Source organism: Saccopteryx leptura, chromosome 2 (assembly GCF_036850995.1).
Source record: "Saccopteryx leptura isolate mSacLep1 chromosome 2, mSacLep1_pri_phased_curated, whole genome shotgun sequence".
NCBI lineage: Eukaryota > Metazoa > Chordata > Mammalia > Chiroptera > Emballonuridae > Saccopteryx > Saccopteryx leptura.
This window is the reverse complement of record NC_089504.1, coordinates 255,060,279-255,201,656: the sequence shown is the minus strand read 5'-3', so window position 1 is coordinate 255,201,656 and position 141,378 is coordinate 255,060,279. Positions and strand designations below refer to the sequence as shown.

Here is a 141,378-nt window from a genome sequence, read left to right as displayed (position 1 = left end):
TCCAGAGACTCAGGAGTGGGAGGATTGAATTCTGCAAGATGAAGGAGAAAAGACACTTGACCTTCCTGTGAGACAGGTAGCAAGCATTTTCAGTCGCCCCAGTTGTATAAGTACCAACACGTCACTGTCTTATAGACTGTGTTCCAAGGGACACTATTTTCCAGAGAGGTGAAAAGAATGTCATAGTCAAACAACTTTGGAAACATAGCATAAGACTCTTCTTGCCTGACCAAGCGGTGGTTCAGTGGATAGAGCGTCGGACTGGGATGCGGAGGACCCAGGTTTGAGACCCCGAGATCGCCAGCTTGAGTGCGGGCTCATCTGGTTTGAGCAAAGCTCACCAGTTTGGACCCAAGGTCGCTGGCTCGAGCAAGGGGTTATACTCGGTCTGCTGTAGCCCCATGGTCAAGGCACATATGAGAAAACAGTCAATGAACAACTAAGGTGTTGCAACGAAAAACTGATGATTGATGCTTCTCATCTCTCTTCGTTCCTGTCTGTCTGTCCCTGTCTATCCCTCTCTCTGACTCTCTCTCTGTTTCTGTAAAAACAGACTCTTCTTGAAGAGACTTAATACCTGTTAACCTGTGAGAGGCTGAGAAGTCCTGCAGAGGAGACATGTGCTTCACGTCTGCCTGACCCGATATTTCCCCAATCTGCTGTATTATGGATACTCCGCCCCCACAGCAGCATTCTCTGACATACCTCTAACAGTGTAAAAAACATATATGCACAAGGTTATTCGTTATGGTGTAATTTTTCATAGAAACCATTGGAAGCCATCTAAATTTAAATGCACGGCAGTTACCTTTTCTTAAAAACTATGAGTATATAATTAAGACTTGACTCACTCTCCAGCAAGGGGGCATTTTAACAATATTCTAACCAATACTCACCTTTCTCTGTGTTGTATATACAGTTCAAATTCCAGTCTCAGAAAAACTACAAGTCAGCAAATGTTATGTCCATTCAATATTCAAAGCTGCAAATATTTCTTTGTAAGCCAAGGGCTCGCTGTACAGACAAGTTTCTATTTTTTTTAATGTATATTTTATTGATTTTAAAGAGAACAAGGGAGAGAGCAGGAGGGAGACAGGAACACCTGTTCCTGTATGTGCCCTGACCGGGGATTGAACCCGCAACCTCTGCACTTCGGGATGGTGCTCCAACCAACCGAACTATCCTGCCAGGCTGATGGGTTTCTATAGGCATTTGTCCTCTTCCAAAGAAAGTCATCCTGTTGATAAAAATAAGGAGAACATTTTGTACAAGAATAAGATTTTCTCAGGCTCCTACCTACATAAGCAGAAATATAAGCGGTTTTCCTGTCATGTTTTCCCTACCCGTCCTACAACCTTTCGTGCTGGTCTGGACATTGATTTTCCCTTTTGCACATGGTCATGTAAAAGTTCAAGGGTGGGAAAAAAAATGACATGTTTTGAGATTTGTTTTGTTTCGTGATTGGTCCCACAAGAAAGTTGGCTTTGCTTTTGCAAAGTTCAGCATGATATGGTACATATTTTTTCATAGCTAATCATTTTTTAGAACTATTTTTCGTTGTTTTGTTGTTCTAGGAATACAACGCAGAACCTTCTTGTCTTAGGACAGGTTGTTTACAAAGAAGCAGCTTCTCTCAAAATGTTGTACATGTGAAAATTTCAAGGCAAATATGCTATTTCTGGAGACTTAACAGACCCAAATAAAGTCCAAGGCAAAAGAAAAAGGAAATTATAAAACTGCTGAGAGGTGGAAGAAAGAGAATAGAGACCATGGGAGGACAAACTATTTGAAAAGTGGGGGGCTGTTTCAAAAGCTTGGCAGCAGACTCTTGAAGAGGCTGAGAGGAAACTTTCAATTTCAGGTGTGGATAGGAAAGTGGCACCCCACACACACACACCTTAGAGAGGAATTCCACAATTTCTAGCAAAATGACACGTGCCCTTACTCTTAGACCAAGCAATCCCACTTCTAGGAATCCAGGGCGAAGATAAACTTCAACAATATTAAAATGTATATGCACAAGGTTATTCATTGTGGTATGGTTTTAATAGCAGAATAGTGTGAACAATTCTAAATGTACCAAATAGGGGACTCATTGAATCAGCATGACACATTCATACTGAAGTATTCAGTTGTGATGTCAATCAGGGTGTCAAGAAATAGGGTTTGCTGCTTTTAGTATAAGAAGAGGGAAATAAGATAAACCTGTACACATCTGTTGCTTATTTTGCAATAACAAACACAAGAAGACTAAATTAGAAATGAATGAAACTGGTTATCTTCCGATGTTAGTGAAAATAGAGTAGAAAAGAGTGAGGCTTCTTTCAATATGTATCTATGTGTGATTTTGACTTTTGAGCTACATTCATGTTTATATATTCAAAAATTGTTAAAAAAAACTAACATGAGTAGCAAAAACAAACCCCAAAAACCCAAAATGTAAAATTGAATGCAAATAGAAAATGATTGAACCTAAAGGGATTGATAACATAAACTCTGAGAAGAAAAAGAGACCCAATCCAAATACCAGTGGGACATAGTCCTCTAACTGTACATGCTCAGGAGATATATAGTATTATTATTTTTTTTTTTTCATTTTTCTGAAGCTGGAAACGGGGAGAGACAGTCAGACAGACTCCCGCATGCGCCCGACCGGGATCCACCCGGCACGCCCACCATGGGGCAACGCTCTGCCCACCAGGGGGCGATGCTCTGCCCATCCTGGGCGTCGCCATATTGCGACCAGAGCCACTCTAGCGCCTGAGGCAGAGGCCACAGAGCCATCCCCAGCTCCCGGGCCATCTTTGCTCCAATGGAGCCTTGGCTGCGGGAGGGGAAGAGAGAGACAGAGAGGAAAGTGCGGCGGAGGGGTGGAGAAGCAAATGGGCGCTTCTCCTGTGTGCCCTGGCCGGGAATCGAACCCGGGTCCTCCGCACGCTAGGCCGACGCTCTACCGCTGAGCCAACCGGCCAGGGCAGTATTATTATAAGGACAAAATAACTACAAAAAGACCTTGGCCTTTGGCTTGTAGGATTTTATTGACACTCACTTTGATGTACTAATCCCAAACAATTCCTTTGTATATTGTCGGATCAAGTAAGTGAATAAGTCTATTGATATTATTGGGAACTAATATTAACACTGTGGGAGGAGAGACCAATAAGTAGGATTTGACAAATGAAAGAATGACCTTGTGGTAAAGATATTCAAACAAACTTATTTTTTTAAAAATATATCCCTTACCTCTGTCCACTGACTGGACCTAGATTCAGTGGCATCCTCATAGAAGTGAGCACACCTGTCACCCAGAACTTGATTTCTAATGATTGTTCTTTACTAAAAGAAGGTGTCCTTGAGGAAACGACTGATGAAGTGCAAGGTGAAGTTCAGGTGAAGTACAAGGTGACCCTGGAATTTCTTGCTGTGCCAGAATAGCAAGTGCACACAGACTCATGGGAACACCTCAAAAGGATGCATGAGGCGGCTTGAAGTAATCCACACTGGCCAAACTAGGGGCCATTTTTAAGCATCAGAAAGAACATCAAGAACAATGGAGCCTGACCAGGCAGTGGCACAGTGGATAGAGTGTCGGACTGGGACACAGAGGACACAGGTTCGCTGGCTTGAGTGTGGGCTCACCAGCCTGAGCACAGGGTCGCCGGCTTGAGCGTGGGATCATAGACATGACCCCATGGTTGCTGGTTTGAGCTGAAAGGTTGCTGGCTTGAAGCCCAAGATCACTGGCTTGAGCCCAAGGTCACTGGCTTGAGCAAGGGGTCACTTGCTCTGCTGTAGCCCCCCCCCCCATCGAGACACATATGAGAATGACACACAATCAATGAACAACTAAGGTGCCACAACAAAGACTTGATGCTTCTCATCTCTCTCCCTTCCTGTCTGTCTGTCCCTATCTGTCCCTCTCTCTCTCTCTCTCTCTCTCTCTCTCTCTGTCGGAGAAAGAAAGAAAGGAAGGAAGGAAGGAAGGAAGGAAGGAAGGAAGGAAGGAAGGAAGGAAGGAGGGAGGGGGGAGGGAAGGAGGGAGGAAAGGGGAGGGGAGGGGAGGAGAAAACAAGGGATCATAACACTTTGAGTAAAAAAGGAATCCAAGAGCCCATGGAGGAAGAAGGAAGGGGAAGCTCTCATTTGCAGAAGAACATCAAATAATAAATAAAGAAGAAATGACAGAATGCAGGAAAATTGTTTTTGCCAACAGCAATCATAATGACCAATCCAGGCAAGCATTGTTAATGGACGTGTTAACCCTCGGGTCAAGATGGTTGGGGAACAGGATATTTACGCATCACAAGGTATCACCCTACAGATAACTTGTTAATGACAAATAGGAAAAAGTGCCTTCACAGTAGAGAAGTCTGTCTCATGCCACCTTCATCTGGCATCAGGCTTAATGTCACACGTAAGGGATCAAGTAGAATCATACGTCCCCTCATACGATGCCCCAGGAAGGATACACCAGCATCCATGTGGCATTCTTTTGTGTTGTGCAAACCACCTAAGGTAAAGGATAGCTTTTTGCTTACCTTCCAGGGTTGTTGATTTTAATCTAATTGTGATGATCTTGGTGTTCATTGTTTTGTCAGCTCAGCAATTCATTTAAGAAGATGGCTTTTCTAGTTTATTCATTATCCTGGTTGTTTTAACTCGAAGGACCTTTCCGGGTCTCTAATGCATCACCATTGGCAAAAATGGAAAACAGCATGATTTCTTTTGAAAAAATGGCTAACTTGCTCACTTACTTGGGTGTGTCACTTAGATTCATAGAGCCTGTTTGTCCAGTAATGAGGTATTACGTGGCATGGGCTGCAAAAAAATGTGTAAGCCCTTTTAGTCAATAATTTCACGCTTGAGAATTTATTCTAAGGAAGTAGTTTAATAGTAGCAAAACGCTATCAGCACAAAACATAACAGTTTGATTCGGGCAACCAAATACTGGAAACGACCTAATTGTCCATCAGGGACATCGTTTTGTCAGCAGCCACTGACATGCTCGTTAAGAAGATTGTGGCAGCATGGAACGTGACTCTGAGGTTAACTTTTAAAAGCCGAACGTAAAATTTGAGAACCTGCCCACTAATACTTCTAGAAAAACACAACATGCACACATAGGATAAGATGACATGCGGAAGAGAGTTGCGTTAGGTTGGTGGGATTATGGCTGGCCTTGCTGTTTCAATTTTTTTTGTTGTTGTTGTTAGCATTTTGATGTGTCATTTTTTCAAGTTAAAACGCAAAAGGATTTGCCACTTGCCTTTGCCACTTTGAGGGGGAAAGAGACGTGCTTGGTTATTTGGTTCCTCCTGGAGTCCTGGCCGTCTGCGTGTGTGAAATGGGGGTGCTAATTCCAGCTTCAGTGAGATAGTATGAAAGAAGCTAACCCAGTGACTGGGCATGGAAGAGAGCAAACATGTGGTTGTCGGCTTTTTATTCCCTCTGACTCAAGGAGAGTGGAGCACAGGGCAGGGCGGGATCAGTGTGCCCCGGCCCAGGGTTCAGTGTTGGAGGTGGCAGCACCAATCTTTGGGAGAGAAGATCTAGGAACAACAGTCATTCCAGCAGACAGAGAGCTGCAAATTCAGGAGCAGGTCCCTACATGGGAAAGCAGAGACCAGTGAGTTGGCTGGCCGACTCCTCCTCACCCAAGGTCTCCCAGCCAGCCGCATTTTGCTTACTTTCCAGAGCCAAGGCAGAGGACAGGGAGCCAGGTCTGCTCCAGCAAGTGACCACACTCTTTAATCTGCCATCCACCTTCCTTGGCAGTTGAAGCTGAAGGGGAGGTCTGAGTTCAGATCCCTCTTCTAGTGTGACCTTGGGCAAGGTCTTTTGTTCGCTGAGCCTCAGTTTCTTCATTTGTAAAAAGAGAATATTAATCTCTACCTCTCAAATGTTCTGGAAGGCCTGTAACCTAAACATAGGCAAATGGCTGTTGTTATTATGTTGGTAAAGTTATGCCAAGAGATGATAGCAGAACTGTTTGGTTTAAGTATACTAGCGTACTCCAGGGTCAGAGGGGATGGGGTTAAAAGGCTTTGTCCTTTTCTTTTTTTTTTTTGTATTTTTCTGAAGTTGGAAACAGGGAGGCAGTCAGACAGACTCCCGCATGCGCCCGACCGGGATCCACCTGGCATGCCCACCAGGCGGCGATGCTCTGCCCATCTGGGTTGTCGCTCTGTTGCAACCAGAGCCATTCTAGCGCCTAAGGCAGAGGCCATGGAGCCATCCTCAGCGCCGAAGCCAACTTTGCTCCAATGGAGCCTCGGCTGCGGGAGGGGAAGAGAGAGACAGAGAGGAAGGAGAGGGGGAGGGGTGGAGAAGCAGATGGGCGCTTCTCCTGTGTGCCCTGGCCAGGAATCGAACCCGGGACTCCTGTATGCCAGGCTGATGCTCTACCACTGAGCCAACTGGCCAGGGCTAAAAGACTTTGTCCTTAAAAATAACTTCCATCCTCTATCACCAAGCCCTCAGGAAATGACAAACTTTACATGATTAATAATAAATCTTGTGTAGTGTTTAACATCAAAATATTCAAACCATATCTTGGAAAACTGGTTATATTCAACATACATAGATATATAATATATATTCAACATATATATTATATATTAAGTATACTATAATATATATAAATAAGTTATATGTTATATAATCAATATATATATGTATTTATATGTATATATATATTCTAGATATTCTTTTTTTTTTTTTTTTTCTGAAGCTGGAAACAGGGAGAGACAGTCAGACAGACTCCCGCATGCGCCCGACCAGGATCCACCCGGCATGCCCACCAGGGTCGACGCTCTGCCCCTCCGGGGCGTCGCTCTGCCACAACCAGAGCCACTCTAGCACCTGGGGCAGAGGACAAGGAGCCATCCCCAGCGCCCAGGCCATCTTTGGTCACTCCAATGGAGCCTCGCTGCGGGAGGGGAAGAGAGAGACAGAGAGGAAGGGGGGGTGGAGAAGCAAATGGGCGCTTCTCCTATGTGCCCTGGCCGGGAATCGAACCCGGGTCCCCCGCACGCCAGGCCGACGCTCTACCGCTGAGCCAACCAGCCAGGGCCTATTCTAGATATTCTTGAGAAGATAGAGGACTACACATTTTTCAGCAACTATTGCATTGTTTACAAAATGTCCCGGACAGTACACAGTCCCAGGGCTTTGTGACTACTAACAGTTCTGAGATGTAAATGAATGGAGGAGGCAAAAGGCAGCCCCTGCAAGTTTGTGTGAGGACAGATGGGTGGTCCACAGGAAGACTAGGAAGTTGTGAAATATTAGTGGGTATACAATTTGTTCAACGTGTTATGGAAGACATGCCACCAGTAGTTAACAGGATTTTACCCGTTGACCCACCCATTCCATTTCTTTCTTCAGAAATATCTATGTAGATATATATATAAAAAGTTGTTCATTGTAGTACTGTTCCTAATAACAAAAAGAAAAAATTAGACACAACCTAAACTATGGTACAGGTAAGTCATCAAAATACTACACCACCACTAAAAATGTTAACGTAGACCTGACACACATTCTCTGTGAGCAGGTAGATCCCCAGGAGAAGGGAGGGAGAAGCTGGGAGATGGGGGTGGGGGGGCATGGTCAGTCCTATTCCTGAGCTCTCCCATGTAGGGATGGACAGTGGCTGAAAGATTATTCCATTGAACCTCTCATCATAGTAACACCATAGCTTTCTGCCTGCATCTCGAGTATAACACTCATTTCATGCTCTTTCAAGAATATCTATTTGCCCTGGCTGGTTGGCTCAGTGGTAGATCGTTGGCCTGGCATGTGGATGTCCTGGGCTCGATTCCCAGTTAGGGCACACAGGAGAAGTGACCATCTGCTTCTCCACCCCTCCCCCACTCCCTTCCTCTCTCTCTCTCTCTCTCTCTCTCTCTCTTCCCGTCCTGCAGCCATATCTCAGTTGGAGCAAGTTGGCCCCGGGCACTGAGGATGGCTCCATGGCCTCTGCCTCAGGTGCTAAAATAGCTTGGTTGCGAACAACGGAGTAGTTGCCCCAGATGGGCAGAGCACCGCCCCATAGGGGGTTTGCTGGGTGGATCCCGGTCAGGGCACATGCGGGAGTCTGTTCCTCTGCTTCCCTGCCTCTCACTTAAGAGGAGAAAAAGAAAAAGAATATCTATTTTATCTCTTCTACAGTAATTAGCACAGTAGCTGTTATAAGAAAAATGTCCAATTAAAAAAAGGTACATTAACTGCTTTTATTGAGCCTTTTCATTGACTCTATTCTGTCATCTTCAATCTGCTGTTAAGTCCACCCAGTGAATATTTAATTTTAGATACTATATTTTTTAGTTCTAGGATTTTCACATTTTTTTATAATTGCCATTTCTCTGATAAGATTTCCTATTTGTTCATTAATTATGATCATATTTCTCTCTACACTATTGAATATTGTTATAATGGTTGCTCTAAAATCTTTGTCTCAAATTCCAACACCTGAGTTATTTTGAGGTCAATCTCTATATTTTGCCTTAAAAAAATGTATGGGTCACTTATTCTTGTGCACTCATATATATAATAATTTTTGTTTGCCACCTGAACATTTTTGAACTATTCCTTATGGAGGCTCTGGATTCTCTGAAGAGTATGGGAAAAAATTTTTCCCATCTGACAGGTAACTTGATTGAAATCAAACTCTAAACTCTAGCTCCTCTGTAATGGGCAGCAGCAGAAATCCTTGTTCTTTTCTCTGAGCCTTAGCCATACTCTTGACATCTGCCACTCATACATCTAGTTCATGCGTCAGCTAGAGAGCTGGCCACGTTATATACAGAATTGGGGGCTCTCTCTCTCTCTCTGGATTTCCTCATTCCAACTTCTCTGGTTGCCCCGAACTCAGCCCTCTGGTTCTTCAGGTCAGTAAGATGTTGGGTTTTCTAAGTTTGCTTGCTTTGAGGCAAACTTATGGGAAAAGGCAGAAATTTTTTTCACCTTGGTGCTGTTCATTTCTTCCAAGTATAGACACCCCTCGAATGGCAGCCTGCTTTGGGTCACTCACCAGAATGCAGCGTTAGTGGCTGTTCTTGGTGGGAGGTTTGGTCTGGTAGGGACTGCTCCTTCATAAATGGAAGCTGGACACCTCTAAACAGAACTGGCCTTTACACCACATTCTTCTCTTAAAGAGGACTTTCAGCACTTCCTGTGTGCTTCCTCATTTCCTGCTATTCTCAGCTATATTGTTTTTATTTCCTTACTTCCTAGTTCAGATCTTTTCCCTACTTGAAGATTCAGTGATGTTATCAAGTTTTCCCCATATCATTGAGTACAGTGATGTACAAGTACAAGGCCTTGCTGTAGCTGAATGGCCTTGAGAAATTTGTTGAATCTCCACAAAGAACAGGTTTTGTCATGTGTAGAACAACAACAACAACAAAAACACCTATTTTTTTCTAGATTGCGGTGAGCACAAGCGATCGCCAACATAGGCTGGCCGGGATGTCTGGCATAAAACAGGTGCTCAGGAATAGTAGCAATAGCATTTTAAGAAATAGATTTATGTTTAGAGCAGTTTTAGGTTCATAGAAAAACTGAGCAGAACATAGCATGGTGTTCCCATATAACCCCTCTCCTCCCTTCCCAATGCACAGCCTCTTGCATTTTCCACATTCCCTGCCAGCCCTCAGCTGACAGCAAGCACGAAAGGGCCCCTAATCCTGAGACCACAGGAACTGAATTCTGCCAACCACTCAAGTGAACAAGGAAACGGCTCTTCCTCAAGAGCCTTCAGAAAGAAACGCAGCCCTGCGCCAGACTTTTGACCTACAAACCTATAAGCGTTGTAAGACGTTAAACTTGTGATTTATCACTACAGCAATGAAAAGCTAATAGAGAGAGAATGAAAAGACAGAGTAAGCTCTTCCTTGAAATTTTTGCAGATCTCTGGGCCTTACGCTGGACAAGCTTCTTGGATCAGCTGGTTGTGTAGCAAACGATTAAGTCCAGTCCTGCAGACGCGCTGTCTTAGGCTCACGGTGTGTCTGTTGTGTCCATAGGAAACTCGGAGCTGGGCCCGTGTAGCTGGGAAGAAAGTGTGGGGTTGGAGATAGTTGTGCTCCAAGGAGGAAAATGAGAAGCAGGAGACTGGCCTCTCTTTCTCAGCTATCTCAGGCGGCAGGCGGCCCTGTGAGTTTTTCTTCTTGGAGGCTGTTATATGGAACCTGGATTATAACGACAGATACAACAATAAACATGGCTCTGACTTCCAAGGACTCCGGTGTCCCATCGTGCTCATTAAACAAAGGCGATTGGAAATGAGCTTAAACTGGGGATGTCCTGAACACATTCTCCATTCTTACAAAGTGGGGTTGGCTTCCTCACCTACAATTCTGCCAGTAGTCACACTATACTGTCTCTAGGGACATGATATTAGTGATTTTTTTTCAATAAGCAATGTCTTAATGAACATTTATACTAAGAATAAAAGCGTAGATGGCTTTTGCAGCAGAAGCGGAACTACACTCAACAGGAAGGGAGGCCAGGAAGAGGACGGACTCCAGGAAGCCACTAATGTATTGGCACCTGCCTCTACATTGTATATTTCTTCATTTTACTTCTCAGCACTGGTGGGGACTTTGTTTCAGAATATCAATCTGGTGAGCATCAAGTTGTGTCTCTGAATACTTGATCCAAGGATATCTTGCAACCTAGATAAGGAAGACCTAGTCTGGGGTCTGGCATCGCGTGCTGGACCCACCTAGGGAAGCGTAGTAAGTAACAACAGTGAGTCTCGGCTCTGAAATTCCGTGGAATGCCCAAAACGCCGACCAGGAACGAGTCTGGGCTGGCCCGCCTCACACACAACTTGAAAATCTCCTTCAGAAATCTTCAATGTGGACATTTAATAGCTAAGTTACCCAGGTACAATTATTATTCACTAGACTCCTAGGTGACTTGGAGGGACGGTTTTACAAATTATTATAACTGACAGTACTTCCAAGCCAGCAGACGAGGCATGCCGTGTATGGTTGGTGGACAGTGTCTGCACCGCTTTGAGTACATTGTCACAGAAATATAGTAGAGCACAGTTTCTACCCAGACCTGAGGCTACAGCTCTGCCAGGAGCAGGTCTGTGTTTTCTAATCTGACACTACGGAGTGTAATTTGAGTTCACTTGGCGAGTGGACCTGCTTGTGTATGCCGGCTGGTCTGCTTCATACATCTGTGTTGTAAGCATTAATAAACCTAGGAAAGAAACCCCGATCCTCAGAATTGTTTTATTCAGAAGTATTGGTTGATTGCTGGTGAAGGATGTTGAGACCTGGTGCATATAAAGAATACAGGGGAGAGGTCCTCAAGACCACCAGGAAATCAAGCGCATTTACTCCTTTAAGGGAAGAACTCTGGGTCATCGCCCGCCTAACCCAGCGATTGTCAGCCCCTTTCTGTCTCATGCCACACATACACCAATTACTAAAATCCTTCAGCACAACAAAACATATATACTGTTTTGCTGATCTAACAAAAAAATAATAATAGGTATAATTTTGATCGATTTACAATAAAAGAAATAGTAATTACCTACCCTTTTTTCCTCCAAAGTGACTTTTTTTTTTTTTTTTGTATTTTTCTAAAGGGGGAGGCCGTCAGACAGACTCCCGCATGCGCCCGACCAGTATCCACCCGGCACGCCCACCAGGGGGCGATGCTCTGCCCATCCGGGGCGTCGCTCTGTCGCAACCAGAGCCACTCTAGCGCCTGGGGCAGAGGCCAAGGAGCCATCCCCAGCGCCCAGGCCATCTTTTGCTCCAATGGAGCCTCGGCTGCGGGAGGGGAAGAGAGAGACAGAGAGGAAGGAGGGGAGGGGGTGGAGAAGCAGATGGGCACTTCTCCTGTATGCCCTGGCCGGGAATTGAACCCGGGAATTCCACACGCCAGGCTGATGCTCTACCACTGAGCCAACCGGCCAGGGCCCCAAAGTGACTTTTTTAAAAAAATCAGGTGTCTATACTTGTAAATAAGGATTTCTAGTACCAAAAATGAACCAATCAGACCCAACCTTATTAGGCGACGTGACCGGTAAGAGGCAACTTGATTGTATGACTTCTATGTTTGTGCTTCAAGACAGGATAGTCATGCTGATGGATATTGTTGTGTGGGCTGTTGTCATTTAAAAAATTTTTTTCTTATTTAACAACCTAGGAGGAAAGAGGTCAGTGCCCCTGACTAAATAGTCAGGTATTGCATGTTTTAAAAATTCTTGTGGCATACCGCTGGGTGGCGGTACATTGGTTGGAAATCACCTGCCCAACCTGTTGCATCACCTCCGTTAGCCACTCTGCTTCTCCTCCAGATACTTCTCTCCCAGCCACTGGCCTACTCTGAGCCTCCCTTCACACATCAGGAGAGACTCGAAACTAAGTTATTTACCTCCAGTTCCTCCTCCTTCCAATGCATCCTGCGTTCCTAGACAGGATGTATTAAGTCTGCCTTACATTGAATGTGCAGCATGTAGCATGTTACTTGTGCAATTAGAGATTTCTAATGTTTTGCCTTATCTGCATTAAAGAAGGCTCTGAGTCCTCAGCCTGGGCATCAGACCTGTGCCTGATGGCATGGCAGCGGGAGTTGTCCACTCCCTGGCCGTGTGCCTGCCGCCTGAGCCTTCTCTGCCGCTGTTCCCCGAGCAGTGTCCCCTCTCCATCTTGGTGACGCAGCCAGACCCGACCTCCATATCATGTTCTTGTCCCATCCCCTAGAACAGGGGTCCCTAAACTTTTTACACAGAGGGCCAGTTCACTGTCCCTCAGACCATTGGAGGGCCGCCACATACAGTGCTCCTCTCACTGACCACCAATGAAAGAGGTGCCCCTTATGGAAGTGCGGCGGGGGGCCGGATAAATGGCTTCAGGGGGCCTCATGTGGCCCGCGGGCCGTAGTTAGGGGATGCCTGCCCTAGAAACTAGCCTCTGCTGACTGCTGCCTCAGCCCACGGTGATGTTTACGTATTCCGAACTCCAGGACATCCTTCTGACTCTGTGGTTCACGTTTACTACCCGGATGACCTCGTGATATTCCACAATGACTGGTTTCCTTTTTATTTTCATCCAGTAAACCATCCATCCAACAGATATTTACGATTAAATGCCAAGTCAGACTAAGATGATTGCCTTTAGTAGATTACACTCGATATGGTTGGGATGGGATTTTACTTGCCAACTAACATGTAGGGAAACAATGATAATGTAGCACGTTTTGTGACAGGAGAAGTGTGAGTGTCCAGAGCAGGGGACACCTGACCCAATCTGGAAGGTCAGGAAAGATGCTCGTAAGATCAGCATGAACTTGTGTCTCTGATGATGCTTGCTTGTTTTTCCTCCTCCGTTGTCTGCATTAGAGGCAGGACTGTCTTTTGCAAATAACAAATTCCCATTCTCAAGTTCAAAGATATCACCTATTTTGAATCAATCAGGTGTCTGACTTTGACTTAGAAATATGCTCACAAAATTTGGTTATGAGAGGCCAATTCCAGAACATTATATAAGAGCTGAGGGGCCCAAGGACAGAGAAGCAAGGAACCAAAAGCCATCGGTTTGCATAGGAAACACCTTGCTTAATCTAACCTTTCAAGTTTTTATTACTATATTAGTCACCACAACTATTTTCTGATTGCTATGGTAGTAGACTATTTAAAACAAGCCTTCATTAGGCATTATTATACCATTGTCTCAGTCGAACCACAAAAAACTTTCTTGGTATGGACATTTGTGGAAATACCCAATTCCAAGAAGAGGAGGTGACCTCTGAACTTCCTAAAAGAGGCCTCCAAGCCTTCTGCTCTGAACAGGAAACAGTTTGGCAAAGTTACCACAGAGGAAATGGAGTCCTCACTAAGACTTGAAAAGAGAAAGGAGGCAGGCAGCACTGGATACGGAGGAGAAAGAGCATCTGCAGAGAGAGAACAGCGTCCGCAAAAGTCCAGAAGTGGTAAATAGTGACGGTACAAGGTCAAAGCCAAGAAGAGACCAGAGGGGATTTGGGTAGTGAAAGATAAGGCTCGGTAGGGGAGCAGGGACCAGCTTGTAAGCCCCATGAAGTACCTGGACGTTATCCTAAACACGGCAGGGAGCAGCTGAAGTGTCCTTCACTCACTCACTCAACAAACACTGAGAGACGTTTATGTTCAGGGCCCCATTCTAAGCACTAAGGAAGCTGCAGTGAGTAGGGCAGAGAGAGTCCCAGATCTCACGGAACTGACACTCCAGAGAGGGAGAGGGAGACAAACGAGTAAACAGGTAACTGGACAAGGTCATTTCAGGTGGCGATGCCCATTGTGACGAAGACAGAACAAGGCTGTGGACGGTAACAAGGCGAGGGGAGGAAGGCTATCTGACTTTGGGTGGACAGAAGAGGTCTCTCTGAGAAGGTGACCACATTTGACTGAGGCCTGAGAGCTACCAAGAAGGTAGGTGTGCAGAGAGGCGGGGACAGAAGTGTAGAGGGAATCGTCACTGCACGTGCCCCTAGGTGGGAGCCAGCTTGGTCCCTTTAGGAGTGAGCAGAAGGACAGTGTGCCCGTAGTGAAGTGAGCAAGGGAGGGAATGGAACACGCTGGGTTGGAACTGTAAGAGGGCAGGAGAGGAGAGCCCTCACGGTCATGTTTTAGAAACTAGATTTTATTCCAACAGCATTTGAAAACCATTGGAGCTTTTAAGCAAAGGTGGGAGATTTGATTTATATTTTTAAAAATTCTTATGAAGAGTTAGTTATAAAGAGCAAGGAGTGAAATCAGTTAGGAGCTATTTCCGCAGCCTGGACGAGGATTGAATTCGCACTGTGGCCAGGGAAGTCAATACAAGTGGCACACCTTTGAGATCTGTTTTGTAGACAAAGCTCACACGATTTGTTTATGGGTCACATGCAGGAGCAGGGAAAAGGGAGGCAGTCACAACACGTCCCAGGTTTGTTCCTGAAAACCTGAGTGAGTGGGTGCTGTGAACTAAGACGAGGAGGCCGGGAAGGAGAATAAGAACCTCAGGATTTGTTCTGCTAAATGGATTCTGAGAGGCCCCTGGGACGTGCACGTGGAGGTTTCGAGCAGGTGGTGGTATGTGAGCAGAGCTCAGTAGAAAGGAGAGAGACAAAGAGAATAAATAGTCTGGGAGGCACTGGCATTCGCTGACAGAGCCACGCGGGCAGATGAGAGGAGTCAGAACTGGAGAGGGAGGCTGAGGCCGAGCAGTGAACGGGGTGCGGAGGAAAGAAAGGGTTAATACCAGGCGGCAGTCATTGCTGGGCAGGTGAGCAATGCGAGGACAGGAAAGTGACTGTTGAATTTGGGGACATGGAGTGGTGAGCCCTCTGAGTGGAGGGGTGAGACAGAAGCCCAGTGAGAATAGATAAATAATGAAAAAAGAGGAAATGTAACTTGCAAGTAGAAAAAATACTTTAGAGCCATTTTTCTGTAAAAGGCAAACAGAGACACGGAGCCCTAATATGTTTTCTTTTTCCAGGGGAAACATAAACATTGTGAGATGAGGAACAGTGTCTTGTCTTTCTTTTTAAAATTTTATACTGCCCAGCATACAGCTGTGCTGTTAGGTGCATTCAGTTCTTCCTGAATGACTGGATGGATGGTACATGGATGGATGGATGGATGGTAGATGGATGGTAGATGGATGGTGGATTGATGGTGGATGGATGAATGAAGGATGGATGGATGGATGGATGGATGGATAGATGGATGGACAGGTGGATGGTGGATGGGTGGGTGGAGGATGGATGGATGATGGATGGATGGATAGGTGAATGGATGGATGGATGGTGGATGGATGGATGGGTGAATGGAGGATGGATGGATGGATGGATGGATGGATGGATGGTGGATGGATGGATGGATGGATGGATGGATGGATGGATGGATGGGTGGATGAAGGATGAATGGATGGATGGATGGATGGATGGATGGATGGATGATGAGTAGAAGGTGGATGGATGGTGGATGGATGGATGGATGGTGGATGGATGGAAGATAGGTGGATGGATGGATGGATGACTTGTGATTTGCCTGGTAACAGAAATAAAGCAACATTGGAGCCAGGAGGCTTTAGGTTTTTGTTCTTTGATGTCAGCAAAATATGAGAGTAACACCCTAGAAAAGACTTCCAGAAAATTGAATGCAATATTGTTTGCGCAGAATTTTAGAATGTGATTGTTGACAGTGACATGTGTCTAGTGGAAATTTTTTGGTGTTTCATTAGTTATGGCTAATATTTTGCAAAACTGCTTCCTGTTCAGGCTGGAACTTGAAGCCCCATTTAGAATGATCCAGGGTTCATTGGGGCCCACAGGATTAACTATTTTCAAAAACTCTGGTTGGTAGCAAGAAAGTTATTAATATACTTGATTGGTCCAGACAATGGGGAGACAAGTCTCAAACGAGATTTGTTTTAAGAAGACACTTTCCATGGCAGTCAGACACTGCTTCTCAGTGACTAACACGGTAAGACAAAGGGTGTTCGCTGTCTCCCCAACCTCTTGACCTGCTGTCCCTCTCTTCCCCACCCTTTGTTCCTGAAATCGTCACATTCATAAGCTTAAGGAGGCTGCCTGCTCGCCTCTGGAGAGTTGCTGGATGCATAAGCCGTGATGATGACTGACTAATAGGAAACAGCCTAGACTGAAAATGAGAGTTTTTCACTTGTACATGGGTTCCCTTTCTCAGAATAACTACTGGGTAAAATGTATTGCAAACATCATTAACATTTGGAGTCCCTTTTTCCATTTGTGTGTGTGTATGTGTGTGTGTGGCCTCCTTCCATAGACACCAGTGATATCATAATTCCTGGTCTCACCTCTACAGAAAAATATGTGATTTGATAAAATAATTTACACAAAAGTATTAGTATCCTAACATAATTGTATTTTCAAAGAGATCTTAAGGGGGGAACTGTTTGGCCATACAGCAGACTCTCTACTTTGTTTCATATCCTTGGGGCAAAGGATTGGGAAGTGAGTATGAAGAGGGGTCCCTGGTCCCCTCCAGTCATATTGTCTATGCAGTTACCACCATCCCAGCAAGACTCCCTACTCTTACTCCTGTATGTACTATCAGATTCCGGAGCCAAAGTTACTTTGTAACCCTTTGTCTAATATTGAATTGTATTTTCTTAAAATGTGCAAGGCATGCCATGGTGGTGGCACAGTGGATAGAGCATCATCCTAGAGCACCAACGTCTCCTGTTTGATCCTGGGGGCACCAGCTCGACCCCTGAAGTTGCCAGTTTGAGCCCACTCAGGGAAGATATAAGAAGCAATCAATGGTGCACCAAGTAGAGCAATGAGTTGATATTTCTCCCCCACCCCTCTCTTCTCCGCCCTTGCAAAAAAAAAGGGGGGGGGGGAACAAGGCGAAACCACTCATGCTTGACTTTTAGGGCATTGTAACTCTTTGTTGATGATATTTATTCCACAATCATTTATGGAGCATCTATTACGTGCATCATGCTCAGGGTTGGAAGTTAGTAAATATCATTTCATGTAATCCTCTAGACAAATCCATGAGGTTAGCTTTATGATCCCCATTTTACAGATGAGGAGACTGATATTCAGAACCAGTTGACTTACTGGTTCAAGATCATGTAGTTACTAAGGTGCATTTTCTGTGGCTTGAACTTGGAGGTTTTCCTCCTGCTCTGTGCCGCCTCCTCAGGTGAGGGTAGCATCAAGTCAGGGGAAAGACAAATCTTCGAGGAAAGGGAAATGTCCAAACTATATAGCTTTCCTGTCAACCAGAAACAACTACCTTAAAAAAATAGAATGGGAAAGATTCCAGTTCATGTGAACAATTAAAAAAAGAAAAGAAGGTACATAGGAATAAATTAAAGAAATTTGTAGAACATGTGAAGAAATGTAAAAATGTTGATAATGACTTTAAGAGAAAAACTTGGATAAGTAGAGAGATAGGCCATCATACTGGATTAGACTATATTAGACATATTGTAAGTGTTTCAATCGTCACCAAATTAAGCTATATATTTAATATAATATCAACCAAAATACCAAAGAACTGTTTATAAATTGTCAGAATGATTGTACAGTTTACCTGGGAAAAATAAACATGCATGAATAGTGCATAAGACCCACCATGCCCTCAAAAAAAAGAAGATTTAAAAAGGAAAGAGCAAGAAAAGTCTTGCCTGACAGGTGAAATTACATTGCAAAGGTACACTGATTAAAACAGTTTAATACCTTGTGCAGAAATGGGCCAATGCAATGAGACAGAGTGGCAAGTCCAGGAGGGAACTTCACATGGGCATAAAGATTGAACATGTGATGCACGTGACATTCAAATCTGCAATGAAAGGACATACCTCACTAGGGTTCAGACAGCTGGCTTATCATTGGAAGGAGAGGGGGGAAGGGTAACTCACATTCCCGCCTCACACCTAGCCCATCAGGGAACGAAGCACAGAATCACCGCATTGTGTGTGTGTCTCTTGGCTTCAGATGAAGGGTCACCGGGGCCACAATATGACTGCCCTCTGTTCCCCTGGAAATACGACCAGGTCAAGAGAACCCCACATGAAACGTAATACAAACAAAAAATGACTCAGGTTTCCACATATCAGCGTTTCACACCGCTCAGCCTTTTGCTAACGTTGGAGCAAGATTTCGGAGCAGAATGGCTGTTTGTTTGCTCTTTCTTGTTTTAGAGGACTATTGTTTGTTTGTTTTCTAACTTGATTTCTTGTGTGCAAATGATGGTAGAAATAATATCCAATCTGGTGATTCTGAATGTTTCCACAAATCAATGAAACCATTCACTAATATTTACCAAACTCTTACTGTAGCTGAAGCACTAGCTAATACAAGAGTTTAAGACATGTACTTCTAGCTTGGAAGACATTAAAACTTCACTGGGAGGGTAATAGTGTTATAATCAGGGGCTGCCGACCCTGATTTGCCCAGAACAGTGCTTGGTGACACCTGCTGTCCTGGAAAAAAATATTAAAACTGCTCCATTTCTCTTTCAAGTGGCCCATTTTTGGATGGGAAAGTGTAGGGTCATGTGACTGTCAGGCATGTTATTTCAGTGGTAGGAGTTACACAGATATCCCCTGGGGAAGCTCAGAGGAAAGAGCCCACACAGAGGATCAAGGTGTTAGGACCAACTTCCTGGAGGGCGGGTGTGAGTTTGACCTTGAATGAGGAGTAGAAATGTTAAAACCAAAGACGAGAAAAGAAAACAGTAGGAAGAATTCTCTCTCTCTCTCTCTCTCTCTCTTTTTTTTTTTTTTTTTTTTTTTTTTGTATTTTTCTGAAGCTGGAAACCGGGAGGCAGTCAGACAGATTCCCGCATGTGCCCGACCGGGATCCACCCGGCACGCCCACCAGGGGGCGATGCTCTGCCCATCCGGGGCGTAGCTCTGTCGCGACCAGAGCCACTCTAGCGCCTGGGGCAGAGGCCAAGGAGCCATCCCCAGCGCCTGGGCCATCTTTTGCTCCAATGGAGCCTTGGCTGCGGGAGGGGAAGAGAGAAACAGAGAGGAAGGAGAGGGGGAGGGGTGGAGAAGCAGATGGGCGCCTCTCCTGTGTGCCCTGGCCGGGAATCAAACCCAGGACTTCTACACGCCAGGCCGACGCTCTACCACTGAGCCAACCAGCCAGGGCTAGGAAGAATTCTCAAAAAATTAAAAACAGAAATACCATAAGGTCCAGCAACTCCACTTCTGGGACTGTAGCTCAAGGAAACAGAATGGTAGGTCGTCGGCAATAGCCAAGACATGGAAACAGCCTAAGTGTCCATCACAATGACTGAATAAAGAAAATGTGATACATACAAAAAGACACCCATGTGCGCGCACACACGTAATGGAATACTATGAAGCCATAAAAACAAAGGATAATCCTGCCATTTGCGACAACATGAACAGACCTTGAGGACATTATGCTGAGTAAAATAAGTCAGATGAGAAAACCAAACACTGTATAATCTTACTTATCTAAAACAACCAAACAAAAAACCTCAAAAAAAAAAGAGACCTGGTTTGTGGCAACCAGAGGCAGGGGGAATCTGAGAGAGTGCCGGGGATGTAATGTGCACTGTGATGGCTATAATTAATACTATTGCATGGAATATATAAAAGTCGTTAAGTGAGTAAATCCTGAAAGTCCCCATCAGAAGGAAATAAACATTTTTTTCTTTTCTTTTCTTTCTCTCTCTTCTTCTTTTTTTTTTGGGGGGGGGGGTGTATCCATACGAGATAATGGGATATTAACTAAATTTATTTAGTTTCTCAATGAGCGCAAGTCAAGTCATGACACTGTACACATTAAGTTTATACAGCGCTGCGTGTCCATTGTATCGCAATAAAACTGAAAGGAAAAATAAAATTTTGGAAAAGGAAGTTCAGGTCCTCATCACGGGGTGAGTAACCTGTGATAACGGAAGTTTGCTTTCTTTTGGAAGACTAGTTAGAGCAGGGTTCCGGAGACAAGATGGAAATGGTAGTCTCGGTTAAGTTAAGGCGAGTCTAGAACGCATGTTAGATACGAACTCCACGCTGGAAGTAACAGAGGGCTACTGAAAACTTTCAGGTAAAGGAGTGACATAACACAATGCCGATCCTTTCTCAGGCACTTGGGGCTTTCTCCAGAACTCCGGTGAGGGCCGGGTGCCCTCGGAGTGATCCTCCGGTGAGGGCCGGGTGCCCTTGGAGTGATCAGGGTGCCAATGCCAGTCCTTCTCAAAATTTCCCCCAGAAAGTCTTCCACGATGACCCCACTTTTCCCACCTCTTTATGAAGATTTCACGAGTCCTCTTCCCTATAGACGTGGTCTCTGGGGACCCAAGGCAATGTACAAAGAGAGTGAGGTGGCTATGCCAGCAGAGTTTTCAGAGATTGTACTGACCTCCTGTTGTGTCAAGAATTCATGTCTTGCCTGACCAGGCGGTGGCGCAGTGGATAGAGCATTGGACTGGGATGTGGAAGGACCCAGGTTCGAGACCCCAAGGTCGCCAGCTTGAGCGCGGGCTCATCTGGCTTGAGTAAAAAGCTCACCAGCTTGGATCCAGGGTTGCTGGCTCCAGCAAGGGCTTACTCAGTCTGCTGAAGGCCCGCGGTCAAGGCACATATGAGAAAGCAATCAATGAACAACTAAGAAGTCGCAATGCGCAACGAAAAACTAATGATTGATGCTTCTCATCTGTCTCCATTCCTGTCTGTCTATCCCTCTGACTCTCTCTCTGTCTCTGTAAAAAAATAAAAAAATAAATAAAAATTAAGATGTTAACTTAAAAAAAAAAAGAATTCATGTCTTCTGTTTTGGGTTAAAACAAACACACAAACTGATACACATGTGCAGTCTAACTTTTTCTCCCCCCTATGTTAGGTGTCTCATACATACTTTGGACACCAAAGTCTTTGAAGATGGGAAGCTATTAGGGATTTTCATCCGGGGAGAGATGAGCTAGAACTGGAGAAACTCTTCTCTGGTGATGCGGGTTGAATAAATCAGCCAGGTCAAGTTAGCAGTGGGGAACTGGGGAAACTCTTTTTTTTCTTTTTTTTTTTTTTTTTTTTTTTTTTTTTTTTTTTGGTATTTTTCTGAATTAAGAAGTGAGGAGGCAGACACACAGACTCCCACTTGCGCCCAACCAGGATCCACCCAGCACGCCCACCAGGGGGCAATGCTCTGCCCATCTGGGGCATTGCTCCATTGCAACAGAGCCATTCTAGTGCCTGACGCAGAGGCCATGGAGCTATTCTCAGCGCCCAGGCCGACTTTGCTTCAATGGAGCCTTGGCTGTGGGAGGGGAAGAGAGAGAGAGAGAGGAAGAAAACAGGGAAGGGTGGAGAAGCAGATGGGCACTTCTCCTGTGTGCCCTGGTCGGGAATCAAAGCCGGGACTTCCACATGCCAGGCCGATGCTCTACCACTGAGCCAACTGGCCAGGGCCAAACCTCTAGTGATTTTGACTCTGGTTACGGCTCTTTCTCTTGCTGCTGCCCCCCCCTCCCAGGCTGGAGGGACACAGGAGGAAGAGTTTCCTAAGTGCCTGGTGGTGGGGTGTTACAGAACACGATCTCTCCTCCACTCCAGGAAAATGGACAACAGCCACAGAGTTCAGAGATGGGAGGGTTAGGGTTTAAAATCCAGACTCGAAACACACTTCCTGTGAGATAAACTAAAATCCTCAGAAACATGTGTGCCGTTCTTCCTAGAAAAACTTTCTCTGTGGTGGTTTCCTTAGAAAAGAGAATCTGTTTTGGTGGTTGTGGTAAGAATCCCGGAGAAGCTGGAACACCGTGAGGCAAACAGGAAACAGAGCTCAATCTGTGGGTAAGCTCAGGGAAGAAGCAGCCACCTCCCTGCGAGTGCGGCTTCCTCCAAAGTCTCTGAGACAGGGCAGGAGAGAGCAACGATAACAGCAAAGCTGGCACAGAGGCTGGTTAATGAGGAGGTGGTGTGCCAGTGCCCCATGGGCATCTGGTCTGTCCTCTACCCTGGCATACAACAAATTCTCCCCTAGAAATACTCCCTCTCAACCCAAGCCCTCTGTTTCATGCTATTGAGAACAAGTTCAGAATCAAGTTTATAGAAATTCATCGGACGTTATGTAGCCAAGATCGACAGAAGGGTTTTGAGTTCTAGGATGTCTTAGACACACATAAAGAATTTGGACAAGCCTTTCCAACTTCAGATATCCATGAACAGAGGATAATATTTTTTTTTCTTCTGTTTATGTCTTGGGCCAAATCAAGTTTTCCAAGTGACAGATTTTTGTTGTCAACACATCCTAAGGGGTATTGACTTCCCTGTAGCCTCAGTCTGAGAGATGACCGGGCTGCTAGAATGACAGACGTCCATTCTGTTGGGACCAGGCGGCGCATACCCCTGGTGAGAGCTGTTGGAGACATTCAGAGCGGGCTGAGAGAGTCGCTAGGGCTGCCCTCATACGACATGGCCGACTGGACATGTTTGGGGGCCTTCAGAATTGTGCTGTGGCTGTTGTGCAGCCAGATGGCTGAAGGACCTGTGAGAGTCCTGGGTGGGGACAGGTATTGGAAGCCATTTGACCTGAGCGCTCACCTCGATAACCTTCGCTGCAGTGTCCAGTGTGCAGGGGGAGGTCAGGTGGGAACACCTGCTCTAACCCCCACTTCAAATGTTTCCTTTGAGGTCACCTGCTGCCCGGTCCACCCCATGTGGCTCGTGTGTGCCCCTGACAGAGGCTACTGTAGATCACCTTGAGGGAACAAGAAGGAAAGTACGATCTCGTATGGCCCCCACTTCCTGTGTTTGCTGGGTGCCCCGCAGGTCTCTTGAGGACCGTCCGTTTACTGCCTGTTTTCCTCTGTCTTCTGAGCCAGAAAGTTGTGGGAGTTCGTGGAGGAGGCCACCAGGCCGCTAAGAAGAGGTGAGGGGACAAATGGAAGTGAAGACGGCCTGCTTGCACTTGCTGCCTCCTGTCTCTGAACATGGGGCGGAATCTGCCTAAAGGACAGAGGAGCGTCCTGCCCTTTGCATGAAGACCCCAGGGAGGCCAGCAGTGGCATGGCCAAGCTGTCGGGGTCCATGAGACCGAGCTCCCCGGATTCTACCGCAGAGGTTTGAGACACATCCGGCCCAAGGCCAGCCTTCCACCCCCTCTGCCCGTCAGGGCACCCGGGGAAGGATGACTGTGGCGCTCCCTTTGCTACACACGGAACAGCAGAACTTCACTGGTCACTCGCCTGTTCTGTGAGAGGAGAACGCCCACTTTCTTCAGTAATACTTCAGTCACCAACCTGTTGGCTATTACTGTCATTTTTACCTAGTTTCTTTGCTGTAGTAGAGTATTAAGACCTCACCTGAAAAAGCACTGTCCTCTGACAGCTTTCTCTAAAGGCGATGAACCTCCTTTAAGGGTTATCTGAGTTCCCTTTTAACTGCTTAGGGAGACAGAAATGGGAACTGTGAGCCAACACCTAGTGCACCCTGGCTTCCCCCGACCATCCTGGTTGGACAAGAGCTGTGTCCCTGGGCTGAAATCATCGATGGTCTAATGGCACAGAGCAACTTCCGTGCTGGGCTGCACCCATGTGATCATGGTGATTTCTGAATGTGCGCTTTAATATCAGCATTTAACATAAAAGCCTTAATATCAGCAAGCTCATGGCCGCCATCAACACAAGAGGTTCAGGAAACTGAGAGCAAAGTGGAGGCAAAAAATCATGGCATCGGAGTTTCCTGGCTGTTCCTCTTTTCCCAAAAGCTATTCATGCAGTACCTGAGCAACACTACGGGTGGTTCTGCAAAATGAAGATCTGTCTCCTCCTCTTAAAGTGTTACTTCTCTAGCTGAGTGGCGGACCTCACCTCCCCTGAGGACCCTGCAGCGTGTCCTCAGTGACTGCATTTGACACAGGGAAGCGTGACAGTTCCCGGTTCTCCATTTCTGAGCCATGGGCAGAAAGGCACCTGTGGGCAGTGGACACGGAACGAAGGGTACGGGCACACCTGACCGATGGAAATTCAAGGCCGAGCACAGCAGGGCCGTGGCCGAGGTTCTAGAAGGAAGCTTTCACTGCAGCTTCGTAGATGCGCTCTTCTCGGTCCCTAATGACCCAAGTCGCTGAAGTGTCCAGGGGACAACTTAGAACTTTGAGGTGGTGGGGCGGGGGGGCGGGTGTATGTGGAGGGGGAGCATGGCGGTTGGCACTGGGCAATGCCAGGTCTAGAAGTGACTTGTTTTCCCCAAGTCTGAACTGGGATTTGTACACCAAACAGGATGACTTAGTATTATGAAAATTCTTGGAAATAATACTTGCTGTTCACAGATAGGAACCCTGTGGAAGGCACCATAAGTGCTCAATGTTAACTTATTATTTAAAAGAACTCGGTTAGGGAGATACTATTATTATAAACCCTGTCTTACAGGTGTGGAAACTGAATTTTAACCCAAGGTATTGAACTCCAAAGCTTGTCCTAACATATGTATGCCTCTTTAAATGACTGAGTTAGACTGTTTACACGAGAAAGTTCACTGTGCATCCTTCTCCGGGGTCTGTGACCATTCACTTGTGTCTCGTCTCCTGCTGCCAGCTCGCTTGGGCAGGTGTGTCCCTGTAGCACTGCCTGTCACCCCAGAATTATCTGTTCCCAGGACTGGGCTTATGCTTGACTCCTGTTTTCAGTGGACCCCTCCCTAAGGGCTGGAATTGTTCCGAGTCCCTGTGGAGGGCCTGTGTCCCTTCTGCTCCTGACAGGCCTGGTGACACCTCATTGGGAGTCCAGTTCACCTTGGAGAACCGAGAGATACCGATTTGTCTCAGTCATTGATCCTGGCTGTTGCTGGGACTCTGTCCAATGCTGTGTGCCTCAGTTCACCAACCCAGGTCTCAGGCCTGTTCTCCCTCCTCTCGTAAGGGGGCAGGAATGGTAGCTGTGGCATTCAGAGTAACAGTACCCTAGGTATAAGCATCCGACTACCACGTCTTCTTTGTAGCTACACCTGTGCATTTACCGGTGAGATGCACATTATTTATTAGAAATGATTTTCTCCACATTATAATTATACATACTATATGGCTATATGTACATTAGGGACTTACATATACTACATACAATTTTTAAAGATGTGGAAAAATATGTTTCTTTAACCATGAATTTTGTTGCAGAATAATGAAAGGGTGCTGAGAAATATGTGATGGGAACAGGCAGTGGTGAGGTTGAGACAGTGGGGTGGCGGGAACAGGAAAGCTTTTAATTAGACTTCAAGTTCAGATTCCAGTTCAAGGTGAGAAATGTGACGGGGATCGAATTACCTTCTGAGTCTCCATTTCTCTGTCTATAAAACGTAGGTATTAACAATCACCTAACTATAACCTGAAGTACTGCCTACTTCAGGGCTGTTAATGAAAATTCAATGGTAGTGCGTATTGTAAAGCTCTTCTGCCCTGCATCTAGTAAATGCTGAAAACTGTTAGCTACTAGGATTGTTAAAATGAGGATATGTACCTCACCAGGCTATAAATATTTAGCATGATGCCATACAAAGTCCCTAGTGAACAGATGTCCAGTAGATAGATTTCACTGAATCCCGATTTCTGGAAAAATAATAGCAAGGCAGAAATTATACATTCAAAACGAGTTTTTAGTTTTTCTGTTTATTTTACACAGGAGACACTGTGAACATTAACACGGGGACTTAAAAGTCATTTCAATTAGGACTCTTTTCAGCCCTTCATCAATTATTTCAAGTGTCCTGGTCTCAAATACATCCCTTTCTTCTACAAACTTCTGGAAGAGATGGAGCCCTCCACCTACGCCAAAGTAGTGTGCTTTGCTGGCCAGAAGCACCCGCCCGTTTTTATCTAACAGTCTGTGGAGCGTTTGGTGCAAAGTAGCATAATAACCCGGATTGTAAATGGTTTCTGAGGTGAGAATGAGATCATATTTTTCAAAGAGTTTTCCACTGGTTAGTACAAGCTGACAAAAGTCAGACCACTCCCCAGAAAAGAAGCGGCATCGACACAGTTCTTGTGGTGCCTGTGACTTCCTGCATCTTTTCACGTCTGGTTCGTGGCCATCATGTTCTTTGTCCTCCAAAATGGAGTTAGCCACGACATTAGGTAAGGTTACTTCTTCGATCACCATGCTGTTATAATCTTGAAAATGGACTTCTCTGGCCCCTCCCTTGAGTGCAGTTATACCCAGCAACCCTGACCCACAGCCAAGATCCAACACTGTTTTCCCAGCGAAGTTCACTTGGGCCTTTGTGAAATAAGCCAGGAGGTCAAAGGTACATTCCCAGATTTTTAAGCCTCCTTCATAAACACCGGTAATCAGATCAGAGTGAGAAGAAAGGCTTTTGGAAACTATGTTTTCTCCAGGGAAGTTCTCTTTCAACAAGATGGTTTTCACAACCTGTATGTTCACGTGCCGGAGACCCAGTAAAGTTTCTATGACTTTATTTTCTAACACTTTCTTCAAATCTTTAGGCATGGCATGCTCTTTGGCAAGCCTCGGGCAAGGCTGATTTTCATGACGCTCCAAGTTCCCTGACCTGTTAGCTGCATCCAGTGAGCTGTAGGCCTCTTGAGAGGCCGCTGCTGTTCCCACAGACTTGGGTTCCCCCCAGTGACCCTGAGGCAAGTCAAACTGTTCTGTAGGACATCCTGTGTCCCTCTGTTTACCTTTTTGACTTTCTGAGACTGAAGACCCTCTTGAGGAATTCAGGGTCAAAGCTCCATCCCCAAGGGATGTTAATTCATTCTCCAGATGGCCTTCTATCGTGAAATTAAATTGAAAGGTCATCCTTGCCCAGCCCTTCTATTCAGAGGAGGAGTCCTCAGCTTCTGGATAGAACTGATGACACAAATGTAATCCTAACTCAGTTATTCAAGTAGCTTCAGTGGGTCAGTTTCTCTTCAGCTGCTTATACACAGTTACACATATTTAGAGATGTTTCCAAATGATTTTTTAGAGGTCTCTGCTTTTCTTTTTAACTCCTAAGGGGGGAAAAGGGAATAAAAGTGTTATTAAAAAGCACACTGACACATTTCCTTAAAATATAGTATTAAACCATACCCCCTCCCTCCATACAGCTAGTTGCTTTTTCTATAAAAGTTGTGAGGGAGATAGATTTGGAAACACACACACCCTTCAGGGGTCAAAAGCTGGAGAAGAGAATGAAGAGTAAAAACAAATCAAAGAAAAACAGCAGCAACAACAGCTGGACAAACGGGCAGAAAATGGCAAGCCTAGCTCACCTGGTGCCTGTCACCTGTCACGACCCTGCCCTGACATATTCACCTGCTCAACCGCCACACCCTCCGCACTTCCGTCTGTTCCTGTTTCAGGGAACTGGAACCCACGAGTGGATTGAGGTATGTGTGCAGCCCTGTAAAAACCTGCGCGGGTTTGCTTTGGTGCAAGTTCATCCGGACGACCTCTCTGCACTCAGTGGAGACTAGCAGCCCGGAGGGCACGGGCAGGGGGCGGTTTCGGGTTAACGAGCAAGAGCTGGTTTGGTGGCAGAGCAAACACAACACAAAGTCAGTGAACGTGTGGGGAGGCCCGGAGAAAGTGGGAGCGACATTAGGGACTCTTCGCTGTACCGACGGTGCTAAAGCTGCTGCGGATCGCGCAATTCTGGCAGGTGGGTCTTGATTCCCATCACACAAGATGTGCAAAGCAGGGTCCCTTTTAAGTGAATAGGCGCGTTCCCCTTCATACCGCTGCAGGTCCCGGGTCCAACCCCACCCCAGATGTGCTTCTCGAAGCTCCCTCAACTCCCCAAAGCGCCCCAGCGTAACACGAAACAGCCACCCAGACCTGGGGATGCTCGTAGTCCGGCAACAGCTCAGCTTGCGGCGCAGAGAACTCCGACGTCCTGCCGGATCCTGCAGTCTAAAAGCGTGCGCCAGCGAGTCGAGTCCTCCGAGGCCCAGACAAGTCCAGCTTTCCCCAGCCGCGTGCAGTCCGGATTTCCATAAGGTACACAGCCCGCTCCCTCTCTATGGTTTTGGCGCCGGCGGAGAGCTCGCAAGGTCTGCTGGGACGGCGGCGTTTCCGGTCGTGGCGGCGGCGGGACCAGTTTGAAGCGGGTTCAGGGGTGCAAGCATGTCTCAGGAGCGCGCCGCTGCGGCGAGCGCCGTCCCGCTGGAGGAACTGAGTGGCTGGCCCGGGGAGCTGTGCCGGCAGGAACTGCCGACCGTCCTGCCTCGGCTCCTCATATCCTTCGCTGTCGCCGGGAGAGGGGGTGGGGCGGGGGTCGCGCCGGCGCCGTGTTGTGTCCCCGCGGCCCGAGCCCTCGGCTGTGAGTGAGCAAGATAGAGCCGGGGGGCGAGCGGGGCCCGTGGGGACCATGCGTCCTGGCTTTGGGGCTGCCGGGACCGCGCCGGTGACCCGCCCCGGGATGGCGGGAGTGGCGTTTCCTTCCATTCCTCGCTCCCGGGAGCGTCTGTGCCCTCGTCCGGTGCAACTGAGAGTGAGGAGTACCGCCCGGGAGCGCGAGGAGGCCGGCGCCGACTCGGGGATGGAGAGGCAGAGAGAGGCGCTGAGCTGTCATCTCTGCGGTGTGTGCTGGACGTGACCGCGCCCTCCCCGGACTGGGGAGAGGGGGGGGGGGGTGACTGCGCCGTCCCCGGACAGTGAGGGGCAAAGACGCAGGTCTGCCGCGGTGCCAAGTCTATGCCACATGTTCAATGTCCTTCGCCCTCCTCCCCGTGCCATCTCTGTGTTGCTGACCGGGAGGCGTGGCTGACTTGCATGATGGGCTCCACCTGCGGGGCTTGAGTTCCCTAAATCCCCCGAGTCCAGCCGCAGACCCTTCCTTAATAGTTCTCGTGCCTTTGTGATTGTAAATGTAAGTGGAGCCCTAGCCCTTCGTGTTAGAAGGTGATTTTTTTTCGTGCCTTTGTGCTCACCTTCAACATAAAACTACTTAAAAATGACCTTCACTCAAGAAAGTCTCAGCACTGCACAAGTAATTTTTACAGTTTAAGCCAAATACAAATGTTGCTGTCCCATAGATGTCCTTCATCTAGGCATGAGCACACTTCCACTAGGTACCGAAGCCCTTTGTTAGCCTGTTTGCACCTACGGAATCGCCATCCTCAGGGATTTTGACTTGGGAAACAGCTATCCTTCTCAAACACATTTACAGGTCCCTAACATGTATGTATCAGGCAGGGAGGTAGGCTTTGGAGTCACAAAGATAAGGAACATGGTATCTCTTCTTCCCCTCAAATTTATAGTGGGACTTCAATAATTGAAAGTCAGCATTCCCACCTGGTTTGCATCTCACACTTAACATTCAAAAGAACCCAAGCCCTGGCTGGTTGGCTCAGCGGTCGAGTGTCGGCTTGTGGAAGTCCCGGGTTCGATTCCCGGCCAGGGCACACAGGAGAAGCACCCATCTGCTTCTCTACCCTTCCTCCTCTCCTTTCTCTCTATCTCTCTCTTCCCCTCCCACAGCCAAGGCCCCATTGGAGCAAAGTTGGCCCGGGTGCTGAGGACGGCTCCATGGCCTCTGCCTCAGGCGCTAGAATGGCTCCAGTTGAAATGGAGCAATGCCCCAGAGGGTCCAAGCATTGCCCCCTGGTGGGCATGTCAGGTGGATCCCGGTCAGGTTCACACGGGAGTCTCTCTGTCTGCCTCCTGGCTTCTAACTTCGGAAAAATACAAATAAATAAAGGACCCAATCCTGCTCTACCCACAGTTTTCTTCACTGAAATACAGCGGTTTGTCAAATAGCATAATTTCATTCAGAGTCATTTCATTATAAAATAGGAATTTTAACTCTTGTTTATGTCAATTAGCCCAGTGTTTTTCAACTGCTCATCTGCCAGGAATCTTGTGCCAGTCCATGAAAGTGTTAACCACCCGGATGCTGTATGAAGATTATAGACCCTGTGATCTTAGTCGAATTCGCTTATGCGCAGGATGATTTCCTTAGTGGTCCCTGAAATAATTCTCCTGCTTTCACCAATCCCGAGGTGTAAAAAGGTTGAGCCCTACTGAATTAGCCTGTGGAAAAATTGGTTTTGTTACACATCGTGTTACTTTAAGTCACAGAGTATCAACACGTTAAGTGAGGACTTAACTGTAAATGGTTTCAGAGCCCTTGAATCCCCACATTCAGTTAGCAAGTTCTGTTGTCTCCGATGTCACTGTGTCTGGAATCCACCCACTTTCCTCCATCCCCAGTTTCTGCCCCTTTATCCCAAACCCCTGTCACCTCTCACTGGGACTATGAATAGCTTCCTCACGGCCTCTTACAGTCCATTCTCCAAAAATAGTCCAGAGTGAAAGATCGTCATTTTCTTTTTAAGCCACCCTGTGCCCAACTGTCTTCTTCACAAATTAGAAATAAAATCCAGCTTATGTTCGAGGCCCAAAGCTTGCTGTCTTCTCCTGTCTCGGGCGTTACCTTCCATCCATGAGTGTGTGAGGCTCACCTGTCTGGAGGTCTTCGTGTTGGCTGACCCCTCAGCCTCGTCTGTTCTCCCAGCCTTGTGCACAGCTCATCGTTCAGGTCCTGGCCCCCTTCAGAGCCCTCACTTTTAGATAGTTCCCCCAAACCCAGTCTGCGACACTTTTATCGCTTGGTCCTGTTCAGTTTTCTGAAGACTACTTTGTCATTAATAGAAATCGCCTTGTTTTGTTCCTTTTTCACTTCCTTCGACACTAAAGTCCATAAAAGCAGGAGTTGTGTTTTCATGGTGTTATCCCAGCACCTTGAGCAGTGCCTGGCACACATTGAGTAAAGAGCTAAAAATACTGTTTTCTACAGACCTGTAAGTCCCATTAGTTGATACTCTTTTCAACACGATTTTCAACAAATTTAAGTTGGCAGTAAATCCACAGTTCCATCCATGGAACATAATTATTTTCATGTTTTGTATTTGATACAGTATTTTCCAGTCTTGTATATCTTCATAGTCATAATGTATGTTTAATTTTTGAAGAGGTTACAATTTTTTTTGCGACCTTTGCTGAAATTTATCCATAAGGCAAATTCTACCCTACCCGACTCCATTAAGTTGATGACTATACCTCATTTTGAATGCTGCTGCAAAAAATATATATGCAACCTTAGCATTTCAGAAGAAGCATTTTATTAGTGTGATGAGGTTATGGAATATTGATTTTTCTTGTTGACTTATTCTTTAATGACATTGTTTTTACAACATAACATTTCTAACAATTCTTGATAGTATACAAGTATATACAGTGTGTCCGTAAGTCATGGTGCACTTTTGACCAGTCACAAGAAAGCAACAAAAGACATTAGAAATGTGAAATCTGCACCAAATTAAAGGAAAACTCTCCCAGTTTCATACCTATTCAGTGCAGTTCAATGTGGGCTCACACACAGATTTTTTAGGGCTATCCCATATAGCCTCTACAGACTCGTCATTGACTGATGATGGCCTACCAGAACGGGGTTTCTCCACCAAACTGCCAGTTTCCTTCAACTGCTTATCCCACCGAGTAATGTTATTCCTATGTGGTGGAGCTTTGTTATAAACGCGCCAATATTCACGTTGCACTTTGGTCACGGATTCGAATTTAGCGAGCCACAGAACACACTGAACTTTCCTCTACCATCCACATCTCAACTGGCATGGCCGTGGGCTGCTCCGCTGTATACACAGTGTTATGTCATCATCTGCGCATGTGCACATGCTGCCACATCATCCTACAGAAACTGGGAGGGTTTTCCTTTTATTTGGTGCAGATTTCACATTTCTATCGTCTTTTGTTGCTTTCCTGTGACCGGTCAAAAGTGCACCATGACTTTACCGACACATTGTACTTTATAAAGTCAATACTGTTAGGATAATTTACTGTGACATTTTGTACGTTCCTATTGCTACTTGCAGAAGAGTTTCAGTCTGGTAAGGCTGGTGAGAGAGATATGCAAAAGATAGAGAGTGGTGAGTGACTTAAGACAGGTACAGAAAATGCCATAGACATGCTGATGAGGGAGGACTTGCTTTCTCTCATTGGAGACCAGAAATCTGTGGTTTACTGTTTGTCATTCGTCCAAAATATTTTACAGCTACATACAGCTTGAAAAGGCAAGAGTATCCCTGAGCAATTTTGAAAATAATTTGTGTAAATTTTTTTCGAAATATTACTTGTTTATCTAATAAGCATTAACTTTTTAAAAGTAAAATTATTACAGTAATTTGTCTAATTTCAATCTCTTACGGGTCATTGCTGAAACTTCAAGAACAGTGCTTTTAAATTTATTCTCAGATGTGAGCATTCTATTTTTGTGATCTTCCTTAATTATTTTACTCCATGTATCAACAGTCTGACAGTTGGATTGAACATATTCGTAAGTAAAACTATCCTTTTAAAAATTTATTGTATTGACTTGGTTTCAAGTGAAAACTATCTTGATAGTGTGATTCATTGTGATGTCATTAAGATCTGAGTCATACTTATGGCGATACAGTTTTGTGTCTTCTCCAGATTAAATCTTTTCCTATTGTAGTGTTATAGCCTCTGCAACGTTTAGTTACTTAAATTTCCGAATTCCTTCTAATTACAGTATGTAGTTTAAAATTCCGTTTTCAGTAGATAGCACGTGTGTTTTGTTTAATAACGTGTAAGCACCGTGTAAACCTTGTGTTAGTTGTTAAGCCGTGGTTAGACCTCTAGGAAACACAGTTTGCAGTCTGTTGTTTTCAACTTCCAGTGTGTTAGCAGCACTTAGAAAAGAGTTTCTAGGGTACAGGAAACTGATTATTCATTCAGGTGATGGCACATTTGTCAGTGGGAAGAGTTGGCTTTCTAATCCCAGTCCGTCTCCATCGCTCCTGCTTGATGCAATTTCCGTCTTTTCCAGGAGAGAAGGTGGAGGGTGAAGACTGGACTTCGGGTTTACATTTGCTTTGAGTCCGCTGTTCCTGGTTACATCTCACTTGGCTGCGGGATATTTGTTTATAACTGAATCTCTGTTGCCTGCTGGGGTCTAATTCTTTTAAGTAACAATTGTTTTTATCCTAAGTACAAATTACACATTTATTTTAGAAAATTTGAAACATGCAGTAAAACATGACTAAGAAACATTTATGGGCCTGAAAGGGTGAAGATTTGAATGGAGAATGTTCTCATCTCATTTCTGTGTATTCCTGCCAGACTCTAGGCTTTGCACGCAGTGTTTATGTGGGTTAAAATTGGTGTACTCTGTTGGGGCCTTTTTAACTTTAAAGTATGTGCTGTAAACATTTTTTTGTGGTCTTAACTACTCTATAAGAATCATTGAACTGATCACAGATCCACCTTAGTTAAGGTACCCACATGCATTTACTGGTCCTTTGCTGGACAAAGGTATCCCCCCTTTTTTTTGCAGTTTATGTGAGTTACTTAATTTCTCTACATAGATTATGGTGTTTGAAACTGTACAGTGCTTTCTGTTGCTTGTGCTTACATATTCTCACATTCGGAAAGAGCAGTGACCTTTGTTGGCTGATATGACAATATTCCTACAAAATGTGTTACTGTTTTGCTTTATAGAAATTCTGAAAATTATTGTAGAAATGTTTTTACCTCACATGAACCACCTGACATTGGAACAGACTTTCTTTTCACAAGTGCTGCCAAAGGTATAGTAATTATTTTCTTAATATACAAGTTACAAAGGCATTAAAAATCTAACCTCTGTTTTAGATCATTCTTAATTGTGGCTTTTTTTTTATTTTATCAAACATATTTGTCCTACAGAAAAAGTAGAAAATAGATCTCATGTAAGAATATGGTGGTATTAGAGTAATGAGGTGATTAAAAACTATTTTCAGATAGTATGGATCCTTTACTAATTGAATTTCCATTATTTGTAGTTAATTTTAAATGCTCTTGTATTTTAAAGCTGTTAAATGAAAATTTGGGATGGATGATAGAGTTAGCAAGTCCCTTTGTTGTGTCTTCTCTGTAGAGCTTATTAATAACTGTTGAATAGAATTGTCTGGAGAAGGGACCCAAGATTCACTAAAGGAGTCCTAGGATGAAGAAGGCTGGAATATTGGTAAAATCCAATAACTAACATTTACAGACTACATTATTACTTTCTAGACATGAAATACTTTTTCTCTGAAAAGCAGTCATTTCTTTTCTTTTAACTGAGAGAAGGAAAGGTACCTTTGTGCCGAAATGAAGCATGTATTTATGGTAACCTACACTCTGGAATGGATTTCTTCTGAGCTTGGCTTTGACTCAGATAATCACAGAATTCCTTTTACCCTTGTTCACTTGATTCTTCTCGATCTGAAAAGCTCCTTAGACTTGGTTCTTGACCAGCAGGAGGAGGCCCAGCGCTGTGGAGGAAAACGGTGCTGAGCACCAGCAGGCCCGTGGGAAAGAGCATCCTCCCTACGCACTGCGTGTTGTTGCCTCTGCGCTGCTTCCTGCAATGTGTCGGCCGTTCAGACTGTTCAGGAAGGTCCTAGGATTAGGATCTTAAGGTGGCTGACTTTTCATAGACAGAAACTTAGTTCTGAGGTCACATACTGTGCCTCTAGCCCAGGAATTGTATTTGGAGGTGGAGGAAAAGGAGAACTGGTTAGAAATACAAGTGAACAGGAGCTTCAGCACAAATGCTTTACCACGTCCAGAATTACCCTAGTCCACGCCCGTGTGAATGCTGATTGGTTAAGACCGTTATCTTTTATTATGTAGAGTGGCGCTTGCATTTGTTAGTTCACCAAAAAATGAACCTTGAGGCCCTGGCCGGTTGGCTCAGCGGTAGAGCATCGGCCTAGCGTGCGGAGGACCCGGGTTCGATTCCCGGCCAGGGCACACAGGAGAAGCGCCCATTTGCTTCTCCACCCCTCCGCCGCGCTTTCCTCTCTGTCTCTCTCTTCCCCTCCCGCAGCCAAGGCTCCATTGGAGCAAAGATGACCCGGGCGCTGGGGATGGCTCTGTGGCCTCTGCCTCAGGTGCTAGAGTGGCTCTGGTCGCAACATGGCGACGCCCAGGATGGGCAGAGCATCGCCCCCTGGTGGGCAGAGCGTCGCCCCATGGTGGGCGTGCCGGGTGGATCCCGGTCGGGCACATGTGGGAGTCTGTCTGACTGTCTCTCCCTGTTTCCAGCTTCAGAAAAATGAAAAAAAAAAAAAAAATGAACCTTGAATAATTTTTTAATTGTTGTTACTAGATTCAAATCACAGAAATGGAAAATGACGATTTCTGTCTGAGGTCTTTTTTTTTTTTTTTTTTTTAATTTTTTTTTTTTTAATTTTATTTATTCATTTTTAGAGAGGAGAGAGAGAGAGAGAGAGAGAGAGAGAGAGAGAGGAGAGAGAGACAGAGAGAGAGAAGGGGGGAGGAGCTGGAAGAATCAACTCCCATATGTGCCTTGACCAGGCAAGCCCAGGGTTTTGAACCAGCGACCTCAGCATTTCCAGGTCGATGCTTTATCCACTGTGCCACCACAGGTCAGGCTGAGGTCTTTTTTTTTTTTAAGAGATTGTATAGTAGAATTACTATGTATATTTTAAACTTCTGTAGGTGCAGTTGTTAAACTAGACAATATCCCAAGGGTGTTACTGATGCAAAATAAAAATTGTCTGATTTTTTAAACGATGTCTTTCCTTTCCTAGTGATTTCTATTCCTGTTTATAACCTGCTTTGCTTTTACAGGCTGTGAAATTATTTGATGACATGATGTGTGAGTTAACCAGTCAAGCTAGAGAACTATCAAGCCAAAACTTGGAAATCCAGACCAGTCTCAGGAATATTTTACAAGTAAGTCGAACATATTAGAAAAGGAGGGATGGAGGGAACTTAAGAGTGTGAGAATCTTTGTGATGTTAATTGGGCTTGTGTTGTTTATGTCAGTGGTCCCCAACCTCCAGGCCAAGGACTGGTAGTGGTCCGTGGGCCATTTGGTACCAGTTCACAGAGAAAGAATAAATAATTACATTATTTCCATTTTATTTATATTTAAGTCTGAACGATGTTTTATTTTTTAAAAGTTACCAGATTCCCTCTGTTACATCCATCTAAGACTCACTCTTGACGCTTGTCTCAGTCACGTGATACATTTTTCCGTCCCACCCTAAAGGCCGGTCCGTGAAAATATTTTCTGACATTAAACTGGTCCATGGCCCAAAAAAGGTTGGGGACCACTGGTTTATGTGATGGCCCCGTGCTGGAATTATGTTTATGGAATTGAAGGTATTACTCCAGAAACATTGATTTTGCATTGTTTGTAGAATTTCATGCTGAGTAAACTTCTAAAATCTTAAAGGAAGGTGAGTAGTGGAGCTAGCTCGCCCACCCTGTAATTTCAAAGCACGTGGGCAGAATGCCTGCCATGGTCTTCGATGTGTGGGTTAGGATTCCAACTCTTTGTTTTAACCAAATGGCTAGCTAGCTGTCCCACTATGTGTAGTTCTGATAGACTGAAATTCTGTGCACGGAGGTGCAGAGTGTCCATCTTGTTCAGTGCTCTGCCCTAGCACCCAGTCTGACACTTTGTGGGTCACAAAGGAATATAGTCTGAATGAAGTGTCTTCCCTTATTTTCAGACCATGGTGCAGGTATTGGGAGCTCTTACAGGGTGCGTTCAGCACGTCTGTGCCACACAAGAGTCCATCGTTCTAGAAAACATTCCGAGCCTCCCCTCCTCGGTCCTGCACGTCGTCAGAAGTACCTTTGTGCACTGTAAGGTGAGCAGTGCATCCGGCACACATTACGTGGCCTGGGATCTGCGGGCAGAGGGGCTGAGTCAAATAGCATTGGTACATAAATAACAGTTTACATTTTAGCCCTTGTTATTGGAATAGACTTTGCCATAGAACCAAAAGCGTATATGTATGTATTTTATAATAAGGAGTTATAAGGAAGTAATAAAAAGTAGACTTTTGCCTTTTGTTTGTTTTCTCCTGTTTCCTTTAGAAGTGATTGAATTTGTGTGAAATAATTCTCTCGACCATGATGCCAGGAAGCAGACGAATCCCTTAATGGTTAGGTGTCTGTGAGGGACATGAACCCTGAGCAGCTGTAGAGCACAGAGCTGGCCCGTGACTTGTGGGTCACAGGCAGTTTGACACGGCTGTGTCCCGGGTGAATGGAAGTCATCAGTTAATTAAACCTTCTCCTTGGTGGTCGGCTGCTACATTGTCACGCACCTGACTGTTACTTCTCTCCCTCTTAGTTCTTGCAGGGGCTTGGAAGTCAAATCACTTAATACATGCTTTCACATTTGAAAGACACTATATAATGGACATTCACTAAACATTTGTTTGATGACTGAATATGTGATTCAGTGCACACATTAAGTTTGTGATTTCTGATAGTATGAGTGAAGGTAAATTGGGCTTTTGAGCTTTTTATGATTTGCTTTCTCTTTTTTTTTTTTTTTTTTTTTTTTTACCAGAATAGTGAGTCTGTTTACTCTGGGCGCCTGCACCTTGTGTCAGACCTTCTCCAGGCTCTTTTCAAGGAGGCCTATTCCCTGCAGAAGCAGCTGATGGAGCTGCTGGATATGGTGTGCGTGGACCCTGTGGTTGTGGAGGACGATGGCGTTTTAAATATGGTGATCGGTGAGCAAAGAAACTTAGTATTTGCTGTGCACTGACTATAAATCATGTGTCAGTTAAATTATTGAACCTCATTGTTTTTAATGATTCATAATATTTTATGTGTAAAAAAAAAAATGAATCCTGCCAAGTAAATCTTTTTAATTTTAGAATTAAAAATTGATATCTGATGCCTTACCATTAGATTTATATATTCAGTTAATGTTGATAGTAAGTCATTTCTTCACAATGATACAACTTGAAAGCCTCTGAAGTGGTTCAGATTCAGACGGTAGCTTAAAGAGTTTTTAAACTGTATCTCATGGTACTAAATGCCGTTCGCATTCCTTCTCAGAACACGTAGTTACATAGGTATGTCATGTGTGTCAGTGTATATGTGCACCACATTTATAAATGATACATAAAATAACTCCCATTCCACATGTGATAGACTTTGTTACATTCTATTTAACTTTTAAAGAATTGACTTCACTCACTAATGGCTTGTGACCCGGAACTTGGAAAGCAGGACTCTGACGAGTGAGGCCAAGATTGCGCTCAGCACTTCTGTGTAAAGAGAGAAAATTCGTTTTGTGTGGCGCGTTAGGTACCTTTATTTTGTAACAAACCACCCGAAAGTTTACTGGATTAAAACCACCACTGTCTGTTTATTCAGGACTCTGGGCACCAGCAGTTCCACTGGGCTCAGCGGAGCAGTGCTCTCTCCCACGTGGCGGGTGTGGCTCACTCGTGTGTGTGGTCTTGGCCTTGCTCACATCTGGCTGTGGCAGAGGCCGAGGTTCTGAGCCAGCTGTGTGTAGTGCGTCATGCAGCATGCTAGCCCACTCTGTCACCTGTGTCACCTCAGGTTTCTCAGAGCAGCAAGGGAGGGCAAGCCCCGGCCCACAAGCACTTTTGAAGTCTCTGCTCGCCGTGGGTTATTGTCCTGTTGGCCAAAGCAAATCGTATGGCTGAACCCAGAGTCTGTGGAAAGCAACTGTCCAAGCGTGTGGACACAGACAGGGAGGTTATTGTGGCCACATTTTTAAATAACCTGCCAGAGGCAGGGTAGAAGACTTCCATGAGAACTGTGCAAATTAGTAGTAATTCTCCCGTTAGATTTCTTTTTTTTAAGGTTCATTTTGTCATTTCAGAGTAGAATATTCTATATATATAACACATTTCAATTCTGAGAGGGTCCCACTTTATTCTACAAAACATTTTAGTTTTTTTAGGTCATAGGGTAGGTATAAGTTAATTTTCCATAAAATTTTAAGGTTTTAATAAAAACCTTAAAAGTGTGACTTATTTTCAATAACTTTTGGCACAATTTTTGCAAACTGAATTACCCATTTTAACAAATGTCAAATTGTTCAATAGATACTTTTAAATATAGGCAAAACTCATGACATTGGAATGTTTTAAGTGTTCTGTTATTTTCTTTGCAGTGATTCATTCGTTGTTGGATATGTGCTCTGTGATTTCCAGCATGGACCATGCATTTCATGCCAACACTTGGAAATTTATAATTAAGTAAGTTTTTTTTATTTTATTTGTGGTAATATTTTTATATCTCAACTCTTTTTATTTTTTTTTTAGTTTATTTTTAAGTGAGAGGAGGGGAGATAGACTCCCGCATGCACCCTGACCAGGATCCAGCCTGCGTCCCATCTGGGGCTGATGCTTGTGCCAACCGAAGTATCCTCAGTGCCCAGGGCCAACAGTCAAACCAACTAAGCCACTGGCTGCAGGAGGAGAAGAGGGACAGAAGGGGGAGAGAAACAGGTTGTTGCTTCTCTTTTGTGCCCTGACTGGGAATTGAACCCAGGATGTCCATATGCTGGGTCGATGCTCTATCCACTGAGCAAACCAGCCAGGGCCTCTGTTTTAATTTTTTTTTTTATTTGTTGATTTTAGCCAGAGAGGAAGGGGGGGAGAGAGGGAAACAGGAACATCAATCTGTTCCTGTGTATGCCCTGACCAGGAATTGAACCGGCACCCTCCGCTTCGGGCCGATGCTCCAACCAACAGGGCTATCCCACCAGGGCTCTCTTTTTATTTTTTAAAAAATTTTTCCATTGATTTGAGAGCAAGGGCGAGGGAGAGAGAAGCATCAACTTATTGTTCCACTGAGTTCCATTTAATTGTGCACTCATTGGTTGCTTCTCATATGTTCCCTGGCCGGGATTGAACCCACGACCTCAGCACACAGGGACAATGCCCTATGCATGGAGCCACCCAGCCAGGGCCTCCATATCTCAAATCTTAATTGTTCATCTTAGGTAGTATTTAACACATTTGCTGTAGGTGTATATAGTGATCACTGATCCTGCTGTCTGATAGTCCAGGTAATCCTATGCGGAGCTCCCGAACCAAATTGGACTTCACTTTGCTTCCTCTGAAGTTGAAAAGGAAAAGTTTTTGCTCATTAGCTAGGGATTCTGAAATAAGAGTTCTGTGGCCAGACTGAACTTGAACCACTTGCTTGCTACTGCTGTTGTTTAATAGACTACACGTGTCCTGTCTCCAGGCTTAGATAAATTATAATTATAATTCTAGCTGAATATAACCCCCTCATTATAAGCTTTTGGGTTGGTCAACTTTAATTCCATTTGTAAAGTAATTGTACCTGGAGCACTAGGTAGGGCCGCCGGGGAGGGCGCCATGGCGGTCCTCAATCTCAGTGTGGGAGCGGAGCGGCTATGGCGCAGGCATGGGGTGTGGGGCGAGCTGCTCCCCCACACCCGGACGCAGCATGTCAGCCGGTGAGGGCATGCAGGTCTTGGGCTGTCACCACCAGGTCATTCAGTCGGCAGCAGCTGACAGAAGTGGTCGGAAGTGTCCGCTCAGGGCTATGCTGCTTGAGTCTGTGCTGAAATAACTTAATCTCCCTGAACGAACCTTTGGGCAACATCGTTAACGTCTCTGAGCCTTCATTTGCTCATCTGGAAATAGGAGTAGTGACAGTGGCCCTGTTTGGGGGGTTATCGTGAGAGTTCAGTTTATCAGGGTGAAATGAATAGAATGGTGCATGTCACAGTACGTGCTCAATGCGTTAGCTGAGTCTCCATCACCACCACCATCACCCTTAACCGCTTACCACTGACTCTCTCAGCATTCAGACTGATCTTTTAAAAATGTAATCTGCTCCTGTCAATCAACGGCCTAATATCCACCCCATTTTACTAAGACCTGATCCTCGCTGGGCTCTGCTCTCCACAGCAGCCGTCCCGCTGTGCTTGCCCGCTCTTTGTTCCTCACACGTGCTGAGCTCTCCTATCTCCGGGCCTGGTCAGGGCTCTCCCTCTGCTGGGGCACCCTTCTCCATCCCTCCCCTCTGCTGGGGCACCCTTCTCCGTCCCTCCCCTCTGCCGGGGTGCCCCTCTTCATCCCTCCCCCCTGCCGGGGCGCCCTTCTCCATCTCTCCCCTCTGCCAGGGTGCCCCTCTCCATCCCTCCCCCCTGCCGGGGCACCCCGCTCCGTCCCTTCCCTCTGCTGGGGTGCTCCTCTCCGTCCCCCCTCCTCCCTCAGTGCCCCTCTCCATCCCTCCCCTCTGCCGGGTTGCCCCTCCATCCTTCCCTTCTGCCTCTCTGTCCCCTATACCCTGAGCCCCTGCTTCCCTTCCAGTTCTCAGCCACGTGCCCCATCCCCGGGCTGGTGTTCTTTGACTCCCTGCCCTGAGAGGGAGTGAGATGAGATCTCTGGTAGCACGCCGGCCTCTCCTGTCTTCACCTTGTCCCAGCCAGAGTTAGGTCATTGCTAATGGTGTCGCCCGTGCCGGCCACGCTGTCTGTGCGCAGGGCGGAGGCATGCTTTCATTCAGCTCTGTCCCCAGAGCCTAGCCCAGTGACCACACAGTGAGCCTTCAGTTAATATTTTACAAGGACAGATAAAAAAACAGGAACTTAAACCAGTGTAGCTGCTCCATAGGTCAATTCGGCATGACTTAACTATATCATGTCTCATATGTGTGCACTGTGGTTTTTCACGTGTTCCTTCATCCTGTCTTACGGTCCTGAGTTCCCTGACATGTCGCTTGTGGTGACTGCTCTTTTATTCATTCAGGCAGAGCGTGAAGCACCAGGCTGTTGTGAAGAGTCGGCTGAAGCACAAAGAGATCATCGCCAGCTTGTGTGAGGACCTCCTGGGCTCTTTCCAGTCCTGTCTGCAGCTGGCCGAGCAGGTGGCCCACTCCGGGGCGCAGGTGTGTGTGCTCCCTCCACCCCTGACGGCGCCTCCTTCCTTCGCTGCTGCTGGGTTCCTTTGACGGTGGATCGCTTCACTTCGGAGGGTTTTAGTTTGTGTGTGCACGGGTGTGTGCGCGCACGTGTGTGTGCGTGCGTGCACATGCACACTTGTGTTTCAGTCTGTGAGACAGTTATAGCCCGTACTTACTTTTCACCCACATGTCATGTTAGATTGCTGTCTGCTCTCATCCCCTTTAGGGTCTGCCTGTCAGTCCTTTTCACATACTGACTGGTCAGTCAGGGCAGTCTCCTCACCATCCTTCCATTCTTTTCTGCCCCAGAACAAAGTCTAACGGTGTCTTGCTGATAGAGCCACACCAGCCCTCTCTTCCCTGGTGCCGTGCAGCCCGCTGAGACCCAGGGTACACCTCTGCATGTATGTCTTCTAAAATCACACGTACTAGCGTTTATTTTGATTTCAGAAAGTTGTAGTGTTGAATTGGCATCCCAGTTGTGAGCCATTGTATGCTAAAATTTTATTTCTAATACGTTACTGGGAAGTGTAGTTCGTTTTCCTATGATAGTGTTATACATAGTGCCCTCTGTTCTCAGATTAGCCCTTTAAATTTTACTTAACTCATAAAGTCCTAAATTATAGGATTAATGGTACCCAGGACCTAACCGCTGTATGTTACAATGGGAAAACGAATTAAATAGTTTCCTAGAGGAGCAGTAACACACCCCCGCTGTGGACTGGCGGCTCTCAGAGGGAAGGTCTCTGTACCTGTACTTGTCCCTGCCCGGCCTCTGTAGGGGAGGAGGTGTGAGGACTCACCCAGTTCCTGAGCACAGGCAGCCCCATCGGGCGGGGTGATCTGGGAGGACAGGGTGGCAGAGGGTGGCCGTGTGGCAGGGAGTCCTGGGGTTGTAAGGGGGGAGGAGTAGTCTAGGAAGGGGCTGACCTTTTCCCTCTTCTATTCCTCTTATCGCCCCTCCCCTTACATTTCCTCTTTCTCTTCCCTTTTACCTAATTTTTTTGTCCCTACTTCCTTTGTATACCCCCAACCTTGCTGAAAGGAGAGGCACTGGTTGGTGTCCCCTGTCACAATGGGACGGCCGTTCCTCCTCCCACTATATCCCGGGCATCTCCTCCCGTCCCCAGTTCCTTCCTGCTCACCTGCCACTGCCGCACCCAGCTAGGGAGTCCTCAGTGAGTGAGAGGGGACGGGCTCCTGGACACGCCCCAGGGGGGTCTGCAGGGGATGAGGACAGAAGTCCAGAGGGTGCCTGGCCAGGCCGGCTGTCTGTCATGAAGTCTGCGAGTGCAGCTCCTATCAGCTGTTTGCAGGGGAAACCAGAGAATATAAACTGTAAGTTCTCCTAACTTCCATGCAGATCTGCATGTGTTTCCTTATTTGTGAGTGAGTGGGACTGATAACTTGGGCCATATCTACTCTGCTTTGACTAAATGGAGCTTTGCCTTGGTCTGTAGTCACCATTCTTTACTTTAAATTCTCATCGGCAGTGCCCTCTGCTGTTCACTGTTGGTATTTATTGAGGAATCACCCTACAGGGGGTCCTCGGGTTATGACAGTTTTGTTCCTACAACAGTGACATAATCCAAATTTTGGTGTGAGTTGAAACACACCCTAGCCTAAGTCACTTACCTATCCTAACTGGTATATGCTGCTGATTCTGGTCTTCCAGTCACAAAACTAGCAAGCTTTCCATCTCATTGTGCCTCTTTGCTGTTTAGTAACCACAGTCAATTTCATAGGGGCTGACCCCTTTACGTGCTCTAGGACATGGTCTTTATCCTGGTTAATTGTTGCTGCAGCAGAGAGGCTGGGACCTATCACATGGCCGGTGTTCCTCACTGATTCTCCTTTTTCTGATCTCTTTACAGCGTCTAATTTCACTTTCCTCTTGCCTAAGTGTCAGACTCTAACCTTACAGTAACCTCAGTCTGAGCCACATTGCAGTTCCACAGAGAGGTTAAATGATGTCTCCACCAGCACGTGCTAGTTGTGGAAGGCCAGGATTTCAGTCCAGGCAGGATGACTCCTCTGCACGTAAACACATACACGCACACACGGCATTGCCCACCATTTTATCAGTAACACACTCAAAAAATTCTCACTCATTACACAGATACCCAGCAGGGAAAGTGGAATCCTACCTTCCTCTGCTAGAGGTTTTGGTTTGTTTTCGAGGGATTAGGGATTATTAACATACATTTTAAATAATAATAGGATTATTTTATATATATATTGTTTTGCAACTTGATCTTTTACTTTATCTTAGTGCTTACTGTGCTGTGAAGGTGCTATCTACCTGATTCTTTTTAACAACTTTGTGCTGTCACAGTTTATGAATGTACCTTGAATTTATTTAACCAGTCTTCAATTGAGGGATACTTGGTTCATATTAATTTTTATTAGATAATGTTGCATTGCATGCCTGTGCAGTATTCCTGTAGGATATAGTTCCAGAGAGCAGCTGCTTCTGGGTGGAGGGATTTTAATGCTGTAACTCTTAATAATAATGCAAAGACTGTAATAGTTTATGCTCCTGCCAATGGTGAAAGCAGTATCACCCACCTCCTCATCAACCCTGGGAATTGTCAGTCTTTTTAATATGCTAATGAAATAACCTTCTCTCTCCCCTCAGAATACTTGATTAGATTGTAATTTGGGTTTTTTCAATATTAGTTTTTCAGCAATTTGTATTTTCTGTGAACTGCCTTCTTATGTCTTATCTCTTCTATATATCTTTTTTTTTTTTTGTATTTTTTCTGAAGCTGGAAACGGGAGAGACAGTCAGACAGACTCCCGCATGCGCCCGACCGGGATCCACCCGGCACGCCCACCAGGGGTTGACGCTCTGCCCACCAGGGGGCGATGCTTTGCCCCTCCGGGGCTTCGCTCTGTTGAGACCAGAGTCACTCTAGGGCCTGGGGCAGAGGCCAAGGAGCCATCCCCAGCGCCTGGGCCATCTTTGCTCCAATGGAGCCTCGGCTGTGGGAGGGGAAGAGAGAGACAGAGAGGAAGGAGAGGGGGAGGGGTGGAGAAGCAGATGGGCGCTTCTCCTGTGTGCCCTGGCTGGGAATCGAACCCGGGACTTCTGCACGTCAGGCCGACGCTCTACCACTGAGCCAACCGGCCAGGGCCTATATATAATTTTTTATTGGTTTGTAAGACCCTTTCTTTTGAGCGCCTGTTCACCGCGTATCACAGAGAATAGCAGGTATTTCAGTTTTTCCCACTTTCAGGTCAACCCAGAAGGGCCACCTCTTCTGCTCTTCTAGATCAGTGGTAGTCAACCTGGTCCCTACCGCCCACTAGTGAGTGTTCCAGCTTTCATGGTGGGCAGTAGCAGAGCAACCAAAGTATAAATAAAAAGATAGATTTAACTATAGTAAGTTGTTTTATAAAGATTTATTCTGCCAAACTTAGCGAAAATTCGACATAAAATACTTGGTAAGTAATTATTATTATATGCTCTAACTTGCTGTAACTCTGCTTTATAAATTTTATAAAGTAAAGTTACTTCCCTACTTTATAAATCATCATTACTGTAGAACCGGTGGACTGTTAGAAAATTTTACTACTAACAGAAATACAGGCCCTAGCCGGTTGGCTCAGTGGTAGAGCGTCGGCCTGGCGTGCAGGAGTCCTGGGTTCGATTCCCAGCCAGGGCACACAGGAGAAGCGCCCATCTGCTTCTCCACCCCTCCCCCTCTCCCTCTCTGTCTCTCTCTTCCCCTCCCATAGCCGAGGCTCCATTGGAGCAAAGATGGCCCAGGCGCTGGGGATGGCTCTGTGGCCTCTGCCTCAGGCGCTAGAATGGCCCTGGTTGCAACAGAGCGACGCCCCAGATGGGCAGAGCATCGCCCCCTAGTGGACGTGCCGGCTGGATCCCAGTTGGGTGCATGTGGGAGTCTGTCTGACTGCCTCCCCGTTTCCAACTTCAGAAAAATAAAAAAATTAAAAAAAAAAAAAGAAATACAAAAGTGGGCGGTAGGTATAAAAAGGTTGACTACCCCTGTTCTAGATTAAGATTTGTTTTCAGCAGCGTCGAGTTCACGTTTTTGAAGTATCTCTGTTGTTGGTGGTGTTGTTTGTTTGTATTGTTCCTAACAACTCAAAGTAGACTTCTGTTTTCTTGGAAAATATTTACATTCTGTTTATTAAGAGATCTTTTTAGAAAATATTGTCTCATTTACAAGTTAAGCTAATATATTTTCTTTTTATGCTTTCTTATTTCCTATTTTTGGAAACAGGATAATGCTGACTACAGGGTATTTCAGAAAACACTCAAATTGTGTCGTTTCTTTGCCAGCTCTCTTCTGCACTATACTAAGGTGAGGCTTATTTTTTATAATGCATGAATTATAAATTATCATGTTTTAGCACTCCTGCCAAGATTTATCTTTTGAAGTTATTTTGTCAAGAATATATTTCCTAAATTTTTTTGATTTAGTATTTCTTTTTTTTTTTCTATTTTTCTGAAGTTGGAAACGGGGAGGCAGTCAGACAGACTCCCACATGCACCCAACCGGGATCCACCCGGCACGTCCACTAGGGGGCGATGCTCTGCCCATCTTGGGGCGTCGCTCTGTTGCGACCAGAGCCATTCTAGCACCTGAGGCAGAGGCCACAGAGCCATTCTCAGCACCCGGGCCAACTTTGCTCTAATGGAGCCTTGGCTGTGGGCGGGGAAGAGAGAGACAGAGAAGAAGGAGAGGGGGAGGGGTGGAGAAGCAGATGGGCGCTTCTCCTGTATGCCCTGGCTGGGAATTGAACCCAGGACTCCCGCACGCCAGGCGACACTCTACCACTGAGCCAACCGGCCAGGGCCTGGTTTAGTATTTCTAATTGTTAAATATTGAGCAGCTATGATGCTATTTAGGTGGCTACCACATTGCTATTTGTTTAATTACGTGAAAAAATTATTTAATATAAATATAGATATAGTTATTTTTGTAAGCTCAAATCAATTTTCAGGAGATAATTCAATTGTCTTTAACTACTATATATAAATTATTTCCACCATATTTCTTAATTAGGTTTTTAAAGTTTAAATGTTCAAATCTTTAAAACTTGGTAATAACCTAAGAGGACCTGCGCGTTTGGGAGTCGTCGGGAGTAAGGCAGTGGTTGCAGGTGTGAGCAGAGAGCAGCAGGCTGTCAGGGCGGGTTATTCATTTGGAGAGATGAGCAGAGGGTGCTCACAGCAGCCAGTGAGAGAACGCCATTAATGATAGGTATTAGTGGATAGAAAAGAAAACCGTTGTCCACATTAATTTGTTTTTGACCATGTCCTCCCTTCTGAGGAAAAGCTGGGCTGTCCAGTGACTGTTTATTGTGATCACAGTATAGGTTGTGGCCAGCACCTTCACTGCTCAGACTCTGCCCTCTGATTGGCTGTGCTCCCGGAGTTGGTCCTTGGGCAGCGGGCTCACTCTAGCAGGCTGCTCTGACCCTGGGCTTCCTGCAGTGTGCAGGGCGTGTCTTTTAGGGGCAGAGGGAGGTGGTGGGAGGGGCCCCACACCAGTGGGGCTTCAGGGGACGTTACCCATCTAACGTTTGCTTGGGATGTAGGGGGCAGGACTGCCCCCTAATCATGCCATTATAAATAATTGATTTAAATTACAGTTGACATACAATGTAATACTAGTTTCCGATATACAACATTGTGATTAGACATTTACATAGCTTACGGAGTGATCACCCTGGTATGTCTGGCTCCCGTCTGATACCACACCTGGTCACTACAGTATTACTGACTATTCCGTGTGCTGTACTTTACATCCCTGTGACTGCTTTTGTAAGTGCCAGTTTGTGCTTCTTAACCCCTCCCCTTTTTCACCCGTCCTGCCAACCCCTCCCATCAGTCATCCATCCAAGTGTTCTTGGTATCTATGACTTTGTTTCTGTTTTGTATATTCTTTTGCTGTTTAGAGTCCAAATATAAGTGAAATCATATGGTATCTGTCTTTCTCTGTGTGACTCATTTTATTTAGCATAATACCCTCTAAGTCAGTGGTCCCCAACCCCCAGGCCACGGATGGGTACTTGTCCATGGGCCATTTGGTACCGGTCCTCAGAGAAAGATTAAATAACTTACATTATTTCCGTTTTATTTATATTTAAGTCTGAACGATGTTTTATTTTTTAAAAATGACCAGATTCCCTCTGTTACATTCGTCTAAGACTCACTCTTGACACTTGTCTCAGTCACGTGATACATTTATCTGTCCCACTCTAAAGGCCGGTCCGTGAAAATATTTTCTGACATTAAACCAGTCCGTGGCCCAAAAAAGGTTGGGGACCACTGCTCTAAGTCATCCATTCATGTTGTCACAAATGGTAAGATTTCATCCATTTTTGATGCTGAGTAGTAGTCACTGTGTGTATGCACCACCACTTTTTATGCATTCGTCTATCGGTAACACTTCCACATCTTGGCTGTTGTAAATAATGCTGCAGTGAACACAGGGGTGCATATGTCTTTTCAAATTTATGTTTTGGATTTCTTTGGATAAATACCCTGTTGAAGAACTGTTGGGTCATATGATAGTTCTATTTTTAATTTTTTTTTTTCTTTTTACAGAGACAGAGAGTCAGAGAGGGATAGACAGGGACAGACAGACAGACAGCAACGGAATGATGAGAAGCATCAATCATTAGTTTTTCGTTGCGCATTGTGACACCTTAGTTGTTCATTAATTGCCTTCTCATATGTGCCTTGACTGTGGGCCTTCAGCAGACCAAGTAACCCCTTGCTCGAGCCAGCGACCTGGGGTCCAAGCTGATGAGCTTTGCTCAAACCAGTTGAGCCCGCGCTCAAGCTGGCAACTTCGGGGTCTCGAACCTGGCTCCTCTGCATCCTAATTCGATGCTCTATCCACTGCGCCAGCGCCTGGTCAGGCCTATTTTTAACTTTTTAGGAACCTCCATAATGTTTTTCATAATTGTTGCATTAGTTTACAATTCCAACAGTGCATGAGGGTTCCCTTTTCTCCACATCCTTGCAAAGTTGTTGATGATAGCCATTCTGACACGTATGAGGTTATATTTCATTGTGGTTTTAATTTGCATTCCTCTGATGATTAGTGATGATGAGCATCTTTTCATATGTCTGTCGATCATCTGTAGTCCTCTTGGGATTTGAAATATCTGTTCAGGTTCTATGCCCAGTTTTTAATTGGATTTTTTTTGTTTTGAGTTGTATGAGTTTATACATCTTGGATATTAACTTCGTATTGGCTGTGTCACCATCACTGGCAAACATCCTCTCCTCGTCCGTAGGTCATCCTTTTGTTTCCTTTGCTCTGCAAAGACTGTCTAGTCCCATTTGTTTATTTTTTCTTATGTTTCCCTTGCCCAAGGAGACATATCCAGTAAAGTATTGCTAAGAATGATGTCGGAGAGTTTAATGACTGTGTTTGCTGATAGGAGTTTTATGGTTTCAGGTCTTACATTTAAGTGTTTAATCATTTTGAGTTTATTTTTGTATATGGCATAAGGAAGTGGTCTGGTTTCATTATTTTGCATGTATCTATCTGTTTAGTTTTCCCAGTTTTCTTGTTGAAGAGACTGTTTTTATCCCATTGTATATTGTTGCCTCCTTTGTCATAGTTTAATTGACATGTGTGCGTGGGCTTATTCCTGGGCGCTCTATTCTGTGGCGTTGATCTGTTTTGTTTTGTTTTTATTTATTTTTTACTTTATTTTTTTTACAGAGACAGAGAGTCAGAGAGAGGGATAGACTGGGACAGACAGACAGGAACAGAGAGAGATGAGAAGCATCATCAGTTTTTCGTTGCTCATTGTGACACCTTACTTGTTCATTGATTGCTTTCTCATACGTGCCTTGACCATGGGCCTTCAGCAGACCAAGTAACCCCTTGCTCAAGCCAGCGACCTCGGGTCCAAGCTGGTGAGCTTTTGCTCAAACCAGATGAGCCCGCACTCAAGCTGGTGACCTCCAGGTCTTGAATTTGGGTCCTTCCACATCCCAGTCCAACGCTCTATCCACTGCGCCACTGCCTGGTCAGGCTTAATCTGTGTTTTTATGCCAGTACCGTGCTGTGTTGATTACTATAGCCTTGTAGAATAGTTTGGTATTAACTAGTGTGATGCCTCCAATTTGATTTTCTTTCTCAAGGTTGTTTTGGCTATTTGGAGTATTTTGTGGTTGCATATAAATTTAAAGATTATTTGTTCTAGTTCTTTGAAAAAGGCCATTGATATTTTAACAGGGATTATAGTGGATCTGTAGAGTGCTTTGGGAAGTAAGGACATTTTACCAGTGTTAGATTTGCTATTCATGAGCACGGTATGTGCTTCCATTTATTTGTATCTTCATTTTCTTCCTTCAGTGTCTTAATAGTTTTCTGAGTACAGGTCTTTTATCTCCTTAGTTATATTTATTCCTACGTATTTTATTCTTTGTGATGCGAGTGTAAATGATATTGTTTTCTTAAATTTCCCTTCCTGATAGTTTGTTTTTGGTATATAAAATTGTAACCAATTTCTGGACGTTAATTTTGTATATGCTACTTTAGTGAATTCATTTATTAGCTCCAGTAGTTTTTTGGTGGAATCTTTAGGCTTTTCTTTATGTAGTATCACGTCTTCTGCAAATAATGCCAATTTTGCCTTTTCCTTTATAATTTGAATGACTTTTATGTTTTTCTTGTCTGTTTGCTGAGAATTCCAATACTACAGCATAGGGCAAATGTAGGTTTACACTTGTGAGTATGAATTTATTCTTATATTATTAATTGTTGTATTGTTTTTCATTTGAGCAACTGTAAACATACTTTTGCCCCACCCTGTATGTTGTATAAAAGTGGTGAAAGTGGACATCTTTGTTTTGTTCCTTATCTTAGTCCTCTGTTATTACTATATTACTGTTGATCTCTCCCTTTTTGCCGGTATTTACTTTATTGAGGTGCTCCTACATTGGGTGCATAAATATTTACAAAAGTTATATCCTCTGTAAATTCTGAAAAGACGATGCTCTAACCAACTGAGCTGCCTGGCCCTCTCTAATGTATTCTCCATTTCTGACTGGTTTTTTTTTATGGTTTCCAGCCCTTGTATAAGTTCTCACTTAGTTCATTGAGCATCCTTATAACCAGTGTGTTGAGCTCTGCATCTGGTAGACTTTTTGTCTCCATTTCCTTTGGTTCTTTTCCTGGATTTTGCTCTGTTCTTTCACTGGGCATGTGTGTCTTTGTCTCATTTTGTCTGCCTCCCTGTGTTCACTTGTATGTAATAGGTAGAACTGCTGTGTCTCCGTCCTAGTAGAGTGGCCCTTATGCAGTAGGTGTCCTGTGGGGTTCAGTGGCTCAGCCTCCCTGGTGCCCTGAGCTGGGTGTTCCGGGGGTGTCCCCAGTGTGGGCTAAGTGCCCTCCTGTTGTAGATGAACCCTGAGTGCTGTGGGCACATGGGCGAGAGGGCTGGCCCTTGGGCTGCCTGGCTGGGAGGGCTGGCGGTCACTGTGGAGGGGAGTGCAGGGGCTGAGCGCAGCCCCACGAACGGGGTGCCTTAGCAGGGCTGTCGTGCCAGCGTAGTTTCTCTCCGGTGTGTCATTGGAGCTGATTATGCTCTGGTGAGGTCTGAAGCTGCGAACTTAGGTTGGGTGCCCCTCGTGCTGGGTTTGCAGCTTTTTGGTGGGCACGACAGTGTGAGCTGAGGCCAGCTGCTACTTGTGCGGGTTTATGTCTGATCAGCTGAGACTCCGTCCCATGCCAGGCCGGCTGCTGTTTGCTGGGCTGGGGCTCTCTGATGTGAGTGACCACGTAAGGTGTTGGGGCGGTGTAGCGGGGGAGGGCACGTCAAGGCTGGCCACTGCTTCGGGGTTTGTGCAATTTGGGGAATGTCTGCAGTGCAAACTGGGGCCAGCGGCTTGTGTGGAGAAGTCCCTGGGGGAGGAGCCCCTGGGCTTGCGGAGTTAGGCAGGGTTTCAGAATCCTTAGGGCTAGGGGAATGGGAACGGAGTTAGCCAGGTTAATGTAGAGCAGTAGTCCCCAACCTTTTTTGGGCCATGGACCGATTTAATGTCAGAAAATATTTTCATGTACCGGCCTTTAGGGTGGGACAGATAAATGTATCACATGACCGAGACAAGCGTCAAGAGTGAGTCTTAGACGGATGTAACAGAGGGAATCTGGTCATTTTTTAAAAATAAAACATCGTTCAGACTTAAATATAAATAAAATGGAAATAATGTAAGTTATTTATTCTTTCTCTGCGGACCGGTACCAAATGGCCCACGGACCAGTACCAGTCCGCGGCCCGGGGGTTGGGGACCACTGATATAGAGCACCCAGCCGCTCGATCTGGTGGTGTAGTGGGAGGCCTCAGCAGAGGGGAGGGACGGTGCACCTGCCAGAGAGCTGGCTGACCTCTGCCCTTGCAGCCCTCACTCTAAAATTAGTCAGTTTAGTTCCACCTTGTGTCCCTGTCACCTCCTGATAGGCTGCCGCCTCTGTCCTGGATTCCAGATCGAGTGGGTCCATGAATGAGTGAGTCCATGTGCCAGCCATTTAAGAGGGATTCCTGGGTGTCCAGCCTCCTCCGTCTCAGGTGCAGTCCCCTCTGGTTTTTATAGCCAGATGCTGGGGGGCTCTTCTTTCTGCCACTGGTGCCCTGAGGCTGGGAGTTGGGTGTGGAGCCAGGACCCCTGCTCCTCAAGGGGCTCCTTTGCAGCCGAGACACTCTTCCCAACATGTGATGGCCACGTGTGGGTGTGGGCCCCGCTGATCCACCTCTCGGCCCCCTCTCAGCCCCCTCTCACTCCCCACCCCAATCTGTCATGGCTGCCGAGTCACATCTTGCACTGTGGGCTGGGTCACTAGTCCTTTGGTAGTTCTCAGTGATGGTGTTGCATAATTCAGTCTAATTTTGACGTGTTCACAGGAGGAGGTAGCGTCTGCCTGCTCTGCCATCAGGGCCTAGTTATGCCATTTTTAATCAAGTGTTTTCTACCAGAGGAATTTTTAAGAATTAATTACCAGCTTTTTTTCTATGTCCTATGACAATAATAATTAAAAAAGCTTCTTTTACTTTGTAGGAGCTGACCTACCGTAATGGGCAGGGTGGTTACAACGCTGCCTTGCTGGTCTCCCATGTCTTGGTCAGCTGCTGGCTCCCTAAGCTTTAGTATCTGTCCTGTGGAATGGGATAACAGCACTCTGTAGGGTTGTTGCAAGTGCTGAAATTAAATAAACTAATGCACCTAGAGCCTCTTGCAGTGTGTCCGCTGAGCAGTTAGTAGGTGCTCAGTACACGATAGCCTGATGTCATTTTGGTGATTGTTTTAACAGTAAAGAATTTTAGATGCTTAACCTCATCCTATTTTTTTATTTTGTTTAGGAATTCCTGCCTTTCCTCTCTGATGCTTGCTGCGCACTGCACCAACTTTATCTGCAGATATACAGGTAACAGGAGCGCCGTGTAGTTATTAAAATGCGACACTATTTGAACTAGGCAAAGATGAAGTACATTTTAAAATAAAACACCAGAGTCACTTTTCTTAATGTTTCAGTACATTCTTATCTGCTTGCTTAAAATAGAGATGACAGCTTTTAAAAATAGATTCCATGTGAGTTTTACATATCTTTGTATTCGTAAGTAGTACCATATACCAAGTGACAAATGACTGCTATGGTGACAAGTACCAAAGGCCAAAAAAAAAAGTTATACATGTATGTGTTTATTTTCTATTGGCATATTGTTTTTTATCTATGTTAATTTTTTTTTCCTCCTAGGAGATTTAAGTCTTAAGTAGTTGTTACTCCATCTCAGAAAAAAAAAATTGTAAATTACAGGAAGGTATTGATTTAGATAGGGGCTAAGTGAAATTTGAAATTGATGGTTACCTCACAAGAGCCCACAGTCTGACACTGAAATAGTCCTCAGCTCACTTACCCCGGCACTCTCACTCTCTCTGTCCCGAATCCTCTAGACAGCTCTCCTGTCTCCCGTCTCCCTTCAAGCTCCTGGGTCCTGGCACCTCCCCCATCAGTCAGCGTCCCCACTGCCTCCTGAGAAGTTGGGAGCAGGTGGAGGAGAGTGTCCATGCACCCCCTCAGCGCCGCTGGTCTCCTTGTCCCGGGGCTGAGCCGCGAGCGCCAGCCGCTCCCTCGCACTCTGGGCTCCCCTCTGGGCGCGGAGCCTCGCACTAGCAGTTACTTCTCCCTCTCCCATCTTCATCTCTCCTCCCCCATGTCTGTGTCTCTCCCATGAACGTTCAGCACACTGCCCTTTTCCCTTCCTGAGGACAGCACAGAACCCATGGAACCTCCGCTGTGTCCTCCGCCGGGCTCCATTCTGTCATCTGCCTCCGTTCACAGCAAAGCCAGGCGGCCTCGTCTGCCCCGCTGTTTTCTGTTGACCCTTGAACAGCACAGGCTGACTTGTGCAGGTCCACTTACACGTGGGTTTTTTCAGTAAATACTGTAAGCATTATTTTCCTTATGATTTTCTCAATAATGTTTTCTTTTCTCTAACATACCTGAGTGTAAGAATACAGCATGTAACACGTAAAACATGCAAAGTGTGTTTTTACTTGGTTGTTTATTATTGGCAGTCTCTCCAGTCAACAGCAGGCTGTTAGTCAAGTTTCTGGGGAACCGTAAGTTCTGCACAGACTTGACTGTGTGGGGATCGGCACCCCAGCTCCTGCGTTGCTCAAGGGCCAGCTATGCTGTTTTCCTTACCCCAATTCCAGGCAGACCTCCTGTTTTAGCATTTACCACAATGGGTCATTCGTGACCTCCATGCCGCCCCACCCAGAGCTCGGTGTTTGGCCTCACCAGGTCAGCCTGCACCGGTGCTCGGCCCTCTCTGCTGACCTTTTCTGCCAGCTTGTGGACAGCCCCTGGCTGCTCTGTTCTGACCTCCCTGGCCGCTCCTTTCAGCAAGTCTTCCTCCTCCCCTGGCATCTGCGTGGGGTTGCCCGGCCCTCAGCTCTCAGGCCCCTTCTCTGTGCTCGTTCAGTCCCAAGACCTTACATTTGTGTCTCTCCCTTTAATGTAACTACTAGTCAGGACATCTACTCTTAAACTGGCCCAAACCAGACCCTTGTTTCCCACCTGTTTGATCACGCACGTGCACGCGCGCACACACACATGTGCAGCTTCTGTGTCTTTCCCGTTTCAGTGTAAACGGCAGCTTCCTCCCTCACATTTACCTGGCCCAAAATCCTTGCTGTCTAATGTTTTCCTCTTGTTCTCATACCACCTACAGCTGGTTAATTGGGTCACTTTTGGTATAAATATGTATGAATTCACTGTGTGTGTACAGAATCCAGCCACGTGGCACAGCCCCAGCTGTTACCATCCAGTCCGTCCACAATTACTTTCTTTCCTGATTTTGCAAAGGAGAATCTGGCCCACTGTCTGGTCTGGTCTGCTCCCTGTACAGTAGACAGAGTGAGTGAGAAAACAGTGAGTGATAAAATTAGGTTGTGACTTCCAGGCACACCCTCAGATGACTCAGTGTTCAAACAATTCAGTAGCATTTCCTGTTCACCTGCTCTTGTTTTTTCTCCATACCACCTACCAGCATCTGCAGTGCTATGAAGTTACTTGCTTCCTTGTTTGTTAATTGCATCCCTTCACTAGAATGGACACTCTGTAAAGGCAGTGACTTTGTGTATTTTGTTTATTGCTCTGTCCCAGAACAGTGCATGGCTGTGTACGTGGTCATTTAGTGAACATTTGTCAAATAAATAAATTAAACATCCATCATTTGTTTGCAATACAAATATTTTGGCCTGATCGGTGGTGGTGCAGTGGCTAGAGTGTTGGCCTAGGACACTGAGGTCCCAGGTTCAAAACCCTGAGGTCACCACTTGAGTGCAGGCTCATCCGGCTTGAGCATGGGGTCATCAACATGACCCCATGGTTGATGGCTTGACCCCAAAGGTCACTGGCTTGAGCAAGGAGTCACTGGCTTGGCTGGAGCCTCCTGGTCAAGGTACATATGAGAAGCAATCAGTGAACAACTACAGTGCCACAACTATGACTTAATGCTTCTTATCCCCTTCCCCCCCGCCCCCACTTTAAAAAAAAATGCACCAGTCACAGAACTAATGATTGACAGATGGGTGCTTTTTCTATCACACTGCAAAAACAGTGTTTGTCTTTTTTTTTTAATTATTTTTATTTATTTATTCATTTTAGAGGAGAGAGAGAGAGAGAGAGAGAGAGAAGGGGGGAGGAGCAGGAAGCTTCAACTCCCATATGTGTCTTGACCGGGCAAGCCCAGGGTTTTGAACCGGCGACCTCAGCATTCCAGGTCGACGCTTTATCCACTGCACCACCACAGGTCCAGTGTTTGTCTTTACATCATTTTATCCCCCTAAATGTTGTTATCCACATGGCTTTTCCCATGTACTGTCAAATGTGCCACAATTAAAATAACTTGGCAGAAAATAATGAATGCATATTTCACATAGGTTTTGATTGAAGTTTAGTTTAAAGCCCATTACTGAGACATTTTCTGTGAAGAAGTCTGCATCTTCCTTGAGTGCAAGTTTACAGTTTAGTTATTGTGAAGCTCTTACTCCTGAGAAACTGAGCATTAATTCATAGATAATTCAGCATTCTACCTATATTAAAACAACTTTTAATAAAAGTGATTACACCAGTGCCTGATCTGTGGTGGCACAGTGGATAAAGCGTTGACCTGGAACTCTGAGGTCGCCGGTTCAAAACCCTGCATTTGTCTGGTCAAGGCACATATGGGAGTTGATGCTTCCTACTCCTCATACCACCATCCCTTCTCTCTAAAGTGAATAAGTAAAATCCTTTTTAAAAAGTGGTTACACCAGAATTGATCAGAAATGTCTTTTTACATGATTTTTAAGATTCATAATTTTACAGTATATAAAAATTTTTTTTTCAAAGTTTAAGACATCATTGTCAAAATGATATTAAAATGCATCAAAACAATCCAAAGATTTCACTAGGATTCTACATTTCTAATTTTGTGGTAGAACCATGTTACAATTAGTTCTGAGGTTCTTCATACAATTATGGTGTCAGTTCTATAACTTGTTCTATAAAGTGCATGCCGCCTATTTTCTATATGTATATTCAGTGCTAGAGGAACGTTAGTCTGCAGTGCTCCTTGCTACAGTTAGAAGGTAGCTGTAAGTGAGGGGTTCTCCCGCCCCCACAGCAGGTGTCCCCCAAGCCTGTACGCCGCCGCCATCCCCGAGGCCCAGCGGGAGGAGATTGCGGGCACCGTCCTGGGGACCCTGGAACCCCTCGTGTCACAGCTGCTCACCTTCCGGCCCTTCGTTCACGCGGTTCTAGACGGTCAGCCTGGTAAGCTCCAAACCAGTCTCTGATTAGTCAGGACATGTTAGAGACGGTTATCTCCCCTTACACAGTCATCTTATTTTTTTTTTTTTTAAGTTTCAAAATTTTTATTTAAAATTTTTATGACCTGTTTCTTCTCGGAACATATTTCTCATTTCCAAAAATTATGCCTTTAATTTTATTTCATATCACATCAGTTTTTGCTGAAGATCTGTAGAGTGTGTCTGCTTTGGTTGTGACGTAACGACTGTGTTTGTGTTTCCCCCCTTCTCTCTCTCTCCTCTAAAAGAACTGCCGTGCGACCTGCAGTTCCCGCAGTGCCTCCTGCTGGTTGGCGTCATGAGCCAGCTGCCCGCCCAGCCTGAGGATGTACAGGCTCTATGGGCTGCACAGGGCCAGGGCCCCGCCGCCGCACCCAGGTAGCCAAGGTGTCGTTTGTGTCCGGTCCCATTGTGTGGGTGGCGGGTGGTATGGGACGCCCTGCTGTTTGCAGAAATCTTGACCTTGTGGTTCATTGTGTCAGATATTCTAGTTAATAGTTACAGTAGGCCTCATGTATATGTTGCTATTTATAAAAATACATACATATAAGTCTGTAGATATAAAAATACTTTAATTTTGTTCAGTATTTTAGAAGGTATTAACAGTGGTGTTTTTTTTTGGGGGGGTTGTATTTTTTCTGAAGTTGGAAACGGGGAGGCAGTCAGACAGACTCCCGCATGCGCCTGACCGGGATCCACCCAGCATGCCCACCAGGGGGCGATGCTCTGCCCATCTGGGGCGTCGCTCTGTTGCAACCAGAGCCATTCTAGCGCCTGAGGCAGAGGCCACAAAGCCATCCTCAGCGCCCGGGCCAACTTTGCTCCAATGGAGCCTTGGTTGCGGGAGGGGAAGAGAGAGACAGAGAGGAAGGAGGGGGTGGGGGTGGAGAAGCAAATGGGCGCTTCTCCTATGTGCCCTGGCCGGGAATCGAACCCGGGTCCCCCACACGCCAGGCCGACGCTCTACCACTGAGCCAACCGGCCAGGGCCTCTCTAGCTATTTAAATATCAAGCTTCCTGATGAATTTTGTCCTTGACTTTGAATAGTTTTGTACTATGATAATCACCTGGTAAGTGATGCAAAATGTGCAAAGTTTTATCCTTTAAGGAGTTTCTCCCCCAACAGGGACTGTAGCTTAGTTTTTTGTTGTTGTTGTTGTTATTGTTGTTTTTGCATTTTTCCAAAGCTGGAAACGGGGAGGCAGTCAGACAGACTCCCGCATGCGCCCGACCGGGATCTGCCCAGCATGCCCACCGGGGGCGATGCTCTGCCCCTCTGGGGCATCGCTCTGTTGCATCCAGAGCCATCCTAGCGCCTGAGGCAGAGGCCACAGAGCCATCCTTAGCACCTGGGCCATCTTTGCTTCAATGGAGCATCGGCTGCGGGAGGGGAAGAGAGAGACAGAGAGGAAGGAGAGGGGGAGGGGTGGAGAAGCAGATGGGCGCTTCTCCTGTGTGTCCTGGCCGGGAATCGAACACAGGACTCCTGCACACCAGGCCGATGCTCTACCACTGAGCCAACCAGCCAGGGTGTAGCTTAGTTTTATGTATGCATGTTCACATAATGGAAATGCATACCTCTTGAGACATCTTGCTTTGCTAAAATAACCCGTGACATGTTATGTTGTTATACCTGCTAATTATTATACATTACTGACGTTGGGTCCAATGTTCTCCATTTCCCTGCAGGGCGTCCCTCCTCACAGCGCTGTTCCGCAGTTTTGAGCAGTGTTCTGCTGAGCTCTCTCTGCCTGTGCACGTGCAGGGCGTGGGGGGCGGAGGGCCAGTCATGGCCACGGCCACCCTGTATGAGCACGTCTGTGTGTGTCTGTGCGCGTTCATTGCTTCCTTCCCACCCTTGCTGTTTCCTGGGCTGGTAAGTCTGGACTGTGAGGCTGAGCACGGGTCACTCTCTTGCATTTTGTTCTTCTGATTGGTCATTGCAACTATTATATACAGAGAAAGCGGAAGTAGTTCATGTCTGTTCTTTTTGACTGTCATTCTCTGAGCTTACACATTTTACTCTCTGGGTTGGTTGTGTCCTAGGAAGCAGTAGCTTGAGTCCTGCAGGGCTCAGATGCCGTGTTTGACTGGACTGTCTGAGGAGATGTTCGGGAGGGGGGGGTTGGAAGGCAGTGTGAGGGAGGGACAGGATGTGGGTTCTACCCACTCAGTTCATAGAGAAGAGAAGTGACTTAGGGGCGTGCACTGCCCAGTCCCTGGAGAGCTCCCATCAATATGGTTTTGTTAATGGTTTGCATTAGAAGAGATGTTGAGGAAATTCTAGGGAAAATATCCTTAGAATTTACATAAGTATCAGTATCACTTGAGATATTACACAGTAGGGACTATCAGCCATATTAAATGTTATGTTTGGAGCTCAAAAGGCAAAAACAGAAGTACAGGCTTGTATGTGACATACGTTGTTTGAAAGAAAGGTTTCAGGCTCCCTAGAGTCTGGTGGATCCCGGTGATGGGGTCCCCACATCTAGAACCAGTTCAGAATTCCCGAGGGCTGGTGGGCCGTGGGCTCCTTCAGATGCTGAGAAGTGGAGCCTTTGCATCGGGGGCCTGCTGCTGTCTGCATTGGGACCGCGTTTTGTTTTATTTTGAGAAGTGTATCAGTGACAACTTCCCGTGAACTCCCTGTTCCCCGGCAGGATGCGGCCCTGCTGACCGCGGTGTTGAGCTCCAGCATGGTCACCGCCCTGTTGGCGATGGACGCGTGGTGCTTCCTTGCTCGGTACGGCCTACTTTTCAGGTGTTTGGGTTGATGTACAGTAGTGGCTGACAGTAAATGAGTTTAGATTTGTACTTGTATGGGAAAATTTGGTCTCAGTAATCCTTTCATAGCCCCCAAGTGGTCGGATTCCCTTTCGCAGCACTCAGTAAGGGACCGGGCTCCCTCTCCTTGCATTGGTGTAAATGAGCATGTAACTATTGCTTGGGTGGCTTTGTATATTATATTTCTTGGCCGTGGAAGTAACTACAGCTTACAATAATCAGTGGTTTATGGAAGTTCATCTCCTTGCTTTTCTGAATACTTGTGTAAATAATTGTGTAAAGACTGCCTCCTTGATCTCGCAGATACGGGACCGCTGAGCTCTGTGCACACCATGTCACCGTTGTGGCTCACCTGGTGAGTAGTGCGCGGGCTGTTGACCCACTTCCCATGAAGGTCTTTGGGGATATGCCAATCTTAAAGAGAATATCAAGTGGAGAAACACACAGTAGCTAAATTATTTTGACAGTTTGTTGATGCTGTTGAAAAAGATGTACTAGAAACAGTGTAAACTGGGGAAATGATCATATTTTCAAAATTTTATAGAGTTCCATTAATTGCTCTGGGAAGGAAAAACTAGGTTAATTGAGAATAAATTTAAATTTAATGCAGAGTGAGAATAGAGAGAGCTATAATGTTGATGACCACAAGCATTCTCTCTCTCATATATGACTTAGGCTGACTTGTGAATTGTCTCCTTCAGTGGGGACAATTGGAGAAGGACTAAATGTGGGAGTGAATAGTTGATGTCTTTTGGGAAAGAAGTAATGCCTTCTGAGCAGGTACAAAGAGAAAATGATTTAATGATGATTTCAGTCTTTCCATGTTTTAAAATTTTAAATTGCAAGATGTTTGATATGTTTCACTTAAGATGGTCATGACCTATTTATTTGTTCCAATTTTTGTCCCTAGCCTTTGATAAGGATGATGTGTGAGTCCCTGTGTCTTCTGTTTCTTAGTGGAGTCCTATATCGTGTCCTAGGTTTTTGGTTTACCCTTTAAGGGTGCTGTAGACTGACTGCAGTGAGGGGATTCACAGTCCAAGCCGCTGACACGTCTGTCTGCAGGGCTGGCGGTCTGGCCTGCTTGGCCACTTACTAAGCCCTTAACACATCTTGCACAAAACAAATAAAGAATGAATTTTATATGACATGTCTTATGTCTCTTTTAAGTAAAAGCTATTCTAATATATTATGCAAGAAATCGATTTCCAGAAAATGGAGTTTATATAATCTCTTATTGATGCTTCCATATTATAGAATCCACCTCTGCACTGTTATGCTTAGATCTTAAAAGTATCCATGAATTGTTTTTGAGAAGGAAGAGAAGGTTTATTATCAATTTACCATAAAATGGTAGATAGAAATACAATGTGTCCGAAAAGTCATGGTGCACTTTTGACCGGTCACAGGAAAGCAACAAAAGACAATAGAAATGTGAAATCGGCACCAAATAAAAGGAAAACTCTCCCAGTTTCATACCTATTCAGTGCAGCTCTATGTGGGCTCACGCACAGATTTTTTAGGGCTCCTTAGGTAGCTATCCTCTATAGCCTCTACAGACTCATCACTGACTGATGGCCTACCAGAACAGGGTTTTCCTTCAACTGCTTATCCCACCGAGTAATGTTATTCCTATGTGGTGGCGCCTCGTTATAAACGCGCCGATTTCACGTTGCACTTTGGTCACGGATTCAAATTTAGTGAGCCACAGAACACACTGAACTTTCCTCCGTACCATCCACATCTCGACTGGCATGGCCGTGGGCTGCTGCGCTGTATAGACGGTGTTACTTCATCCTCTGCGCATGCGCACATGCTGCCACATCATCCTACAGAAACTGGGAGGGTTTTCCTTTTATTTGGTGCAGATTTCACATTTCTATTGTCTTTTGTTGCTTTCCTGTGATAGGTCAAAGTGCACCATGACTTTACGGACACACTGTAGAGATCCCAAAGTGGTGTTCTTAAATAAAGCATCAAAATTGTTTTTTCATTATAAAAGCAATCTAGGTACATGAAAGAAAAAAAAAAGTCAAAACTCCAAATTAGAAATGAAAATCACCTATAGTCTTACCTCCCATAAAAGAGCTCCTGTTCGCACTTGGCATTGAAAAGCTTATAAAGTGCAGATTCTAGGCAGTCAGCCTCTCCTATCTTCTCTCAGGTCCGGTCCTGCCCCGGCGAGTGTCACCAGCTCAGCCACCTGTCGGTGCTCCTGAGACGACTCTTCTTCTTCATGGCCCCGCCCCAGCAGGCAAGACACCCACCCGTCCAGCACGCTCCAGCAGCCGCGAGGATTGCGTTCAGGCTCACTGAAGGCTTTTTTCTTCCTCCTCCCATTTAATCTCCATTTAAATACACGGGTGTATTTTCTTATTCTTAATTCTAAGGAGGAAAATCTTAATTTTCTGAACTGTTCCTTAAGCACACTCCTGTGAACTGTCATCAGCATGAGCAGTTTTAAATCTTTAAAACTGGTGTTGAGCCCCCGGGCTTTCAGACTCAGAGCAGTAAATAGTTGCTCTTTCTCCGTCCCACCATCTGGCGCTGCCTTCCCTTGACCGTTGTCCACAGCAGTATTTTCCAGTTTCTGCTGGGGGAGGAAACTAGTGCCTTCTCTCACTGGCTTTGTTATAAAGAGGGGTCCTGTTTGACCTGACGATCAGCGGTTGGCAGTCTTCTTGGCTGTCCCGACGCGGTTTGGTTTTGTGAGTGAACCTGCTTGTTACACTAGATGCACAGCCCAAGAGGGGCCTGCTGTCCTGGCTCTAGAACCTGCCCAGGAGATAGCCATGTGGTTTCTTCCTTCTTCTGAGCTAAGTATTTTCTGCAAACAAAGACTCAACTGTAAGTGCAGTATAAAACGGGAAAATTTCTCTGTAAATTTAACAATGGGTTTTTATTTCATTTTTGATGTAGTAAAAGCTTTTCATTCAATGATCAGATTTTGGATATTGTAAATTAGATTATTCTACTTTGTAAAAATTACATTAGTATACTTCCTGGTTGGATCACACTTAATTTAATAATTAAGTGCACCATTGTTTTTGCTCTTTTCCCACCAGGGACTAACTGGACATTTTAACTGTTCTTAGGACTTGTGTGTTCCATTTCTCACCTGCATGCAAACATCTCGCTGTGACAAACAGCATGTGTGTCTGTGGCCTGGCAGCACTGTGGGGCTGCTTCAGTGGCAAAGCAGGTCTGCCAGCCCCGCTGCCCGGCCAGTGGCGACACAGTAACTAGCTCCATGTGCCACCCAAAAGTAGGCCCGCGCCAGCTTCCCACTGGAAAACTGAGCCTGTGACCTTTGCTTCTTTAAGATCTTGTTGCCATATTTTAGAACGTTACTGTTGATGTAACTGTACAAGGTGATGAGTGTATTTGTAGGAGACTTACTGGGTAGAGGCCCGATAACATAGCCAACCTGACTAATAAGGAAATGCATTCTTTACCATTTTAGTGTGTGCTGTCACGTTCCACTTAAACTGTGGAAACAAATGCAACAAGACAAAAATAATGCACATTCACTTAACGTTACCTTGATCTGGTACCTTGTGATAACACTATCCAATTAAAAAACTTATAAAAATATTAAACATGGAAGCTAATACTTAAGCTTTTGTGCATTCATTCATCAGAGTATCTTATGTTACTCATGCTTCTCTGACACTTTATTTTAGGTGGAGTTTCTCCAGGAGTTTTCCCCAGAAGAAGCAGCAAATCTGCCTGTGTGGCAACATCTGTGTTTGCAGGCTTTCCCTGCTGAGCTGAGGAGGCAGGCAGCTCAGGAGGTCACCAGAGCTGCCATCACCCAGAGCCAGAGGTGGCTGAGCAGCCAGCGTACCGCTAGGGACCTGGACTCGCTGGCAAGTCGTCAGTTCCACTGGTCTGGTCCTCAGTAGCCATTGCTGAGCTCCGTTTCAGGCACCGGGGTGGGTCGTGGTGAGGTGGGCTCAGTCTCTGCCCGCAGCTTAGAGACTTGCAAGATTCTCTCATGTCTGTGGTGTACAAAGGGCTTGGAGAAGGGTACTGTCTTGAGTGATGTAAATTATATTGGGGTGAGTATCTGAAACTCAAGACACATTGGAGCAAGACAAACTCATTAGGAAATACTTGATTTGTAGTATTTTGCTGACACGTCTCTGGGTCAGGCAGACATCCTTCTGTTTGACAGGATATGGCCCCCATTTATATATAATGCTTCCTCTTAAAATAGTGGAAGAAATTCATCTGTAAGAAGCACTCAGTATGATTTTGAAATATCAACTGACTGTAGTACATGTAATTAAATTTTCCAGTTGAGTGTTCATCCACCCACCCACCCATGCATGAATGCATCCATCCATCCATCTATCCACACATGCATGCATCCATTCGAGCGTCCGTCCGTCCATCCAAACCCATCTGGGGTGCTCTAGGTGCCCAACACGGTCATTGGGTACATCAAGAACAGAACAAGAATTCCTACTCTCATGGATGTACACTTGAGCTTAGCAAGGCAGTAAAGTAAGCAGTGAGTGTGGATGTTGGTTTGTGGTAAGAGGAGAAAAGTAAGGTGGGGACAGGCCTTCAGAAGGCTGAGGGCCAATACCTTCGGGGTTTTCACAGGGTTATATTTCAGTCGTGAGTATAACTGTCCTGCTCCGCATTAACATGTACATGTGTCCAGAGGAAATAAAAGTATTTATGGGCCTTTATTTTGAGAGAACTGTTAAATACCTAGTTAGGAGTGGACTGAATTGTTCAGGCTTTGCATTTACTATGTACTGATTTCTATAGTCAAGACCAAAAAAAATTTTGGGGGTAAAGTAAATGACTTATTTTCTGAAATTGAATAAATCTTTGATGTATGATCAAAACTTTAGTTCAGCTGGTCATTTAATTTATTTGTGAAATAGGTCAATCATAAATAAAAAACTGTACAGTGATTATATAAAATTAAGTGAAGGTGTTACCATATAATGGATTGAAGGCATTGTTGCTGTCATTCCACTCCTGGCCTTCACTCCGGTTCACCCCCAAGCCCACCCCTGCCAGAGAGAGGTGAGATCTGCATAAGAGTGAGCCTAGAAAAGGCCCTTTCCATCTCACACTCGAGATGGCGGACTGCTAAACACTACATTTGCTTATTAAGTGCAGTGTTGCTGAAGAGTTTAAAAGGTTAATTATAAAACAACAGCAGTGATAAAAACTTAGTAACTTAAAAAGCTTGCTAGATGTGTCATATAAAGAAGTTGATGAATATTATAAATTAGCTTGGCCATAATGACTTTTTGTATCAAACATATTTATTAAAATGCAGTGCTTTTCATTTCATTACTCAATTTCCAACCTAAAAGGAAAAAGGCTTATTTAGAAACATGAAGCAGATGTTTGCATTAAGAAAAATTCTTTTTAAAATATATTACAGAAATAGCTGAAGAGATGGCTGGGTCTTAGGCACATAATCGCACAGGGTGTGTTACAAAGAGTTGTGAGTAACTCCTAGGCAACCAGGCTCCAGCGCCCGGGCTGTGTCGACTCATGCGCACTTCCCGTCCCCGCAGAACACCGTGCTGTCGGCTCTGCTCGCAGTGTGTCACTCTGCCGGTGAGGCTCTGGAGACGGGACAGCGGACCGCAGTGATGGAGGTTGGAGGGCAGCTCTGGGCCCACCTGAACGCCGAGCTGGTAAGGAAAGCACCTGAGCATTTCCCCAAGCAAACACTGCAAAAAGTGAGCAGCCCTGCACCCGAGCGGGGAGGGCTCCCGTCTCCAGGGGCCGGCCACTCGCTCTCCTGGGGTGAGCGGACCGAGGCAGGAAGACTAGGCCTGGTGAAGCCAGTGGCAGTCCAGGGAACAATCTTTCTGACCAGTTGGACCCGAATTTTTTTTTCATGTCTTTTCCCCTATTGTGTCTTCTCTCTCGGTTTAGTTTCATCTGTTTTGTGATTCTGCGTCTTTAATATCTTGTGGGCTTGAAGGTGGGTAGGGAATGTGGACGATGTGGCTAGTGTGCATCCTCTTCTCCACGACAAAGCCAGGTGGTGAGCCGGCTAGAGCTGCAGGTGATTTCAGTTTGCAAATAATCTGAAGGTGCCTGAATTTAACTAGAAATAAATGACCTCTGCTTGCCTGGCCAGCGGGAGCTGAAGGCAGCGGCCATTCGTCTGGGAAACGCAGACACGGCTTCGCGGGATCTTCTGCGTCATCACGCAGGGCCGGGTTTCCCAGCCACAGTGTTTCCCTTCCACAAGTGCACCCCAGTCCTCACGGTCACTCAGTACACAGCCACAGGCTCTGCTGGTGACATCGTGCACTGTATTGTGACAAGTATTTGTGAAGAGGCAGGTGGGATTTTACGACTCGGGAACATACAAGCTCAGTGGCAGACAAAATCAGACCCGGGTTTGGGTGGAGGCCCTGCCCCTTCCTCCTCATGTGACCTCTGCCCCTTTTCTTCCTGGGACACTGAGGTTTGTAAGCATGAGTGTGGTCATGAATACAGAGAGCCTCGTTATGAAATAAATGCTCATTAAAAGGCTGCTGGTCACATGTAGTTGAACATTTTCACCAAAATTATTTTGTTTCTTATTTAAGGTAACAGGTCAACCTTATGTTCAACAGACACTCAGCCTTTTATTTCCACTGTTGGGATTTTTCATCCAAACCCTGGATCCTCGGCTGATAAGTCAGGTAAGGCCAGTGAGCCAGTTGGTCCTTGGTTGGGGAAGTTGTACGCTGGTGTGACTTAGAGTATCTTTCTAGAAGCGCAGCTTGTCGAGCTGCACATGGCAAAGCCACAGATCTGCCCATCCCGCAGTGTCGCCTGCTCACTCTCCTTCTCCAGGGCAGTGTTAGTACACTGGGCTGTTCATTCCTTCATCTGTTCTTCCTCGGTTCCCAGACACAGAACCGTCAAAACTTGCGTTGCTGTCACCTGCCCAGAGAAGCCCGAGCATGAGTTGGTTCCATGTGGCCAGCTGTCACATCATTTCAGCAGCCTGGGAGCAAGGGCTGTAACAAGCATGGCTGTAAAGACGGTCCGCAGTCTTCCTTTGAGGAAACAATGACTTTGAAGAGCACTGCCAGGTTTTCTCTGACCGCAGCCTGCATGCTGGGACCGGCAGAACCGGGTCACATGGGGCTGCTCAGCCTGGCCCCCCGTTGGAGGCGCTAGGCCGGCAGACAGGGAAAAGGGTAAAGGCTTCATCTTATCTGAGTAGTTGAGAGGCTCTGAGATGAGTCTAGACAGAATGATCCCCAAAATCGAGTTGGCTTCTGCTCAGAGTCACATTAGAAACAGCTGTTAAGAATAAAACTAAGCCTTGCTGTTTGGGAAGAGGGACGTTAGGGGATGGCGCCCCAGCAGTGCTTGTGGGGGTGGGACCGGGGGGCTTTGTTTCAGTCGCTCTGGAACAGCTGTGCACGTGAGAAACTTACATATTTGCTGAGTAGGTATATTTTTTAATTACTCTGTGTCACCTGGATTATTAAATTATAGTGAATGAGAATATGATAAAATATTAAATTTTATTTCTGAAGGTTTTATTCTTTTATGAAAAATTAAATAATATTTTGATACAGTTGTACCCTCCTTTAAAAAATCCAAATAACTAAAATTCTAAAATTTCAACATAATTGCTCATTTAGCCATGGCTTCCCTTATGGAAGACTTACTCTCACTGTGCTTTTAAATCAGGTTGGCAAACTGTGACCTCCTGGCTGGATTCTGCCCCATTTTTAGCACAAATGCTAAGGATGATTTTTATATTCTTAAAGGTTTATAAAATAAAAATAATAAAATATGCAACAGGGAACATGCTGCAAACCCTAGAATACTGACCACCTGGCCCTTGACAGAAAGTTTTGCCAATCCTTGCTAACAATAATGAACTAAAATACAAAAGGATTTTTATTTATTTACTTATTTTAAGATCTTCTTTAAGAGAGGGGAGAGAGAGAAGGGAGGAGGAGCAGGAAACATCAACTCCCATATGTGCAAGCCCAGGGTTTCGAACCAGCGACCTCAGGGTTCCAGGTTGATGCTCTATCCACTGCGCCACCACCGGCCAGGCACAAAAGAATTTTTAGAGATTTGAAAGAGGAGCATTGGTATATCGCTTTTCAGAAACTTTTTTTTTTAAACCCAGTGGTTGGTAGGAAAGGACGCTGTAGTAACTGACTCAAATGATTTTATTCAAACCTTCCTGAAATTTGGGCTTCGTGGCGTGTTCTACTATTCTGGGTTTTGCCTTGTTCCCCCCCCACCCCCATCCCCATCCAAATCTTAGTCACATTCCATAAAGTAATAATTGTCTGGTCTCCTCCTTAGGTAGTAACCCTGCAGGCCTCGCTCCTTGCGGGAGAGCCTCCTGACCACGTCCGCTTGGCAGTCCTGGATTTTGTGTCTTCTTTAGGAAAACTTGTTATATCTCCAGCTCTCCAGGTAGTCCTCTGCATTCTGCTCTTGTTCACAGAACTCTGGAAGAGTAAATGACTAAGGGATGTTTTAGGCTTTTAGTTTCAATTCTGCGGATTGCTGACAATGAAAGCTGAGGGATAAACGTGTTTTGTGAAGAGAGGGAGGGGGACTTGGTCAAAACAGAACTCGGCCCTGGCCGGTTGGCTCAGCTGTAGAGCATCAGCCTGGCGTGCAGAAGTCCCGGGTTCGATTCCCGGCCAGGGCACACAGGAGAGGCGCCCATCTGCTTCTCCACCCCTCCCCCTCTCCTTCCTCTCTCTCTCTCTCTCTTCCCCTCCCGCAGCCGAGGCTCCATTGGAGCAAAGATGGCCTGGGCGCTGGGGATGGCTCCTTGGCCTCTGCCCCAGGCACTAGAGTGGCTCTGGTTGCGACAGAGCAATGCCCCGGATGGGCGGAGCATCACCCCCTGGTGGGCGTGCCGGGTGGATCCCGGTCAGGAGCATGCGGGAGTCTGTCTGACTGCCTCCCCGTTTCCAGCTTCAGAAAAAATACAAAAAAACAAAACAAAACAGAACTCATTTTCTGTGTGTGCTGAGATACATAGAGTTGGCTATAGTCTGAGTTCTCTCTGGGCTTTAGCACACTGGGTTCTGGGGAAGAAAAACATCACAGATAATGAGGAAGTTGTATCTCACCGAAGTTATTCTTTTGGTTTTATATCCATGGAAGGGAGCCTGTGTGTTTTTAAGAAAGTGTTTTGACTATGATGCAGAGTCCGTGCAGTTGGCAATTGGGCATTTATGAAGTGCTGGGAAGGCCTGGAGCCCTGGAGCTAGGAGACCATCCCCCAGGCAGCCTCTCCCTCCGGTGGCCAACCCTCCACCTTTGTGGGAGAGACCAGAAAGGTCCCCAATAAGACCTTGTTCTGTATCTGGAGCAAAACCACAGTGGATGTCACATGTGGGTTAACATCCTTGAAACCACAAAATATAACTGGATAGTTGCTCAAGGGCTCTTATTTGCCTCCAGGTAAATGGCACCGTACCACTTGTTTTCTTCACGTGAGGTTGTTCCTGAGGTTGACGACAGTTTCCAACTGTGTGGACAAAAGGAGCCAAAGAGACCTGCCCCTGAGCTGTTTCCTTTTAGCAAAACGAGCATTTTCCAAAATGCTGCTGCTTTTGCATTCTGAGGGTGCCAGCACCTGTAGGACAGTTTTTTTGTTTTTTGGGGGTTTTTTTTTGTATTTTTCTGAAGCTGGAAACAGGGAGAGACAGACAGACTCCCGCATGTGCCCGACCGGGATCCACCCGGCACGCCCACTAGGGGGCGACACTCTGCCCACCAGGGGGCGATGCTCTGCCCCTCCGGGGGAGGGGGGGTCGCTCTGTTGCGACCAGAGCCACTCTAGTACCTGGGGCAGAGGCCAAGGAGCCATCTCCAGCGCCCGGGCCATCTTTGCTCCAATGGAGCCTCTGCTGCGGGAGGGGAAGAGAGAGAGAGAGAGGAAGAAGGGGGGAGGGGTGGAGAAGCAGATGGGCGCTTCTCCTGTGTGCCCTGGCCGGGAATCAAACCCGGGACTTCCGCACGCCAGGCCAACGCTCTACCACTGAGCCAACCGGCCAGGGCCAGGACAGTTCTTTTTATTAGCGACATTACCTTGTATATGTCTAGGAATACATATATATTCCCAGGAGTGAAGTTAAGGCCTGAAGAAATTTTGGGGATTCATCAGCAACTGGGAGATATTTAAAACCATGAGATGAAATTGATTCATATGTTCATTCAAAAAATACTGAGTTCTTGTGTCGGGCACTGTTTTAATTACTGGGGATGCAAAAATGAACCAACGAATAAATGCCCCATGCCCTCAGCCTGTTGAGGCCACAGGCTGGTGCAGTATGACGTGGGTGCCGGGGGAGAGCAGCACGTGGGGCACAGTCCACAGGGGAGGGCGCCGTGGGCACATGCGCACTCTGCACCGCGGGAGCAGCAGTGCCTGGAATGGAGGCAGCGGCTGCAGGCCCGTGTCCCAACCCAGTTTACAGCAAGCGAATTGAAAGATTGAGCAAAGGGGTTACATGGCCGGCATCTGTTCCAGTGTGTCACTGCGACAGACCGTGGGCCCTGGACAACACCGGCCATGTGCTGTGTACCTTCCTACGGCTTCATGCTGCTCAGTGAGGCTTGCTTCTCTCCACAGGACCAGCTCCTGCCCGGCCTGTCTTCTGTCCTTGCATCGCTGCTAGCTGACAGCAGCTGGCTGCTAGAACAGCACGCCCTGGAAGCTGTCACCCGGTTCGCCGAGGTGAGATGCCATGGCAGGGACCTGCAGTGGTCTCCAAATGCTAGGGCGCTTGATGGACATGGACCAGCTAGTTTGGTTCTGTGGAAAAGGTGGTCCTGCCGTGGGCGGCTCCTTCCCTCTCCCCTTGGCTATGTGGTCACCTCTGGTCATCAGGGGGCCCGGGGACATGCAGCTGGCTGGGCGGAAGGAAGGCTTGCAGTGGTACACTTGGCAGAATAAGGCCCCTGGAAAGAACGATGAGCTAATCGTCCCCCTGGCACCGAGTACTGTCAAATGCACTTTTGATTTAGGTGGCCCGTAAATCTCATGTATGCGTCTACAACTTATTGAAATATATTTAAATTGGCCTTACCAATTTTTAATAGGGAACAAACCTTGAAGAGATCATCCCACAGTGCCTTAGTTCTGAAGAAATGAAGAACAAAGTCGTGTCCTTTCTGGAGAAGGTATTTTATAGAGACTCAAAGAATACTGTCACTTACTCTGTTCTTTAGTGTTACTTTTTTTGACATTGTATCATTGTAACCAGGAAGACTAGCTTCTCCCATCCAAGTACAAACCAGGCCCGACCCTGCGTAGCCTCCGAGATCAGACGAGACTGCGCATTCAGGGTGGTATGGCCATAGGCCAGACCAGTTTCTTAGCTTAAATGTTTCCAGTGCTCAGCAGAGTGGTGACATGTGCAGCTGGGACCGTGTCAGACGTCACAGAAGTCACTCTGCCTGTGTAGTGAGGTGGCAGACAAGGGCCCTTGGCTGTCCCAGGTGTTCTAGGAGGCCTCAGGGCTCACACTCACTTGCAGTAACCTAGGTCTCTGCCTGATAAAGACTGGGCCCTACTTTTCCAAACCATGAAAACATTTAAAGCTGTGTTTACAGTCAGAACCCAGCTACCGGATCAGTCCTGCGGCTCCCACACAGGGCAGCAGGCTGTCAGGTCAGGGTCCCGTGAGGCACGAATAGAACAGGTGAACCGCAGACACGGAGCGCTGGGGAAGTGATTCCAGGCGTTGCCTCGTTCACAAAAGCCAGAGAGTCCCCCTGAGCGTTAGCGCTAGCCCTCGGAGAGCCGCGTGCACTTACCCGGTCTTCTTGGTCTCTGGCAGACGGGCTGTGTGGACGAGACAGCAGCTGCCAGAGTAGAGCGTGTGAAGCAGGAACGGCAGGTTTTCTGGGAGTCCTCGGCACAGGCAGCGTTGGAAGAAGCCGAGTGGTCGCCCTTCCAGGTATGGATGCGTCAGAACAAGGGCCAAGCTCTATAAGGGAAAGTCTGCCCGTGCTGAACAAGCAAGACATAAACTGGTCTGGTTCTCAGCCTCATGTTGGCTATCAAAATAAACAAATGAGTCTAGACATGCCAGATTTATGGCAATTGCTCTTTTAAAAAAATTTTTTTTCCCTGAAAGGTCATGAACACATAAAACACAAGGGATACAAGACGGACCTCAGGAACATAAGTGCCACACCTCACACTAATGTGCTGTTGGTGCACGTCCGCGACAGTAGTGGCCTCTGTGCCTGGGACGCCCCCGGCAGTGCTCTGTGGCCCACGGGGGCACCAGGTCACTTCCTCCACAGTGCTGGCGTGGCCCCCGTGTCTCTCCAACCAGCCTAGTCATTTCTGGTGATGTCTAGAAGCCATAGCTGCCTGTTAAAAGGCAGAAATCTCACACCACTCAGGATACTTAAAACATTTTTTGAGCACTGACAGTATATTTGTAATTGTAATCCATAAGAACTACGTTCTGGTGTTAATGTATCCTCATCACTTTTCAAGACTAACTTTTATGTCTGAAATTTGCCAAGTTCCATACTCTACCAATGGTATCAATAAGCCTTCAAAATTCCTCCTTAGGAAGCCCGTGATGCTAAAGGGTGTCTGTCTCGGCCCTTAACCCCTCCTGTGCGGTGCATTTCCTAACCAGGCTCCCCTTGGTTATAAACAGAGCCCCAGAGAGAAAGGGGCGTGTTTAGAACCCTCACACTTGGGGTTGTCCTGAGCTCACAGTCGTGGTGTCTGAAGACACGCACTCCAGACAAGCTCCCTGAATCACGGGGACAAACCACAAACACCTCCACATGTTTTTCCAGACGACAGAAGGTGCCACCCTGGTGAACCAACCACTAGACTGAGACTTAAACATGAAACTTAACAGTTTTAGAGTGCATTCCATCATGCGCTGCTCTAGTCCAAGGAAAGTTCTAGATCGCTTTTAGAATCCCCGCTGTTTTTCTCATTTGCCAGCCTTATGCGAAGAGGGCCCGTCCCGAGCCCCCGCCGGAGGAAGAGTACAGGGCGGCCATGCAGGCAGCGGTGGGGGCCCTGGGCGCCCTGGCACTCCTGCTGCGCAAGCGCCCCGCACCCGCCTGGCTGCCCCGGGACGTGGAGCTGCTGCGGCAGAAAGTGGAGGAGCTGAGACGCCACGTGCTCACAGATGGCACATGAGTGGACTGGGACTGGGCCATGCGGTCGCTGGACAGGACTGGGCATGACTCACTGCTGTGCATTCTGTTTGTGACACTGTTAATGTGATTATGTCTGTACGTTATCTAACACACAAAAACAGTTTCGTGAAGCTGAATCTAGCGAAAATAGTCTTTATTGGACATTTAGAGAACAGGATACTGGCTGTTTCTCATGAAGAACTTTGGTGCACGCGGTACATGTGGGAACAGTCGGTACCTGCCCAGGGCCCCAGGACACTCCCTCTTGGAAACGTAAACAAATAAATAAGCTGCCTGAGGGCCTCAGCCACTTAAAATCATTTGTATACTTTATAGCTCAAGTCTTTTCAGTAAGTTGTATTTCATAATAGAGCTTACTCTTCTCACCGTTAAAGAAATGGCACAGAATTAAGCTAATCAACTTGAAGTTTTTGTCTTTATTTCTACTTCCAGACTTCCCTGGCCTCCAAAGCCCGGGCTCTTCCCCACGGAGGGTCGCCTTGGGGCTGTCCCTGCCCTGGCACATATGGGATAATTCCTGGTGTGACACAGCAGGAGGCTCTGGGGTTTTCTAGTCTGCAGAACCCGTTTTTGAGGTATTAGTGTGAGTTTTTAAAAAAGGAATCCTTTTTCCTAGAGTTTAACTCACAGCCATTGTCACCAGCTGCCATCTCCCCAGTTCAGCTCCCCGGCGTCTCCCCAGCCTTCAGACTCCCCCTGCAACGACACAAAGCAGAGCCCAGGGCAGCTGCGGGGACAGTGTCTCCAATTGAAAGGTCGGGGATTTTAAAGGGGCCCAGCACTTGTCTTTGGAGCCAGAAAGTAAAATTAACTTCTAGGTACAGTGAGATGACACCTTCACCTGCAAAATTTAACCTCTTTTCCTAGTGAAGAGGTGACCATTGTAACAGGTAGCCCACTGGACACTGAGCCCACAGAGCTGCGTTTTCCTGGGGAAGTGACTGCTCGCTTTCTGCGTGCCGCGACTGTTCTACCAGCTGGGCACAGTCCCCATCTGCTCCTCAGCAGGAGGATGGCTCGGTGTCTGTAATGCAGGGACAAGGTGGCTGGTGTCACGGGGGAAAGCCTTACCTCCGTCACTTCCACCGCAGCAAACTTGGAGGAGAACTGCAGCCCCGGGGAGAGACCAGCCCTGCCGGGGGCTGCCGTCTCCGTCCTCAGGTCAGGCAGGAGGAGGACAGCGGCGGGGGGCTTGATGTCGGGGGTCATGTCGGCAAACCAGTCCAGCTCGGGGTCCTGCACTGGCTTCCTTCTCACTTGGATGGTGAACTCCTCTCCTAATCCAAGTTCTGATGGCGCTGTGGGGCGTCTTTCTCGCGATGCCGCTTCTGGTGGCTTGGCCCGGCCTGGGTCGTCCACACCTGGGGCAGGACTGGTCTCTTGGGGTTGCCTGGCCGCCTCTGTGAGTGGAAGCGAGGTGGGAAGGGCCCCAGGCTTCGCCGCTTCCTGGGCCATGACGGGGGACCTGGCAGCCTCACAGGGCTCTGGGTGCCACACCGGCAGGGTGACAGTTCTGTCCTCAGACTCCTCAGGCTCACTCCAGTCGGGCCACTCCTCAGACGTCTGGGAACTTGGCGGGAAGGTTTCACTGTCTGAGGTATTTCTCACATCTGCAAGTCCATTCATGGGAGAGGTCACAGGCTGAGAGAGCTGGTCACCTGCTCGGATGTAAGAATTATCATCCATGTTGGTTAAGAGCAAGAACACATTTAAGGCAAGGGTAACACTAAAGAAATGTAACTTCTTATGAATACCTTTGCAAACAAGGCACATAAGCAACAATTAGAGCTTCATTTCCTCAATTCCTAATAGCACAGTTGTCTGTACACAAATACAGAAAGTTTGAGCCAGACACTGTTCCCCTCGCAATGTTCATTCACAAGCACCCTGAAACGGGTGTAGTCGAGGACTGCGCAGCCTGTCCACGTGCCATGACTGCTGGTGGTGTCCCCAACACGCTGACCCACACAGTTTCCTAGGCACACCTGTTAGCATCACCCAGAACTAGGATTCTGACATGATTTGGAAGATGTTGCACTCAGGTACCAAAAGTCCCGAAGTCAAGTATCTAATGCAAAAAGGATTCAAGTGATGTCAGCCGCCCTTCCCCCAGGCTGTGAAGAAAGGGGAGTCAGGTACCCTGTAGCCCAGGGAGGCAAGGTGACAGCCTCACTGACTTCAGTCTGTCATCAGTCTCAGTGTTCTCAAAGTGCCCTTAGTTTCCAAAATTTAAACTTACTACTCAGGAGAGTATCCACCCTGGTGATGGAAAAGCTACCTGAACTTATGTTCGTACCCGTCTGGGCGAGAGGGCGGCAGGCATCTCGCTGTCCGCGCTGCTTGCTGTCCCCGGGCCTGTCGCTGGAGAAGCAGCCAGTGGGGGCTGCAGGGACTGGCGCGGGCTGCTGGTGCAGGTTGCGGGCGGCATGCATGGGCGAGTCTGAAGACAAAAGGACCTCAGAGAATGAAGGACAGACTGCTGCTGACCCTGCGCTGACAGCGTGCGGGAGGACTGAGTGCCCCGTGCTGACAGCATGTGGGGGAGACGAGCATTAGCTGAACAGTGGGTCAGACAGACCCTTAGGACATTCATTAGGAGTGACCGACCTTCTGATGCCGATGTAAAGCCAGAAAGTTCATCCCCGAGTGGGCACTGCTGAGAAGGACTTGAATTTGGGGACATCTTTCCTCTAAGAAGGGCCTGGACTAAGTCACTGCCAGCAAGCTCCCCGCCCCGCCTGCACCTGGGCCGGCCTCGACCAGCCTCCACCCTGTGCTCCGTTCTACCATCCTCCCGGCTGAAGTCCTACTGGTTATCCATAACCTAATGTGTCTTGTTTCTAAACTGGCTGCCCCTTAGTTAGTAAGTCTGGTCATACAGGTAAACTGCACAAGAACTGAAGAGAAACACCCAATAACTCCTCCCTCACACGTGCCCCCGTGGTACCCCATGCTCGCAAGGAGGGCCACTTGGAGAGTCTACTTTTACAAGTCAGCGGGCTTGGACCTGACCTGTCCTCTTTGAGTCCTCAGGAAAATCTATTGTAATGAAAATTCACCTGCTCCTGTTGCTTTGGTGCCTTTGCAGTTCAAGATGACAAGGTAATCCAGATGAACTGTATAAAATGTCTAGAAAATCCCATGCAACAACATCGACGTCAGGAGTGAGGGCTCTTCCTAATTCAAAATACAAAGCTGCCCCAAAGACTGACCCCTAAGCCTTATCCCAGCACCGTTCTGGGATGGAACTACACCTGTCACTTGCTGTTTGGCAGCACAGGCCTCCCTGGTTTGGTGTGTGCACGTCACAGCTGACGAGGGGTAGCAGTAGGTCAGCTGTCCCGGCTCCTCAAGCCCCCGACACTAGTCCGGTCAGCACCAGGGAGGGCTGAGCTCCAGCCAACATCAGGAAGCAGTGTTGCTTTTAAATTTCTCTGGGCATCAGAATCAGAGCACTGTCTGTCTAGCTGATGGGTTTTCCTACTAATTGCTGTTTCTGTGCCTCCGCCCACTGTCAGTGAGGACCGAGGTAGCGACCCAGAGTTTCACAGCAACGTCGCTGTCCTCCCCAGGGTCACAGGAAGGAGAATGGCAATCACTGCTGACCAGGAACCTTTGTCCTTGCCTTTACAGCCCGGAGCCCAGACGTCACTGCTGCACAGCAGGGGGACCTCAGGACCGCCTGAAGCACCTCAACCCCAATGGCAACAGCTCCACCCAGCGGGCCGACAAGGTCAAGAGTACCCGGGCAGCCAGTGGTAAGAACTGCTGCCACTTTTTGGAAACTAATGTCTATTAAAACTGTATATACAGACATTCTCCAACCCAGGACGTCACTCTTGGGACTTTATCCCGCAGCAATAAACCTGAAAGATACGTGTCTGTGGGTATCTGCTGCGGCACTGTTTGTAGCAGTTAAAAGTCCAGGGGTGGGTGTCGTGCGCATCAGCACAGGTCACTATGTGGCTTATGGTCCATGAAACACACGGCTGCTGTCAGAAGGGGGAGCAACTTGGTGCTGACCTAGAGACCAGGCCCTGGTCAGCTGCGCAGAAAAAAAACTGCAGTTGTATGTAGTTTTGGCTCACCGTTTCTAGGAGCTGTGTATGTGAACATCCATCTGGCTTTCATGGACCTGAAGGGAGAAAAGCCTTCCCACTGCCCTAAAAATTCAATGTCCTAATCCCAGGAGTTGGGAGAGCGAAGTTACCAAATTTCCCTTATGCTTCTTGGTATCATCTGACTGCATACAACCCACCTGTGTTACCTGTACAGTAAAAGCCCACTCACAGCACTGAGAGAGCCTGACCTAGTCTGTCATTCTTACCTTCTGGGGAAAGGTCAGCCGTTTTGGTAAAACTTGGGGCAGTACGTTTGAAGATCTTGGTTCTTTCTCCTCCCACCACGACCTCTGGTCCAAGCAGGGAGACCAGCACGGCTAGGCTGTGCAGGGTGACCGACACGATGGAGCTGCTGGTGTCGCGGAGGCCCAGTAACACCTGGAACAGACAGGACAGTAACTGGACAACCACACTGTGACAGGAGCTACACTCTTAGACACATGTGTCCTAGGGCAACAGCTCCCACTCCGTCTGGTCAGGGCCAGTACTTTCCCCTCCCAGGCCATCACAGAGGGATGCCTTTAAAAATACAGTAAGGCCTGACCAGGCAGTGTTGCAGTGCTACAGCATCAGACTGGGATGCAGAGGACCCAGGTTCGAAACCCCAAGGTTGCCGGCTTGAGTGTGAGATCAAAGACATGACCCCATGGTCACTGGCTTGAGCAAGGGGTCACTTGGTCTGCTGGAGCCCCCTGGTCAAGGCACATATGAGAAAGTAATCAATGAACAACTAAGGTGCTGCAACAAAGAAATGATGCTTCTCATCTCTCCCTTCCTGTCTGTCTGTCCCGATCTGTCCCTCTCTCTGTCTCTGCCATGCACACACACACACAAAAAAAACACAGTAAGGTGACTTCTGGTCAACTGTAAGTGCCAGACACAGGATACAGTTTAAAGAAGAAAAACATATATGAATAAAATGCCAATAACTACATACCTATCAATAAATAATTTAGCCTGACCAGTCGGTGGCGCAGTGGATAGAACGTCGAACTAGGATGTAGGGGACCCAGGTTCAAAACCCCAAGGTCGCCAGCTTGAACGCAGGCTCATCTGGCTTGAGCATGGGCTCACCAGCTTGAACAAGGGGTCACTGGTTTGAGCATGGGATCATAGACATGACCCCATGGTCACTGGCTTGAGCCCAAAGGTCACTGGCTTGAAGCCCAAGGTTGCTGGCTTGAGCAAGGGCTCACTCGCTCTGCTGTTAGCCCTTGGTCAAGGCACATATGAGAAAGCAATCAATAAACAATTAAGGAGCTGCAACAAAGAATTGATGCTTCTCATCTCTCTCCCTTCCTGTATGTCTGTCCCGATCCCTCCCTATCTCTCTCTCTGTCAAAAAAAAAAAAAAAAAAAAAGATATAAATAATTTAAATGCAAATAGATTAAATGCTCCAAGCAAAACATAAATGGATTAAATGACAGGATAAGAAAACAAGAACCATACATATGCTGCCTAAAAGAGACCCACTTCAGATCTGAAAGACACACATTAAACTAAAGGGATAAAGACAGTTCATGCAAATGGAAATGAAAAAATCTGGGTGGCCATCCTTACATCAGACAAAACAGACTTGAAAACAAGGGCTGTACAGACATTATGAAGGGCACTTCATAATGATAAAGAGATCCAACCACCAAGAGGATTTACTTCTCAAACATCTATGCACCCAACACAGAAGCAGCCAAATACATAAAGCAAACACTGACGGACCTAACGGGAGAGAGGCAGCTATAGAACTTGAACTCTCCTCTGATACCAACGGGCAGCTCATCCACACAGATAACCAACAAGGAAATGGGCCTTAAATGACACAAAAGACCAGATGGATTTAACTGATATTTTGAGGACATTTCAGCCCCAAACCAAAATATTCATTACTTTCAAGTACACATGAAACATGATCCAGGACAGACGATAAGAAAGACCACTAAACAAGTTTCAATAAAGTTAACACAACTGAAACCATACAAAGTATCCACTCACCATTGTATAAAATGAGATCATACAACAAAAAAACTGAAAAATACAACAAGGAAAATCTTCAGTCTAACCTTGCATCTAAAGGAACCAGAAACAGAACAATAAACTAAGGCCAAGGAAATAATAAAGATCATAGTAGAAATATATGAAAGTGTCTAAAAAAAAATATAAAAGATCAATGAAACCAAAAACTGGTTCTTTGAGAAGCTAAACAAAATTAATAAACCTTTAACCAGAGTCACCAAGAAGAAAGGAGAGAGGACCCAAGTAAATAAAATTAGAAATTAAAAAGAAGTGACAGCTGACACCAAAGAAATAAAAAGATTGTAAGGAAAGACTGAACAGTTATACGTGAACAAAGTGGACAACCTGGAAGAAATGGATAAATTCTTAGAAACATATCATCTTCCAAAGCTGAATCAGACCAATGCAATCGAATAAGTAATCAAACTCCAACAAAAAAAGCCCTGGGCCAAATGGGTTCACAGGTGAATTTTACCAAGCATTCAAAGAATTTATACATATTCCTCTCAAATGTTCCAAATAATTAAAGAGTAGGGGCAGCTCCCCAATTCATCCTACAAGGCCAACATTACCCTGATACCAAAACCAGATAAAGATACTACAAAAGACAAAAAATTATAGGCCAGTATCACTAATGAACATAGATGCAAGAATTCTCAACAAAATATCAGCAAATGGACACATGAAAAATTACACACCGTGATCAAGTAGGCTTTATTCCTAGGACACAAAGTTGGTTCAAAATCCACAAATCCATGACTGTAATACACCACATAAACAGAATGGATAAAAATCATACAACTGTATCAATGGATGCAAAAGGAGCATTTGACAAAACCCAGCCTCCATTTATGATAAAAACTCACCAAGGTGGAGGCAGAGGAAACATAACACAATAAAGGCCGAAGATGATGAACCCACAGCTAATATCATATTCAATGGTGAAAAGCTACAAATGTTTTTTTTAAGATTGGGAACAAGACAAGGATGTCCACTTTCACCACTTTTGTTCAGCCTAATATTGAAGTCCTAGCCACAGCACTCAGACAAAAATGAATAAATGGCACCCAAACTGGAAAGAAAGAAGTAACTGTCAGTCCAATGCTAACATTTCAGGCACTTTCTCAAAACAAAGTGGCACAAATAAACTCAAGCACGTTTCTTTTGCATTTGATTAGAATTCCATCCACTGAATGTGAGAATTGTACAATAACAAACCACCCAAGGCAAAAACCCACCAGGCATCCTCATACCTGCCATCCAGTGAGAGGCTGAGTCCTGCCCCCCTATCCCCGTCCCATGACCCTGCCCCAGTCCCAGGCTGTGTTATGTCCACGCTGGACTGTTCTGACAGCTTCCTACTTCCCAAAGCCCATCCTGCTCCCAAAGGGAACGTGCCAGCATGCAGAAACCGCTGCGCGACCCTGCAGAGGCCCAGCAGCCCTGATGAGGGCCGTCTCCCGTGTGGCAGACCAGGTCCGTCCCTGACGTGAGCCAGTGATAGTGCTGACTCGTGAACTGTCATGAACTCTTTCAGTGAGAGTGTCTCCTCTTCAGACACAAACACCCATGTGCAGTGTCACCACGACCGCTGCAGACACAAACTCAAGGTGGGCCCGGGGAGCAGCACCCGCACACCCAGCCCACCGCGAACGTGGGCTGCTCTGTGACTTACCGAACCAACTAAGTGAATGGGACACAAATGGCTTCATCAGTACCGACCTATGCCTTGCCGGCCACTGTGGCACTGCTCACAGCCCTGGCCACCTGCCCCGCTGGAGATCATCTCCCCACATGACATCACTGAGAGAGGCCCAGAGTTCCTGCCACGTACCCCACAGTGCCAAGGAGCTATGTGGAGCTGTAGGCACCAATAGGGCCCAGGTGACAGCTACCCTGGTCACACCCATGTGCCCAGAAAATCGTGGGAATAAAACTAAGTTCTGGGGTATCTCTTGCACAGAGAGAAACCTCTGTCTTTCCTACCTACCAGCCCCCCGGAGCAGGGAGTGTGTGGCACACCTCCAAGGCCCGCACCAGTGCAACGGGCATAAACCAGTCCTTACAACTTTCAAATACATTAATCTCACAGGAAAACAAATTATCTGAAAGATTTCACGTGACTGACAAAAACTTTTAAAACCACATCCTGAGCTGAATAGTATCTCCCAAAAATTCCTGGCCATCCCAAATGGGAATGAGGTTACACTGGGTTAGAGTGGGGCTCCCCCCCCCACGAGCGCAGGGGGCGGCTGACCTGGGGCAGAACGACCCTCTGCAGCTGCTCCGCAGTGAAGTGCTCCACGTAGGCCTCCAGGTGGGACAGCAGCACCAGGCGCACATGCTCCTCGTGCACCGCAAACAGCCGAAGCAGCACGGGGACCACCCGCGCCCGGAACAGGGCTGGGGAGAGCAGGCGAGGGCTCTCCTCGGGCGCCCCCTCTACCCCAGAGCAGGGGGACAGAGGAGAAAACACGCATTTCAGTGAGGAGCACTGAGCGGGGGTCACCCTCGGCACAGAGCTGGGGGGTCACCCTCGGCACAGAGCTGGACATTCGGTCCTCCCCAGCTCCTCGGCCCCAGCCGCAGGGACGCCCTTTGTGGACCCAAAATTCCTCTCAAGACCGAATCACGAATGCACACGGCCTCACAGCAGTGTTCTAGATACTGGGTTGTCCTTCATGGATGACAGAGGCAGCTTCTATTTTAATAGAATCCCCAATCAATGACGACACATCTGTGCTTGATCAGGAAGGACCTTTACACACCACCTCACGGTGTACTGTGGTTGCAGTTTTACCCGTAAACCCAGGTGCTGAGTGCTACCTCGGGACTTGGGGCTGCACACCTCCCTTCTCAGCAGTTGTGGTCATAGCTGTGGGCATGGGAACCTTTAAAATACAGTATACACCCTGGACAGGCGGTTCAGCAGATAAAATGTCTGCCCGATGTGCCAGAGGTCATGGGTTCGATCCCCAGTCAGGGCACATACGAGAAGCAACCAGTGAATGCACAACTAAATGGAACAGGTTGATGTTTCCCTCTTCCTTCCTTCCCCCCAACCCCCACCTCTCTAATCAATGGGAAAATTAAAAACCATACACACACATACATATGTATCTCCCTGCCCTTGCTGTCCCTAAATCAGGGGATCAGGCACACAGGCAAAATCTGAAAAGCCTCCCAGGTGACTCAGTACTCCCCCACCTAAGGTCCACTGAGCAAGAGAGGGAAGAGCTCTGACACAAGTTCATGGCCAGCGGAATGAATGACATCAAAGCAGAACATGGGAAATCCTAGTTGTCAGTTCCCTGTACAGCTGCCTGGATGGTTGAGATCCTCTAAAAAATAAATTCTAAAAGCAGGATTCTCCCCAACTCAGAATTCTAGTCATGTTAATGTTATACTCTCTAACTTGATGTGTTATCATCAATAATGCTCATCAAGTTACAAAGTAACCACCTCATTTCACATTGGGTGGGGGGATAGATAGAAGTAATCTCAGTGGGTTACAATCTTTCAACTGAAGCAGGTGCTCTGGGGGGTCGGGAGGTGCAGGCTCAGCGAGCCATTCACCTGCAATGCAGGCATTCCCTAAAGACGTAGGCCTGGCCTCACGTGCTTGTCATGTGCTGGTCCCGTGCCTGTGGGCGTGCGTGTGTGCGCGTGTGAAATCTGCGACTGCAGGAAGTCTGACTCTCCAGGAAGACAAGCCCTGTCTACGCTGCGGGGTCTAGAACCCTTGTCTGAGTCAGTTCTCAGGAGCCAGTACCGTTCCCACCTTCAGAAGCAACATGAACTACACCACACTGTGATCTCACCCTGTTTAAATATGGGCTAATCCCCAACTCCTCAATGAGCAATAATACAGTGTATCCATAAAGTCATGGTGCACTTTTGACCAATCATAGGAAAGCAACAAAAGATGATAGAAATGTGAAATCTGCACCAAATAAAAGGAGAACCCTCCCAGTTTCTGTAGGATGATGTGGCAGCACGTGCACATGCGCAGATGATGAAGTAACACCGTGTATACAGCGGAGCAGCCCACAGCCATGCCAGTCGAGATGTGGATGGTACAGAGGAAAGTTCAGTGTGTTCTGTGGCTCGCTAAATTCAAATCCATGACCAAAGTGCAACGTGAATATCGGCGCATTTATAACGAAGCACCACCACATAGGAATAACATTACTTGGTGGAATAAGCAGTTGAAGGAAACTGGCAGTTTGGTGGAGAAACCCCGTTCTGGTAGGCCATCAGTCAGTGACCCGTCTGTAGAGGCTATATGGGATAGCTACCTAAGGAGCCCTAAAAAATCTGTGCGTGAGCCCACATCGAACTGCACTGAATAGGTATGAAACTGGGAGAGTTTTCCTTTTATTTGGTGCAGATTTCACATTTCTATCGTCTTTCATTGCTTTCCTGTGACTGGTCAAAAGTGCACCATGACTTTACGGACACACTGTAGTTTGAAAAAGAACTCACCTTTTTTAGGACCAAGCAGATGAGGAAGAAAACTCCTGACAGCGACGGGCTCCGCAAACACCAGCTGGTTAAGCAGGAGAGGCACCAGCCGCGCAGCGATCAGCTCCTCCGACAGACAGCTCACCCTGTCCAGCAGGAACCTGCAGTGAGGAAGAGGAAGGACGCTGAACATGTCGGGATCCTCCCCGTACCAGTGCCCGGGCTTGAGCCACACGTGCTGTCTCCCGCCCCGCTGAAGGGCGCACTCTGCAGGGACCTGGGAGGGCAACCGGGCTGGCCTCAGTGAGCAGCAAAGCTGCTGTCAGCACCGACCGCCCCCCAAACCCAGTGCTCAGCAGGTCGCCCTGGTGACAGCAGGAGGGTCCCTTCCCCACAGCCAGAGGCTTGTGAGTCCATGAATGGAAATTCCCGAAGTAAAGGCCATGGGCTATCAAGTTATCCAACTTCCCACAGTAAACAAAACATAGGCTTTTGCCATTAACCTTTTAAATAAAAACAGCAGGTGTAAAAAGCACTGCCTGGGTCAGCAGCAACGCTGCCCACTCCTCAGCCACCTCCTGCTCGACGAGGAAGCGCCCCCATCCACAAGCAAGTGCACCCACGGCCCTGCCCCTGTGCAGGCACCCAGGGTGAGGGCTCCTCCTATCTAAGGCCACCCGAGCCACCTCCTGACACTCCCTTCCCTTGCAGGTCCCCTGGCCGCGTGGCATCAGCTCCCTTCTTCTCCCACCTTCGTGTCCCCTGGGCTCCGCCCCCTCCCCAGCGGCGCTCCTCCCTGCTGACCTGCACAGGCCAGGATGCACAGCAGCTCCCTCCTCGCCCTGCGTCACTGCTGAGCTTCCTGTGTGGGCCTTGCCCTGCCAGCCCCGCCTCATGGCCACCCAGCCCTCCGCTGGGTCCCCTGCGAGCCTTGGTCCTGCCTCCCTCCTCAGCAGCCCTTCCCCACCGGCCCCTCACAAGGCTGAGAGCCGGGCTATAGCGTGAGCCACAGTCCTTTCCTTGCTCCCTACTTTCTCTGGGAGAACTTGGCCGACAGGCTGATGAAGCCTGACAGTCCCCTCCAGCCCCTCCGCTCACCCTCTCTCCGGAGCTCCGGCCAGGACCCACGGACAGAGCACCAGAGCCACCAGTCCCCATGCCAGGCCCTCCACCCCAGAACCCTGGCTCCCAAAGTGACAGTCACTAGGGCCTGCCATTTCATCTTTCAAGTCTATCTGACCTCGGTGTCTTCTTCGTACCATCAGTAGTGCCCTTAACATGGCCTCACATTTACTGCCTGACCACCTCGGTGGTCTGCGACGGGTCCCCATCCAACATGCGGTGGGCCTGAGCCCCCTTAGACAACACAGGCCCTCTGCAGGGAGATGGAACCGCAGCTGGCCCGCGAGCCCTCTGTGGATGGCGTGTCTGAAGCCCACATGAGCTCCTCATGGCCGCACACGCGGGTGCCTTCCTCCCGCCTGTCCTGGCTTTGGAGTCTGTCCTCCCGTAGGACCCAGCTGCCACCGTTGGAAAAAGACACACTGTCCCTGCGCACTCATCCATGTCCCTGCGCCTCCGCCAGGAGCGCAGTCCTTCCCCTGGACACTAGCATGCGCTTGCTGTCCAGGGACCATCTGTTTCCGCTGCCCTCACCTGGCCCTCGCATCCCAAGGCCCCGCAAGAAGCCTGCACGGAGGAAGGCACCAAGGGAGTGTCCTCCACAAACCCGACAGATGACCGCCTCTCACCTGATGACTTCATGGACTTAGCCCAAGGTACTGAATTGTAAGGTGTTGCCTTTCTGAACTTACTTAAAGAATTCAGTTTTTTCCTCTTCACTCTTCAGTGTTAAACTTTTCAAGAAATTCACAACTTCTAGAAAATCATTCCTAAATGCCAGAAAGAAAAAGAACATGCAGACAGCAGATTAGAGGAGGCACCTTAAGTCCTGCTGCTCCAGACTCCAGCTCCCCACGCTCAGCAGAGGACATTCTCTGTGCTGTTGGAGGGTTCTACTACAGTCAAATAGCTTATGAGACAAACACTGTAGAACAAGTCCACAGGGAATTTTTTTTTAATTATTTTAGCGAAAGAGGCAAAGAGAGAAAGAGAGGGGAACATGGATCTGTTCCTGTATGTGCCCTGATCGGGGATCGAACCAGCAACTTCTGCACTTTGGGACTATGCTCAACTGAGCTATCCAGCTAGGGAATCTAATAATAATTCCAGAGATCCGTGATGAGGACACAGCCTTCTCCACACACGTCTGCACACAAACACTAACGAACTCTGGTCAAATGAACACCTAGGGAAACATTATCACCGAACAGGATGATTCTCATCTCCTGTGCTGGAGGAAGAGCTACTGAGGGCCACTAACGAGGGCCATGGAGAGGCACTCCAGGAGCCGCAGGAACTGTCCCCTGACCTGCTGGAGTGGTTTGGTCATTTTTCCAGCAAGGCCAGGAAGAGGGCGAGGGGTCAGTGTCCTGCCGGGCCACTCAAGTCTCGGGCTAGGACTGCTGTCTGCCCTCCTGCCCTGCCTCTGAGGATGACGCCCTGGGAAGTCCCAGAAGCACAGTCACCCACCAAGCTGTACCTCTGCCACCCCATTTCCCGTGGCTCAGCAGAGAAAAAGCCCCACATCTTAACAGAAGTCTAATCAAATGGGCTCAGCCGCCTCTGCAGGCGACTCTGGCCAGCTGCCCCACGCCCGTGCCCAGCCGGGCCTATCCCCACGTGTAACGCAGGATTTCGGGAAGGGGAGCAGCTGCACACCTCGGCTCTCTGCCCTTTCCGCCAAGCTCTAAAAAACCCTGCCACGTCCAGTGATGAGAGTCCCACTATGAGGGATACTCTTTGTAGAGACTTTATATCCAGGTGAATAAGATGTTACTGTGAATCACCCAGAGGGTATGGCGATTCCTTGGTTCAGATGCCAGTAAGGGAAAGGTTTTGAACGAGTTCTTGGGGACAAACGACAAAGCCTTAGTCACTACAATAAGACTGTCCCCCACCCAGTGCTATCAGGAGGGTAACTGCCCCTGTCTGTCTCGCACCAGCCCCAGCAAACTGGACACAGCACCCGCTCTGGACTCCCACAGCGGACACTCATGGGAAAAAAAAGTGAAAGATACACATCTCAAACTGACCCTGGCCGAAGCTCAGAGGGGTCTGACCCCGCGCAGTACACCTGAGCCTTCCCCTCTGACCAGGGCTCTGCTAACTACAGAAAACACTCTTCTTTCCTTCTGCGCCCCCCAACAAGAAAACGTCAACAACAAGCTCCTGTCAGTACCATGGCAGCAGAAAGGACGGCCCCAGGCCGCAGCCCAGCCCTCCCCACAGAGGCCCCCAGCACCTGCAGTTTTAGGCCCAGCCCCCCATCATAGACTCCCAAAGCCACTTGTGACGGACCCCGAGAGGCAACCCAAGCCCCACACTTCCCACGGGGCCATGAGTCAGTCTCTCCTGCCAACAGGGGCACTGCGTCCAGGCGGGCAGCGGGCAGTCCCGGCCCTCACCTGAAGAAGTCATGGGACAGTAAGGCGCGGAGCGGGGGCCGGCTCTGGGGGGCGGGGTCCAGCAGGGCTGAGGGCCAGGTCTGCTGGAAGCGGCCGAGCGCGGCGGCTGAAACTGAAATCCAGAGCGACAGTTAGTTCCCGGGCTTCGCCCTCGTGCGGGGCCTCGCAAGCCGGAAAGGTGAGCAAAAACCAACCTAGAAGAGCCCAAACAGACACAGCCCTGGCTGTGGCCAACTGCGCCCAGGCCGGAGGCCGTCGTCCTGCCCCCACAGAAGAGACCCCGTGCCTCCCGGCTGGGCCCCACTTCCTGAGGGCAGGTAGGTGCAGCGGGGCACAGAGGCCGGGGCCAGCGTGGTGGCCTGGTGCTGCCAGCCTGGCGGCTCCCCGCAGAGCAGCGGCACATCTGGTCTGCCGGGAGCCTCACTGCCCCCAGGTAGCACAAGGCTGTGCCACCACAGACCCGTGGGGAGCCAGTGGTTCCCACCCACGGGGTCCCACCCTTGCCGGCTCATTTGCTCATTTAGTGCCAACTCACCCTGTCCACTCAAGACCGTGAACACCCTCTCCACCAGCTTCCCAAACGAGTAGGCATCCCGTGCGTGCCCGTGTGACTCTGGCAGGGTTGTGAACTCTGGGGACTAGAAGCGGAGAGGCCGGTGAATTTGGCCTGCACTGCCACACGGGGCCGCCACAGGCCACCTCCCTCCACCCAGCAGGCCTGTGAGTGTCTGTGGCTCTCAGATGCAGGACAGCAACCCAGACTAAGCAACACATCATTACTATTCATCATTCTCGGTATACACACGTATGGAGAGATACACACATAATGAAAGCAAAAGTTTCATAAAACGACACTAAACATTACCACCTAAGACACCCAACAATATTTTCTATTCCTTTTTTTCCTCCACATGTTGGTCAGAATTCTTACACTAATTTGAAACCCACATACCATCACATAGAAAAACTAGTCTATGCACTTTGTGCTGATTTGGATCAACCTGATTTATTTTGGGTCTTAGGTTTCTGTGTTCATTTCTACTTCTAGTTGGGATAGTGTTTACTGAACATCCCACTGAGTGTGTCTTTGCGGACCTGTGTTTACAGTGGTCACGAGAGAGCGACTGCTTTCGGCCTTGTGGGTACAGAGAGAGCAGACGTCGTGGACGCCTGCACCCCTCGGCATCCCAGTGAACAGCCCGGCAGGCAGAGCGCGGCTGCTCAGCTCCCAGCAGAGCACAGGACGCCGGGAAACGGGGAGGATGCGCAGACCCTGTGCATGCTTTGTTTTGTTTTTAACTGTGTTTTCAGTTACAGCTGACTTTCAGTGGTGTTCTGTGTTAGTTTCAGGTGTAAAGCAGCAATTAGACAACCGTATACTCTATGCAGGGGTCCCCAAACTTTTTACACAGGGGGCCAGCTCACTGTCCCTCAGACCACTGGAGGGCCACCACATACAGTGCTCCTCTCACTGACCACCAATGAAAGAGATGCCCCTTCCAGAAGTGCAGCGGGGGGCCGGATAAATGGCCTCAGGGGGCCGCATGCGGCCCGCGGGCCGTAGTTTGGGGACACCTGCTATGTAGCCCCCCGATATCTCAGTGTCCGCCTACACCACGCACAGTTGTTGCCCCAGTACCGGCCGTGCTCCCTGTGCGGCACTCACCCCATGACTGTCCTGTAATGACCCATCCTCATCCTGTCACCTTCCCTCCCAGCTCCCTGCCCGCCCCCCCAGCAACCACCAATCTGTTTTGTCCTGTCCCATGAGTCTGTTTCTACTTTGTCTTAGCATTTATTTTGTTCTAGAGATTCCACATGAGTGAGGTCCCTCCATCTTTACAAGGTGTCAGAGGTGTGTCTATGACCAAATTGTCAGCTGGGTGTCAAGACAAGGCCCCTGCACGGTGACACTCTGATTCTCAGCAGCCCATGAGGCCATAGTCCTGAGGCCTCCGTAATTCAGTAAAGAAAGGGTGGGCAGGCGGGCGCTGAGGATGGCTCTGTGGCCTCTGCCTCAGGCACTAGAATGGCTCTGATTGCGGCAGAGCGACGCCCCAGTTGGGCAGAGCATCGCCCCCTGGTGGGCATGCCGGGTGGATCCCGGTCGGGCGCATGTGGGAGTCTGACTGCCTCCCCGTTTCCAACTTAAGAAAAATACCAAAAAAAAAAAAAAGGGGGTGGGGGGGTGGGCAGGGCGTTCTCTTTCTCAGTGTCACACCCAGCCCCACAATGAGCGACGGGCATCACCTTACCGTCTCTTCAGGAGGGACACACGCCGGGTCTCTCAGGGACTGAACACTCCTCAGAAACTAGACAGAGAAACACATTAGGGAAAAGGATTCAGACAGATGTCAGGTGGACCAACCTCTGACACCAAGTCACAAAAGCATCGAGCAACAGAGACAGCGACCACAGCTGCCACATGTTCAATGTACAGACTTAAAATCTCCCCGATTAAAACATCAGCACAGGCCTGGCCCAGTGCCAGGCTTCAGTTGGGAGCAGGTATCTGCACCCTTCCCTCCCCTTCACTGGTCAGACACCCTGGCTGGTCCAAGGCATCTCTGCATCTGACATGGGAATTCAGAGTCCTCTGTCCACCTGAGGCATTAATAGGACGAGGTTTCTCCATCAGAGAACGAATCTACCACCGGGCTTTCCACTGCATCAAGTCCACGCCACATGAGAGATAAGCGATGAACATCTTATAAGCCGTGACAAAACCAACATCACAGAATACATTCTCTCACTGACAAAGATTTTTTTACAAGAGCTTGTGAGTCCCAAGCACCATTCAGGGCACTCGGAATAGGAAGTGAACGCAATCAACTCCCTGTCCCCGCAGGTACGCACAGCCAGGAACATAAACCACGAGTTTTGGTAACCTGCGCGAGGCCGGCAGAGCACACGAGTGACAATGCCGGGTGGGGACACCAGGTGGGCCTCACAGAGGTCATGGAACTCCATCTCCCACTCTGGCCCCTCTCCTCTCCAAGCCCACAGAGCCCACGGCAAGGAGGCTCCCGGCACAGAGTCATGCAGAGGGGCAGGCTGCCGGCACACCTGAGGCCAGCGTGAGCCAGGGCAGGGCCAGCGCGGCTGAGGGAGCCCACGCGAGGCTGGGGAAGGGGTGGGTTCATCAGCCCTGTGCCCTAGAGAGCACAGCAGAGACCAGTGAGACGAAGGGGAAGTCTGAGATGCGGTTGGTGGGCGGAATGATCATCAGAGGAGCGTCCCTGTGGTGAAGTGCCCCCTGCATGAACGAGAGCCACGCAGGTGTAACCCGGGTGGGGCCACCTGGAAGCCGCAGGGCACGAGAACAGGGAGTGGGTTTGTGGGTGGAGGGGGTCCGGACAGGAGTGGGTTTTCTGCCTCAAAGTAAGTGAGTCTCGTGGTAACATGTGCAATGGTGAAAACAAGCAACGAGACAGAGAGGAGGGCTAGTCAGCCCAGGAGGGACGCGTGAAGGCCTGTGTCACACAGAACTATGTAAGGACCACAGGCAGTCACAGCCGCTGGGAGAAGTCACAGTGCACATGTCGGATGGCTGCGCCATAGAGGTTCCCGAGCACAGAACCCGTGCCCAGCACTGTTCTGGGCGGAGCTGCACAGATAAACAGAAGACACTGTCACACCCGGTGACGGTCATCTCGGTCGTCAGTGTGACATGGTGACACCAAGCCCAGAAGCGGAGAGGAGGGCTGAACTGAACGCCTGCCAGGCCGTGTCCCCTGTCTGCCAGGCTGTGTCCCCTCTCTCTCAGGTTCCCCAGCTCCTAGATAAGGACAGAACTGATGACTGCAGGGCCCTCTGAAGGACGCAACCCCACGGTTCCAAGAACAAAAGCATTGTTAAAAGTGGGCAGGTCTCCAACACTAAGGTCACCCTCCCTCGGAAGCGAAGTCCCGCCTGAGACCCTCCCACCAGACCACGCACCTGCAAGAACGGGGCTGTCCCGCTTACCTCGGGGGTGGCCTGGGGGACACGGCAGACCGTCTCCATCCCTCCAAGCTTCCAGTGCCCATCTTCGCTGACAAACACAGAAGACACACAGACGTTGTTGTGGGTGAGGTGTCCCTGGAGAGGAGGAACAGGAAGAGGGCCGCCACTCCAGTGTATGAGCACAAGTTGTAAAAAACTGAATACTAATCACCAAAAACAGGCCCAGCCCTTTTGGCACAACACATGCAGGTCCGACCGTTGAGAATGACAAGCTCAAGCACTGAAGTCAGAAGAAGGCTCCGGCCAGAGGCCCCCACCCTGTGGCGGGTAAGACGTACGGCCACTGCTTAGAGAGTACACACCTGTCCCCACAGGAGTCAGGAGACACACGTGCCCTGGACCTGAATTAAGAATCTTTAGAACCTACATGTTTGCTTCCGATGCCTGTCAAGGTCAAGTGCCTCTCTGTCCCCACAGGTTCCTGCATGAACTTCTCCTCCCAGTTCTCTCCCACACATTCTATCACGAGCCCAGGCCCCGTCACCTGAAGTCCTGGCCTGTGGGCATTAAGAAAATCCTGCCTGAAGAGGAGGGAATGGAAGGAGGACAACCAGGAACACCCCACACCACAGCGGAGCCAGGTGCAAACCACAGAAACAGGACAGCCAGCCAGTCACAGGGAAGAAGAAAATGGGAAACACAGGCTTTCTCTTCCAAACCAGAAATTATCCCAGTGGACAAGTATGTTTTTACTGTTTTAGCCAGTAGAGCAAATAGGTACCTATCTATACAGAAAACATTCCAAGGGTTAGGAGAGTGCGGATGGGATGTCTCCATCTGAGAGAAAATGTAGGAGACGCTGCCCAAGGAGGTCTGCCCGACCTGCACAGACTCCCCAGGACTAGCGGCGGCTCTGTGGATGAAACAGGATGCTGCACGCGAGGCCCACACTCACAGCAACTCAGACTTTTCACATGGGCCTCTGCTTTCTCCATCAGAGGAAATGCTCCCCCAGTGAAGCAGGAACTCTTCCGTGTGAACCTCAGACACACTTTTAAGAGAAGATAAATCCAAAGTGGTACTTGGGGAGTCAATCTCCCATTGATAGAAAACATTTTAAAATGTGTTGAGTCAAATGCAAGGGTTTCTAACCCTGACGGGAGCTTTAATCCTGTGGGGGCTGCTGAAGGCCCTACCACATCACAGAGCGACCACTACCAAGCAACGCAGCTCTCTGACCCCGTCCAGAAAGGGCCCAGTGACAAGGGAACTCTGTCCGCGAACAGCAAACATCACCGCAGGGTGAAGGGATGTCTCTCACTGGTACAACCTACTTAATGGAAAGAGATAGATAAAACTCTGCCGCTTTCTAGGAAATAATCATTTCTTTTTCAAGTTGAAAATGGAACAAAACTGCTGACAAAGGAGAGGTAACTTGGCCCACAGCAGCGTGGATGCTAACCCTATATCTCTGCCTTACTAACAAGCAGCCGCTGCCGCTGTGTTCACCTGCGTCTCTAGGGAAAGCACTAGAGGGACACTAGTGAACGGCAAGTCTGTGACTGCCGCCCCAGAGACGCCTGAGAGACTGAGCGCACACCACACACTCCCCAGACCACACCCCCAGGAAGCCTTCCGGTGAGAACAAGGGCTATGCCTTCTGCAGGCCCCGCCCCCACGGCCACATCCCGGTCACTCACTCTGTCATGCAGGAATATCAGAGCCAGCAGGATGTCGTAGATCCCTGCACAGACCTCGGCAGGGGACAGCGTCTCCAAGGCCGCTTCCAGAGGCTGCACCCGCTCAGTGACCAGGTGGATGCCGTCCGCCTCCACTGTGCAAGACAGGAATCTCAGCAAGCAAGGGTGACGGAGCGTCTTCAAGTGCTTTCAGAATAAAACAGAAGGGTTTGGAAGTTAATGACTCAAGTCCACAGTCACTGTAATTTCATGTATATCGCAGAAGTCAGGACTGTACACCTGCGTTCACGGTCTTCCGGCTCCCTCCCTCCCCCACCGACCCCCCCAAATTTCAAATATGGCACAGGAGAACCTCGGACTTGCGCTGACTTGACCAACATTTAAAGGACAGGACAGAGGTGGCCAGTTCCCCTACAGCAGTGCAAGCCCCTGACGGCCCCAACCTCCATAGTTACCATTCCAAGCCTCACGGAGCGCCCAGAACAGCAACATGAGATCTGTAAGCAAAAAGCAGAGCTCGGAGGGCCCAGACTCTGGGGCAAGACACAGGGCGGAGCTTCCTCCACTTGTGCCTGCAGGAAAAAGTCTTCATTTGCTTTTCTGTCTCAGGATCTATTTTCCTTGGGTTTTTTGAACCTTTCTTTACTCTCCCTCTAGGGCCCAGGGCAGACAGAGAGTCAGGGATGCTGTCTGGCTTAGTGGTGGCCAGGAATAGTCAGTAAACCTTCACCTGGTTAACAAAGAAAAGCAGGTTTCATTTTCACTTGTTTATTTTTTAACCCTATGTGCCCAGCAAAATTCTTGGTCCAAAGTGACTCCTTGTGGAAGGAAGGAAGGTGTGAAAAAGGGAGGGAGGGAGGGAAGAAGGGAGAGAAGAAGGGAAGGGAGGGAGGCCCCGAGAACTGGAGCGACAAGGCGCTGTCGCTGGAGCACGGGGTGTCTCTCCATGAACACTGACCAGAGAGGCGCGACTCTGGGTCTGGGGGAAAGGTGATTGTGACGGGACGGTGGTGCCTCGGAAGCATCTGGCCCGAGTTCCCTGGACACTTGCTCACCCTGTTCACCATCCAGGCACTGGGCTGTGACAGAGGCTGAGTGAAGGCCCCCCGACTGTCCAGCAGGAGCAGGGGGACGCACCCCCACTCAAGCCAAGGGTCAGATCTGGTCCCAGCAATGAACTAGGCCTACTTCTCAGGAATCCCTGACGACTCCGGCATGCAGAAGATGAGCTCTGAGCCCCTTCCGGGCCTCGCATTCCCTTCCAGGCCAGCCCTGCCTTCCTGTCTCACTGTGAGGACCACACAGAGCAACAGTTCTTAACTGCAGCCCCCGATCAGCTGCAGGTGTTCAGACAGGGCAGAAACCAACGCTTCACGTTGTTAAAGAAACATAGCACCATAACCACGAGGCCTGAGTGAGAGAGAAATGGTCTTCCTCCAAAGACGCATTCCGTCTTTGAACGCCCGCTGCATTGTGCTGCCTCAGGAGAAGAAAAACAGTGCCTACAGTTCCTACAAGATTTTGTTTCCATGCCCACGGTCGATACACTGTTCAAATAGTGTCCATTATTAGAGCACTGTGCTAAGCCAGGTGAAGTCTCTTATCACGCATCAGTGATGGAAGTCACCTCCCAGCATCCCTCTACAAAATACAACCTGCAGTGCAAAGTACCACCCTTCCCCACGCCGTGTGTGGCCTTCCCTGTGGCCCTTCCCCGCGCCATGCCAGATGGGCATGCTCCCGTGAAGTAAGGACAACTATGTCTTGAAAGGCCATGAATAAAAACACTATTCCTATGGTCCTCCTCCACGGGCCTTTCTTCACTTCACGTTTTTCGTGGTCACAAGTATGAGCTGTTGGGAGTCCCCACAGTACCTTGGCGGCCTTGTCGACCCTGTCTGCATTTTCCCTTTCGTACACGAAGACCGATGCAACCCTGCCATCCTGCAGCTCAGCGGGGAACACAGCCACTCCGGAGGGCAGGGTGACCTGGGGCCCCTTCAGCGTGCAGCCCTTCAGAGCGCTGCTCTCTGCTCCCATCCCTTGGGCGGGGGGCCGCGGCAGCCCCTCCCCAAAGTCACAGATCTAGAAGGAAACAGAGAACATGGTCAAACTTCAGGTCCCTGCACCACGGCCAAAGGGCTGGGCACGGCTACGCCAGCCTGCCAGAGTCTACCAGAGGCCGGGCCACTCGGCCGTGAGAAGGTCCATGAGCTCGATGCAGTCCACGAGCAGCCACGACTCAGGAAATGCGCTCTACCCGACTGCCTCTTGGACCCCAGCACCACCCCCCCCACACACACACACACGTTCAGGGTGGGTGACAGGCAATCAGGACAGACGTGGGTCACGCCTGCTCCCTAATGCTCATGCACGCCCCTCACGGGGGAGGGCTGCGGACCTCGGGAACATGCAAAATTGTGTCATCTCAAATGCCACAAAGAAGCCCATGCATACGTGAGGTTCTAGAGAATGCTGTGAACGACACAGGACAGACCCCTGGGAGCCTGGCGTGGGGGCCTAGGCAGAGGGACGGCATGGGGAATGGACGCCAAGGGGTCAAAGGAAACTTCGGAGCGGAGTGGATACGTTCATCGTCTTGACTACGATGGCTATGGTGGTGGGGACTACGAATGTCAAAACTTGTAGAACCATACACTGTAAATATGTTCAGTGTATCAGCTACACCACAATAAAGGCATTTTAGAAAGAACTCTGTATCATACACCTAGCCCTGTCTCTATGAATGTGCATGGTGCACACATGCATGTACATGCACACACACTTGAAAATCAGGCTGAAATGTTAACAGAGCTTTGCTGTGGTGTCAGACAGACCAGGGGCACTTCATGTGCACAGAGACATGCCCCGTCCCTGCACTGCCCAGACCTTTCAGTGCAACAGGGACACAAGCAGAGCAGCTGTTAGAGCAGCAAAGGGGCTGCCGAGCAGGCACAGGGCCCGCCGTGGACAGGCTGGGGCCCTCGTCCACTGCTGACCGGGGCTGCAGGCCCAGCGTTGCCAGCTCATGCCCTTGGCCAGCAGGCAGCCTGAAGATTTATGTGGGAATGTCCTTATTTTTCAATGTTGACTCTGGTTGTTTTATTATATATAAAGCCTGTGTAGGCCAAGCAACATGCCTGAAAAATAAGTGGTAGATTTCTGTTCTGGCTTTACCATAATTTAAAAAGTGGACTGTGTACTAACTCTAGCAAATAGGTAACATGGCCGAACCCTCTATATGTAGACCTTTCAAAGTTTTAGTTTAAAATCTGCATCCTTTGGGCCCTGGCCGGTTGGCTCAGCGGTAGAGCATCGGCCTGGAGTGCAGGGGACCCAGGTTCGATTCCCGGCCAGGGCACATAGGAGAAGCGCCCATTTGCTTCTCCACTCCCCCCCCTCCTTCCTCTCTGTCTCTCTCTTCCCCTCCCGCAGCCAAGGCTCCATTGGAGCAAAGATGGCCCAGGCGCTGGGGATGGCTCCTTGGCCTCTGCCCCAGGCGCTAGAGTGGCTCTGGTCGCGGCATAGCAACACCCTGGAGGGGCAGAGCATCGCCCCCTGGTGGGCAGAGCTTCGCCCCTGGTGGGCATGCCGGGTGGATCCTGGTCGGTCGTATGCGGGAGTCTGTCTGTCTCTCCCCGTTTCCAGCTTCAGAAAAATTAAAAAAAAAAAAAATCTGCATCCTTTGGATAAACAGAACCCAGTCATCAATTATTTTTATGCTTATTTTATTGATTTTTTTTTTTAGAGAAAGTGAGAGAGTGAGAGACAGGAACATTGATCTGTTCCTGTATGTGCCCTGACTGGGCTCTAACTGGCAACTTCTGGATTTTGGGATGATGCTCTAACCAACTGAGCTATCTGGCCAGGGCTTTTTAAATTTTTTTATTTTTTACAGAGACAGAGAGAGGGATAGACAGGGACAGACAGGAACGAAGAGATGAGAGGCATCAATCAGTTTTTCGTTGCACATTGCAACACCTTAGTTGTTCATTGATTGCTTTCTCATATGTGCCTTGATCGTGGGCCTTCAGCAGACCGAGTAACTCCTTGCTTGAGCCAACGACCTTGGGTCCAAGCTGGTGAGCTTTTTGCTCAAACCAGATGAGCCCGCGCTCAAGCTGGCAACCTCAGGGTCTCAAACCTGGGTCCTCAGCATCCTAGTCCGACGCTCTATCCACTGAGCCACCACCTAGTCAGGCGCTTTTTTTTTTCTTTTTTTTTTTTTTTGTATTTTTCCAAAGCTGGAAACAGGGAGGCAGTCAGACAGACTCCCGCATACGCCAGACCGGGATCCACCCGGCATGCCCACCAGGGGGCAATGCTCTGCCCATCTGGGGCGTTGCTCTGTTGCAACCAGAGCCATTCTAGCGCCTGAGGCAGAGGCCACAGAGCCATCCTCAGCGCCTGGGCCAACTTTGCTCCAATGGAGCCTTGGCTGCAGGAGGGGAAGAGAGAGAGAGGAAGGAGAGGGGGAAGGGTGGAGAAGCAGATGGGCGCTTCTCCTGTGTGCCCTGGCTGGGAATCGAACCCGGGACTCCTGCACACCAGGCTGACGCTCTATCACTGAGTCAACCAGCCAGGGCCCTTTTATTTTTTTTTAAGCAAGTAGAGGGGAGATAGTAAGAGACTCCCACATGCGCCCTGACTCGGATCCACCTAGCAACCCCATCTAGGGCCAATGCTGGCATGCCGAGCTACTTTTGCACCTGAAGCTGACATGCATGGACCAACCAAGCTATCCTCAGTGCCCGGGGCCACGCTTGAACCAATCAAACCACTGGCTACAAGAGAGGGAGAGAAGGGGAAGAGAAGCAGATGGTCATTTCTCACTTGGGCCCTGACTAGGAATCAAACCTGAGACATCCATTCACTAGGCTGATGTTCTATCCACTCAGTCAATCGGCCAGGACCAAAGTCATCATTATACACAGACCCTCTACTTGGGCTTTTTTTCACTTTGGTCAAGTTCCACACAACACGTTCTATGGTATCAGAGCATATAACGCTGCCACAGTGACACCTGATACAGAGAATTCCAGGTGCTGCATAGCACGTGCGCCACTGTGTAAGGAAGGCAGGGCAAGGGCCAATGTGAAGATGGAAGTCTTCCAATACCTAGGAGTGATTCTGGGGACAAGGAAATCAGCTTTGTAACAAATCCAGAGTTCCAACCCACCTAGCAGTGTACTTTCCTTAAGAATAAAAAAGTAGGCCTGACCTCTGGTGGTGTAGTGGATAAAACATCAACCTGGAACGCTGAGGTCGCCAGTTCAAAACCCTGGGCTTGCCTGGTCAAGATGATTCCTGCTCCTCCCCCTTCTCTCTCTCTCTCCTCACTCTCTGAAAATGAGTAAATAAAATCTAAATTAAAAAAAAAAAAAGCTATTACAAAGGCAAAGGCCAAGTGTCTCAACTGCAAGTAAAATTCACCTTGTACCTTGCTAAGGGGACCACAAATAAACTGCAAGTTTATGTAGGGTCACAGAGAAAAGCGACTGTGTTCATTCTATTTCAAGGGGTGCTGCCTGCCCAGCCTGTGACAGACAGCACCCCTCCCTGCTGAGTAGGGAGGGTCAAGGTTAGAACTCGGACCTGCTCCCCTCTCCTCAGTCACAGTTAATGTGTCAGGTGTCTACCAGCGCCAATGGGCAATCTCTTTACACCTTAACCATCTGTAGGACCACGGCCCGGCTGTCTTCCCCAGGAATCTGATGAACAAGAGGTATTTCTGTCCACCAGCAGGTAGACAGGCCCCAGGAGGGAGTCGGGGCTACGACAAACCGAAGCCATGTGAAGACAGACAGCTGGCGAGCCCAGAGGAAATCAGCAGGCATCAGCATGGGAGCTTAGTGGCATTTCCAGGGCACGATGCTATCCCCCAGCTCCAAGTCCACACCCTACCTGCCTCAGTGACCCCCTTCCACGCAGGGGAGCCAGGTGCCCGGAGGAAGCCAGTGGGTCCGTGTTCTTTGAAATCGACTCTCTTCATAAGCTAATAACGTGGCTCCTCTCTGTTGCCTCCTGCCTGCCCAACCAGTTAGACTAGAGGAATGAGTTCAAGAAGTGTGGCTTTAAAGTATCCCTCGGAAACTAGCCTAATTGTCCTCGGCCTTCCAAAAAAAATCAGCAAGATGAAAAACCCACCTGGCAGAAGCTCATGCTGTTTAGATTTAGTATTAGACCCCGAAGCAGATAAGAGGGTCACCAGGATTCAGGAGCAGTACTCAGGCTGACTTAGTCACTTCTGAACAGCAGAATGTTTCCTTGTGACAATACCAGGTGTTACGACATCTAGTAACCTTTGGCTTCATGCAACAAAATCCCCTAGTCATGCAAGCTTTAGCTGGAGGTTAACACTGCCCATTCTTTTCTTAGCAGTGAACATTTGGGGTCTCAGGCCCTAGGAAATACCACCTAAAAACTAAAAAAGGAACCACTCTCTTTCTAGACAGAATTCAAGATGCCACTTTTGAAAAGTGGCATGATTAATGTCAACAGAAAGGTTCTATCCTATGTCCTGGGAGAAGTTATTAGGGGGACATAAAGAGATGTGCTGTTGACTGCCATTTGAGAATGTCATAAAAGCAGCAATTCTTTTATTTTTTATTGATTTTAGAGGGAGAGAGAAGGAGGGAGAGAGGCAGAGAGAGAGAGATAAACATTGATTTGTTGTTCCACTTATTTATGTATTCATTGGTTGACTTGTATGTGCCCTGATGGGGGATTGAACCTGCAACCTTGGTGTATGGGGAGGACACTCTACAATCAACTGAGCTACCTGGCCAGGGTCAAAGCAGTGATTCTTAACTCTTCACTTCACACAACTCTATCCTAAGAGGCATTGAAACTGTTGATATAAGCAGTGCTTTAAAAGTGAGAATTCGACTAAAGCAGACTTCCTAAAATGTTAAATAATAACACTTGGATATCCAAAACGCTCTCGTTTCAAGGAGTGAAGGGGAAAACATGTAATTCTTTAGCTCTGCAATAGAATTCACAAGAAGGGAGAGGACACCCTGACACGGTGCTATGCGCATGGGTATTTTGCAGTATCTGCCATCTCCACTCTACAATAAAACATGTCTGAGTTTTATCACAGAGGCAGTGTCTGACTTGAATATGCACCACGGTCTTTGTCTTTAGAAACGTGTTCGCCTGACATCCCCCACCCTTTGGCTTTCATGGGCAGCACCCCAAGTTTCTGGGCCACCTGTGGATTGCAGTCCTGGATCCCTGGGCAACTCACTCAAGTGAGAAACCAGCGTCCTCTGGGAACAGCTCTTTCCACAACAATTAGCAGCGAGATGTTGGTCCCAGGTTCCTTAGCTTGGGAGTGCCCAAGATAATGGCCTGCACTGTGTTCTAACGTCACCCTGTAAGGGCTGACATTGTGTCACCTGGCGATAACATTAGTTGGAGTCCTTTGCTTTGATCTGTTTCAGGTGTATGTCCCTGCGTTGAGCTCGGTCCAGCCCTGCCAGGTGACCATGATACTGGACCTAAAACGGAGTCTGACTTCAGCCAAGGGGAGGAACGCGACATGGGGGCTTCACACGGGATCCTAGGAGCAGCGATGACAATGCGCCCGAAATCCAGGGCGACTCTGAGTCCCTACAAATGTCTCATCTTTGCAGAGCCGGGCGCAGGCTGGGACTCCGAGCCGGGCCATGCTCCATGGTCCGGAACGAAGGCGGCGTCCCGGGCGGCGGGACAACGGGTCCCCCAGCTCCAGCGCCCCCGCCCCGCCTCACCTGGGGCCACGGGTCGCCGCGCCGCCTCACACCTGCCCCACCTGCCCGCGAGGCCCGGCTCCGCGGCTCTCTCCCGGCGTCCGGTCCCCCGCAGCCCAGCGGAGAGGGCGCCCCGCAGGCCGCAGGGGCTGCGCGGAGGCGGCGGCGCCGCGCCGAGCTCGCCCCCGAGCGCGGACCCGCGAGCCGGGCGCGCGCCCACCGCCCGCTCCCCGCCCCTCCCCGCGCCCGGGCCGCACAGACGGAGCGCGGCGCCCGGTGCCCTGTTACCTGCCGGAGGGCGGCGGGGCGCGGCCGAGCGTCTTGGCTCCAGTCCCCTCTTCGCCCCCTGTTGACACCAACCACCCTCGCCTCCCCCGTGAGGCTCCGGCCACTACACCCACAGTCTTCGGGGTTCTGGTCTCTCCGCCACCATAGAGACGGCTCCGGAAGCCGGACAGAATGCCAGTCTGCAGCCCTCCGACGCCACCACCGAGGCGCACGAACCCGGAAGCGAGCTAGAGCGGCCGCACAGGTGATGCTCAAGCTGGCGCCATCTTGAGTGTGGGCGCTGGGCCCACCTGGCGGTTCCCTCACTGCTCGCAGCAGCCTGTTAGACCGTGGAGAGACCTCCACTCTTAGATCTTGGGCTGTTTGCGCAAGTTTACCTTGATTATAATACGCAGGTTTTTAACCCCGAGTGTTCCTTTTATTTCCGCCCGAAGGAAAGATGGCCCCCGGTCACGTCTAACAAATAGCAAAGGGGCGGGCGCCTGCCAATGGGAGCCAGTTTCTGGACAGTGACGTCACCGCTTTGAAGCTCTGATTGGCGGAGCCGCGGACCGTGGCTGAGCCCTGGAGACGGAAAGTCTGCAGTTATCCTTAAGTCAGCAAGGAGTCAAATTGGACTGTAGGACTTATAGTTAATATTAATAGTTTCTCCTTAATAGGCTGTTGCGAGACAAAAGTGAATATACGTATTAGTTTTAAAACTACCTGACTCGGTGTAAACACAATTTGTTGTCCCTGTTGTTTGCGTGACCATGAGCGTCATCACTCCCCCAATGTTATATATAGGAAAATAAGTTATGGAGGTATTAATAGAAAAACTTGTAAACAGTTGAAGTGAATACAAAGTGGAACTAAAAATATTGACGCGCTCGGCGAACAGCCAAGCAAGGAGTGCAAAGAAGTTGGTAAGAGTGAATCCTGGCAATAGCCAGATGTTGATGTGATTTGTGGTAACCGTGGCGAGAGGTGCTGCCTGCGAAGGTTCTTAAGAAGGGGCTCCTTCCTGAAGCGCAGTCAGTCATCTTAACTATCGCAGAGTGGACATGCCTCCACGGTGGACCGGATCCTAAACCAGACACCGCGCCAGAGCACCACCAACCGGGCCCTTTCTTAAGCGGGTACCTAGGCAGCATCTCCGCATCTAAACTGTGAGTGGATAAATATTGTCTATGCTTCCAACTGCAACTTGTCGGTGCATGTCTCTCCTCCGGAAGGGAAACTGGGCTAGCCCAAGTAAAATCCTCTTAATTGTGTCAAGAGTAGTAGTTAGTCTCGAGGACACGAACCGAGCTACATTACAAACTGCGTAGTACATCCCCTTGCGCGGGGAAAGCCGGTACCGGGGACGCCTGGCTGGCAAAAACTGGGACATGCGTGATGCGTGTACAACCTCACAGGTTAACAGCTGATCCAAGTCATTCAATCATCCCCCATTACTCCTCTACCCCTCGCGCCCCAGGCCAGAGCCGTCTGCCCACGTCTGCACCCCATCCGGAGCGCCTCGGCCCATCTGAGTCTCGGCCACTCGCTGCGGCGCGTGGTTCACAGAGCTGCGGGCCTCAGTTTCCCTGATGCCCGCGGCTGTGCTCACGGAGCCGCAGGGACTGGCTGCTGCAGGCTCAGGCCGCTGCGATGGGGAGGTGGGAGGAGCTGGGTCCAGGCCTGTGCCCCTCCACGCCAGGGGCCCGGGCGGGACAACGCCCAGGGGCACCGCGGTCGGTGCAGGCAGGCTGGGAAGGAAAGGAGCCCCCAGACGGGCTGGAGATAGAGAAGGACCTGCGCTGTCCGTGGGCCAGGAGCAATGAAGCAGGGCTGCCCGCCCACCCGGGGCCTTCCTGTTCAAGCAGAGGGGACAACGGACTGGGCTGAGCCAGCTGACCACTGCCGCTGTGGGCCCCCACGCAAGTCCCAACCCGCACGTGGGCGGGGCCTGAACCCGCTCCAAAGCCGCGCTGAGGCTCAGCGCCCCACCCGCTCAGTGCGCGCACTGGGAAGGGTCACGGCGTCTGGTGCGCGCTCCAACGGCGCCCTGTCAGCCCCACCGCGCCCTCGCGCTCCCGCTGCCCCTGGTCTCTAAGGGTCTCCATCGGACCGTCCGTCCGTCTGTCCGTCCGCCAGGTGCCACTCGGTCCCCCTCCCAGCTCTTCCCGCACGCGCGCTGCCGCCCTCCCCCAACTGGCGTTGTGGTTTTTTCCCCTCTAATTCTCCGGGAGCTACTCTTCTGTGGCCAACTGTTTCTGTGCCCCGAGGCCACGCTGTAAATGAGATGTTACATCTGCACTGAGCTAAGTAAAGACTTTAAAATGAATAATTAAGTGAATAAATAAAAATAAAGGACAAATAAAAAATTTCCCTCACGAAAATCCCTGAAGATAACTACTGAATGCAGTGTAACTGGTAAATTTCATAGGTCTGGTAAAAGCCATAATCATTATTGATCAAAATTCGTTGGTGTTTGCTTGCTCAGGAGATCCGTGTCTGTGTGATGGTCACCCACCATCTGTTGCCTAATTTCATTGACCGTTACCCCACTTGTCCAGACAAGAGAACCAAGTATGAGCAGTAGGCACAGGGGGCTAATGGAGGCGGGGCAGTGACAGCCAATCAAGAGCTGGCGGAGCTGGGAGGCGGGGCAGTGCCAGCCAATCAGGAGCACAGTCAGTGCAAATGAAAGAATGGGCTTTGGATGAGGGCGTGGCCAGGAAAACTGCTGTTAGACAAGTCTGTCATTCTAACTGTCAGCTCAGCTCGCAACAGACGTAGAACTCCTGCTGTCTTCAGGAAAATGTCAGCCAGACCCCCCCACCCTCCTGTTTTCTACACTCCTAAAAGGTCTAATTCCTGATCTTGGCTCTGACCTTCCTCAATGTAAGGCCAGTGACCGCCGCCATGGCCATGCAGGTTCTCATTGGATTCGGACACCTTGGATTCCAGCGGAGGGGAGAACCGTGGAGTCAGAAGATGGTGGGCCATTATTAAAGTTTCGTAATGGCTGAGAGCAAACAGGCAGGGAAGACCGCTTCCCTTTCTCTCAGAGCTCCACCAGCCTCAGCACTCCCCCGCCAAACAGGCCTGGCGGCAATCGCAGGGCTCCCAAGCCCCTCAGCACTCCCCCTCCCTCTCAGAACTCTCCAGCCAAAACCCGGCTGGGGGTAAAAAAAAAAACAACCTCTCCAGCAAACAGCCGCCCCTCCCAAACAGGAAGGCCATCCGCAATTTGCGATCTGCTGCCCTGAGGGCAAGAACTCCGAGGTCTGAGCCAATGCAAAATATGGAGAGCAAATCTAAACACACTTGTTTACCCAACACTCAGCCTTGGAGGAGGAGGAAGAGTAGGAGGTACGTGGAAGCAGGAGTCTAAGCAGGTGACCCTCTGGCAAAATGACACGTGTTGGAGCTTAGAGAAAAGTGGGAATCTTTGCGCTAGGAATCTAAGTTCACCATACATCTGTCTGTGTCAGTCTTGTGAGAACCTGGAAGGCATAAAGGTTGCCTGTGGCGTTTATCCCAGGGGCGCCTTTGTTCTCGCTTACCAGCTGTACCTCTCTGCAACTTCTCAGGGGTGGTCTCCTCCTCCGTCATCACCTGTGGAGGGCGCGGAGGATGCTGGGAGACAAGTGGAGAGCTTGACCTGTAAAACAGAAACCTACAGTCAGAGGTGGACTAAGGTCGGCTGAAGCCCTGGGCACAGAAGAAAATATTGGGCCCCTTAAAAGAGAGAGAGAGAGAGAGAGATAGGGAAAATAAAAATACATCTTAACCATATTTTTAAATAAATAAAAAAATATTATGTACTATTAATGTTAAATTGCACATATGAAACCAAACTTGGTGTCATTAGAAGAAAAGTGTAAAGTTGGGGTTTTGCGGGGCCCTTCAGAAGTTGAGGCCCAGGGCACATGCCAGATGCGCCTGCTGTTAAATCAGCCTCTGCATAAGTGTATTGATACTTAGTGCCCTACAAGCTCAGAGGAAATACTGCCTTGGCTAGAGTGGTCTGGGAAGGTTTCCTGACCAGCAACATTATCCCTGTAAGCTCAGAGTACCTCCTTTTTGGGGCTCCTAAAACCTTATTTTACATATTGATGAAAGAGTGGGTGAAAACTGAAATCTGTTATTAGTTTCTGGAAGAGCTATTTACAGAAACAATAACGGATATGGTTGACCTTTAATTTCATTTTGTTTTGGGGTACTGCTGAGCTCTCCCTAAGCAGAATGAAACCACACACTCTCCTTCATCCCAGAAACTCTGTTGCTGCATCTTGGGGGCTTGTTCTCACTCTCTCAGGCATCCTCACTCCCAGGTGCTTCCATGCTTTCCCAGGGCCCACTCCGCTCTCTCCTGGACTGCGACTGAGTCACAAGTTATTGATAGGGGTGAACCAGCAAAGTGCATTGAGCCTGACCAGGTAGGTGGTGGCACAGTAGATAGAGCGTCGGACTGGGACACAGAGGACCCAGGTTCAAAACCTGAGGTTGCCTGCTTGAGCACAGAGTTGCTGGATTGATTGAGCATGGGATCATAGACATGACCCCATGGTCACTGGCTTGAGCCCAAAGGTCACTGGCTAAAGCCCAAGGTCGTTAGCTTGAGCAAGGGGTCACTCACTCACCTGTAGCCCCCCAGTCAAGGCACATATGAGAAAGCAATCAATGAACTATGAAGGTGCCACAACGAAGAATTGATACTTCTCATCTCTCTCTCCCTTCCTGTCTGTTCCTATCTATCCCTCTCTTTTGTCACAAAAGGAAAAAGAAAAAGAATCTCCTGACCATCTTCACTGTAACACAGAGACGTCACCCTGCAGGACTTATTGTTAAGGTGGGAAGGGAGAAAACGGGCCACCATTCCAGCAGTCCCCCGGCCGGCATAGTTCCCTAGAACAAGAGAACAGGAAGGTAGTGTTTAAAATTCATGTTTTTGAAAAAAAAAATTAAAAAGCTCTTAATCTGAACCAGGAGATATGTGATTTAATGTAGCAATATAAATCTCAGCTATTATATTCTACTTCTGGAAGACACTCTTTTTTCAATAACCAAATTTTATATCAAAATAAAAATGAGCCTGACCAGGCGGTGCACAGTGGATAGAGTGTTGGACTGGGATGCTGAGGACCCAGGTTCGAGACCCCAAGGTTGCCTGCTTGAGCGCGGGCTCATCTGGTTTGAGCAAAAGCTCACAAGCTTGGACCCAAGGTCTCTGGCTTGAGCAAGGGGTTACTCAGTCTGCTGAAGGCCTGTGGTCAAGGCACAAATGAGAAAGCAATCAATGAACAACTAAGGCAGGGGTACCCAAACTACAGCCCGCGGTCCGTGGGCTGCATGCCGCCCCCTGAGGCCATTTATCCGGCCCCCTCCGCAAGTCCAGAAGGGGCACCTCTTTCATTGGTGGTCAGTGAGAGGAGCACATTGACTATCTCATTAGCCAAAAGCGGCCCATAGTTCCCATTGAAATTCTGGTCAGTTTGTTGATTTAAATTTACTTGTTCTTTATTTTAAATATTGTATTTGTTCCCATTTTGTTTTTTTACTTTAAAATAAAACATGTGCAGTGTGCATAGGGATTTGTTCACAGTTTTTTTTTATAGTCTGGCCCTCCAACGGTCTGAGGGACAGTGAACTGGCCCCCTATGTAAAAAGTTTGGGGACCCCTGAACTAAGGTGTCACAATGCACAACGAAAAACTAATGATTGATACTTCTCATCTCTCTCTGTTCCTGTCTGTCTGTCCCTGTCTATCCCTCTTTCTGACTCTCTGTCTCTAAAAAAATATAATAATAAATAAATAAACAAAAATGAATAGAGTACAAAGGAAAGATATCTTTAAAAACATTCATGATCTTCTGGAATTCCAGATTAGATAAATATTTTATTGGAAATATGAGTTATTTAATAATTTATTGTCACACTAAATCATCTTCCAAGAGGTCTCCTCAATTTTAACATAACTTTTATTTAAAAATAGGAAAGTTGACGTTTATTAGCATACTAGATAAAACAGTGCAGCATTCTTTTAAAGTGATTTACCTTTTCCTTTGTATTTTTAAAATATTTCTGACTGTTGTGACATTTTTGTGTTGTAAGATTACAGAGAGGGATACTATTCCAGTCTTAATTACAAGGCTGTATGACAGAGCAGGGTACAATGGGCACTTTGTGTCCTGGGGAATCCAGGAATGCTAAATTCTAAGAATCTAAAATATACACTAAATTGTACAATCCTGCACAACAAGGTCTTGCCCAAAATGTCAATTGTGTCCCATCTGTTAAGAAACAATAATCAAGCCTATAATTTCATATTGTATGAATACTATTTCCCCAAATGCACGTATCCAAATAGACAAGACTCCCCAGTCTCCATTCAGAAAGTAATAACCCCCTCTGGTCTTCCCGTTTCAATAACCATTTTTTTTTTTTATTCATTTTAGAAAGGAGAGAGGGGGAGAGAGAGAGAGAGACAGAGAGAGAGAAGGGGGGAGGAGCAGGAAGCATCAACTCCCATATGTGCCTTGACCAGGCAAGCCCAGGGTTTCGAACCGGCGACCTCAGCATTTCCAGGTCGATGCTTTATCCACTGCGCCACCACAGGTCAGGCCTCAATAACCATTTTTAAGGGACATAAATTGACAATGAGATCGATACTGTGTTCATTTTTGGCCAAGTCCACTTTATTTTTACCAATGTAATTTATGTGAATATATGTAAATAAGTATGTATAAATAGTTGATGTCATGGTTTGTGAGTGTGTAAGTATTCCTGGCTTCCTTTTCTGAGAAAATGCTAATGGAGGTTGGCTTTGCATGGGGAATTCCGGAAGTCGTTAGATCCCTGTGGATGAGGAGAGTTTGAGGCACAGAGTTAGGCAGATTCGAACTCAGTGCTGCAGCACCATGAACAGCACTTGACCTTGGCTACGCAGGCATCAACACTGCTATACATGAACACACCCAGCCACTGTTCTCTCCTAACTTTTCTCTCCACCAGGCTCACTACCAGCCTCTTATTAAAAACTGGCAAAGAGATGCCTGACCTGTGGTGGCGCAGTGGATAAAGCGTCGACCTGGAATGCTGAGGTCGCCGGTTCAAAACCCTGGGATTACCTGGTCAAGGCACATATGGGAGTTGATGCTTCCTGCTCCTCCCCTCTTCTCTCTCTCTCTCTCTCTCTCTCTCTCTCTCCTCCTTCTCTCCTCTCTAAAATGAATAAATAAAGTCTTTGAAAAAAAATTCTCAAAAAAAAAAAACTGGCAAAGAGAAATTAGGAAAGCCAAGTGTTGGGGGTGAAATGTCCCCCATCACAAATTCTTGTCAACTCAGAGCCTCAGAATGTGACCTCATTTGGAAATCAGGTCTTTACAGATGTAATTAGTACAATGAGGTCACGCTGGACTGGGGAGGCCTAAACCGAGTACGACTAGTGTTCCCACAAGAGGGAAATATAGACAGAGACATGGAGGGGAGAACACAGATGAATATGGAGGCAGAGATTGAAGTGATGTGTTTAAGAGCCAGGGACGCAGAGGACTGCCAGTGGGCACCAGGCAGGAAGAGAAGTGTGTAAACATCCTTCCTGAGGGCCTCCCGTGTGGAGCAACCCTGTGAAACCTTCGCTTCAGCCTCAGGACTGCGAGACAAAATGCGTGTTATTTTAAACTACCCAGCATAGAGCCCCAGGAAACGAATACAGTTGGCCCTTGATATCCTGGGTTTCAGTTTGGTGGATTCAATCACAGAAGGAAAACAGCACTTTCCATTCCCGGAGGGCTGAATGTATCTGAATGTGTGCGTGTTCTAACCGTTTCCTCAGGGACCTGAGCATCTGGGTAGTCTGGTACCAAGGGTTCTGGAACCATCCCCTGCAGATACTGAGGGGTGACTGTACATCAAGTGTTACAACTTTCTACTTTTTATTTACTTATTTTTTACAGAAAAGGAGAAAAAGAGAGATAGACAACAGAAAAGCATCAACTCATTGTTTCACTTAGTTGTGCCACTGACTGCTTCTCATACGTGCCCTGAACAGGGCTCGAACCAGTGACCTCGGGATGGAGCCGGTGACAGGGGATGGAGCCTGTGACTCCGGACTAAAGCTGGCAACCCTGGGATCACATCAGCAACCTCAACACTCTGGGACAATGCTCTACCCACTGCACCACCAGCCAGGGCCAAGTGTTGTAACTTTTAAAACTGATAAACTGCAAAAGTATCACTATGAAAGGATCATAAAAACTTGGTGAAATGCTGTTTTTTATACTATATAGTATTTATTTCTTTATTTTTTGTTTGTTTGTTTGTTTGTTCTTTTGTATTTTTCTGAAGTTGGAAACGGGGAGGCAGTCAGACAGACTCCCACATGCGCCCGACCGGGATCCACCCGGCATGCCCACCAGGGGGCGATGCTCTGCCCATCTTGGGGCGTCACTCTGCCGCAATCAGAGCCATTCTAGCTCCTGAGGCAGAGGCCCCAGAGCCATCCTCAGCGCCTGGGCAAACTTTGCTCCATGGAGCCTTGGCTGCGGGAGGGAAAGAGAAACAGAGAGGAAGGAGAAGGGAAGGGGTGGAGAAGCAGATGGGCGCTTCTCCTGTGTGCCCTGGCTGGGAATCGAACCCAGGACTTCCGCACGGCAGGCCGACGCTCTACCACTGAGCCAACTGGCCAGGGCTCTACATAGTAGTTTTTTTTTTTTTTTTTGTTTTTGCATTTTTCTGAAGCTGGAAACAGGGAGAGACAGTCAGACAGACTCCCGCATGCGCCCGACCGGGATCCACCCGGCACGCCCACCATGGGGCGACGCTCTGCCCACCAGAGGGCGATGTTCTGCCCATCCTGGGCGTCGCCATGTTGGGACCAGAGCCATTCTAGCACCTGAGGCAGAGGCCACAGAGACATCCCCAGCGCCCGGGCCATCTTTGCTCCAATGGAGCCTCGGCTGCGGGAGGGGAAGAGACAGAGAGGAAGGCGCGGCGGAGGGGTGGAGAAGCAAATGGGCGCTTCTCCTGTGTGCCCTGGCCGGCAATCGAACCCCGGTCCTCCGCATGCTAGGCCGACGCTCTACCGCTGAGCCAACCGGCCAGGGCCTCTACATAGTATTTAAATACATTATACTTACTGAGTTTTATGACAAACTAATGAAACTTTAAAATTGCAAATGTCATATTTATTCTTTGAACTGACTTTAATAAGATAGATAAAATGGCTTCTCAGCCACCATCTTTCTTAAGAACAATGCAGGCCTGAAGGAGGAAGGAGGACTGCCTACTCAGTATCCCGGCTCAGACCTCCCTTGCAGCTAGATGTTGATAAGGGACAAATGGATTAGGGTGCAGACAATTTTGAGGAACTGGGGTGCCACTCCCAACCACAAACAGAAGAAGAGATCTTGCAGCCGCCTTTGTTGAATCCATATAACCCCTGCCCCATCCCTCCCTCCTTCAGGGTTGACACCCTTTGCTGGCCTCAGCCCTCCTGCAACCAGGCGTTTTTAAAATAAATTTTCCTTTTGGAACACACTAGCCTTGTGTTTTTGGTTTGGCCCGAGGCTTCTGCCTTTCAAATATATGTCTTTGCACCTGTAGCTCTTGTGCCCAGCATTCTCCGATCATATATTCGGACTGAGCTATCAGAACAGCCCACAGCGAGGTAATACGGTATTGGTAGACAAATCGCTACAGAAGTGGTGGCACGTCGGCAGTTAATTAAAATATCCTAAAAGATAAAAGAACAGCAGTTACATAGAGCTTTATGGTAGAGATGATACTATATTGAAAAACTTTCTCTTCAATTAGAAGAAAATAGCCTTTCTCAGAATCCTAATTCATCAGTGTGACATGAAGGGGAAACACATGGCTTTCCTTTATTTTCAGATTTCTTCCTGTCACTCATGTGGGAGGACAATAAACACCTGCCGCCAGTGCCCCTCCGCAGCAGCTTATCCCTCCAGGAGGAAGTGTGCTCCACACAGTTTGCTGTACGACTCCACACTGACTTCTAACACAAACTGTATGTTTTCCTTATGGACCAAAAAAAAAAAGAAAATATACATGGAAATAGTAAATATAATTAAAGTAGAGATTGCAAAACAACCAATATTTCAGTAATGCAAAAAACATTCTGAAGATGAAAAAATAAAAATTGTTCCCAGATTTAAGACTCAAACAGCAGCTAAAGCAACAGCAGCTACAAAGAGGCCAATGATAATTCAAGAAACTCATTAGCACAGTGCAAGCCCTTTTTCAAATCTAGCTACATTTCCAGTAATGATATAACTTGAATTATTCTCAGAATGCCTCCTAAAGATCCTCACACTCATGAATAATGGACATCTGTAGAAATGTAAAGCACTCACATACATAATGTGTAAGTCATTAATCACACTGGAAATGCGGGCTGCTTTTGGTCCACTGGACAGTCCAGACAGGGACACAATCCCCCTTCATCTACAAGTGCTAATGGCCATTTATATGGTCATCACAATATTATAGTTATAACTCTTGCTATAAACATATAATAAAATATTGTTAGCTGATTGTAACCGTTTATACTTTTACTAACTTGTAAATTCTCCTTTCCAGTTCAAAAACAAAGGCCTGACTAGGCAGTGGCACAGTGGATAGAGCGTCGGACTGGGATGCAGAGGACCCAGGTTCAAGACCTCGAGGTCTCCAGCTTGAGCGCCAGCTCATCTGGTTTGAACAAAGCTCACCAGCTTGGACCCGAGGTCACTGGCTCGAGCAAGGGGTTACTCGGTCTGCTGAAGGCCCGCAGTCAAGGCACATATGAGAAAGCAATCAATGAACAACTAAGGTGTCGCAACAAAAAACTGATGATTGATGCTTCTCATCTCTCTCTGTTCCTGTCTGTCTGTCCCTATCTATCCCTCTCTCTGACTCTCTCTCTGTCTCTGTAAATAAATAAATAAAATAAATAAATAAAACAAAGGACACATACATATAGACGGATAGATAGATACACAAATCCTGTAAGAGACAGATTTTACTATAATGTCACTACTTATCTCTATATAAGCATGAAAAAGTATAAGAGCTATGAGCCTAAATACGCTACTCACAAAAATCAGGGGATCAGGGAACGTGCATATATTCCAGTACTTTCAGCCTTTTTTTTTTTTTTTTTTTTTTTGATTCTTCTGAAGTTGGAAACAGGGAGGCAGTCAGACTCCCGCATGCACCCAACTCAATCCACCTGGCATGCCCACCAGGGGGCAATGCTCTGCCCATCTGGGGCGTTGCCCTGTTGCAACCAGAGCCATTCCAGTGCCTGAGGCAGAGGCCATAGAGCCACCTCCAGCGCCTGGGCCAACCTTGCTCCCGGGGCAACCTTGCTCCAATGGAGCCTTGGCTGCAGGAGGGGAAGAGAGAGACAGAGAGGAAGGAGAGGGGGAGGGGTGGAGAAACAGATGGGCGCTTCTCCTGTGTGCCCTGGCTGGGAATTGAACCTGGGACTCCTGCATGCCAGGCCAACACTCTACCACTGAGCCAACCGGCCAGGGCCATTTTCAGCCTTTTGTATGGTGCATTTTCACCAATGAAATAAAAGTTGGTTTTGCATCGCATTTGCATAATTGAACAACTTTCTTTGACTTGTCATTTGCTTTTCTGATGTTCTTGTTCAATAAAAAAATCAAGTGCTTATTTTTTTATCGCTTCATATTTGTTTTGAAATATCCCCCAGTTTTTGTGAGCAGTATATATATCCTTAAGGCATTCTGTTAATTTTAAATTATTTTGTCTCTTACTCAAGTTCCTTGGGCTCTCAGCATAGCCATGTTTTTAAAATACATTCATGTTAGGTTTTACTTACTTCATTATTGACCTCAGAACATCATTCCTGTTACATAGACTTGTTCCCCAAATGCCTTTTGAAATTCTGTTTCAGTAGCTGAGGATTGCTTTAGCTGCCAGTTTTTCTTCATACTTTGCTTCTATTCATTTTTGCATATAAAGAAATGAAAAGTGTTATAAGGAAAATTTTAACAATATTTTCACTTATTAGCTTTGCTTGCATCTTTGTTTTTACCAGGCTTTAGGTTATAAAAGCACGATTAAATACTACCATATTATACACTAAAATATAGCTTGAATACGGCATAACAAATTTCAGTACCTAACACTTACTAACAAACAGGTATACCAATTACCACTAATAAAAAATCTGATATTTTAAACTTATTCTGCCTTTTATTTTATTCAATTCTTTCTCAGTTGTGTGTATGCATGTACACATATAACATAAAAACCGACGTAAATCCCACTCAGGTATATGCCCAAGAGAAAAGCATGCATACATATGTTCACCAAAACACATGTAGAAGAATGTTCTTAGCAGCGGTAATCCTGATAGCCTAAGACTGGAAACAACCTATAGGTCAGTAGTGGAGTGGATAAATACTTTGGTATAAGCAGGCGGGGGGAATACTATACAGCACTGAAAATGAACAGCATCGATATACGCACAATGTGGGTGAGTATCACTAACACTTGAGAGAAAAAAATCAAAAGTGTATAAACAGTATAATCCCATTTATATAAAGTTAAACAATGGATAAAGGTGTTCTGTAGTGTTAGAAGTCAGGAGAGAGGCTCCCTTTGGGGACAAGTGAGAGGGTGACTGGGAGATAGTGTGATAGGAGCTTCTGTTGTGCTGGAAACGTTCCTTCTCTTGGTATGAGTGGGGATTACCTGGTTCTGTTCCCTTTAAAATAATCCGTCAAGCTACCCACTTGTGAGTTGTGCATTTTCTGCACATGTATGCTTTGATATAAGAGATTTTTTAAAGATAGCATTAAATACGCAGTAAATCTAGCCTTTCCCACCATATGCTTATACATTTGATTTTGTTAAAATTCTAAACAGGCCCTGGCCGGTTGGCTCAGCGGTAGAGCGTCGGCCTGGCGTGCGGGGGACCCGGGTTCGATTCCCGGCCAGGGCACATAGGAGAAGCGCCCATTTGCTTCTCCACCCCCCCCCTTCCTCTCTGTCTCTCTCTTCCCCTCCCGCAGCCAAGGCTCCATTGGAGCAAAGATGACCCAGGCGCTGGGGATGGCTCCTTGGCCTCTGCCCCAGGCGCTAGAGTGGCTCTGGTCGCAGCAGAGCGACGCCCCAGAGGGGCAGAGCATCGCCCCTGGTGGGCGTGCCGGGTGGATCCCAGTCGGGCGCATGCGGGAGTCTGTCTGACTGTCTCTCCCAGTTTCCAGCTTCAGAAAAATACAAAAAAAAAAAAAAAAAAAAAAATTCTAAACAGCACTTCATTTATTCTTCTGAGATTTGATTATTTCAGTCAATTAAGATATTTGGAGATCCTGACTGTCATTCTCTGTACTAGCTCTCCTTCCAGTTTTGTCCTTATCCGAGTCCCCTGGCACACATGAAGGCTTCCCGCTCAATGGACAGAGGAATGATAAACCAATACCCTACAGGTCTGATTGTTCACCAGCAACCGTATTTTCATCACTCTTACCATTTCGTATCTTACCCATGAAGATGTGAGATGTGAGAAGTTTAGCAATGAGTCTTTTTAAAATCAAGTTACATACATAGCATTCTCTTCATTTAAAAGTTTAATAACTCTTCAAAAGAAGGAAATTAGTCTAGTTTGCTCTTGGATCTGAATTCATTTTTTACCCCTTTTAATCACCTCTTGCTGATCTAAGGGCTCACCTATTATCAGGTAACAGCTGAGGCTACTCACAGGTATTCCGCGTAGGATTACACTTCCCTACCTACTTGAAATTAGATATGTTACCCTGGCTGGCTTGCTCAGCGTCAGCCGGGCATGAACGTCCCGGATTGGATCCCCGGTCAGGGCACATATGAGAAGCGACCATCTGCTTCTCTCCCCTTCCCTCTCTCTTTCTCTCTTTCACCTCAAACTTCCACATTACCTTCCACTTACAATTCAAAGCCTCATACACCCATGCACACACACACACATGCAAGCACGTGCTTTAAAATTTTCACCTCTATTTAAGACTGTCCCTTGATATCCTTAATCTCTCATTCCTATATATTACTCTGCTTTCTAGTCACCTTTGCATAAATAGTCACACACGTAAACTCACGTCTATACTATTTTCTTTTCAGAAAAGGGTCTATCACCACTCAGTTAAATAAGCAGTCCGCAGGTTAGAATCAAGCAGATGCAGAAAAAGAAACAGGAAAGTGAGTGAGTGGATCAAACTCAGACGTCCTCCATTCTCAGCTTTTCCTTCCAGAGGTCTGTTTGGGGACTATCTGCAGCGACAGTAAAACCCTGCACATTTGTCCTTGAACATGGACATGCAAAAGGATGAGTCACAGGACCGGATCATTGCCAGGGTAGCTGCTCACCTCCCGAACCTCATTCTGTATGGCCCTAAACCTGAAGAGCAGCCCTCCGTCACAGAGTTCAACGGGACACTAATGTTCGTCGATATTTACAGCAAGCACACAAGGGGTGGGTACTGAATGTGGTGACCAGCAGGCTCGAGTCAGAGCCACAGTCAGAGCTCCGCAGCACAATCACAGGCAGAGCTCTGAGGTGGAGTCAAAGGCTGAGTTTGATGACGGAGTCACAGGCAGAGCTTTGCAGTGGCATAGACAGAACTCAGCAGAAGTGTCACAGGCAGAGTCCTATGATGGAGTCACAGGAAGAGCTTGGTAAAACTGACATAGGCAGAGCTCGGCAGAGGTGACACAGGCAGAGCTCGGCAGAGGTGACATAGGCAGAGCTCAGTGGCACAGTCACAGCCTGAGTCTGACCTAAAAAGTTACAGGCAGAGCTGGGTAGAGGAGTCACAGGCAGATCAGTGGAAGAGTCACAGGCAGAGCTCGGCGGAGGTGACACAGGGAGAGCTGGGCAGAAGAGTCACAGGCAGAGCTCGGCGGAGGTGACACAGGGAGAGCTGGGCAGAAGAGTCACTGGCAGAGCTCGGCGGAGGTGACACAGGGAGAGCTGGGCAGAAGAGTCACAGGCAGAGCTCGGCGGAGGTGACACAGGGAGAGCTGGGCAGAAGAGTCACAGGCAGAGCTCGGCGGAGGTGACACAGGGAGAGCTGGGCAGAAGAGTCACAGGCAGAGCTCGGCGGAGGTGACACAGGGAGAGCTGGGCAGAAGAGTCACAGGCAGAGCTCGGCGGAGGTGACACAGGGAGAGCTGGGCAGAAGAGTCACAGGCAGAGCTCGGCGGAGGTGACACAGGGAGAGCTGGGCAGAAGAGTCACTGGCAGAGCTCGGCGGAGGTGACACAGGGAGAGCTGGGCAGAAGAGTCACTGGCAGAGCTTGGCGTGGGGGGGGGGCATTGTCGAGCTTTCTGTGCCGCTATCGCTTCTGAGAAAACATAAAATAAAATAAAATAGCATAGTAAAATACCTATCTATATGCTTCTCCTGCTATCTTTTGTTCACATCTTAACACTTGAAATTACCAGGGCTTTTCCTTGTAAAGATTGTCTCTAATACCTAATATTTAATACTTATTCTTAGAGGTTGCTCTATGTTTTAAAGTTTGTTTGTTAAATACAATGTTTTTTCTGATTTAAAAAATACATATATATATCTTATCATCTTAACACTAAGATACGCAGTAGCTGCCTCACTTTTTCCTGTAACGCTGTTTTGTACCCCAACATGACCTACCTCTGGTTGACATTACTAACCGTTCCTCCCTGTTGGTCAGTAACAGTTCCTCTCTTTTTTCTTTTATCCTCTTATTTTCTCTATCACCTGTTCCAGTAACTTGGATTACTCTGAAGACGTTGGGGATGTGATTCCTGCTTGAGGTGGGAGAGTGGGAGCATTTAATGGGCCCCAGCACCTGAAGAAAGGTCTTGGGAAGTCCTCGTTTCCTCAGAACTAACTGGGTAACAAATTCAAACTCCCACATTTCCTTTTGCTACAGTTGAAAGCCTCATGCACACACGCGCTTTAAAATTTTCACCTCTATGTAAAACTATCCCTTGATACACTTAATCCCTTATTCCTATATAGTACTCCTTTCTAGACACTATTGTGTAAATAGTCACACACGTAAACTCACGTCTATACTATTTTCTTTTCTTTTCAAAAAAGAGTCTATCACCACTCACTTAAATAAGGTTAGAACCAAGCAGATGCAAAAAAAGAAACAGGAAAGTGAGTGAGTGAATCAAACTCAGACGTCCTCCATTCTTAGCTTTTCCTTCCAGAGGTCTGTTTGGGGACTATCTGCAGCGACCATAAAACCCTGCACATTTGTCCTTGAACATGAACACACAAAAGGATGAGTCACAGGATCGGATCATCACCAGGGTAGCTGCTCACCTCCCGGATCTCATTCTGTATGGCCCTAAACCTGAAGAGCGGCCTTCCGTCACTGAGTTCCGATGGGACACTAATGTTCGTCGATATTTACAGCAAGCACACAAGGGGTGGGTACTGAAGGTGGTGACCAGCAGGCTCCCGTCAGAGCCACAGGCGGAGCTCGGCAGCACAATCACAGGCAGAGCTTTGAAGTGGAGTCAAAGGCTGAGTTTGATGACAGAGTCACAGGCAGAGCTTTGCAGTGGCACAAACAGAACTCGGCGGAAGTGTCACAGGCAGAGTCCTATGATGGAGTCACAGGAAGAGCTTGATAGAACTGACATAGGCAGAGCTCAGCAGAGGTGACACAGGGAGAGCTGGGCAGAAGAGTCACTGGCAGAGCTTGGCGGAGGTGACACATGGAGAGCTGGGCAGAAGAGTCACAAGCAGAGCTCAGCGGAGGTGACACAGGGAGAGCTGGGCAGAAGAGTCACTGGCAGAGCTAGGCGGAGGTGACACAGGGAGAGCTGGGCAGAAGAGTCACTGGCAGAGCTTGGCGTGGGGGAGTGGGGCATTGTCGAGCTTTCTGTGCCGCTATCCTTTCTGAGAAAACATAAAATAAAATAAAATAGCATAGTAAAATACCTAGCTATATGCTGCTTTTGCTATCCTTTGTTCACATCTTAACACTTGAAATTACCAGGGCTTTTCCTTGTAAAGATTGTCTAATACCTAATATTTAATACTTATTCTTAGAGGTTGCTCTATGTTTTAAAGTTTGTTTGTTAAATACAATGTTTTCCCAGATTTAAAATATCTTTATTATTTGCGGCTTAAGTGTCTGTTTGTCGCCGATAGCTTATTGGTTGCTTGCGTAACTGTACTAGCCAATGGGGTGAAGTTGCCACGGCTGAATGCAAATTGAGCGGGTCAGGGGGAAGGTGAACATTTGTTTGCATTGGCAATCATCTACTTTTGAAACAATTTAAGGCTGAACGCAAATTGAGCGTGTCAGGGGGAAGGTGAACATTTGCTTGCATTGGCAATCATCTGTTTTACATAAAAACTACGTCTTAATGTAATTTCTTTTAAGAATGCCTCCTAGAAAATACAGCACTGAAGAGGAGAGAAAAGGAGCTAAAGCTGCACAAAAACGGCTTTCTCGACAAAAAGAAACCACTGAGGAGAGAAAGACAAGGCTTGCTTCAGTCGCAGAGCAAATGCGTCTTTCTCGGCAAAATGAGACTGATGAGCATAGAGAAACAAGGCTTGCCTCAGATGCAAGACAAAAAAGCCTGTCTCGACAAAATGAGTCCCTTGAACAAAGGCAGGAGAGAAATGCAAAAAAAACGACAGAGTAATGCTGACCGAAACGCAAAAAGGATTAAAACAGTTTCAAACGGAGAAACTTTAATTTTTGAGCATTCCTCTGGTGACATGAATATTAAATGTGAACACTGTCAGTCCTTAAACTTCAAGTTAGAAACTAATCGATTTGACCGTGGCAAGAAAGGATTTTCTCAATGTTGCAAGTACGGAAACATTGTAGTTCCACTAATTGAAATGTTGTGTACAAAGAGATCTTTGACGTGTGAATTAACATTTTATTATTTAAATCACCTTTATTTATTGAGATAGCGGTGGCTCTTAAGAAATGTTCCACCAGTGGTTTCCTTCATTGCACTATTCTTTAAGCAATTAAGCAAGTAGAAGGGGGAAACCCCATGGGGCACTAAGCAAAGGGGCATCCTCGCAGCCTGCCCTGGGTAATTCAGTTTGAATTAGCAGACACCTTTGCACAAATCGTTTTAATTACAATTTATAATATCTAGAACAGCGGTCATTTCGTATGACCGCTGGGCTTTCTAGTGTGTGTGTGTGTGTGTGTGTATATATATATCTTATCATCTTAACACTAATATACGCAGTAGCTGCCTCACTTTTTCCTGTAACGCTGTTTTGTACCCCAACATGACCTACCTCTGGTTGACATTACTAACCGTTCCTCCCTGTTGGTCAGTAACAGTTCCTCTCTTTTTTCTTTTATCCTCTTATTTTCTCTATCACCTGTTCCAGTAACTTGGATTACTCTGAAGATGTTGGGGATGTGATTCCTGCTTGAGGTGGGAGAGTGGGAGCATTTAATGGGCCCCAGCACCTGAAGAAAGGCCTTGGGAAGTCCTCATTTCCCCAGAAATAACTGGGTAACAAATTCAAACTCCCACATTTCCTTCCGCTTACAGTTGAAAGCCTCATGCACACACGCGCTTTAAAATTTTCACCTATATGTAAAACTATCCCTTGATACACTTAATCCCTTATTCCTATATAGTACTCCTTTCTAGTCATTATTGTGTAAATAGTCACACACATAAACTCACGTCTATACTATTTTCTTTTCTTTTCAAAAACGGTCTATCACCACTCATTTAAATAAGCAGTCCACAGGTTAGAACCAAGCAGATGCAGAAAAGGAAACAGGAAAGTGAGTGAGTGAATCAAACTCAGACGTCCTCCATTCTCAGCTTTTCCTTCCAGAGGTCTGTTAGGGGACTATCTGCAGCGACCATAAAACCCTGCACGTTTGTCCTTGAACATGGACACGCAAAAGGATGAGTCAGAGGACCGGACCATCGCCAAGGTAGCTGCTCACCTCCTGGACCTCATTCTGTATGGCCCTATACCTGCAGAGCGGACCTCTGTCATGGAGTTCTACTGACACTGATGTTCGTCGATATTTACAGCTAGCACACAAGGGGTGGGTACTGAATGTGGTGACCAGCAGGCTCACGTCAGAGCCACAGTGGAGCTCAGAGGCGGAGGGTGTTGGGGCATTATCGGGCTTTCTGGGCTGCTATAGCAGATATTCCTCCTGAGAAAACATCTTCCCCTATCAAGCTCGTCCTGTCACGGCAGCCTTTAAGGTGTCCAAGTCCCACATCTGGACTCCTGGGCTCCAGTGTCCCTGCCCCAAGTTAACTGACAACCCCCAAGCTTCACATACACCCCAGGCAGAAGTGACCTTAGGAAATGGTCTCTCCAGATACTGTGTCCATTTTAGCAGTAAACTGGCCACCACTTCCGACTGTTGGAAGTTTGTGTGCTTTCATCACATGGGATGGGAGTTCCAGAGCCCGCTGAAGGAACTGCATTCATTCCTGTACATGGTGAGAGATTTGGAGGGAGGAGGACCTGGCACGTTTCCCTGACCCTTTAGACCCATAGATGGCGGAGGCTGCAGAGCTGACCCTCGACCAGCCACAGAGACCTTTAAGGAGGAGCCCTGTCCATTGTTAAGGGGGAACCCTGCTTCTCCCCAGTGTGCCCTCTCCTCCTGCCTTAGTCTGGCTCCTCCAAGCAGCCAGGGCGTCTACCTGCCCATCTCTTACAGCAGGGGTCCCCAAACTTTTTACACAGGGGGCCAGTTCACTGTCCCTCAGACCATTGGAGGGCCGGACTATAAAAAAAACTATGAACAAATCCCTATGCACACTGCACATATCTTATTTTAAAGTAAAAAAACAAAATGGGAACAAATATAACATTTAAAATAAAGAACAAGTAAATTTAAATCAACAAACTGACCAGTATTTCAATGGGAACTATGCTCCTCTCACTGACCACCAATGAAAGAGGTGCCCCTTCCGGAAGTGCGGTGGGGGCCGGATAAATGGCCTCAGGGGGCCGCATGTGGCCCGCGGGCCGTAGTTTGGGGACCCCTGTCTTACAGGCTTTACGGCGATGACGGAGAAATTTAGTAGAGCCATGTACATGGAGGGGGGGGAGCAACTGGTGGGGATCCTTAACCACCACCTAAGTGGAATAGTGGAGAGTGTCCCCGCAGGTCCCTGGGTGAGATTCCTTCAGTTCATTGTTTTTCCACATTTGTTGGTTATGACCTGATCGAGTACTATGGCTCAGCACTCTTTCTTTTCCCCAGGAGATGTGTATGAAACCAGTCTTTTTGAAATATAATACAGTGAAGTGAAGGAGTGTGTAAACAAACCTCACCGGTACAGACTAGTTGAAGGAAAGAACATTGTGCATTCATTGAAGGCCTGAGCTGGAGGCTACCTCTAAAAGAACTGTAGCTACAGTATGTTCAATAGTCCCCAAAAGCTAGCGTTTGGCTTAACCCAAAAGCAGCCATTAAGAGAATGCTGTGTGAACAGATTAGTGATTTGTAAGTAACTCATCGGTAACATGTCTCTGAATGATGGGTCCCAAAGCACACAGAGCTGAGGGAAGACCCTGGTCTCCCTTCCAACCTCTGCCCAGCACCGTGCCGGCATTATCCGTATGAATGACTCGTGAAGAAAAGGACTGACTGTTGCAGTAAACTGTGGGTCTAGTCCAGGGGTCCCCAAACTACAGCCCACGGGCCGCATGCGGCCCCTGAAGCCATTTATCCGGCCCCTGCCGCACTTCCGGAAGGGGCACCTCTTTCATTGGTCAGTGAGAGCAGCATAGTTCCCATTGAAATACTGGTCAGTTTGTTGATTTAAATTTACTTGTTCTTTATTTTAAATATTGTATTTGTTCCTGTTTTGGTTTTTTACTTTAAAATAAGATATGTGCAGTGTGCATAAGGATTTGTTTATAGTTTTTTTTTTATAATTCGGCCCTCCAATGGTCTGAGGGACAGTGAACTGGCCCCCTGTGTAAAAAGTTTGGGGACCCCTGGTCTAGTCTTTCCTCAGACCCTGAGTTCCCCAGTAATACCTCGTACCACTCACGAGACAAAATGCAATGCTCCTGAAAAGCAGGCACTCTATCTAAATTTTTTTCTGCCTCTCCCTCAGCCCAGCAGTATTGCACAAATGTGCGAGGAAGCATCAGTAAGAGGCAGACATGTCTATTTACATCACAGAGGCTAAATATGCAAAATGCAAGTTGGTAATAAACAAACCCTGTGCTGATCCCAGTTGTGGTGTCCCTTTTCCTGGTTCTCAGTGCGGATGGGTCCTGTCACACGTGCCCTCACTCAGGGTCACTCGGCCCCAGCTCAGAATACTTACATTGATCAGTATAGAGCCTTCCATGACCACAGGGATAGGGTAGGTGTCCGGAGGCCTCCTCCGAAATCCCAGGCCCGCCTTTGCCATTTTTTCCCGTTTACAGAAGCGGAGCGTGTGCAAAGTCTCGTACAATGGACTCATTCTGCGGCTGAGGAAACACCCCCAGATGGGTTTAAGTGACTTGTCTGAGATGCCATCTTAGGGATAACTCTGTTCTCTGAATTGCTGCTTTCTTGACCTAATTTCTAGTCCATGGATGAAGAATGAATTTTTATTAGCTTTAAACAATAAGAGTTTGATTTAACTGTTCTTCTTCAATTTTTCTCAGCGGTGTTACTTTACGGAGGGGACATCTTAAAGTTTGCAGGTACGGGGCTTCCTGAGCTGGAGGGCGGGAATGGAGCCGAGGGTCCTGCTCGGACACGGAGGCTTGTTGGGACAGCGGCGGCCGGAGCCTGGGCTGAGCAGCGCGTGGGGACAGTGGGGACAGATCTCATACAGAGCGACTTACACCTGTCAGGTCAGGGGCCCCGGCGTGTCTGTGTTCTCCAGGTGACGCGCTTCTAGCCCTGTGGAAGGTGGAGCGGATGCAACTGAAAAGCATCATAACGCTGGTGATTCGGTGCAGCCTGAAGATCCACCAGCTGTTCAGGCTCAAGGAGTCCGAGGAGGGCCTGGAGGTCCGCGTCAAGATCGGTGAGCGTCCGAGCAGGAGAGAGGCCGACGGCGTCTAAGGGGCCGCTGTCCGGGAGGACGGACCCTGGTGGAGGAGTTTCTGGCTCCGGGAGCCCCAGGCCCGGAGAGGCCTTCTCTGGTCGCTGTGGGATTCAGAGCCTGGGTTCGCTCTGCGGTGGCCCCAGGTCCCCGAGCCCCGCGCACCTGTCGTCCGCCCCCCGCCAGGCCTGGCCGCCGGCCACATCAGCATGCTGGTCTTCGGGGACGAAGCCCGCGACTTCTTCCTGGTGACCGGACAGACGGTGGACGACGTGCGCCGGGCGCAGAACTTAGCGCAGGTGAACGACGTCGTGCTGTCGCCCAACTGCTGGCAGCTCTGCGACCGGAGCCTGGTTGAGATAGAAAGGATTCCGGACGCGAGAGCGGTGAAGGTATGCGGGCGCTGTCGCCTGCGGGAGCTCCGCTGCTCTGTGCCCGGGACCACCTGTCCGCAGAGCCCCTGGGGCGGGGGCGGTCTGGGGCGGACTCTCAGGGCTTCCGCCTGTTACATCCTGGCGAGATAGGCCACAGTAGACACAAAGTAAATTTTATACGTTTTATTGCAGACCTGTACAGGGACTGCAGGCAACCTACGCCTTTAAAGAGACTGGAGCACTGTAGCTAACTAAACCTGCGCAGCTAACAAACTGCGCAGGGACTGCAGGCCCCCTAAACCTGTACAGGGACTGCAGCTAACCTACACGGGGGCACACTGCACAGGGACCTTGTACACTCTTGGCAGCCCCAGCATGTCAGTACTCCCTGAATCTAACACCGCCCAAGACAGGGGGCGGCCACGGGCGCTGCGGTCGGTCGAGGGGGAGTGACCAGGCTTCCCTGCGGCCTGTAGGGACCTGGGATTGGGGTGTGGAGGCCTCCGGGAGGCGGGGACGGGGTGTTAGGGCCCTGGCTTTAGGAAGCGGAGGTGGCTCCTGGCCATTCTTCGGGAGCAGAGGGTTGTCGTTGTGAGGGCTGCCTTGGCCCTCACCTGCGCTCCCCAACTCCCTCCCCGCTCAGGGAGAGAGGTCGCCCAGGGGAGGGCTGGAGGCGAGAAGGGACAGCAAAGCCCGTGAGGGGAGAGACCGCTCCCGGGCCCTGCCTGACGCGGGTCGAGTGTGAGCATTTAAGGAGTGCTGAATGTGGTGACCAGCAGACTCAGCAGAGCCACCAGCAGAGCCAGCGACAGAGGGGGCGGGGCATGGTCGAGCTTTCTGAGCCGCTACCCTCCTGAGAAAGCATAAAATAAAACGAAATAACAAAATAAAACAACCTAGCTATATGCTTCTTTTGCTGTTTTGTTCACATCTTAACACATAAGATCACCAAGCTTTTCCTTTCAAATATTGTCTAATACCTAATATTTAATACTTATTCTTAGAGGTTGTGTAGTAAGGTACCAAAAAACTACAGAATTAATATTAATATTTTAGGAAGCTTAAAGAACATTTTATTAATTTGGTATGCAGAGAGATTTTGTAAATGTAATTTCTATACTTGTGAGATTAGCACCACCTCAGGATGGCCGATAACATTTTATTGTAAATGAAGAGAGGAAGGAGATTTAAATTCCTGTCTTTCCCCCACACCTGTAAGGAAGCAGGTAAATACAATAGCTAGCTAGGTGCAGGAAGAGAAAGATTAAAATAAACCTTTTCTTATATTGATGAGCCATTTACAGGCATTTTATCCCCTAGCACCATGGAAACTACCCCACCCCTCCTGAAAGCATATAGTTGATATATAAAACTCTCAAAAGGGAATGGCAAATGAACACTAAAAAATTTAGGAATATCTTTTAATATGTAGAATGACATTTTTACTATTGTGTTACCGTATAAGTTTTAATGTGTGAAAACATTTTTATGAATCCTAACAATTCATAATTGCTAATGAATTGTGTCCCATCCCCCTCATCCTTTTCCCCAAACCTGTATAGGTGAAAACAAAGGTTGTAAGCTTATGCCATGATGTCATGCTCTCCCCAGCCCTGTGTGATTAAGGGTATATAACCAGCCCCTAGAATGTTTTTCACACACACATGATTTGGGTCATGTAATCTATATGTGGCCAGCATACTTAACAAATCTCCTCCTTTAATAAAACTCTTTAAAATTCATCTGGATTTGGTGTCTCTACGTAAACCCACGGAATTTACAACAGTTGCTCTATGTTTTAAAGTTTGTTGGTTAAATATAACAATAGGTTCTCTGATTTGAAAAAAGTATATTTTCTGAATGCTAAGATACCCAGTAGCTGTTTCACTTTTTCCTCGTAATGCTGTTTTATACCCCAACATGACCCACCTCTGGTTGACATTACTAACTGGTTTCTCCCTGTTGGTCATATCTCTACTTTCAGGAAATGATTTCTGATGTGATTCATCCATATCCCCAACTGTATTACGATACCTGAAATAATGCCGGGGCGACAGTAAGCATTAAATAGATAGTTTCCAAGAGAAAGGAGAGATGGAAGGCAGGTAATAAGTGGGTAAGTGGGTAGATGAATTTGTGAACCTCCATCCTATGTCTAATTCTGTGGTGCTGTACTTAATGAGAATTTTTTAAAAATCACAACTTAGCCTGACCTGTGGTGGCTCCGTGGATAAAAGCATCGACCTGGAACATTGAGGTCACCAGTTCGAAACCCCGGGCTTGCCTGGTCAAGGCACATATGGGAGTGGATGCTTTCTGCTCCTCCCCGGCCCCTTCTATCTGTCTGTCTGTCTGTCTGTCTCTCTCTCTCTCTCTGTCTCCTCTCTCTAAAAAATGAATAAATAAAAAGAAAGATTTTTTTAAAAATCACAACTCAAGAGCTAAAATTTTCTTTATTTTAATAACAACTACTAATATATTCTAATAAGTAAAAGTAATGTCCAATCTATCAGTAAAAATATCACATAAAGATCCAATTAAAAAATTTATGGGCCCTGGCCGGTTGGCTCAGTGGTAGAGCGTCGGCCTGGCGTGCAGAAGTCCCGGGTTCGATTCTCGGCCAGGGCACACAGGAGAGGCACCTATCTGCTTCTCCACCCTTCCCCCTCCTTCCTCTCTGTCTCTCTCTTCCCCTCCCGCAGCCGAGGCTCCATTGGAGCAAAGATGGCCCGGGTGCTGGGGATGCTCCTTGGCCTGTGCCCCAGGCGCTAGAGTGGCTCTGGTAGCAACAGAGCGACGCCCCCTGGTGGGCAGAGCATCGCTCCCTGGTGGGCGTGCCGGGTGGATCCCGGTCGGGCGCATGCAGGAGTCTGTCTGACTGTCTCTCCCCATTTCCAGCTTCAGAAAGAAAAAAAAAGAAATTTATGTATACATGATTTTTTTAATAGTTCCTCATAATAGAACATCTGTTTCATCTTCCCATTGCCTAAATAACTACTAAATAAAATCAGGATTTAAAAAAAGAAATTGCTCCAGTATCATGGTTACAGTTAGTTTTATTGATAGGAATGACATTTACCTGAATGGCAATATTGTGATCCTGAGCAAATTCAAGCTCTTTGTTTTCTCAATTAGTGCCCTCAGTTGACTATCTGAGGAAATACTATGATCATACACACAAAGGCTTAAAACTTGCAAGAACAACTTGATCCAGGTGGTGGCGCAGTGGATAGAGCATTGGACTGGGACGCAGAGGACCCAGGTTCGAAATCCCAAGGTCACCTGCTTAAGCAGGGGCTCACCAGCTTGAATGAAGGGTCACTGGCTTGAATGTGGGGCTTGAGTGTGGGCAGACTCCATGGTCACTGACTTGAGCCCAAGGTCGCTGGCTTGAGCAAGGGGTCACTAACTCTGTTGTAGACCCCTGGTCAAGACACATATGAGAAAGCAATCAATGAACAATTAAGGAGACTAAGGAGCCGCAACAAAGAATTGACGCTTCTCATCTGTCTCCCTTCCTTTCTGACCCTCTCTGTGTCTCTGTCAAACCCCTCCCCCCAAAAAACTTGCACACCCAGGTTTTTGTTTTTGGGGTTTTTTGCAAACCCAGGTTTTATCCAACTGCCACCCATACACACCTAAAATTAAGAAACTGAGCCTCAGAAAAGCTGAATTACATTGTATTCCAAATTCACAAAATTATCCAAAGTTTATTTTAGACCAAATTTTAAAATATGCTATCTTATTTCCAAAACTGCATTTGTGATCACTCTAGCCAAGATTTATAGGAAAAGCATACACAATTACCAATTTTCTTTTTCTTTTCTTTTTTTTTGTGACAGAGAGAGAGAGAGAGAGAGAAGGACAGATAGAGACAGACAGACAGGGAGACAGATGAGAAACATCAATTCTTTGTTGTGGCACCTTAGTTGTTTGTTGACTGATTTCTCATATGTGCCTTGACCAGGGAAGGGGAGGACTCCAGTAGAGTGAGTGACTCCTTGCTCAAGCCAACAACCTTGGGGATTCAAACCTAGGTCCTCTGCATCCCAGTCTGACACTCTATCCACTGCACCACTGCCTGGTCAGGCACCAATTTCCATATTTTTAATGACATCTCCCAAGTCAATTATAAAAACAGTGAATTATATTTATGAATAAGAAAACTAGATAAAAATATTAATAAAGTAACATTTAAACTACATAAAACATACAGAATAAATCACACTAACAGATACTGTAATTGTAATTCAGTGTAGTTATCACTCTAAACAGAGCCTTTAACATGGAAGAAAATTATGCTTGATACTGAATTATCAATCCCACAATGTCCACTTATAGTGGGCTATCTCTCCTTGTAGTTTCTCTTTTAAACACATAAAGGTAATTAGGAAAGAAACTTTCTGAAACTTCTTCCCATTAGAATTCATCTATATCATGTGCAAGTGATTTAATGAGCAAATAAATACATTATTACTACTTCCAGTCTTAAGTTCTATTTAAACAACTGGCTTATTAAAAAAAAACAAAAAACCCACCTGACCTGTGGTGGCTCAGTGGATAAAGCGTCGACCTGGAAATGCTGAGGTCGCCGGTTCGAAACCCTGGACTTGCCTGGTCAAGGCACATATGGGAGTTGATGCTTCCAGCTCCTCCCCCCTTCTCTCTCTCTGTCTGTCTCTCCTCTCTGTCTCTCTCTCTCTCCTCTCTAAAAAAAAAAAAAAATGAGTAAATTAAAAAAAAAAAAGCAATCAATGAAGAGTTAAGGTGCTGCAATGAATACTTGATGCTTCTCATCTCTCTCCCTTCCTGTCTGTCTGTCCCTATCTGTACCTCTCTCTGTCTCTGCCATAAAAAAAAAAACAAAAAACCAAAACCCTGCTAAATTCATCTAAATCTTCTATTCTGCTTTAAGGTTATTCACTGCTTTCCAAACTTACAGATGCAGAGTGATAAACTAAAAAAAAATGCAAATGTAATTGTACAGCTCAGACGTTTGTGTAGGTTTAGCCTTATCTTCCCTCCTTCTCCCTTTTCCAGATCTCACACAAGCAGCTGTCATCAGCCACTTTCCCAAAATTCTTTAGCATCATTACTGTACAGACATTTTTATTATGCCAAGGCAGAACAGGTATAGACAATAAATTGGATTTAGCTACTCAATCAATACTTATGCCCTCATTAAACATGTATCCATACCATACCATACCATCATGTGTATGTCAGGTTTAAAAATGAGTTGTGCCAAAATGAGTAGGAAAAAAGTTATGACCCAAACAACCAATGAACCTAGTTAAGAAAGAAAATGGAAGTTTCAACCATTCTCATTATTAGCTTCCTGAGTTCCCAGTCAAATTAAAATCCAGCATTATCTAGTAACAAGTATTATGCCCCTACTCTGCACAGGTCTTTTCTGACATCTGCTTTCTTCTATTGCAGACAAAGCACGTAATAGACATTCTCCTCCCTATAAACATCAAGACCTTTATCTAAGAGCTTGGGTACCTTCTAGGACTTGATGATGTAAAAAAACTAATTAAGAAGGAAATTAGGCCCGGGCCGGTTGGCTCAGTGGTAGAGCGTCGGCTTGGTGTGCAGGAGTCCCAGGTTCGATTCCCGGCCAGGGCACACAGGAGAAGCGCCCATCTGCTTCTCCACCCCTCCCCCTCTCCTTCCTCTCTGTCTCTTTCTTCCCCTCCCGCAGAGAGGCTTCATTGGAGCAAAGATGGCCCAGGTGCTGAGGATGGCTCTGTGGCCTCTGCCTCAGGCGCTAGAATGGCTCTGGATGCAACAGAGTGACGCCCCAGAGGGGCAGAGCATCGCCCCCTGGTGGGCGTGCCGGGTGGATCCTGGTCGGGCGCATGCGGGAGTCTGTCTGACTGCCTCCCCGTTTCCAGCTTCGGAAAAATGCAAGGAAAAAAAAAAAAAGAAGGAAATTAGCTAATCATCTTTCACCTGAACTAGGAATAAGTAGAAAATATCCTGAAATTAATAAATATTTATAAAAATGATAAAGAGAATTAAAATATAAGTATAATGGACTTAATAGATTTTAGTTTTCAACAACATAAAAATAATTAAGACACTCTCTTTACCTTTTCAGTTGCATAATTGCTTTCATTTTACCAAGATGTGTTCCAATGTATCATATTTGATCTGTACAGCTGTGTATATAGATGGACATGTTGTTCTAGCCATTTTATAAACAACAGTCAGGCACTGTTAGGAGTCACATATAGCAAAAGAGCCTTTTTTTTTTTTTTTTGTATTTTTCTGAAGTTGAAAACAGAGGCAGACAGACTCCCGCATGCGCCCAACCGGGATCCACCCGACATGCCCACCAGGGGGTGATGCTCTGCCCCTCTGGGGCATTGCTCTGTTGCAACCAGAGCCATTCTAGCGCCGGAGGCAGAGGTCATAGAGCCATCCTCAGCGCCTGGGCCAATTTTGCTCCAATGGAGCCTTGGCTGCAGGAGGGGAAGAGAGAGACAGAGAGGAAGGAGAGGGGGAGGAGTGGAGAAGCAGATGGGCACTTCTCCTGTGTGCCCTGGCTGGGAATCGAACCCGGGACTCCTGCATGCCAGGCCAATGCTCTACCACTGAGCCAACCGGCCAGGGCTGCAAAAGAGCTTTTAAGTAGCACTCAGAATTAAAACCTAGGCTTCTTCACCATTAAACCCTATGTTCTTTTACAGTCTTTATGACAGAATAAAAAACCAAAATATTACCATAAATGAAAACAATGACACCTAATCAACATTTTCATATAGAGTGTGTAAATGTTTCCAAAGCATACAAAGATTCTGAAGATCTCAATACTCCACAAAAACTATACAGATGCAATGAAATACTTACTGAGATTCTCTGACTTAAGCCGCAAGATTTGGCATCCTCAGGTTTCGTTCACAAGTCTCTCCTGACTGTGGGACAGCCTCTTCTCTATCTCAAAGTACTGTTGTTCTACAGAAGAGAAGAGAAAACATAACATCAAACACACATGTACACACCATTTCCATAATGGTACTTATTTTTAATAAGCTTGATTTTAAAACTTCAGACATAGTATTGGAACTGCGCTCTTAAGTAAGAATTTGAATAAAAGTAGATACATCAAGCACTGAACGTGACTTTAATATTTCCAACTGACTTATAAATACAGGACAAAAAAACACAAAGGGATGTTACAAATTACTTGTCTGTCTATCCCACAAGATTACAAACTTCTTCAGGGCAGGTAGCATGTCTTTCTTATCTTAGCATATCTTCCTACACATTAGTAGACTTAGAATAAAGCATCCAAAAAGCTTTATTAAACGGAGAAAAAATATTTAGATAAAAAACTGCTTTGCTTTAAAAGGCTCATATTAAAATAGCCAAAATAATACCTAAAAGTAACATTATTAAATTTATGTAAAAACAACTGTGTTACCTTACCACAGGAAAGGGCTTCAGTGTGTGCTGTTCACACAGTATCAGATACATCCAAGAAACTCAACATTTATTGTGTCTTCTAGTGACTAGAATTCAGTGTACGAGATTCACTTTTGGGAATCGGGAAATTAATATTCAACATCAATTTTTCTTGATGACTCCATTTTTTGAGGTAAAAATGTATTCAGAATTTTCAATCAACTTAGCAAAACTCAGTACCAATCACCCCAGACAACTGGTAGAGCCAGCCAAAACAAACAACAAGGAGTTTGTATTTTACTAATGGTGGTTTGGATACCTATGCTGAGGATGTTGAAGACACTGTCTCGGTACTTTCTTCTTTGAGGGTCTACAATAGGTATTAACAGTAAGTCAACATATTTTCTATGAAACTCCAACTTTCAGAGATAAGTCCGATATATTCAATGTATTTACTGCACGTTCCCTTCTCTACCCACACTGTTCTGGGCACGGACTCATTTCTGAGAACATCCGGCTCATTACTGGACCTGGACACACACTCAAAAACAAGTACATGAAGAAGTCAATTGGACAAAGCCCTCTCCATGCAGGTGCCCAGAAAACAGAGCTGAAACCACCATTATTTTACATGCAACTTACAGACGGGTGACTCTAGGCTTAGACAGGGGTTACAGACTCTCTTTAGTCCAGTGTAAATAGACCCAAATCATCACAACTTGTTACATGACATACCCCACTTACAAAAAAAGGGGGGAGGGCTTAAACGTGGATTAAGATTTACAAAAAAAAAAACAAAAAAGCTTGTTCCATCAAACAGTGAAAGGAGCAGGTAAGACAGGGCCTCCGGGACCCTGGGAACCAGGAGGCCATACTCCCAGGGAAGTCCTACCCAGTGCGAGCCTGTATGGGCCTGAAGAGCTTCCCACTCACCGCTCTCCACCCTTCGGGGGTGATGCCCAGGAGCACCCCGGTCGGTGCAGGCAGGCTGGGAAGGAAAGGAGCCCCCAAAGGGGCTGGAGATGGAGAAGGACCTGCGCTGTCCGCGGGCCAGGGCCAGTGAAGCGGGGCTGCCCGCCCACCCGGGGACCTTCCTGTTCGAGCAGAGGGGACAACAGACTGAGCTGAGCCAGCTGACCACCGCCGCTGTGGGCCCCCACGCAAGTCCCAACCCGCACGCCGGCGGGGCCTGAACCCGCTCCAAAGCCGCGCTGAGGCTCAGCGCCCCACCCGCTCAGTGCGCGCACTGGGAAGGGTCACGGCGTCTGGTGCGCGCTCCAACGGCGCCCTGTCAGCCCCACCGCGCCCTCGCGCTCCCGCTGCCCCTGGTCTCTAGGGGTCTCCATCGGACCGTCCGTTCGTCTGTCCGTCCGCCAGGTGCCACTCGGTCCCCCTCCCAGCTCTTCCCGCACGCGCGCTGCCGCCCTCCCCCAACTGGCGTTGTGGTTTTTTCCCTCTAATTCTCCGGGAGCTACTCTTCTGTGGCCAACTGTTTCTGTGCCCCGAGGCCACGCTGTAAATGAGATGTTACATCTGCACTGAGCTAAGTAAACACTTTAAAATGAATAATTAAGTGAATAAATAAATAAAAATAAAGGACAAGTCAAAAATTTCCCTCATCAAAATCCCTGAAGATAACTACTGAATGCAGTGTAACTGGTAAATTTCACAGGTCTGATAAAAGCCATAATCATTACTGAACAAAATTTGGTGTGTGCTTGCTCAAGAGATCCGTGTCTGTGTGATGGTCACCCACCATCTGTTGCCTAATTTCACTGACCGTTACCCCACTCGTCCAGACAAGAGAACCAAGTATGAGCTAGGCGCCTGGGGCTGGCGGGGGCGGGGCATGGAGGCGGGCAGTGCCAGCCAATCAGGAGCACAGTCAGTGCAAATGAAAGAATGGGCTTTGGATGAGGGCGTGGCCAGGAAAACTGCAGTTAGACAAGTCTGTCATTCTGTCAGCTCAGCTCGTAACAGACGTAGAACTTCTGCTGTCTCAGACTAGTGCCCTGGCTTTAGGAAGCGGAGGTGGCTCCTGGCCATTCTTTGGGAGCAGAGGGTTGTCGTTGTGAGGGCTGCCTTGGCCCTTACCTGCGCTCCCCAACACCCTCCCCGCTCAGGGAGAGAGGTCGCCCAGGGGAGGGCTGGAGGCGAGAAGGGGCAGCAAAGTCCATGAGGGGAGAGACCGCTCCCGGGCCCTGCCTGACGCGGGGTCGTTACGCTGGACGCTGGCTACGACACAGCTGTCTGGGCGCAGGGCCAGGCTGAAACACTGCTTTGAGAGTGTGCGCAGGGGAGGAGGCTGCGCTGACTGCCCAGGAAAGGGGTGCAGGATGGAGAAAGAAAGCGGAGGGTCCATGTAGACACTGCCAGGGGGGAGAGGCGCCCCAGGGCTGGCGCGGCAGTACACAGACCTCACACCGCACGCGCCACTCCCAGCGCACGCAGCCAGGCCCCGTCACCAGCCGGTGGACTGGTCACAACACCGTGTTCCCTGTCTTCACGGAAAAGTTCCAAAATCACAGGGAGTTCCTGTGCATCCCTTTTATCTGGGTTTCATGGCTGTCCCACCTCACTGTGCCAGTGTCTGCCTGTGACCTCACGTGCACCACAGCGCTGTTTTTATGGTCTCCTGCCACCTGTGACAACAGCGCTTCTGTGTGTCCTTGTCTTTTCTGACCTTGACCCCTAAGAAGAGTGTTGATCAGCTATTTTGTTGACTGTCCCTTTGGTTTTGCCTGATATTTTCTCATTGTTGGACACAGTTGTCCATTTTGGGGCAAAAATACAAAAAAAATGAGGTTTTGCCATTCTCTATGTATCCTGCCATGGGGTTCATGATTTCTAAATTATTATTATTTTTTTTTATTATTATTATTGATTTGAGAGAGAGACATCGATCTGTTGTTCCACTTACTCATGTATTCATTGGTTGATTCTTGTATGTGCCCTGACCGGGGATCAAACCTACAACCTTGGGGTATCTGGGTGATGCTCCAGCCAACTGAGCTATCCAGTCAGGGCATGGAGTTCATAATCTTGACCTGAATCTTATGACTGGTGATGTTCCTAATACCTTTCTGGGCATCAGCCCCTTTGCCCCTTTACACTTATAACAAAGAAATGATGTACAGTTTAACCAGGTTTTATTTGAATTGAAATGTTACTAAAGGAAAAATAAAAAGAAAGTTCTAAGAGTGGAAAAGTATACAGCTTAGTCCCCTGTACAGAGAATAGCCCTCTGTACAAACAATTTAAGATTGAGATCTTAACGACCAATTGGAGAGGTGTTTTACATAATCACATACGAATTCAAGAACTTGATTGTTTAAGTGTTCGTATTGTCTCTGGGACATTCAGAAGCATGCTCCCTGCCCTTTCAGCTGCAAGATTACCTTCTAAGGGCCAGACAACCCTCAGAATAACCAAAATCTTTTCTTTTTTTAAATTTAGGTTCTTTCTTAAAACCACCCTCTACTTTTAACTTTGATGAATTTTTTAGAAAGTGTATGACTGTCATAGAGAGCTACCCTTCCAGTGACAACCAAAGTAAGTTCCCTCCATGTGTTATAAAGTACTGCACCCCAGATTCTGAAAGGTACTGTACCTCATTTCATCGACATCACATAGAGGCACCCAGTCCAGATAAATTTTGAAGGGTTTTATTAGAGGAGGTGATTTATTAAATATGCTGGCCACATATGGCTGACACGGGGCATCTGCAGGCCCAAATCGTGCAGTCCCAAAAATAGTTCAGGGGCTGCTTATATACCCTTGATCACACAAGGGTGGGAAAGAGCATGATGTCATGGTACAAGCTGGCAACATTTGTTTAGGGGATACACAGAAACATTAAGACTCTTAAGGTAACACAATCAAAGACATTTACATATCTTTCAGGGTTCCTCTTCCTTCACTACCTAGAGGTATTTTACCCTCAAAATTCCAGGAAGGGGGAGGAACTACAATCATGAAAGGTGGTGTAAGGTATTTTTCCCCTTTGCAAAGTGTGGAATAACAAAAGGCTTTATTGAGTACAGCGCATCCCGCCCGGCAAGGTTCCCTGGCCCAGAAGAAAGATGGAGGTCAGGGAAGTCGCAAGGATTAAACCACGTGGGAGGTATTTAAAGGGTCCCTCTAGGGAAGTCAGGCTAATATGACATGGTAAATCTCACTGGCTAGCAGACGGTCGCTTTTTTCCAAAGGGTTCCTGTGAAGCCTCTTTTGGCGCGCTTGGTTGTGGGCGGCCCTAGCCAAAGTTAGTGGGTCTGGGTTCCCTACGTGACCATCCCCCATTATCCACCAACCTTACATTCTGACCTTTTGTGTTAAATAGAAAAAGGGGCGCCGTTTATTCGTCTGGCTACTTCCTGCTGATTAGGGGCGTTGTAGGGAGGGGGAGATTGGAAGGTGGTGGTTTTGAGGGGTGTCAGGAGGAACATCTGTGTGGCCGTGATTGGAGAAACTTTGCGGATGCGGTCCTGTAAGGATTTTTTTTAAAAAAAGAGGAGTAATAGGGGGATCTGCAGGGTCCAGCCTTTCGGTGAGCTGGAGATGAAGGGAGTCCAGTGGGTCTGACTGCCAGTGGTCCTGTAAGGAGGAAAGCTTGAGGCAAAACTGCATGTCAGGAGTGGCGTAAAAGAGGAAAGGAAGGGGTCCCATCCATTCCCATAACCGAGACCTGTGAGGGAACTAGAGGCCCAGAGTGTGATGGCAAAACAGAGAAGGTAGCCCCCGTGTCCACAAGAAATGAGATGGATTTACCCACTCGTTGCAGCATACCCTGGGTTCTCCGAGTCCAGGCCGTGTCCTAGGAGTTTGAGCGATGCGCCCACCTGGCTGGATTGGCCTTCCCATTCAGGCGGCTTGTCCTCCACATAGAGGCGCTGAGGAAAGACCTATTGCCCAAAGGGGCAATTGCTCTGCCAGTGACTGGACTGTTTGCAGTCAGGGCAGGGCTCAGTGAGCAGCCTCAGGCAGGGGCCCTGCAGGGACCAGTGGTCCTGCTTGCCACACTTAGAGCAAGCTGCTGGTGCAGTTTCTCTTTGTGGCTTGAACTTGGGTCGGGCACTTCCTGTGCCTTGCCCCTGTTGTTCTATGAGCCTCGGGGCTGCCACAAGATCTGGGATTCGGAGCGTTACCTTCTGCTGCATGCGGGCCTGGTGAACAGCCTTGGCCTGTTTCTACTAATTGGGGCTGTTAAAAACTTTAAATGCTGTGTTCACAGGTTCCGGATAAGGGTTTGGGGGTTGAGAATAAAAGGAGGAGGGTTCATGCGGAGCCCGGCACCCAGATCCCACAGGAAACACTGGAGCCAAAGGCAGGACAGGACCAGAACTTCCTGCAAGAGAATTGGGGTTGGACGTCCTAAAAACCGGTGTAAGAGCCAATGCCAGGCTGAGAATGGCCTGACAGAAGAGGAGTTTAAGAACACAGTGGAGCCTGATCAGGTGGTGGTGCAGTGGATGGAGCATTGGACTGGGATGCAGAGGACCCAGGTTCGAGACCCCGAGGTTGCCAGCTTGAGCACAGGCTCATCTGGTTTGAGCAAAAGCTCACCAGCTTGAACCCAAGGTCACTGGCTCCAGCAAGGGGTTACTCAGTCTGCTGAAGGCCCGCGGTCAAGGCACATATGAGAAAGCAATCAATGAACAACTAAGGTGTCGCAACGCACAACGAAAAACTAATGATTGATGTTTCTTATCTCTCTCTGTCCCTGTCTATCCCTCTCCCTGACTCACTGTCTCTGTAAAAAATAAATAAATAAATAAAATTAAAAAAAAGAACACAGTGGAGAAGGGAAGGGCCCCTGACCAGCAGGGGAGGAGAAAGAGAGATGGTAGTGGTGAATAAGAAACAGGATTTTGCAAAGGGAGGGGAGGGGGCTCTCAGAGGGAAGAGACCCAAGCACAAAAGAGGTCCACAGAGGGACCAGAGAAAAGTCCCGAGAGAGGGGTGCCCCGGGGGTCAGACAGGAGGGAGAGAGGGTTGGGAGTCCGTGGAGAAGGAAAGATTGGGGGTGGAGGTTTTAGGTGAGGTTTCTCTGGCCAGAAAAAGGCCTGCGTGGTGGAACAGGCGGCACAGAGATTAAGGACGGGTGCATGAATAATTAAAAGCCATGTATGTAAGAGATCTCCAATCAGTTCCCAGCTTTTTTGGCGATAGTTAAATTGGTGAGGGTGTTAAAACCGAAAGTCCCTTCAGGAGGCTAGTTCAGTGGGTTCTGTGGCCTAGCCACAGCGGAGAAGAACAGTTTCTTCTTTAAGGAGGGAGATTCCTGTGCCCCCACAGCCGCCCTCAGTCCTTGGAGTGGTCAGATTTGAGTATTAACGTCCTAAAACTCAAGGTCTGGCCACAGACGGAAAAGGTAGAGTGGATGTGCTCCGGACGTCTCCAGAAGCACACACTCACTCAGAAAGGAAAAGACTTCCCTGACGTAGCTACGGTTTCAGACAGGGAGTCTCGGAGGAAAGAACTCAAAGGTGGCTGGAGGCAGGGGACTTACCAGACTGTGTGCCGAAGTGGGTGGAAGGTCGGAGATCCTGGTTCTTTCTCAGAGGGGATGAGGAAGAGGAGCGGTCCTTGCGGACTTCTAACTCCTCCCGGGTTTTCGGCACCAAAATGTAAGGTATTTTTCCCCGCTGAGAAGGAAGGAAGGGGCCAGAGCCACCAAGTGTGGAATAACAAAAGGCTTTATTGAGTACAGCGCATCCTGCCCAGCAAGGTTCCCTGGCCCCGAAGAAAAAAAGATGGAGGATATGGAGGCCAGGGAAGTCACAAGGATTAAACCGTGTGGGAGATATTTAAAGGGTCCCTCTAGGGAAGTAGGGCTAATATGACGTGGTGAAATCTCACTGGCTGGCAGATGGTCGCTTTTTTCCAAAGGGTTCCTGTGAAGCCTCTTTTGGTGCGCTTGGTTGTGGGCGGTCCTAGCCAAAGTTCGCGGGTCTGGGTTCCCCTGTGACCACCCCCATATCCACCGACCTTACAGGTGGTATGGAAATTCTGTCTCCTATTGAAAGAGAAGAAGTTTCTAGGTTAACCTTTATTTTATATTTAAAACTGAATAACCTGCCTGACCTATGGTGGTACAATGGGATAAAGCATCAACCTGGAATGCTGAGGTTGCCAATTCGAAACTCTGGGCTTGCCTAGTCAAGGCACATATGGGAGTTGATGCTTCCTCCTCCTCCTCCTCCTCTCTCTCTCTCTCTCTCTCTATTTATCTCTCTCGTCTCTAAAAATGGAATAAATAAAGTCTTTTTTAATAGATTTTTTTAAATTAATTAATTTATGTTTTAAAGAGACAGAGAGTGAGTCAGAGAGAGGGATAGACAGGGACAGACAGACAGGAACAGAGAGAGATGAGAAGCATCAATCATTAGCTTTTCATTGCGCATTGCAACACCTTAGTTGTTCATTGATTGCTTTCTCATATGTGTCTTGACCGCGGGCCTTCAGCAGACTGAGTAACCCCTTGCTGGAGCCAGTGACCTCGGGTTCAAGCTGGTGGGCTTCCCCTCAAACCAGATGAACCCGCACTCAACCTGGCGACCTCGGGGTCTTGAACCTGGATCCTCTACATCCCAGTCCGACGCTCTATCTACTGCGCCACCGCCAGGTCAGGCTAAATAAAGTCTTTTTAAAAACAAACAAACAAAAAACTGAAAAACCCATTGTTCTTGCAAGCCAGAAACTTCTACATTCTTCTCCTTTAGGGAGGGACAGAACAGGAAAGCCTGACCTTTCCTCCCAGAATATTAATATCAATTTTCAGCTTTTGATACCTTACAACACATGGATGGAACCTCTGCCTCTCCCAGTGGTCAGGAGGGTGCTCCACCTGTGCTGGGGGCCTCCTCAATTCAGCACCCAGTCCTGAGCAGTGTTGGAATCCATGGGAGTCCGACAAGACCAGAGTAACAGGCTTTATTGAAAGGAAGAGAGGAACCCTGCCAGGCACTTCTCTGGAGAGAAGGGCACCAGTACAAGCTAGGGGGATGAATTTTATAGGGTAAAGGAGAATCTCCAGCAAGTGGGTGTTGAATCAAAAGTCCTGGTATGTCCGGAATGCTCCTCCTTGGGGCGGCTGACCAGCTTCTTGGAATTCCTCTGCTTCAGGGGCGATAGTCCAGTGAGTAAGGGTGAGGTCCGACAGATAAGCGGAACATCAAAAGGGCAGCTGGAATTCCTGGTAAATTCATGTATCTATCAAGCAGCACACCGAGGGCACCTCCTCCCTGTCCCCAGGGAAGCCCTCCTTGGGTCCCTACCTCTCCCCTGACAATGACTCCTTTCCCTCATCATCCAAACATGTACATCTATCTCCCCATGATGGAAGAAAAAAATAAAACATCCACGAACCTTACTCTCCTAATCTTCCCACCAGACTTCTCACCAGACTGACCCTGTCCGGGCCTCCTCTTCTCTGCAGCTTCTTATTGTTAGAATTAATCAGTGTCCGAAAAGACCAGTGTAACAGGCTTTATTGAAAGGAAACCTGCCGGGCTGGCTCTCAAGGGAGAGTCGCGCCAGGCACAGCCTGCTACCAGGCTTTAAGGATTTGGGGGAGGGGAAGTAGGAAGGGTCCTGGGGCATTTAGCTGATTGGCTGCTGGACAAAGGATGGTCTTTTATGGAAGTTTGAGCATGTTTAACTTCTAGCGGCTTTCAATCATCCAGAACTTCTTGGCTTGTGACATCAGACATTCCTTGGTGGTTAGTCATCTGCTGCGAGCCCTGAAACGAGACTTACTGGCAGGGTTAAAGAAATGAAACCCAAGACTTAATGATTTATTCACCCAATTAGTCATAATTGCATGCACCTCAAGGGGCATGTGCTCAGCTGTTCTCCGATCTTGGACCCCTGACATCTAGCTTCTTACCGCTTTCTGTCCATGTCAAGGCCACAAATGACCAGCAACCTGCCGACCCGGGTGACCCCTCTTCAGGCCTCAGCCTCGGAGGCTGGCCTTAGACTGCTCTCTTTTTCCGGACATTATCTCCACCTCTGTCCTTGGCGTCAATAACATTCTTTCCTAGTTTTGCTTTTACCCTTCAAACCCCCAGTTTCAGTGCCCTTTGCTTAGTCTCCTCTCATTCCTGAAATGTCGGCGGTTCTAGGATCTGTCCTCGAAACTGTCCTTGACCCTCTAGTCTTCCCTGCTCTCCTCTTAGAGAGCATTCGTCCATGCTTGACTCCCAGTGGCTCCCAGCGGGCTGGGACTAGGGTGACGAAAGCAGGAGCCTGGGACACTACATGGAAAGACACCCCACTCTCAGAGCCTTGCCCTGACCTTTGTCCTGAAGTGTAGACTCACACAAACACTGCCCGTGGGCCGTCGTCTCTGGACGTCTAACCTGCAAGCCAACATCAGCATGTTGTCAGAAGACAATTTTGGTGATAGAAACAAAGGTTATTTAGTACAAAATGGACAGCTTATTTGACATGACATAGGCAGTTTCCTTCCAGAGAACTGCAAAATGGGGCCAAAGTCAAGCTTTATAAGGCAGGGAATAAAGAACAGGAAGAGACACTAGAAAGGATCTGATTGGCTGGGACCACCCTTGTTTGACATTTGGGGGTTGACTGGCTGGACAGACTGTTTCTGAGCGAGCAGAGCGTCTACAGGGACAGAAAGTCATCGAAGTTTCGGTTTGCACCACGGCAACCAGGGCGGTGGGAGACTTGTCTAGGCTCACGCAGCAAGTTGCTCTCACGCCTGAGATGAAGAGCCAGTCTCCTGAGTGTTACTCCTGCTGTCCTTCCAACCCTATCCTCTCCTTCATTCTGCCACGACTGTCCACTACTGTCATCCCCTCATCTGTCCATTCCCATCACCGGGGGCACTAGTTTTAGCTCAAATCTGGAGGTAAAACTCTCTCCAAGTTCCAGAGCGTGATGGTAATTACAGTCGAGCTTTGAGCTACATGCAAGTGGATTTTGGGAACCCCACAACCTCTAAGAACTTCTCACTGGGTTTCCCATGGCCCTCTTTAGTGACTAACTACCCTGGAGCCCCCTGGCTGACCTGGGATGACCACTGCCCAAGGGACTGGGGGCCGGAAGGCTCCCGTCTCCCGCGTGCAGAGCCAAGCCTCCTTTCTCTGCCCCCCCAGACCTGCTGCGGCTGGCGTGCTCCCTCGAGTCGGACCCCGAGCTGGAGCTGTCTCTGCAGAAGTATGTGATGGAAAGCATATGGAAGCAGGTGTGTTCGTCATCTAACTTGTTGGCTTTTGGGTGTCGAGGACCTTGGACTGCT

General features: G+C 47.7%; 4 protein-coding genes, 1 long non-coding RNA gene and 1 other non-coding gene across 15 annotated transcripts; 2 read left to right on the top strand and 4 right to left on the bottom strand.

The window, feature by feature from the left end:
* Positions 1 to 26,128: 26,128 nt before the first annotated feature.
* Positions 26,129 to 28,456, bottom strand: METTL18 (methyltransferase 18, RPL3 N3(tau)-histidine). Of its 2 annotated transcripts, none has more exons than XM_066371429.1 (2): positions 28,295 to 28,456; positions 26,129 to 27,468 (listed from the first exon to the last, which is right to left on the bottom strand). In XM_066371429.1, exon 2 carries the CDS (start codon positions 27,272 to 27,274, stop codon positions 26,153 to 26,155), a length of 1,122 nt encoding a protein of 373 aa, XP_066227526.1. In that variant the 5' UTR covers positions 27,275 to 27,468; positions 28,295 to 28,456; the 3' UTR covers positions 26,129 to 26,152. The 2 variants fall into 2 exon arrangements, with proteins under 2 accessions (XP_066227526.1, XP_066227525.1); XM_066371428.1 differs by lacking the exon at positions 28,295 to 28,456 and adding an exon at positions 27,773 to 27,813.
* A 49-nt stretch (positions 28,457 to 28,505) lies between these two features.
* FIRRM (FIGNL1 interacting regulator of recombination and mitosis) lies at positions 28,506 to 73,651 on the top strand. 4 transcript variants are annotated; one of them, XM_066371427.1, is made up of 24 exons: positions 28,556 to 28,693; positions 32,771 to 32,810; positions 33,995 to 34,083; positions 36,116 to 36,220; positions 37,006 to 37,146; positions 37,857 to 38,022; positions 39,447 to 39,531; positions 42,064 to 42,202; positions 46,468 to 46,548; positions 53,576 to 53,640; positions 57,389 to 57,537; positions 57,821 to 57,950; positions 59,262 to 59,448; positions 60,233 to 60,315; positions 60,660 to 60,711; positions 62,521 to 62,610; positions 64,040 to 64,225; positions 65,906 to 66,028; positions 66,938 to 67,033; positions 68,673 to 68,786; positions 70,966 to 71,070; positions 71,436 to 71,516; positions 72,176 to 72,295; positions 73,315 to 73,651. In XM_066371427.1, exons 1-24 carry the CDS (start codon positions 28,583 to 28,585, stop codon positions 73,513 to 73,515), a joined length of 2,739 nt encoding a protein of 912 aa, XP_066227524.1. In that variant the 5' UTR covers positions 28,556 to 28,582; the 3' UTR covers positions 73,516 to 73,651. The 4 variants fall into 4 exon arrangements, 3 of the variants coding, with proteins under 3 accessions (XP_066227522.1, XP_066227523.1, XP_066227524.1); XM_066371425.1 differs by lacking the exons at positions 65,906 to 66,028; positions 66,938 to 67,033; positions 68,673 to 68,786; ... (2 more) ...; positions 72,176 to 72,295; positions 73,315 to 73,651 and having other exon boundaries at positions 28,506 to 28,693; positions 57,392 to 57,537; positions 64,040 to 65,204; XM_066371426.1 differs by lacking the exons at positions 46,468 to 46,548; positions 65,906 to 66,028; positions 66,938 to 67,033; ... (3 more) ...; positions 72,176 to 72,295; positions 73,315 to 73,651 and having other exon boundaries at positions 28,506 to 28,693; positions 64,040 to 65,204.
* On the bottom strand, positions 73,652 to 101,517 carry SCYL3 (SCY1 like pseudokinase 3). 5 transcript variants are annotated; one of them, XM_066371422.1, is made up of 14 exons: positions 101,325 to 101,517; positions 95,179 to 95,388; positions 93,304 to 93,489; positions 91,625 to 91,738; positions 89,914 to 89,970; positions 88,194 to 88,296; positions 87,659 to 87,770; positions 85,946 to 86,023; positions 84,153 to 84,292; positions 81,925 to 82,109; positions 77,863 to 78,034; positions 75,832 to 75,975; positions 74,607 to 75,196; positions 73,652 to 74,231 (listed from the first exon to the last, which is right to left on the bottom strand). In XM_066371422.1, exons 2-14 carry the CDS (start codon positions 95,341 to 95,343, stop codon positions 74,172 to 74,174), a joined length of 2,106 nt encoding a protein of 701 aa, XP_066227519.1. In that variant the 5' UTR covers positions 95,344 to 95,388; positions 101,325 to 101,517; the 3' UTR covers positions 73,652 to 74,171. The 5 variants fall into 5 exon arrangements, with proteins under 5 accessions (XP_066227519.1, XP_066227517.1, XP_066227518.1 ...); XM_066371420.1 differs by lacking the exon at positions 101,325 to 101,517 and adding an exon at positions 99,451 to 99,471; XM_066371421.1 differs by lacking the exon at positions 101,325 to 101,517 and adding an exon at positions 99,451 to 99,471 and having other exon boundaries at positions 74,607 to 75,193.
* Positions 101,518 to 106,080: 4,563 nt separating this feature from the next.
* On the bottom strand, positions 106,081 to 130,659 carry LOC136395902 (uncharacterized). 2 transcript variants are annotated; one of them, XR_010749403.1, is made up of 3 exons: positions 130,560 to 130,659; positions 110,895 to 111,030; positions 106,081 to 106,202 (listed from the first exon to the last, which is right to left on the bottom strand). It is a non-coding gene; the product is annotated as an uncharacterized lncRNA (long non-coding RNA). The 2 variants fall into 2 exon arrangements; XR_010749404.1 differs by lacking the exon at positions 130,560 to 130,659 and adding an exon at positions 115,671 to 116,086.
* TRNAG-GCC (transfer RNA glycine (anticodon GCC)) lies at positions 109,912 to 109,987 on the bottom strand. The gene has a single exon. It is a non-coding gene; the product is annotated as a tRNA-Gly (tRNA).
* On the top strand, positions 121,394 to 123,854 carry LOC136393985 (adenylate cyclase type 10-like). The gene is made up of 4 exons (XM_066366530.1): positions 121,394 to 121,430; positions 122,945 to 122,983; positions 123,169 to 123,312; positions 123,517 to 123,854. Exons 3-4 carry the CDS (start codon positions 123,204 to 123,206, stop codon positions 123,852 to 123,854), a joined length of 447 nt encoding a protein of 148 aa, XP_066222627.1. The 5' UTR covers positions 121,394 to 121,430; positions 122,945 to 122,983; positions 123,169 to 123,203.
* Positions 130,660 to 141,378: the final 10,719 nt, after the last annotated feature.

Bases quoted from the DNA above. Each gene is read 5' to 3' on its own strand.
- METTL18 (XM_066371429.1), bottom strand. From the start codon at position 27,274: ATGACCTTTCAATTTAATTTCACGATAGAAGGCCATCTGGAGAATGAA.
- LOC136393985 (XM_066366530.1), top strand. From the start codon at position 123,204: ATGCAACTGAAAAGCATCATAACGCTGGTGATTCGGTGCAGCCTGAAG. The intron at 123,313-123,516 runs GTGAGCGTCCGA...GCCCCCCGCCAG, and splicing joins GGAGGTCCGCGTCAAGATCG to GCCTGGCCGCCGGCCACATC.
- SCYL3 (XM_066371420.1), bottom strand. The intron at 91,739-93,303 runs GTGAGTGACCGG...CCTCCTCTCCAG, and splicing joins TGATATTCCTGCATGACAGA to GGACACCTCACCCACAACAA. The intron at 87,771-88,193 runs GTGAGTTGGCAC...TCTGGATTTCAG, and splicing joins CACGGTCTTGAGTGGACAGG to TTTCAGCCGCCGCGCTCGGC.
- FIRRM (XM_066371427.1), top strand. From the start codon at position 28,583: ATGTCTCAGGAGCGCGCCGCTGCGGCGAGCGCCGTCCCGCTGGAGGAA. The intron at 67,034-68,672 runs GTAAGGCCAGTG...TCTCCTCCTTAG, and splicing joins ATCCTCGGCTGATAAGTCAG to GTAGTAACCCTGCAGGCCTC. The intron at 68,787-70,965 runs GTAGTCCTCTGC...TTCTCTCCACAG, and splicing joins TTATATCTCCAGCTCTCCAG to GACCAGCTCCTGCCCGGCCT.